At 46.9% G+C, this 144,179-nt stretch overlaps 1 protein-coding gene across 1 annotated transcript; it reads right to left on the bottom strand.

Moving 5' to 3' along the window:
- Nucleotides 1–72,287: 72,287 nt before the first annotated feature.
- Nucleotides 72,288–75,373, bottom strand: IRX3 (iroquois homeobox 3). Its single transcript, XM_063112222.1, has 4 exons — nucleotides 74,736–75,373; nucleotides 73,469–74,588; nucleotides 73,219–73,285; nucleotides 72,288–72,716 (listed from the first exon to the last, which is right to left on the bottom strand). Exons 1-4 carry the CDS (start codon nucleotides 75,000–75,002, stop codon nucleotides 72,662–72,664), a joined length of 1,509 nt encoding a protein of 502 aa, XP_062968292.1. The 5' UTR covers nucleotides 75,003–75,373; the 3' UTR covers nucleotides 72,288–72,661.
- Nucleotides 75,374–144,179: the final 68,806 nt, after the last annotated feature.

Genomic DNA, 144,179 nt, shown 5'->3' with positions numbered 1-144,179 from the left:
GAGAAACCCCTGGACCAATACCACTCAAATTCCTGACCTAAAGAAACCATGTGAAATAGTAACTTCTGGTTATTTTTTAAACCACTACATTTTGGGCTTAAAAATTATCCCAAGGTAATTTTTCATATAGTGCATATGTGATAAATAGCTAATGCAATAACCGAAATGACTCATCCCCTGGCCTCTGATTAGATGGTAATGTTTCTTTCAGAATGGAAAAATACACAGGTCATTGGTAGCTGAACTTAGAGTTTAAGGAATATTTCATTTCAGCAAGGAGTAGAGGAAGCTCACAGCACAACTCTTACATACTGATACTGTACTTTTCTTTATCTTAGACCTTCCTACGATTGCCCACCCATGGCTGTGGGCTGCCTCACCTGGAGGTGGCTGTGCCCTCTGGGTGAGGGGAACCTTCAGAGGCCAGAGGAAGGCATCCACAAATGATACCATATACAGCTAGATAGAGATGGGGCAGCCAAGAAGTTCCTTTCCTTTCCAGGACTGCAGATACATTCCTTCCAGGCTCCCTTAGCTTACCTGCCTGGTTGGCCCCCATTGCTGGCTTGTGAGCTCCTTGGGGGTAGGGGGCTGAGTCTCATTTTCTCTATTGCTCCAACCCCTGCTTTCTTGTCCACATCTTGGATGCACGACCTTGGACTCAACCAGACCCTAGTGATGGACAATATGGTTGTTTCCAGTTATTTTGCTGTTACAAATAATGCTGCAATGAATATATTCTAGAAATTTGTCTGGTGTATCCATGGGATAAATGCAGGGGGCATCTACATGAGATGCTTTAGTTCTTAACTTTCAAAATTTAGGGAGATACCCATTGTCTTAGTCAGGGTTCTCCAGAGAGACAGGACCAGTAGGACATAGATAGACAGACAGGGACAGAGCTATATGAGAGGGAATTTGTTAGGGAATTGGCTCACACAATTATGGAAGCTGAGCAGTCCCACGACAGGCCATCTGCAAGTGCGAGGCCCTGGATGCTGGTAGCTTGGCTCAGCCCAAGTTCGAAGCCTCAGAACCAGGGAAGCTGATGGTGTAACTCTCAGTCTGAGGCCACAGGCCACCTGGGAGGTTGCTGGTGTAAATCCCAGAGTCCCAAGGCCAGAGAGCCTCAAATTCTGATGTCCAAGGGAAAGAGGAAGAGAGTGTCCCTCCTCCAGGAGAGAGAGAGAGAGAGGAAATCTCTTTCTCTCCTTACTTGTATCTGGGCCCCCAGCTGACTGGACGGTGCCTGCCCACTTTGAGGGAGGGTCTTCCCCACTCAGTCCACTGACCCTCGCCAATCTCCTCTGGAAACACCCTCATAGACACACCCAGAAGTGATGCTTTAACAGCTCTCTAGGTATCCATCCCTTCATCCAGTCAAATTGACTCCTAAAATTAACCTCACACCCCCATGGCAAAGACCCAGGAGCTATAAAGGGAGAGCCAGCAGTTAGATCGACTCCTCGGGTAGAGAGGGACACCCAGGCCCTGAGGCAGGGGTGGAGGAGAGGCTTTCAGGAGTTCTTCCCCATGAACAGAGGGGTGAAGCCAGATGGACGGGACCATGCTACTTCGGCAAGCGTGTCAGCCACACGCCATGGCTCCTGGGTGTGTGTATGTGTCCCTCAGGTGGAGTGTGCCAGTTCCAAGCCATCCTCCTGGTCCAGTGCCAGCCTTCCCCTCTGCAGTGCCCCTGAGCTGCCTTGTGGTGTCACCAGAGCTCACCTCGTCCAGGAGGGAAGGCATGAAGAGGCCCAGGCCCTCCACGGGGCTCAGGCTGGACATGAGAGGACGGGAACTGTGGGTCTTTGTAGAGAGCAGCCATCGAAGGCTGGGTGGACTGAGCTCCCCTATCACTGGAAAGGAAGGACAGGAGCAGATAGGGGATGAGTGTTCTGAGCCCCAGAACACAGAAAGAAATTCTGGCTCAGGGGCATGTGACATCCATCACCTTTTGTCTGTTAGGTTGAGTTTTGAGAAGCCACTTGTCAGGGGTGAATAAGACCAGCCACCTTGGGCAGCTCACAAATGCAATATTTCAGACTCGAAGACCAAACTGTCTAACAACTTGGGGATATTGAGTTTCCTCCCTCCTCACCCCCAGCTGTTTGCGTTCACTCCTTTCAGAATGTGCCTTTAGCCCAAGCGATCTGGCCTTCCCAGTTTTGTTCTGGATGCTGGTGGGCGCACAGCTTCAGGAATGGGAAACAGACTTGAGCAACCACCGTGCCCAGTGCAGTTTGCACAAATGTGAGACTCTGATGCACACGGCATGTCCCCCAGACGCGCCCAGACGGGTGTGGTGAGCTCAGCCAGTCATGCGGGCCATGTTGGGGAATTGCTGCCCCTCCCTAAGCAGCAATTAAGCCATGGCTGTGACAGCACCGTGGGACAGTGCTGTCTAGGGGTTTTCTTCCTGGATGGTTTGTGAGCCTGCTGGGATGCTGCGTGGGAAAGGCTGAGGGATACAGACCAGGCGGTTTGTCTGAGCCAAACCCCGTGTCTGATCCTCGGCAGGATGCCCTGCTCCCCTCACCTCTGTCTCTGCTCCCTACGGGACCCAGTGTCTCCAGCAGACCTGGAGGTGCGCCCAGCCGAGGCCACAGAACTGGGAGAGAAAGGCCTTCATGGGCATGGGAGGAGCCAAAGCCAGGCAGTTCCCCCATCAAACGCCTCTGCACAGTCACAGGCCTCCTTTCGATGCTTTTGTTTGGCTCCTATGGGAAATGGTGTCCTGGGGGAGCTGTGAGTGTGTTTGCAGACTGAGTGACACAGAGAAAGAGGAAGAGGAGAAGGGGAGAGAGGGGAGGAGGGACCAGCTTTGGGCAATGTAGGCACGGTCAGACAAAGTGCAGCTCTGTGTCACATGGGCTTCTGTAAAAGTTAAAATTTTCAAACTGCGGAGTACCAGTGTGTGGGCCCCAGAAACTACTCCTACCAGCTGCAGATCTGCCTGTCCTTGGCTAAAAGTGGCTCCTCAGCCCAAGGACTGTGGGAGGGAAAGAGCAGCTCGTGGGACAGGCCAAAGGGAGGCCCGCTGGAGCTGCAGTGGCCGGAGCTCAGCAGTGGGGAGGCCCCTGCATGAGAAGCCTGGCCTGTGTCTGGGGACACCGGCATGTCCCACCAAGCGAGGAAAAAGAAGAAAGCGGAGGGCATCCCCATCCCCTTTGGCGCTCTGTGATTGTTGGGAGGGCCTAGACATTTGCCACGTGGTGCGATCCACGTGCAGAATGACTTCTGGGGGGCTTCCAGCCAACACGAGTCTGCCCTGTCCCTGCCAGCCATCCCCCGCCCCCCACTCAGCCCACCACAAAACGTGTGACAGATGACATGGCAGCCAGTGCGAAAGGCCCCTTTGTGCTCCTGGACTAGAAAGGTCTCTTGTGCTGCTCAGAGCACGCCTGGAGAAGGGGATTTGTTCCCTTAATTGATAATGAATATAGGAAAGGTCATATTTACATTATGAGCTGAGTGGGAATTGTGTGTGTGTGTGAAGGACGAGGAGAAAAATGACAACAGTAGTGACATCCAGCCTTCTGTGTTTGTGTCTGTGGACGGAGCAGAGGAGGTGATGAATCTAGAGGGACTGAGAAGGGAGAAGGGCACAAATGGAGGAGGGGGACCTTGGAGGGACAGTGGGAGAGGCAGGGCAGGAGGAGGAAGTGACAACAGAGGTGGGGAGGAAGGCAGACCGAGGGCAAGGGCCCCGAGCCGGGGAGGCGGATGGCAGCCGTGGCCCAGTGGAGGCCCCAGGCATCGCTCTTGGACTAGATTGGCCGGAGTCAGTCACCGGGGAGGGAGGGGGCCATCCCTATCGCAGGTGCCCAGCCATTGTCCCGCTGGGTTATTTCTCAAATACCCACATGGGGCCAGAGTGAAGTGCAAATAGAATCATGTCACGCTCTTGTTCAGTGGCTCCCCATTGACCTCAGGAGTCCAACAATTTAGTTCCTTAACATGGTTGACCGGGCCCTGGACGATCCGGCCCCTGCCTGTCCTCCGCCTTTGCACGCTCACCCTGCGTTTTCCTCACTGAGCTCCACCTCTCCCCAGAAGCCTTGCCCGATTCCTGAAAACTCTTTGTCATGACGCCCCTGGCCTTCCCCATCCCGGCCTTATCACACCGTGTTGTTCTTGCCTGTTGAGTTGTCTGTCTCCCCCAGGGGACTCATGCTCCCTGGGGGTGGGGACCTGTCTTGTCACCATGGTGTGCACGTACACAGTCACCTTTGTATGCATGTGGGTCTGGCACTCAGGACATATTTGCCAAATTGTGTGAGCCACTTTAATCTCTTTTAGTAGAGTCTCCAAAAAACCATCTTCTTCCTCATTCTTACATTTGGGGGCTTTGTGATCTGGGGATGAGACCTTAAGGAACAGGACCTCTAGTTTCTGTTGGAAATTCAGTGGGGGAGGGAATAAGCCAACAGAGCCTCAGTCTCTCTCTGGCTGTATTTTGGCTGGAAAAGCAAAGCGCATCCACAGGACAGGCTCCCTGTGTCCCCAGGCACAGCAGTGGTGGGAGTCGAAGAGCCTCCCTTCTTTCTCCTGCTGACATCACACATGACACCCGGCTGGATGGGAGGGCAGGAAGCTGCACACAGGGATGAGCCATCACATGTGATGTCATTGGGGCCACCACAGAAAGGACCCCACCACCAAGGCTAAACCAGACTGCCTCCCCACCCCCACTGGGCTTGACGTGTTTAGCCTTCAAACAATTCCATGATTCCTGATGTCACTGATGACAAAAGGCAAGAGTCAGTGGTTTGGGAACACAGTTTCCAGTTGGTCCCAGGACTGGGGAGTCTGGCATGGCATCAGGGGAAACGCAGTTTCTACACACATGGGAAGGTTAGAAATGATCAGTGCAGAAAGAGAGTGGTGTGTGTGTATGTGTATAGGTATGCATGTGTGTGAGTATGAGTGTGTATGTATGTGTATGTGTGTATGAGCGTGTGTGTGTGAGTGTGTGTATACATGTAAAAAATAAAGACCTGGGGATGATGGTGAAGGAATATGGGGGTCACAGATTCTATTGTTCTCCAGATAGAAGAGGGAAACTATTTTTGTTTATTTTTATAAATAATTTTATCATTTTTGTTAGAAAAGACATAATCTAAATGTGGTATATCTGCACAATGGAATACTACTCTGCTATAAAAAAGAATGAAATACTGCCACTTGCAACAACATGATGGACCTAGAGAGAATTATATTAAGTGAAACTAGTCAGGCACAGAAAGAGAAATATCACATGTTCTCACTTATTTGTGGGAGCTAAAAATAAATAAATAAATACACAAACAACCTGGGGGGCGGGGAGGGAAGAAGACACAACAATTACAATTCCTTGAAGTTGATACGACAAGTGAACAGATATGAGGTTGTTGGGGGGGGGGGAGAGGACGGAGGGAGGTTTGGGTAATGGGCCACAATAATCCACCACATTGTATGTTGACAAAATAAAATTAAATTAAAAAAAAATAAATAAAAGTAAAGACATAATTAAAAATAATTTGTGTGTATTCTTTTCCATAAATAGTATCATATGATAGTCATTCGTTCCCGATGAAATGAATCTGGCAGTGGGTAGGAGAAATCGCCACCACTCCGGTTCTGCCCGTTCAACGTAGAGGCTCTCAGCCTTTTCTGCAGGACAGCTTGGGAGCCAGGTGGTGGAGAGCAGGGCCAGGGAGGTTGGAACGTCCATGTGAGTGACCATGTTTATTTCATGTTCTCACTGCAGAGTCAGGAGGGGGAGGAGCAGCGTACAAGCACGTTCCTCTGTGCCCTTGACTGTGCCTGTCATAATAATGCATCCTGCATATTGATGGAACACCTCCTATGGGCAGCACGGTCCTAGGCACTGGGGACACAATGATGTAGGAAGGGGACAAAGTCTGCTTGTTATATTTTATGATAACATTCTAAAGTTATAACATTTATGTTTAGGAGTATATATTATAATAAACATCTGCTTATTGTTATATATAGTAGCAATAATAGTAATGATAAAAACAGCTTTCATTAGTTAACTTCTCACTGTGATCAAAGGTTGGCCTGTGTCATTTGATTTAATCCCCATGGCAGCCTTTTATGTGGATATTTAATATACCCATTATACATGCAAGAAAACTGAGGCTCCTAGAAATTTAGTGGCAGAGCTGGGACTGGAGTACAGGACCTGACTTTCAATCTAAAGTCCACGGTCTAATCATCGTGTTTATTTATTATGCATCCAAGGGACTCAGAGTATAAACAATGTGTAAACTCCGCCTGTACAGGAATTCGTGGGCTGCCTGCTCTGGGGTGCCTGGGACCTGAGAAGGATGGAACGCCTAACAGGGAAGCCCCATTCCACGGGAGATGCCCTGTAATTAGTCAGTTGCTGCTTTTTGATTTAATTCTTCCCCTAATGTGTTTTCATCATGTAACTCAGGAAAGATTGGTATTCAGGGAAGGAGCATCAAAGACAGTAATTAAACTGTCTCTGCTGACACACTCAGTCTCTGGGAACAGAACTGTTTGATTCTGCAAAGGAAATCATTGGTATTTTAACAGGAGGCAGGAAACTTTTGATTAGCGGGTGATAGATAAACAGATCGATGCCTTTTCCAGCGACATTTTCAGCTTCATTATTGTAGCTGGGGAAGAGAGGGAGATGGAGGGAAGATGAGAGATCTTGCTGGTGAAGGCAGGGTGGCCTTGGGGAAGGGGCAGAGACAGGCAGGGCAGGAGGACTGGGGCTGACAGGTTTGGGGGTCCTAGGAAAATGAGGCTGGCCCCTGGCCCCTGATGGGGGCTGGTTGGGAGAGAGCTCTAAAGCCCCACTTCTGAATGGCATCAGGAGCTGCCCCTGCACTGACATCTTCGCACTGCCCCAGACAGGGGCCTGATGGGACTTTCCTTGCTGCAGAGCTTCTTCGTGATGGTCTAAATCTGTGCTCCCGCCGCTGCAGCCCCTCCACTTTATTGCTGCTCTCTCAAGGTCAGGGGGAGTTAAGACCAGAGATTATACTGTGTCAGTCGTGCCTTTGTGAAATATGACTCAGTGTAATCTCTTTCCACACCAGAGGAGAGATGCCAAAATCGCACTTCAATCTCTAGCTCGCAACAGGCTTATTGGGATTTTAGCAGCGCTCTGGCTAGATAAGACAGTTTCTTCTCCCAGGGTGTCCTTTTACAAACTTTGGTTAAGTGAGGCCATAACTTAGTGAAGGCGGGTTTCCAGGTGTCAGTGTCCCTGTACCCTGCAGTCAAAGCAGGGGCTGGCCCTCCCAGCAGCGTCAGTCCTGGTGCCAGTGCAGGAGAGAAAGGTGGGCTTCAAAGTGTGTGTTCTTTCCCTGGCAGGCACACCAAAAACAAACAAACAAACAAACAAAACGTCAGTTCATTTTCTGAGCCTCAGTTTCCCCGAGTGTAAAATGGAGATAAGCATGCTCACCTCTCAAGGTTATCCTGATGCTTAGAGCTAACGTAGGGAAAGCACCTGGCCCTTAGCAGCAGGTGCTCAATCAATGGGAAGTCTGCTCTGTTTTTCCTGATTCTGACCCTGTGTTCTAAGATACCTGATGGAAGGTGGGGAAAGAGTAAAAGGCAGCCAGAAAGTTCCAGGATGTTTTCTGGGACATACACAGCTGTGAACTTGCCAACCCCTCCCTCCCCAAGCACATTAGGGACACCCACCTGTGATGCAGCGGCCCCTAACGACATTGGGTCTCTGGTTCAGTTGCTATATGGTACATGTGCCTGCTACGTTATGGCAAAAGGAAATAGGATAGTATGGGGCCCTGCGGTGAGGAGAGGAGGTCCTGGCAGCAAAAGGGACAAGCCTGCTGTTCAGGTGCCAAGATTCCAGTCTTCGGTTTTCTGCTTCAACATGTCAGCTCCTGGGGTTTCCTCCAAGCTCTCTGCTGTTCTTCCTCCCCGTGTTCTTCCTCCTCATCATCTTTCCTGAATTTCTCCCTATGTGTGTCCCCTGCCACTCACCTCCTGAGAATACATGTTGCATACGATTTTATTGCACAGGCTTTGGAATCTGACAGCTTGACATTCAAATCCCGGCTCTAGGAACCATGTGCTCTAGGCAAGTCCCTTAGCTGAGTCTTGGTGGCCTCATCTATGAAGTCCATCCCTTGTGTGGCTGATATGAGGTTAAAATGAGATCATGAGGGAATGGCTGGTTAGTTCAGTTGTTTACAGTGTGGTGCTAATAACACCAAGGTCCAAGGTTTGATCCCTGTGCCATCCCTGTGTGGCTGCCAAAAAAAAAAAAAAAAAGATCATGAGGGCAAAATTCTTAGCTCACTGCTCAGCCCATGGTAAGGTCTCCATAAATGCAGTTACAGCGGCAGCTTTTCCTATGACCCTTTCCCCTCCTTAGTCAGGACTTGGAGAGACACTTTGGAACCACTGGATAGGGCATAAGTCGATGCAGAGTAAATTGGGATTCTTAGGAAAGTAATCTTTCTTGAGCTGGAGTGCTGATGACCCTTGTCGTGGCCAGTTATTGTCTGTCATCTAACATCCATCCCTCCTACCTACTCACTCTGTTTCTGGTAAGGCCGCCGGTTTTACTTTCAGGGAATGACATGCCCCTCCCCCTTGGTAGGACTGTCAAGCAAGTGCTCTGCCAGTGGGTGGGGCCGTGAGTCAGGCTTAGCCAATGAGATTCCTGTATTGTCAGAACGCTCTCTTCCGGCCAGTGGGTGGGCACGTGACCCAAGCTCAGCCATGAAGATTCAATCTCTCGACGTGAAAGATGGTTGGAGCTCAGGTTCAGATCTGAAGGGACTCTGTACAGCCTCTCGCTCTGTGGGACCCTCACCCCTGCCCCTTTTGAGCCTAGACCTTGGCTTTTCCTTTGATTCTGAGAGCGACCCCGCACCTTTCTAGACAATTCCCCTCTGTGCTATGCCAGCTGGGGTTGGTTTCTGTTGCTTGTCTCCCTCAGATGTTAAAGGAGGAAGCAGGACCAAGAATGAACATCTCCTGGCTGTCCGGGATGAAGGGAGGACGGTCCCCTGCCCTCACCTCCACTCCCCTCAGCCACCGTCGTCTCGCCTATCCTGCAGGGACAGGCTGTCCTTCACGAAGCCATCACGACAGGGGGTCGAGAAACATCGTGTGAGCAAGGTCAGCCTGCCTTCCTGACCCTGGAAAAGCTCTTCCGAGAGGGTCCTTGGCTTTGCCCTCTTGACTAGTCCCCGCGTTCTCTGAGGCCAATCCTTAAACTCCGGTGCTGAGATCCATCCCAGCTCTCTCCTCCCTTCACTTGCATGTTTTGTTGTTGTTCTGTGCTCTGTCTTCTCTCCCAGTAGCTACTTCCCAAGTTCGTTGAATTTAGCCAGTGGGGCCCTCCTCGTAGAGGCTGCCCCTGACTTCTCATAGTGGGAGGGGACCCACCATGGCCAAAGGGACTTGCAGTGAGTCCCCTCTCTCCCAAAGTTCCCCAAATCCACAGGGGCACTGGAGTGTGTTTGGGGGTGGGGGGAGCAGCCCTTCCCTCCCAGCCTCCACAGGGCTCTCAGCCGCTCAGTCTCCAACTCCTTTTCCTTTTGGTCTGTGAAGGCTTCTAGATCCTTATGGCACCCAGGCCTACCCTGAGGCAGCTGCTCTAGTCCTGATCCTGGCTCCGAGTGAGGCTTGGGGGTGAGAGGGGGCTAGTGTCCATTCTGATTGTCTAGTGACCCCTGATTCATTAGCTGCTTGGAATCAAATGTTCCTGACTGGCCAGCTCTGGCGGGCATATAGCCATGAGATCAGTCAGACCTGCCTGGTGTGTGTCTGTGGCCTGGCTCACCCCAAATCAATGCCATGTTCCTCTCAAAAGGAGGCTCCCTGGAGGATGCATTGATTTCTGGGCCATAAAGAACCGAATGCCTCAAACTGTAATACTGAAATTCCCATTGTCTTTTCTGGTCTGTCTTGGGGCCAGATGTGATATTTCTCCCCACTTCGTTGGGGAGTTCTTCGTTGTTTCTGGAATATAGTTCTAGCCAATGGTAGAGCTCCCCGCGAGGGAAAGTGAGAAGGCCACGACTCTCATCGCCCGCATGTGGGACAGGGTGGGCTCCTAAGCCCCTCCAACACTTTTTCAGAATTTGTAATTCCCCTCTCCTTCCCTCTGTCTTAAAGCCTTTTTGCAAGTCAACAAACCCAAGCAAACTAGCAAGGAAGGAAATACTTTGGCTTAGGTAACTAGAGTGTCTTAAAATTCAGGCTTCAGGTGCAGCTACATCCAGGAGCTAAAAAAAAAGGCTCACTGGGACCCTGTCTCTCTTTCAGCCTCTCTTAGCTCTGCTCTCCTTTTCTGGCTGTGCTCTTTCCCTTCTCCCCACTTGACCAAGTCCTGGCCTCACTTTGCAAGTAGCTAATACAGGTGTTGGAAAGGAAGCAGGATATAGAGGTAGGGTTCTGGGGAAGGGCAAAAAAGAAGATTTTCTCTAACTCCCCTGAGCTGGGCACCCAGCCAACGCCCACGATCTGAGAATCTCAGCTCCCTGGCCAAGAGGTATGACAGTCTCTCTAGTGCCCATGGTGGTGTGGCCATTGGTCAAAGAGCATTCAGGTGCTCTTTGGCAGGGGAGGGAGAGCACCTTAGATCTAGAGGGAAGAGTCAGGCATTTAGTATCAAGTTACAGCCAAGGGTTTTGAAGTCAGACTAATCCCGGACTCAGATCTCAACTCTGCCACTTCCATGGGCAAGTGTTGTATCTTCTCTGTGCCTCAGCATTCTCATGTACAATGGAGTGATGATGGTAAAAAAATGATGGGCAATATTTATAGAACATGCTATGTGCCTGGCTTTGTTTTAAACATTCTTTATATGTGTCTATATGTAGGTGTATACGTTGTGTGTGTATACATATAACCTTATTGAAATTTTACAACAACTCTATGACGTAAGGTACTGTTAATTGCATTTTACAGATAAGTTACAGGAATTCGAGATCCAGAGAGATTAAGTCATTTGCCCAAAGTCACACAGCTAGAAAGTGGCAGAGCTGAGATTTGAAACCAGACAGTCTGGCTCTAGAATCCAAGTGTTAACCACTGCATTACACTCACTTAACTGGCCGAGTGTGCAGAATAAATGGGCTGCTGTATGCAGACAACTGATCACAGTGCCTGGCATGTGCGAAGTGCTCAGGAAATGACTGAAATCCCTCCCTCTCCCTGCGACCTCCCAGGGAGGGTTGGCCATCATGTCCCAAACCCGTGTGCACGGAATGAGCTGCATTGCAGGGTTTCCATGGCAGGCTGGGCAGAGTGGGCAGTATGCTGCCCTGCAGCTCCCGGACCCAACAGCACACACCAAAGACCCGCTGTTGGAGGCTTCTGTTGCTCATCCTACCCGTCACCTAGCAGCAAGTGTGCTGTGTGAGGCTGGGGAAGCAAATGCGAAATTAAAGTGGCTTTGGAAATAAACAGTCATTTTGTGATTTTTAGATACCTGGCAGGGTGGGGGTAGTTGGCAGTGGGGTTACCACCAGGCTGGATATGGAGGCCTTGGGGGACAGTTTCCGGGGCCAGAAGCTGATGAGTGCCCCACCAGCTTGCAGCACCTTCAACCCCCTTCGAATGCTTCCATTTTTGTGGCAACTTGGTCCATGGTGATGAGAAAGCGGGGGTGGAGGCAGTGAAGCTAATGGTGTGAGAGCTGAAGACCTCCAGGAGCAAAGTCAAGGTGGTGGAGCGCAGGGCTGACCACTCGGTGGAGGCAGAAGTAGGAGGCATTCCACGGACTCCTGATGGACAATTCTAGCTCACTCCATGATGCAGTCTTTAAGCACACTCAGATCATGAAAGCTCAAAAGGGACACTCCTGTTTCTGAGACCATCTTCCATGACCTGGGGAGACACTGGGCTGGAGAGAGACCCTTCAAAGACTCCCACCCTCTTTTCCCAAGGTGACCCTGGCCTTGAATGGATGCTTTGTCTCATTCTACCCATGATGGAAGGTGGTTATTAACAAAAGTGGGACTCACCACTGATTACCTTCCCCACCCCATTAATTTTCATTTTCTCTGAATCCTTTGAGGCAGGCTGCAGGCCTAGGCAGTGGGGACTGGAGTGTGCATGTTACACTGAAATGCACCACAGTGACTTGCTTCTGATTTCTAAGTTAGAACACCTTACTCCTTATACCGAGATGTTTCTCCATGGTGTTCTGGCCACATGTTCATGCTCACTTATCACCAGCCAATTCTCACATAACGTAGAGACCTTAGCTCCAACCCCTCTGCCAGGAGAATTAAGAAACCACAGGTAGGTTAGGGAATCCACCTCACACCTGGCTAAGGGCCTGTGCCAGCAGAGAAAGCATTGCCATGGGAGAAACCAGTAGAGCCCTCAGTCTGTACAGCAGCTGGCTCCTTCTTGGGGCAATTTGCTTTGTGAAAGTGATCGACAGGGTGTCTCCTGGTACATTTCAGTAGGCGAAGGTTTGTCCATGGACATAGTTCTTGGCCCTCCCATTGCCTCAGAACCACCTGGAGAGCTTTTACTAACTGCAGATGCCTGGGTCCAATCTCCAGAGACTTAGTTTCCATTATTATGGAGTGTAGCCCAGGTAGTGGGTATTTTTATTTATTTTTATTTTTTAATTGAATCAAAATTGATTATACATATTTTGGTTCAACACTGAGATATGTTGGTCGAATCAATATTACTAGCATATGTATTGTTACAAATCATAGTTATTCCTTATGCCCCTTGTCCAATCTCTCCCCAAGTATTTTTAAAATGTGTCTCAGGTGATGCTAGCATGCAGCCAGGGTTGAGAACTATTGGTAGGACCATGGCCTCCTCCCCTTCAAGTGGTTGAATGCATAACTTATCAATCTCCTCCAAGTAAGCTGTTATTAATACTGCGCCTGGACAACACAAAGAAATGAATCCCTAATGGTAAAATACAGGGGAAGTAGAAATGGAATTTTGGACAGAGAGATGATGGTGTATGTATCTCAAGTGACATAAGTTCCCCTGAAGTTCACCAGGCAGACCCTCATTGTCATCATTTGCATTGCTGCCTGTCTTTAGAGGGGATGCCTTGCTAGGGATTAAACTTGCATTTTCTCCTTTTCTTTACTGGGAGGAGTTCCCAGGTACAGGGACAGACAGTCTCCTTGGTTTCAATGAGAGTAGCCTCCTTGGGAAGGTAGGGTTAGGGTAAACAGTCCAGTTGCTCCTAGAAAGGAATCAATCCCAGCCAGAATTGGGTGGTTGCTGTGGGGGGAGGAGGTGGTGAGTGGATCTATGAGGAATGAGTATGGGAACTGGCCCAGCCTGGGGCTCAGGAGGCTACATTCCAATTCCGTGGTAGCCGGGTACTCAGGTACTGGCCCAGTGGGCTCAATTTATTCAAGGTTGGATGACCTGTGGGAGCCGGAGCATCCCCCAATGGGCCTGGGATGGGGTGCTTCTCCTGCTTTGCTTTATTCTGAATAGAGGTGGAAAAAAGGTCACTGGGCATGTTTTAAGCTCCTCATCTTTGAGGTCTCATGCTTGGTATGTGATGGCCATTGATTTTTTGCTCCTCTTTCCTGAGCTTACTCAGGCTACATGCTCTTTTTCTCTGTTTCTCTCTCCCTGTGACTGGCCACCAGGACCACATGTTGTCTCCTGGGCCTGCAAAGGATCCTCAGTGAGCTGTGGGGAAGCTCTAGTGGCCTAGGCATGCCCAGACTTCCAGGGTGGGGTGTGGGCAGATGGGGCTCCAGAGACATGTTTGCTACTTTCTCCTTTCAGCAAGCCAGGACCTAGAGAGTATCCAGAGGCAAGAAAACTTAGTCCCTACTCTTAGGAGCCTGCAGTCCAGCTCGCCTCCCTCATGGGGGCGCTCCTTAGTTCCTCGGACCACCCCCTAAACTCTTTTCTCCTTGGGATGTTCTCACTGTGATCACGTCCCATGGGGCACTTTTCCCTTTACCCTTCTCTTGGCTGAGATTCCTTCACTCCCTTCTGCCTTGACTTAAATAATGTTGCCCTCTCATAAGGTCCCTCCCTGATGGCTCTAGCTGAGTACGTCCCCCTCCTGACCCTGAGCCTCACTTTCCTTTGTCTCTGTACCCTGTGCATTTCCTTCGTGACAAGTGCCCCATTTGTAATTATATGTGTACCTCTTTGCTTCCCTCTCTCATGTCTGTTTCCCCTACTGGACTGCAAGCTCCACAGAGCAGAAGCCCAATTTGTTACATCCCATTTGTGTCCCTAGTTCCTAGCCCAGGGCCCACATATAAATAGGCCCTTGGGGGATAATTGTTGTATAAATGGTTGACTAGTTGAAACCACTAAAGAAAAATTCAAAGATGAAAATGCTATAATGCTGAAAAATTGAGAATTTATAGCTGTGGGGAAGTGGGGGAAGAGTTCCATTTATATGGGGCACCAGATATAACAAACTAACATGAACAAGAGAAAATGTCAGAAATCTATTGTGTATGTGCATGCATGTGTGTATGTGTGTGTATGCGTGCATATGTGTCTCTCTGTGTGTGTGTGTGTGTGTGTCTTCCTTTTTACCGAGCAGTATGTTAGGTCATACCTTTACAAACATCATCAAAGTTCACTTCATTTAAGTATTAATTATCCCTATCTTAGAGATGGAGAAGTGGAGGCTCAGATTGGTTAAGCAGCAGGACCAAGGTCACACAGCTGGCAGGTGGAAGGGCTATGATTTGAATTCTGCTTGTTTTCCAACTCCAGAGTCCATGCTCTTAACCATAACACAATTCAGAAGCCAAACCCAGAATAAATGATGCTGGAGAAGTGGCTTTCACCTCTAGGGGCAGCTTTTGGCTGTTGACAGGAGTGGGGATCAGAGATGCTGAATGTGCAAGACAGTACCCCTGGAGAGACCCTGAAGGATGTCAGGGAGGCTCCGAAGCACAGGCTGAGGCAAATGGACAGAAGAGGATGGAAGGACCTGGAAGGGGGTGGGGACAGTGTAAGCGACCACGGACTACTCTATTCAGGGCTCCAGAAGCTTTGGGGCCAGACCTCCTTAAATGAACCAGACACCTTGGTGGTGCCAGTGATACAGGAAGCCCCATAGGCCTTAAGTTGGGCCTCCAAAGAGCATAGGATTGGAGCCCAGAGGAAAGGTGCAAGGAGGCAGGGGCAGGACATAGCAGATGCAAAGCCCTGGAAGCGGGTGTTCAACACGGCCAGCATCTCGGTTCAGAGGGTTTCATGGTAGGGCTTCATAATTTTGCAGGTGGAGAAACTGGTAGCTAGGTGGGGAGGAGTCTCTCAGTCAAGAGGGTAGAATCAGGACTCAGGGCAGAAAGCTGCCTAGCCACCGAACGTCCTTCTTGGAGCTCATTCATCCACTTACCATATATTTCCTGAGCACCTACTGTGTGTCAGGCGCTATTCTAGATGGTGTGGACAGAGCTGTGAGCAAGGCAGATGAGTCACTGTCCTCGTGGGACTCATCTGGTGGGGAGGGGACGATAGCATGTACACAAAGGAGATCATGCTGTGAAGAAAATAAGACATGGTGATGTGATAGAAAAGGACCAGAGTGGGTGGAGAGGAAGGCTGGGAAGCAACATTAGGTAGGAAGTCAGGGTAGGCTTCTTGGAAGAGGTGACATATGAGCTAAGACAGATACAAGGTATCTAGAGATAAAGATATAAATATAGGTATAGATAGATAGATACAATATTGTTATGTTACATCATGTCATGTCATGTTCTAAAGACCCAGCAATGTGATGATAAAGGGAAAGTGCAGGAGCCGTCCAGGCAGAGGGAACAGCCTTGATGAAGGCCCTGAGGTCAGAATAAGATTGGCATGTCCCAGGAACAGAAAGAAGATCATGCTCTCTGGAGCACAGGTGATTTAAGTGGGAGACAGCTGAGGGGGTCACTTCCTGCAGAGACTTGTGAGTCCAAGTGCCACGGGAGGGTTTTAAATATAGGTATGAAGTTCTGCTTTACCATTTTTGAAAGATCACTTTGTTGTCCTGCAGAGAATCGATTGGAATAGGCAAGAGCGGAAGCAGGGAGATGGATCAGGAGGCTCTCCTGGGAATCTCTCAGTCATCTAGGCTGAGGTGACCTGGGCTTGGTGGCAGCAGTGGACATGGGAGAAGTGAGCAAATTCAGGGTGCATGTTAGCAGTAGAGCTGCTGTTAGTGCTAGAATCCTTCCCCATGAGGGAGGCTCTTATAAATAGGAGCATCTCCAAGTGGGTCCCTAAGGAGAACTGCGTCCCCTGCCTCGCCAGCATCCCCACAGGCCCCACGCTGCCCTGGCAGCCCTGGGAGTTAGCCGCCTGCCTTTATTTTCAATCTGCTCTGGTGTTTGTGATTAAATTGATCTGTACGTGCAAACTGGACCCCTATCAATGGGGCTGCACTGTTCCCCATAGCATAACTGCTGGGTGAGCCATCTTCCCTTCCCCCTCCTCTCTTCCCCTCCCAAAGCAAGAGAGGAAAAAACAAAAAACAAAACACAACACTTGGTAACAACAACAAAAATCTTGGCCCCTATAATTTTTATGATTCCTGAAGAGTGTCAGCCAGGGTTTCAAGACAACACATGTTCCCAGAACATCGCCTTGGCTTTGAGACGGTACAGGCATTATCCTATTGAAGTCACAAACAGATAAATTGTCGCTCCTCACTGTCCCCAGTTAGTCGCCTCGGAAATTAGAAGAGCTTGCATATTCACTGCAGTCGGGTTCTGTCACATTGGAAACGCTTATGATAATCGGGATGCGGCATAAATGCAAAGTTGCGCAGTGTGTAAATAACCAATTATGAGGTTTTTAAAGGAGAAGCTTGTTTGGTTCTGAGAGACAGATACTCCTCAGTGGAACTTGCTTTTGCCTTTGCAATGATATGGATGTCATTTAAAGTATCCCTGGGTGTTCTCTTTGCGCTATTTATTTAAGGCATTTATACAAGAATAAACTCTATCAAGATGAAGCAGCGTAGATTGAGGAGCCTGTGCTGAGGCCTGAGTGATATTGATTACAATTGCAGGAGATTGTGGTGTCAGGTCACCTTCCCACCATTGATTGTTGATTGCTCTGTAACACGCCTCCCCTCTGCCAGTCACGGACACATTAATTGTGGGGACAAATTTAATCATTTCTCGCTTGCAGTACTGTTGTGATTCCAAGCCATTTTTCACACATGGTAAACTTGTGGTCAGGATGTGGAAGGGGATTGTGCAAGAAACAGGCTATGGCAGAAAGACACAATGAATTTCCATCCTTTAATGAGTAGAGCTGGAAGGATAGTTAATTCTCTTTGATTAAGCTACAGCCCTGTCTGAGCGTTGGGCTGAGCAAAAGAATGCAGGATTGACTCTTTCAATTGCTAGGAAAATTCTCCTGTCTTTGTCAAAACTGGCAGCTTTCTACCCTCTGGAGCTGTGAGGGCAGAAAATAACACACTACCTGCCTCCGTAATCAGGACTAAGAACAGCAGGGGCCAGGCCAGCAATTACCACTGAGGTTGGTGTTAATTTCTTGGTCTCTGTAGCTTCTTTAGGAAAAAAAACAGACTAAACACTTTTGGACTACAGAGATTTTAATCTTGCCCATATATATAGCCAATTGAATCCTTAACTAACTTTGCAAAGTAAGATCTAAACCCCCACCAGTTCAAGTTTTCACATTGTAATGGAAACAGCACCAACACCATGTTGCAATCAGACATTCATTCATTTTTTGTAAGTATTTTCATGCTGGGTACTGGGAATACAGGGATGAACAAGACATGCAAGGTCCCTGCCTTCATGGAGTTTATATTCTAGAAAAAGCAGTGGCTTTCAAGCTTTAGCATGTTTCAGAGTTACCTGGAGGGCTTGTGAAACACCAATTTCTGGTCTCCACCCCTAGAGTTTCTTATTCAATAGGTCTAGGGTAGGACTCAGGAGTTGGTATTTCTAACAAGTCCCCAAGTGCTGCTGATGCTGCTGGCCCAGGGAACCCCACTGTACTAGTTTAGCACAGTGGCTCTCAAATCTGGAAACACATTAGAATCACCTTTTGAAGGCTTTTGAAAACTACCAATTCCTGGAGACAATTAATTGGTCCGAGCTGGCGTCTAGGCATTGGTGTTTTTTAAAAAAGAGCACTCCAGGTGATTCTATTGGGGAGCTGGGTTCATGAACACTTCTTAATCTAAACATGAAGAATAGATGACGGAAGCATTTAGCCTAGGAGCTAAGAGTCTGACAGCTGTCATTTGGCACTCCAGTTCCATTCCTAGCACTGGCAGTTCCGTTCATCTTCCTGCACCTCTGTGTCCTCGTCTCTAACGATAAGAGTATCTAACTCATAGAGCTGTTGTGAGATCAAGTTAGGTAATACATATGCCTGGCACATAGCAAGCCCTCAATCCACGCTAGCTTTTAACATTGTTTTTAGAGCGGTGTATGCAGCAGGGCTTTGCCAATTTTAATTTAATTCCTTGGTATACTTCCAGCTAAATTCCTTGCCTGCTAAGATACAGCAGAGGTTTTTTCTATTTGTCTTTCTTAGACCTGCCGTTTGCCCTGATGCTGCCTAGACGAATCCCTGCCGCCTTCGTTCTCTTGCTTCATTCAAACACCAGTAAGAAGGTCGTCGGCCTTCTCCAACAGCTCCAACTTCTTAGCAAAAGTGCCTTGTTTGCAGCTGTGGAAACATTCGTCATCCAGTGTAACTAAGCAAACCACCCCGCCCTGGGACGTGTCTAATACACATGCTGGCCGCGCGGTGCCAGGAGTGCACATGGTCCCCGAGAATAATTCCCCAAGTGAGCCGCAGGCACGTAGTGAAAGCCGTCGGAAGCCAGAGGACTCGTTTCAGAAAATGTGATTGGCAGTCAAATTTACTCCTCTTTCTGTAGCTTTCTCATGACCCGCTGTGGTTTAGGTTATGTGAGTTAAAAAAAAGTCATTCACTTTCGGGTGGGAGTGGAGGGGGGGGATGATGGGCGGGGAGGGAGGTCGGGGGAGGAGACCACGTGTGTGCACACATGAAGGTGGTGGGAAGGGCAGGGCAGGAAGACCAGGCTGGGCTAGGAAGGTGGTTTGGGGCAAGTGGGGGGTTCACAGAGGGAGGGGCAGGGAAGAGAATGTGCTCTCTTGAATTAGCCCTGTTGGACCTCACCTGAGCTAAATTTATACCTGGCAACTGCCAGGACCAGGAATCCTGATGAGTCTCAGGGTAGGGAAGGCAGGGATGTGGTTACAAGGACCAGTTGTCCAGATGCTCTTATAAAACAAACCAACTTGCCTTTTGCTTGGGTTATCTGGGAGACAGGACACCCTCCTTGTGGTTTATCCACCAACTGTGGTTGTTTAGCCTGGTGGTTGAGAATGCCTGCTCTGGGGTCAGAAACAACTCTGGGCTTGAATCCTCACTGCCATCTCTCTAGGTTGTGTGCCCTTGGGTAAATGCTTTACCTAGTTGAGTTTGTTTCCTCATCTGTGAAATGGGTATAATAATAGTTTGGTAGCCAGAGGACAAGGTTGTCACAGGGATTCAGTACGATCATATTTGTAAAGTACTGCTGCCTGGCATAACTGCTAGCCTTCATCCACTTGACAACTATTTATTTGCTGAGCCCTGCTATGAGTCTGGCCCTTCCCATGGAGCTGGGCACACAGTGGTGAACAAGGCAAGTCCCCTCAAAAACTCATATCCCAGTACACAAGTGCTGAATAAACAACAGTATATATAAACAAGGGGAAAAGGATAGCACTAAATGACATGCTGATCATCAAAATGGGGTGCTGTAGAAGAGAACAATGGGGGTCACTTTCCAGGGCAAGGCAAGTTCTCTGTGAGGAGGGACCATGTAAGCTGAGCTCTGCATAACAGAGAGGCAGCCGTGCAAATATCTGCAGCAACAGCATTCCAGGCAGGAGGACCTGCATGTGCAAAGGCCCCGAGTCTGGAGGGTGCAGGTAGGAGGGACACAAAGGAGGCCTGGGAGGTTGGTGCAGAGTGAACCAGGGGGAGAGTAGAGGGACATGAAATGGTGAAAAGAGGCAGGAACCAGATGGTGTATGGCCTCGTGGGCTCCAGGGAGGCAATAGGAAGCCTTGGGAGGGTTTGAACAGGAGACAGAGTGACGGTTTGGTTTTTATTTTAAGAGGATCCCTGGGGCTGCTGTGGGGCAATGAGTTGAAGGGATGGGAGTGGGAGTAGGGAAACCAGTGAGAGGGGTCCTGCCGTCTTCAGAGGAACGACATGCTGGCAGCTCAGTCTGCTCCTGTCGACTTCTACTTCCAGCGTGCCCTCACTTGGGGTGAGAAGCAGAGAGCAAAGCATCCAGTGCAATCCCCCCACAACCCAGCTGCAGTAGCCAGAGAATGGGTTTGTTCCTCCTCCCTCTGCATCCTCCTGCCTTTGTGAAAGCAAGCCGAGACACAGCTGGAGGGAGGATCCCTCCCATTCCCAGGTCCCTAAAGCCCCCACTTTCCCGTAGGGAAGCGAGACACTGGCCTCCAGCTGCCCAGATGAGGAAGCAGGTCCCTGAATGGACAGGTCTTCCTGGGGATGGTGCTGGTTGGTTTCCAGGGGTTTTTCTGGATCACTTCCGCTCTTGGAAGCAAGCACATCACCAACATGTGTAGGAAACACACGCATTCTGCCTGATGCCCAGATGCCCGGCCAACCGTTGGGAAGTTGCTTGGAATCTGTATCCCCATCTTGCTGGGTCCATCTGTTTTGGATACCAGAGGAGCTTAAGTCCAGACATCTCACTGGCTCTGCCTCCAGCCCTCTGACCCTCTTGTAAACTCGGTTCTATTTGAAGCCTATGGGCTTTGGATGTAGAAAGGAATTAGGGACACGTGAGGAAGAAATATGGCCACTCAGAAAGCCTCTCTTGCTCAAGCCAGGTGGCACAGAATTCCCTTGGTAGGTTGTGAGGCCTGGGTTTATCAAACTAAGCTTCTGGGAGCCCCCACTCCCCAGCCTGCATCTTGCAACCAGAACATTAGCTCTTCCATTACAATGCATTTCTCCTCTTCGTCTGGTCTCCTATCTAAGCCCCCATCCCAACTAGAAAAAATCGCTCCCCCATTCTGGGCTTTTTTCAGCCAATCTTTGTATTCTTCGATTTTTATAGCCGACCATTTTGTACGTGAACTAAGTACTAAACAAGCATTATTACCGCTTTGCGCACGGTGCACCACAGAGGCATAAATCCCACATTAACCTCATCCTAAAGAGCGGCTGAATGCATTTTAATAAATGTCCCAAATGGTTTCAGTGTCTAGTAGCCAAACGGAATAAAAAATGCACACACATTACAGGATGTTATGAACCTTTCTATCAAAAGTAATAATAAACAGACTGCTTGTTGGTTTTGGTGATTGAGTTACATTTTTAAACAGTCTATTGAGAGACAAATCAAAGTAGAGCTGAGATGATTATGTGATATGATCCGATGGGGCCCAGGAATTTCCAGGGGTTTGTTGTGAGCAGGTAGACATCTCTCTTGCCTCTTGGTGCGTTTTCGTTCTAAGCCCTCATTCTACATGGTACCAAGAGGAATGAGCAAATTAAGAAATCTTTGCTGCACTCAGATACTTAATATAAGCAGCCCGATAAAGGCAGGGATGCACATCATTTGTCAGCTGAATAAAAATTCAGATGAGGTATTTTCCTGACGCTGTGCCAGGCACCATTAGGAAAGCATTTTATTTTCATATGTCAGGGACGGCATGCTGTTGGGGCCAAACTTCGTCAGACGACAAGGTGTTATTGAAGTCAGGCACAGCATGGCCTTCCATCTGGGGCAGCACGTCCAAGACGCTGGGCCTCTGTCACCAGCATCTCTATATGGATTTTCCACTCAGAAAGCTTCAGAAATTAATTAGCTATTTTAGTTATAAGCCAGTGTAGAGAAAAGATCATGCCGGTGTCCATTTTGCATTTGCAGATGTTTTGGTTTGGGCACATCTGTAGGCAATCACTGTGTGTTCTGGGCAGGAATAGTGTTTTATTATGGGATTATATGTGTAATCTTGGATAAATAGTAGAAATTGGAGTACTTCGGTTGGAAGACTTGTTTTCTCTCCCAGAGAGCAGTGTAAATAGCAAACCAGAAACCATTCTCTCATTATTGAAGCAATAAGCTAACTTGCCAGTCTTCTCTATTCTGGCTGGACCTCAGAGGTCAGTGTAAAACTCTTCACAAGCAAGATGCTGGGGGGGGGGGAGGGTCAAGCCAGGCATGGGGGCCAATGGCTGGGGCCTCTGCTGAGTTCTAGCAACAACCATTGGCCCTGCTATCCCCCACCCCACTCCCTACACCCCCATTGTGGTTGAAGAGGTTGCTGGTATTTGATACCTGGCCACCAGGGACCCTGGACTGTGTTTCAGTGCCTCCTTGCAGTTTTGAAGGGTAGCTCTCTCTCGCCATCCCCGGCCAAATGTCTTCCCCACCAAGCGTGAGGAATGCTGAAATGTGGAAGCAGCGTGGAGGCAGCTCAGGCCGATGCTGATACTTTACTCCAATTCCGGTAATGCATATAACGATGTTACTCCGTTTTGTTTTACATTTTCAAAACAGATGTACCCAATCCCTGTAAACTGATCTATGGTAATGCACTTAATTTTAATCTTCAATGTTAAAAGTAAAAACTGATCACTTAAAGCAGAAACATGTGTCCCTTCCCCATAAGTTGGCACGGGATGCAGCCTACCCCCTCGCCACTTAACTGCTTTGGCTCCGCTTTTGCCTCCTGAGTTTGTTGTACCTATTTCTTCTCCTTCTCCCCACTATAAGGCTCTTCTCTGGGAGTGTCCCAGCTACTAAGTGTCCTCTGTAACTGATGTGCATTTCTTGCCTTGGGTGTTTTCCAGTATTGCTTAGCTTGTTGCTTTGGGCTACAATGAGTAGACTCTGCCAAGCACATATCCAATGTGTTTCAGAAAGTTGGAAAAAGACATGTCAGAGTAGTGTTAGATTGTGGAGAAGTATTGTAAAAGTCAGTGAAAAATGAGTGCTTCCTGACCAAGACACGGGCTAAATATTAAACCAAACTGTGTGATAATTACCAAACATCCTTATTCATGAGTAAGGACTGGGGTTAAACCTCTGAATTTTTATTTCTAGAAAATGGGTTGTAGCTTCTTGATAGTGAGGCCAGTGCTACTCAGAGGCTCAACACTGGTGGCCATTAGGAAAGTCAACCTAGAAATAATGAGGGATTCTTTGGAATGTAAAAACAGAGCACACCCTAGTGATGAATCAGAGGAACTTGGAACAGTGGGATGCAGGGTAATGATTTTTTTCTGGTACAAGACCTCAGACCCCAAGACTGGGCTCATTACCTGTGGAATGTACCACACATTGCCAGATTTTTTTCTGAATAGCTCCTGGTGGCTATCACTGAATGGCGTGGAACTGCTGCAGCTTGTATCCTTTGGCCTTAAGGTTAAGAAGAATCAAAGGCATAGGGACATCTTTTGTACCAGAGTTGGTTGGGGGGTGGGCAGTACAGACTGCCATTGACTTCTGGGTTTGACCTCTTGGGGACAGGTACCTATAAAACATGCATGTAGAGGAATAAGCCCAGGCAGAAGGCAAGGCTGATCAGCAGGGGCAAGACCAAGTCTGGAGACCAGAGAGACCAGGTGCAGTGGGGAACTTGGTCCTCTTGGGCACTCAGCATCAGGTGTGTGTGGGGGGGATGGGGCATGAGGCTGTGGAGATTGAGGGGCCAGGTCATGCAGGGCCTGTGCTTGAGCAGCACCACTGATTTCTGACTTGGAAAGATCTCTTTGACAACCCTGTGGGCAGAACTGAAGGAACAGAGACCAAGGAAGAACGCTGGTGACTCACTTTCCTCCTGACTCCCTGCCCTTTGCGCATCTGTGGGGGCACTTTGTCCTGACTCAGCCCTCCCTTTTGCTCCTCATCCTTCCCATTCCATTCCTACCTTTTAATCTGCTTTTGCATTCAAGATCCAGATAAGTCCCTCCTCCTTCTTGGATCCCAAATTCCACATATTGGCCAAAATTGGACAGAGCTCTCTGAAGTAAAGGCCATCAAAGGCAGCTGCTGAAGGCCTGTGTAGGACGGGGCCAGTGGTATCAGAACCTCCTGCAGGGCTCGGGAAAACACAGATTTCCGGGCCCCACCCCCAGAGTTTCTGGTTCATCAGTCTGGGTGGGACTTGAGAATATGAATTTTTCTAACTTGCTGCCAGGTGTGGCTGATGTTGCTGGCCCGGGGACCACACCCCGAGGAGCAGTGAGAAGACTCTTGGGGTCTTCAGCTCCTCTACATCTTTGCTGGTGGATACTGGAGGCTGCAGACGGATGGCCACGTGGTCCTGGATGCACAGGTGGAGGTGTTTTCCCAAGGGAGCCTCAGAAATGAAAAGGTAAAAAGCATCCTGTGACTTGGGCTCTGGAGAGCCTGTGTGCAGCTCTTGGGGCAGACTTATCTCCACTGTGACCTTACATGGCTGGCGGGCCCTGCCCTTCATCCAAACACAACATGGTGAACAAGAATTCAATTTGGCATATTTTCTGTTTAAGCATATTTTCGTTTAATTGAATCACCCATGCAAGGGCCTTCCAGAAGATTCGGATGTAAGTTTTTACAAATTCACCTTATTTTCTCAGATGTTTTCATTTTTTTAACATCTGGTGGGGGATGGAGGGTAAGAAGTGGAGAGAGATACAGTCAAGGTACAGTTTATTCAACTAGGGATTGAAATGCAGATGGAGGATATTTGAAAGACACAGAAACAAAGTCGCATGTTCTGGGGCCAGGCCCACCTGGTTGGAATTCCAGGTCTGTCATTCACTGGTGTGTGGCCTTAAGCAAGTCCCCAGACCCCTCTGAGCCTCAGTTTCCTCATCTGGAAAATGGAATAATAAAGCTACCCTGCAGAGATGCTGCCAGGAGATGATGTACCTACAGCATCAGGTGAGGATTGGAACCCAGGAAGCACTCAACGAATGTCATCTATTGTCATTATTTATTTTATTATTTTAATATTTACCCACCCAATCCTAATGCATTTAGATCGCAGAGTAGTGAAAATAGAACACCATAAGAATCATCCATTTTTCTCTTTAAAAATTTTGTATCACTGGGCTACATCTGTGTCTCAACCGAAGTCAATTTTGCCCCTTAGGAGGCATTTGGTAATGTCCGGAGATATTTTCTGATTGTCACACTGAGGGGTGCTAGGGCATCTAGTGTGTAGTGGCCACAGAGGCTGCTAATCACTCTACAATGCTAGACAGCCCTGCATAACAAAGAATCAGCCAGTCCAAAATGTCAATAGTACTGCTGGTGAGAAGCCCTGGGCTACTTCTTTGGGGTTCTAGGATTTGAAAGAAAAAGAATCCAGATTACTACTTATCGAGCACTTCTATGTGCCAGACACTGGGTTTGGTGTTTGACTTGTTTCATCCTTATAGAAATTTGTCATGTAAATGTTATGCCTGATCCCGTTAGCAGATGAGAAAGCTGGTGTTCAAAAGACAGATGAAGAAATTGAGGCTCGGGAGGCCACCTCTCCCCCTGCCTTCTAATTCAGGGTCTTGTCACTGAGGCTGTAGTGACAAGGCAGGCTGCCTTCCTTCTGCTCTCCATGTTCCTCTTTTCATCCTCTGTTCATCCACCTCTCGCAGGAGGGGCAGGAAAAGGGACAGTAAATAGATAACAAGATGGCAGGGGCAGCTGGCTGTTTCTGCTGTGGTCGTCGTTACTGTTTAACATGCATTAAGAACCCGCAGCGTACTTTGAAATCAAAATGTACCAGGAAGCATCCTGGTAAACTTAGCTCTTTAGTCTTCGGGGGCACCTGGCTGGACTTCAGAGAGAAATCAGATAAAGCACAGACAAGACCATTGTTAGTGACCCCAGAGGGGAAGAAAAGAGAGAATTGGACACCAGAAAAGAGCATGTGGGCACTTAAAAGAGATCACCCGGGCAGAAGGAAGGAACAACACATAGTTATGTTTTTCCTTTTTAAAATGACTTTCACAAACATTAGTTCATCATCCGCACATGACAAGACAGATACCATGATTTCTGTTTTACCACTAGGATAACTTAAGTGTAGAGAAGCCATGAAATTCACTTATAGTAGCACCGCTAGCTTTGCCTTGGGGACTGGAGGAGACTGGGACTCAGGTTCTCTGCCTTCATTCCTGCCCTTATTCCTGATAATTCCATTTCATCTGCTGCACAGACCATTTCACTCTTTACACAGAGTGTGTTTGTATTAAACTCATAAACACAGTGCTGAACTCATTACTTCTTTGAATTGGGAGGAAGCACTGGTTTTCTCACACAAAATCTACAAGCCACAAACATGTTCACCATCATCTTTCTGTGCAAATTGTTCCTTAAACCAACATTCTGGACTTTGTATTCATAACCAGTTGATTTCATTGTGTGTCTTTCAAGACCTTTTTGGATGTCAGTGTTATTGTTTGCTTCTATGGTGGGTCTGCATTATAAAATGACCCCCAATGAATAGGGTCTTCCTGTGTCCCTGACCCTTAAAAAGTGACATTGCTGCTCCTCCTATCAATTGGTAGTCTTTGTCTCCACCTTCTTGAATCTGGGCTGGCCTGGGGACTTCTTTCATCCTGGCAGGAGTGAGGCTGGATTAAACAATCTAAGTGTCCATTGACTGAAGAATGGATAAACAAAATGTGATATATCCATACAATGGGATATTATTCATCTTCAAAAAGGAAGGACATTCTGATACATGCTACAACATGGATGAACCTCGAAGACATCATGCTAAGTGAAACAAGTCAGTCACAAAAGAATAAATACAAAATACTGTATGGCTCCACTTATATGGTGTACTTAGAGTAGTCAATGAAACATGGATTCTCACATACTGCTCAAGGAGAGAAGAAATGGCATAATCTTTCTGGAGATAGTTTGGCAATCTTGACTAAAAGTATTAAAAATATTGATTTCCCCTGACCCCACATTTTACTTTTAGGGATTTATCCTAAGTAAACAATTGAGGATGTACATAGATGTACATTGTGGCGTTAATTATACTAGTGAAAATTTGGAAATAACCTAAATGCCCAACAAGAGGGGATTGGTTAAATTCTTTAAGGTGTAGCCATGGAGAAGAATGCTACGCAGCTGTTAAAATTATGTTGTAGAAGACTATCCAATGACATAAAGAGATTCTCATAACCTGTCATGAACCGGTATTTCAATAAAACAACTTGGTATACTTTAACTTTTATGAAAAATATATTTATATAAAGTACATGTTATATGTATGATAGATATAAGTATAAAATATACAGAAAGGTTTTATACCAAAATGCTAAGAATGGTTACCTCTGTGGGATGGAATTAAGGTTTGATTTTAATTTTCTTTCTTTCCAGCTTGTCCATAGTTCCCAAATATTCTATATTCAGTAATTATTACTTTTACGTTAGGGAGAAACACAACAAAAGAGGTGGAGACACGTTCAGTTAAAAATACCCATCAAAGTTTTTTTAATCATAGAAGATAAATTGGGAAAATGCTGTCTCCCTTCCTTTGCTGAAGCTTTATAATAAATAACTGGGAAGTGGTGAGGTCAGGCATTCGAGTCTGTGCTGTGGAGCAGAGGAGTGAGATGCTAGGACCTGGTCAGTATCACTGACGGATATTTGGTCACTTGGAGTCCCACAGACCTTTGCTTAGGAAGAATGGCTCAAGAAAAGCTCAATATGGTCTCCATCTGGATGGACGAAGGCAACTGGATTAACACCGTGGCCTGGGAACCAAACCTGTGGGGTTGGAATTCTGGTTTTGCCTGTTACCAGCTTTGTACCCTGGACAAGAAAAGGGACTCCCAGCTTTTTGTTTACATGAAGGCAGGATGTGTCATCTTGCTGTACTGGTCCATCAGTCGGTCAAAGCTTCTGAACCACCTAGAATTGATGCATCTTTCCAGGAGAAAACACTAGAGGGAATCTAAAGATATCCAGGGCCAAGGATTGCTTTCTGAATGAGTTAGTGGTTCATCCCTATCCTCCCTCACCTCAAGTTGGCTCTCTGGGCCTTCCCAGGGTGGGGAAGGACAGAGTCCTTGGAACACACCCATTCAGCCTGAACTCAGTTCCTGAGTCCATGTCATGTGCTGAAACCTCAAATGGCTTTCCAAGGGGTCAAGGTGCTGAAGAATAGCCTATCTGTGCCCCACATGGAGAGGCCAGAAGGAAAGACAAATGTTTTAAACTCTCAGCCACCCAACCTCCTGTTCTTGATATTTCCCTAACATATGCTAACATATGCTTTCCTCAAGAACTTCAAAACCATGCTTTTAGCAGCAATGAAAATAGGACCATGCATCCAATTCAACTCTAAGCTTCATAGTTTCCCTCTAATACCATTACCTCACGTACAGAAGAAAATGTAAATCTAAAATATGCTGGTGATTATAACCTTTCTTCCTGACAGACATTGTAATATAAATGCACATAAATTGAATTTCTTCTTTAAAGAAATTTGAATACCTTTGGAGCATTTTAGCAAATCATCTGCAGCCCTCGTGGCACCACATCAATGATCTGTGGAAAAGTGATCTGTCTGTAGCATGACTTCTGCCATAGAAGGATGGAGCGGGGCTGGGACATGCCAAGAAAAATAGAACGTACTTTATTGATATTCAAAATTTATTTTATTAAACTTGCACAAAAGACAGAGATGCAGGGAGCTGGTGCTATCAGGGAAGGAGCTTCAAATATTAACTCCGTAGGTTCTGTTCATGTCATCTGCCTGCCAAAATGGGGGGGAAATAAAGAAAAAGGGTAATTGCAGATTTGCAGTTTTGCTTCATTTTGATTCTGCTCACTGGAGCTACATGTGGAGGCCTTGTGTTAACTATGAAATCAGTAATGGTAATAGTGGTGAGTGCTAGTGGGGGCTGTGGTGCATCAGATAAGACAGGTAAGAGTTCTTGGGCCCAGATGTCCCTTGGGGGCTAAGGAAAGAATGTTTGAACAACCTGCTCATCAGCTTTTTTTAATTTAATTTTTTAAATTTTAATTTATCAATATGCAATATAGTTGATTTTTCATGTCCTTTTATCATTCCTCCTTTTCCTCCCTCCCTCTCCCCGCTCCCCCCAATCAACATCATCTCTGCTCACATGTCTTAACAAAATCAAGGAACTGTTGTGATTGGTATGGGTATGTGGCAGCTAAGATCTTGTATTAGTTGGGCTTCTACAGAGAAACAGAACCAACTGTGTGTGTGTGTGTGTGTGTGTGTGTGTGTGTGTGTGTGTGTGTGTTCTTCATAATCTCTTCATAGATATAGTAGTATTGGCTCATGAAGTCATGGAGGCTAAGAAGTCCCACAATCTGCCAGTGCAAGCTGGAGACCCAGGAAAGCTGGTGGCTTTCAAAGGCCTGAGAACCAGGGGAGTCGAGGATGTAGATTCCAGTCGTGGCCTGAAGGTCTGAGGGCCAGGAGTGCCAAGCATGGGTAAAGAACAATGTCTCAGCTCAAGCAGTCAGGCTGAGAGTGAGTTCAATCTTCTCCCTTCTTTTTGTTCTGTTTAGGTCCTCAAAGGATTGGATGATGTCCACCCTCTACTGGGTGACATCAGCAGAGAGCCATCTGCTTTACTCATTCCACCAATTCAAATGCTAATGTTTTCTGGAAATACCCTCACAGACATACCTATAAAAAAATGTTTAACCATCTATCTGGGCATCCTGTGGCTCAATCAAGTTGACACATAAAGTTAACCATCACAGATCTCTTGAACATCTCAGGGGCTGAATACAGGTATTCTTGGAGATTGGTTGCCAAGATTGTCACGGCTAAGCTGGTAGAGTAAAAAACATAGTGGGAATAAAAAGAGCTCCAGATCTCAACCCTCTGCACCCACTGCTTGAACCCTGTTCCTGTTCCTGGGTCCATCGTTCAACTCTGGGTTGGCATCTTTGCAAGTGATGAGTGCACTAGTCCCAACATCTCTTTGGATCTGTGCCCAGTGGGTGCCCAAGGACTCTAGGGCTATAGTTTGGTGACTTGGCCTTGATTCAGCCCGGAGTTTACCCATAGTCTGGTAACCTCTGGGACGTTAGAAGAGGAGTCGGCAAATATCAGTGGGTGGTGGAAGTTTTAAGTTAGAAACTTTGTTTTGGTGTCCCTCACTCAAATGCTGGGAGAGTCAAAGGACTACAGAGCACAGCTGTCCTCCAGAAGCAAGCATGGTCTATTTCAGCTGTGGCCACCCTGTCCTGAGCAAGCCACCACAAATAATGGGAGTGGGTGCCTCCACTTCCACCATCCCCTCCCAACTTCAGGGGCGTGGAACTCCACTGTATGCATTCCTTCAGCCAAGTGCCAGCTGAGGCCACAAATCCCTTGGGCTGCCTGGGGGAGGCATCAGGGAGCCCTTTTCTAGGGCTGCAGGCCCTAAGTTGGACCAGGCTCCTGGCCAACTCTTCTTTGATCCATTAGACCATCCATCCCCTTTATAAAACAAAGCCCACTAGAGCCCTGACCAGGGGCAGGACTGCTTTGACAGTGACAGGGTCTATGGGGAGGAAGGGAGAGAAATGATTCAGATCCAGGCCTTGTTCCATGAACTTCCCAGGTTGGAATCCTGGCTCCATCACCTTGGGACTTTGAGCAAGTGACTTCACCCCTCTGTGCCTCAGTTTGCTCATCAGTAAAATGGGACAATGCTATGAGGTTAAACCACATGAAATTGCCATCAGTGTCGGTCAGAAACGGCCAATTAGTGGCAATTTTGTATGGTTCATACTCATGGAGTCATGGGGAGATTAATGTGTAAAAACATGGAAAGCACTTACAATAGTGCAAAGCACATGTGTGAGCTCATAAGTGTTAGTTGTCTGGTATGTGTTGTCACCTGTCACTCTCCTGCCCAATGGGGAATTACTCCCTAGAGGGGCTAATTTTCTTGCAGATGTCTGGACTCATGGGGTTCAGGGAGGAGAGAGGATCCAGCTGACCCACCTATGCCCTGTCCACTCCCATCCCCCTCACCTGCACTTAACTCTAGCACTTAACACAGCCGCACTCTGCACTTGTCCAAGATTTGGTCATCTGGCGACAAAGTATTCATTCATTCAGCCAAGGCCAAGACCAGGGTGAGGCCAAATATAAGTGGCCACCAAAAAACTCAGTCATCAGGCTAATACATATTTTAATGCAATATTTTTAAAAATTAAAATTAATGCAAAAAATCCATGATGGAGAGCATACCAACATTTTAGAAGGGACAGCACCCAACAGGGTGGGGATTTGCAAGGGGGTGAGTCTGGAAAGTGCAGGGTGGGGCATCCACACGGTGTGGGTGGGGAGAGGCTGGTGGGGTAGGCAAGGGTGGCCTCCTCTCGTTTCCTCTGGATCTGATCATTCTTGCTACTCCTTCTCTTCCATCTGTTGCTTTCAGCTGGGGCTTTATTTTATTTTTCATGAATTTTGATGATTTATTTTTGTTTTAAAAAAACCCAACAACAACAAATATAAACCATCTGATGTGCTGGGTGAACAGAGCAACTGCAGGCCTCGGTCTGCCCCCTCTGACAATGCTTGTTGCAATCACATAATGACTTGTTAGACTGAGCTGTACTGATTTATGGGGGATCAATCTTTCTGCTAGTCTCTGTTCCACGAGGTCCCATGCCAGGAGCTTGTCAGAGAAACTCATTTTACTGGAATAGAGAAAACAAACAGGGAGAACGCACTTGCAGATGTGGAGGCCAAAGAACAGTTTTCTTTCCTCCACCTCCTATACCTTATAAGCCACACAGCCGCAAGAGAGGGTAGGGGATCTTCAGAACACACTCAAAATCTTTCCTGGGTTACCTGACTTTTCCAGCAACCCTCCTTTCCTCTGGAACACGTAAAAGATGTTAAGTCAAGAAAGCTGCAGCTTCCTTAAGCTGTTCATTTGCAGACTCTGGGGAGAGCTCACCAAGGGGGATTTGCAAAGCTCTTGACTACACTGGGGCAGGAAGGTTCCAGAGGGGACTGGTGAGAGACAGCTGGCCCCAAGGAGGCATGACAAGTTGAAGGCTGAGAACGTGGGCTCTAAGTTCAGACAGCTTCAGTGGGAATCAAGGCTTCAAGACTTCCTAGCCATGTGGCCCTGGACAAGTCAGTTAGCCTGGCCAAACCTCAGTTTTCTCATCTGTTAAATGGGGCTTCCTCATTGGGCTAGTGTCCTGTAAAGAGAATCGATGTGTGTGAAGCAGGAGTCACAGGGCCTTGCGTACAGTAGGTGCTCAATAAATGCTTGTTGACACAGAAAGTTCACAGTGTTGCAGGAAGAATCACGTGTTTCTCTTTCTCCATAACTACCATTCTCAAGGGTGAACTCTGGGAAACAGGGGTGCATTTATTCTCTTCTGCATCTAGCACAGTGTCTTATATCTGTTGGGCATCATAAAACAAGGTTAATAACAAAAAGTAGGGATTGGGAGCTGGGAAGTCTGGCTTCTAGTCCCAGCTCTGTGACTTTGGCGAAGTTCCTTCCCCTCTGGGATTCAATTTTTCACCTGTGAAATAAAGCCTTGGGCTGGAACTAGCATTTTTCTTTTTAAAAAATTTATCATTTACTTGTACACATTTGTGGGGTACAGTGTGTTGTTTAAATACATGCATATACTGCGCAGTGATTCAATTAGGGTAGATGGCATAGTTTTGTACCCATTAGTCTATCACCTCTCCTCCTTCCTGGCCCGCCTCCTCTCCCAGCCTCTGGTAACCATTATTCTACTCTCTATTTCTATGAAAACCACTTTTTTTTTAAGGTTCCACATATGAGTGATATCATGCGGTCTTTCTGTGCCTGCCTTACTCCACTTAGTTTGATAGTTTCCAGTTCCATTCATGTTGCTGCCAATGATAGGATGACTTTTTTTTTTATAATTTAGTAATACTCCATTGTGTATGTATCCTACAATTTTTTAATCCATTTATCCATTGATGGGCATTTAGGTTGATTCCAGCTCTTTGCTATTGTGACTAGTGCTGCGATAAACATGGAGTGTATGTTGATATGTTGATTTCATTTCCATTGGGTATACACCTGGCAGTGGGACAGCTGGGTCATAAGGTAGGTCTATTTTTAGTTCTCTGAGGAACTTCCACACTGTTTTTCACAATGGCTGTACCAATTTACATTCCCATCGACAATGTAGGAGAGTTCCCTTTTCTCTGCATCCTTGTCAGCATTTGTTATTTTCTGTCTTACAGATAATGGCCATTTTAATTTGGAACCAGCATTTCTCAAAGTTTGTCTGAGACACTAGGAATGTTATCATGTTTTGTATTTTCAGTGGGGCATAGGAAGAGGGAAGAAGGGATCTGTGGTTAAAGGTGTTTAGGTAAGTTTGGGATAAACAGTCAAACCAAGTTTTTTTTGCAGGACTTCTCAGAGCCCTTATAGATTCAGCATTTCTGGAGTCTTTGACCTCAGAGCCCATCTTTGGCAGAGCATTTTGTGGAATCCACTCTGGGACATGCTGGACTCAATTACATGTTCTCCAAGGTCTTTTTACATCTGAATGTGATTTATAAGAGTGACTCAGGAGCAGGTAACTGCTTTGCTGGACCCCCTAGACTAGATGGGACTGTCTGGGAGGCTAATGTCTGTGATTTCCTTGAGACCTCAGTAGAGACGGGTGGACTGGAACATGTAGATGCTGACAGACCAGGGACGGAGGGAGATGGGAAAAGGAGTCTGTGTTCTCAATACAGATGAGGATATTTAGAGATCTGGATGGAGTGAGGGAGCCCTGGGGATATCTGAGGGAACTGAATTCTAGGGACAGGGGACAGACAGTGCAAAGGCCCTAGAACATGAGTACCTTGATGTGTTCAAAGAATGGGGGTTGGGGGCATGGTGACTTGAGTGGAGTAAGCAAGGAGAAGTGAGGTGGGAAAAGAAAAGCCAAGAAGCCTTTGCTGGGCAGCATGTAGGGCCTTACAGGTTAGGTGGGAACTTGGATTGTATATTTTTTTAAATAACTTTATTGAGGCATGTTTTGCATATCATGGAATTTACCCTTTTCAAATGTACAATTCAATGCTTTTTTTTTTTTTAGTAAATTTACCAAGTTGTGCAACCATCACCCTAAATCTGTTTCAGGGCATTTTCATCACCCCAATACGATCCCTCATGCACATTTACTGTTAATCTCCTTTCTCCTCCGCCCCTGCCCCAGGCAACCACTAATCTACTTTCTGCTGTCTTTACAGCTTTGCCTTTTCTGGCTATTCTATATGTGTGGGATCATACAACGTGTGGTCTTTTCTGTCTAGCTTCTTTTGCTGAGAATGTTTTTGAGATTCAGCCACATCATAGCACATATCTGTAGTTTGTTCCTCTTGATTGCTAAATGGTATTCCTATTTGGATTGTACTTTAAGCAGTGACAGGAATCCACTGGAAGGTCTGGAGCATAAATGAGACCCATCATGACAGAACCTGCACTTTGTTACAGGGAAACATATTTCCTAGCAAGGTGAGCCTATGGCTTTGGCCTGCAAGGGGGGTTGGTTCTGCCAGTTATGGGTTGGTGCCCTTGGATGAGTCATTTCACCTCCTTAGCCTTAGTTTTCTTCTTTTTTAAAAAAATTATTTATTTTTTATTGTGGCAATATATCCATAAGATAAAATTGACCACTTTAATCATTTTTAAGTGTACTGCTCAGTGGCATTAAGAACATTTACACTGAAGTACAATCACCACCACTATCCATTTTCAGAACTTCATCTTCCCAAACTGAAACTCCATGTCCCTTAAACAACAGCTTCCCATGTCCCTCTTCCCCCAGCCCCTGGTGACCACCATTCTACTTTCTGTCTCTATGAATTGGACTGCTCTAGGTACCTTACATAAGTGGACTTGTACAATATTTGTCTTTTTATGCCTAGCTTATTTCACTTAGCATAATGTCTGCAAAGTTCATCTATGTTATAGCACGTGTCAGAACATCCTTCCTTTTTGGGAAAAATTAACATTGTGAAAATGTCCATATTACCCAAAGCGATCTACAGATTCAACGCAATCCCCATCAAAATTCCAATGACAATTTTTCTCAGAAACAGAAAAACTAACCAGACATTTATATGGAATAACAAAAGACCACACCTAGCCAAAGCAATCCTGAACAAAAAAAATAAAGCTGGAGGCATACCACTACCTGACTTTATCCTACAAAGCTATAATAACCAAAACAGCATGGTACTGGCATAAAAACAGACACACGGATCAATGGAATAGAATAGAGAATCCAGAAATCAACTCACACAGCTACAGCCATCTCATCTTTGACAAAGGCACCAAGTCTACACACTGGGGAAATGACTGCCTCTTCAGCAAATGGTGCTGGGAAAACTGGATATTCTTATGTAGGAGAACGAAACTGGACCTGTACCTCTCACCATATACCAAAATCAACTCAAAATGGATTAAAGAATTAATCCTGAAACAATAAAACTCCTTAAAGAAAACATAGGGAAAATACTCCAGGAAGTAGGATTGGGTACGGACTTCATGAATATGACCCTGAAGGCACAGACAACCAAAGGAAACATAAACAAATGGGATTATATCAAACTGAAAAGCTTCAGCACAGCAAAAAAAAAACCAATCAACAGAGTGAAAAGACAACCAACAGAGTGGGAGAAAATATTTGCAAAATATACATCCAACAAAGAATTAATATCCAGAATATACAAGGAACTCAAACAACTTTACAGCAAAAAAACAAATAACCCACTTAAAAAATGGGCAAAGGAGCTGAATAGGCATTTCTCAAAGGAAGATATGCTAATGGCCAACAGACACATTAAAAAATGCTCAACATCACTCAGCATTCGGGAAATGCAAATCAAAACCACTTTGAGATACCATCTCACTCCAGTTAGGATGGCTAATATTCAAAAGACCGAGAATGATAGATGCTGGCAAAGTTGTGGAGAGAAAGGTACTCTCCTACACTGTTGATTGGACATAAAGGACTGCAAAATGGTGCAGCCTTTATGGAAAATGGTATGAAGTTTCCTCAGACAATTACAGACAGATCTACCATATGACCCAGATATTCTACTGCTGGGAATATACAGACAGATCTACCATATGACCCAGATATTCTACTGCTGGGAATATACCCAGAGGAATGGAAATCATCATGCTGAAGGGATACCTGTTCTCCAATGTTTATTGCAGCAGTATTTATAATAGCCAAGAGTTGGAACCAGCCCAAATGTCCATCATCTGATGACTGGATAAGGAAACTGTGATATATGTACACAATGGAATACTACTCTGCTATACAAAATAGTGAATTACTACCACTTGCAGTAACATGGATGGACATAGAGAAAATTATATTAAGTGAAACGAGTCAGGCACAGAAAAAGAAATACCACATGTTCTCACTTATTTGTGGGAGCTAAAAGTAAATAAATAAATAAACACACAAACAAATCAAGGGTGGGGGAAGAAGATACAACAATCACAACAATTTCTTGAACTTGTTAAGACAAGTGAACAGATATGACGTAGATGGGGAGGAAGGAACAGGTAAAGGGACACGAACTGAAAAATCAACTACAATGTATACTGAGAAGTTAAAACACACACACATGCACCCAAATAAAATAAAATAAAATAAAATCAGTACATTGAAAAAACAAAAGAATGTCCTTCCTTTTTAAGGTTGAATAATACTCCATTGTATAGATATACCACATTTTTTTAATCTATTCATCCATCGATGGACATTTGGGCTGTTTCCACATTTTGGCTATTGCGAATACTGTTGTAACGTGGGTGTATACACTCGTTTTTAAAATGAAGGTGAGAACAGTCACCTAATCCATACCACTGTCATGAACATCAGATGAAACGATTCATACAAAGTGCTTAGCACAGGGTCTGGTACATGGAAAGTGCTGAATGAACACTATTCAACAATGATGCAGTAACGATAGAGCTGTTATTATTAATGAGGATCTGTAGACAAGCATTTGACAGAGAAATTTCAAGGAATGCAAGCTCAAAGAGAGAGCAAAGAGAATTTTCTTTTTTGATATAAGCAGTAATGTGACCCTAACTTTTTAAATTTACAAAACAGAGAAGAAAAAATGCCACCCGTGATCCAGCCACTGTAACTGAGGTTCAGTTTCCTTCTGCTCACAGGGATTAAACAGACTGTATTTCAGCAGAGCAGAGGGAGACTGAAAGGACTGGGGTTTGGGGGCTGGCTGGGGGTGGTGAAGGAACGCTGTCGAGGCCTCTTCTTCCAGAGGAATCACGTTGGTGTTTTGCTTTGGAAAACCCGCAGCCGACTGGTTCAGCCAAGGGGGGATGCATTTTTGGCTTGAGCACTGAGAGAGAGAGGAATCAAAAAAAAGGAAATATCATTTCCTTAACTACTAGGTATTAATATCCTGTTTAATTTAATTTCAGCTTTCTGCGCCGGTGAGCTCTTTTGCCTCTAACACACAGTGTCAGCTTGGCAGGGAGTTTGTGACAGTATCAAAAGAGGATTTAGCTCTGAACCCTTGCCATGAAAGTGTCTCTATCTGCGCACAGAAGAGAGCATTGTGTCCTGCGAAGACGGTAATTGAGTGAATGAGGCCTGGCACCTGGGCCTGCCATGGAGCACTGATAAGGACATAAAGACAGGCTTACAGGGCCTGCTTGCCAGAGGCAGAGAGGCTCACGTGGCCCCAGGAGGAGGGAAGCCCACCCATTCCTGCCATCCCTGTGGAGAGCCGAGCATGGGGCTCAGTCTCTGTAGCCCTGCAAAAAAAAGGGTCCTGGGCAGAGCCTGGGAGCATTATGCTCTTAACACAGTGAACTGGCACTCAGGGGAGGTAAGTGGGTGGCATGTGGATGGGGCCAGCTCCAGCTGGCAGATATGCCCTCTCTTTTTTGATAAACACACTGTATTCCTATTTGGCTGGCCCTCACCTAGCGAGCTGCATAAGGACAAAGATTCAGCTTCAGTCTGAACTTGTTTGTGTACAGTCTTGTCTTGAGGCATGACCACTGGAAACTGAATCAGGATCCCTGTGAGTCTGCATAGTCAATTTCCCTTAATGGTTCCAATGTGCATCCAACTTCCCTTGCTCAGGTCTCAGATCCCTGAACAGGATTGCCTGTATCTCTGAGAGCTCTGGGCTGATCAGATTGCTTCTTCCTAACTTTCAGGAGAAATGACACTTTCTGGTCCTCCCTCTGTAAACTGATGAGAATTTAGCAGATAAATGACCACAGGGTCATTGCCCACCTATCCATCCATCCACCCACCCACCCATCCATCCATCCGTTTATCCATATATCTGTCCATCTGTCCCCCTATCCATCTGCCCATCCACCCATCCATCCATCCATCCATCCATCCATCCATCCATCCATCCATCCATCCATCCATCCATCCATTTATTCATCCATCATCTAAATTTGGAGAGCCTGTTATGATTCAGGTACTGGAGAAAAATAACTTTTAATGGGCTTTTAAAGGTGAGAGCTGTGGACAAGAAGTTGAAGCCCAACCTCCCAACTAGCTGTGTGACCTTGACTAAGGTACTGCTTTAGAGTTTGCCACAACTGGAGCCTGCATCAGTCAACTTTAGACTAACTTTTTAAAACCACAGCTCCCAAATTTCAATGGCTTAACATAATATATGTTTATTTCCTGTTCATGACCAAAAACAAGTGTTCTTGATTGATGGACAATATAGTGACAATGTTCCTCCATGTAGTGACTCAGGGACCCATGCTCCTTCCATTTCGAAACCCGGTCCTCCTTTAATCCAAGGAGTCCTTTCTATTCCACTGGCACATGGGGCAAGAGAGACATGAGGATTAGCTATTTGAGTCTTGGAAGGGGTCGTGTCACTTCCGCTCACATTCCATTGGCCAGAACTCAGTCACACGGCCACAGCTAACAGTGAGGGTGACTGTGTGCCCAGGAAGGAGAGGAGAGCATGGGTATTGATGAGTGCCAGCAGTCTCTGCTATGGAGCCTCCAGGTCATTTTCGATCACAGAGAAACATTAAAATGTTAGATACCAAGAGCAAGAGGTGGGGTGAAGGCTTTCAGATATCCTTTATTCCCTAAGCAGAAAGTTAGGTGTTATCTACGTTCCCTTCGACTGTTGCTAAAAGGAAGAGATTCTTCAAATGTCCAAAAAGCCTGGGACATCAGGGCCGGTGTAGTTAGGAGTAGAATAGCACAGGAGTTTTTCTGACACCTGAACCCAGAATCTTTCAAATATGAACAGACTACTGTTCCAAAATGGAGGTGGGGGAAGCCATGTTCTGACCTCTTTAAGTATTTGACATTTGGAAGAAATTATAGGCCCATAGTATCATAATCTTCTTTTACCTTATGTAGAATTCTGATGGACAAGCTTATACCTAGTCTTTTCTAGAAATACATAGAAGTGTATATTACAAAATCATCATCACCACCAGCAGCTCCATTATCATCATCATCGCTAACATTTATTGAGTAGTTACTATGTGCCAAGAACTGTCCTAAGAGTTTTATATAATTATTTAATTTACTCCTTACAACAACTTTTATGAGGTAGGTACAATTATTATCTTCATCTTACAGAAATATGTAGTAGGAAGATGTTTATACAAGGTCATGCAGTTACTAAGTGGTAGAGTAAGCAAGAAAAATCTTGGTGACTTGCATGAATCTGATCGCTTCATGGTGTCATAGGAGCCTCAGACCCAGTGCAGGAGATTTTCCTTAGAGTATTTTTTTATAGCCACTTAAACTCAGTGTGTCAGTTTTCTCATTCATATAATGAGGATGCCAGTCTCTGTCCTGCCTTTTTGGGCAGCTTTATTGAAGGGATCACATAAGCGAATGGGTTTGGAAGCTTTTGTCCGAGTAGATGTGCCCAGGTGTGCGGAATCATTGCTTTGGGTATACTGTCATTTGTTTGCAGGCCTTTTTCTGCCCTTGGCCTCAAAATTGCTATAAAAGCATCAAAGAATTATTCAGCAAAGTGAGAGTTTATGACAGAACATGGTGTTCAGATGAAGTTCTTGCCTTTGGAATATTAACCTCGGGAGGCTAGGGTGAGCTGGGAGGCCCGGCGCCTTCCCTCCGCCCCTGGCCCCTGGCAGCCTGCTCAGCTGTGTGTATTTTTCCAGCTCGAGGAGAGACAAGCTCCATCTCCACACTCCAGATGTTTCCAGCCCTGCTGAGCCGTCATCATCTAAAGCGAGCTGTCGGGCACCGACTCTTCAGGTTACATTCTCCCGTGGGCTCTCTTTAACCCGCTTGCTTTCACTGCAAGGGAATGCTGAAGAGACACAAGTGTTTTTGTTTTCTCTCTTAAGAAATACAGAAACTGTAATCTGTCTTAAATCTGTGTTTGACTGCAGACAAGCAAGAGGGGGCGGAATGGGGTGGTGGGCAAGTCAACCGCAGGAAGAGACACATACCTTCTGCTGGCGGCACACCTGTGCAGGTGTGAGAGACACCTCGCTGAGCAAGGAGTCATAGAAGACCTCAGGCCTCTCCAGTTGGGACTGGGAGAGGGGGTTGTTTTCACTTTCCAGTGACGCTGGAACCTTTTCTCTCGGAGCATGTCTGATTCTGTCTGGGTTCTCTGGAAGCAGTTGGAAGAAACAGCTGGATGTTTGGGGGAAAATGTCTAATGTGCTTAACATCTTTATAAAGCCAGTTCACATTTAGAGAAATGATTTATCAAAATTGATTCTTCCCAAACCAGCTCTCTTCTCCCCATGCAAAGGCCTTTCTTGAAACTTCCAAATGTTTATAGGGTGGATTAAACAACCTTGAGGTCATACAGTGCAGCTGCTATTTAAATATAAGCGTCTAGGGCCCAGGCATGCGATTATTGATTGGTGTTGAGTGCCACTTGCTAAGTGCGTGGCCAGCCTGCCTTAAATAACTCTAACTAGGCCCAAACAGTCCTGAAGAGGTTTCAGGATTAGATCACAGCCTGGCAAAAGCAGAGAAAGTCTGGAAAAGTCCTAGGAGGGTTTTTAAAGTTTTTCCTTTTCTTTCAATCTATCAGATCAAGCAACTGATGCAAGCTTTAGACCAAATTAAACATTTCAATAAGTTATGTTTTTTAATCATAATCAGCTGAAAGAATTCTGATTCGTGACTGGCCTCGAAGAACATTCTTGAGGATCTTTTGAAAGTATCACCAAGAGCAAGGCTGGTAAAGCCAATTACTGCCACTGTTTCCTAAGGAGACAAGGATTCATTTTATTCCTAACTGCAAGGCACTTAGCAGGTACTGGCAGATGGAAAAGGACCTCGCTAAGTTACCTCTTGGGACCATCAAAACATTTAATAAACCAAGACACAAATGCCTCCCAAAAGTTATGTCTGCAAGAAATGCTTCTGCATTAAGAAGCACAAAGAAGGTAAGTGTCCTATTTATTGACGCAGGCAACACTGTCACCCAGGAAGTGTCACTCAGGAGACTTTACTCCACACCTGGCCCCTAATGCTGTGAACCAAACAATGTTCACATAGGCAGGCCTGGAACAAAATAAAATGCCAAAGGACCAGCACTGTCTGTGGGATTCTCCTTCATCACTTGTTCCATGGTGGATGAGTTTTGTGCTCTGGAGCGTGGTGTTGGAAGTAAACTTGGTGGCACAGGTAAACGCCGAAGCTGGCTAATGCCAGGTGATTCTCTCAGCTTGTGACATCTCAGCCTTTTACTTGGCCATATTTTTAAAAGAGAAGACAGTTAATGGGAGTAAGTTCCTTACATTAAAAATATACTTGCAGTTAACAGCACCAAACCACTTAAGATGGCAGCAGACCAATTATTAATTAGATGAATGGCCTTTTATAAATCCCCCTGCAGCCTCAGGACAACTGATGGGTTTATGGTCCATGCATTAGAGAACTTGGTTCCTCTGTGGTTATAATTGTCTGCGGTTGCTGGCAATTTGGGGATTATCACACCAAAATCAGCTGCCATGTAGACGTGCTGTCCGGTGCAACACAGGGGTGATGGGGAGAGAGCTGCATCAGAGAGGATGGTCTGTTCTGTTACGCTTCTTAGCAATTTGATCTGGGGCAAGTCCCTAGAGATTTTTTCTTAGTTTCCTCATCTGAATGTGTGTGTAGTTCATCTCTCTAGTTTTTACCTGCCCAGAATCCATTTCCCCTATCTTCTTTTATTTATTTATTTATTTAAATTGATCAATATACAATGTAGTTGATTTTTGTGCCCCTTTACCAAGTCCTCCTTTTCCTCCCTTCCTCTTCCCCCCTCCCTCTCCCCCCTACAGTATCTTGGTTTCCCTTGAGAAACTGTCCCTCCCCCACTCTCAGCCCATTTCGCTTTGGAGAACTGGCTCTCCTCTTAGCTCTAGGGTTGGACATACGACCCAGGCCTGGCCCATCGGAACAGTGCATCCTTCCAGCCCCTGCAAGTGGTTCCGATCAAGACAGAAGCAAAGAAACTCAATGTCCTGGACCATATAAACAAGCATTGTTCACGGAGAGCACATCTGACACGCTTTCACTTTGGTGCTCAGCTTCAATCCTGTCTGTGGATGTTTGCAAGTTGGAAGTTTTGGAAGTCTGTAAGTTTCTGTAATTCTTTAAAGTATTTGGAAGACTGAAAAAGAAACCCACTGCTTTTCTAGCAACACAAACTACAGAAAGTAGAAGCCCCGCACAGTCTTGGCTGGTGGGGCTGAGAAACACTGATTTAATGGAGGGCCCTCTAGACATGAATGAGGATACTTGAAAAAGTTGGTGGAAAAATAGAATTAAAAGATACTACGAATCTTTCCCTGAACTTTTTGGTGATCCCTTGTAGCAGTCAAGGGTACAACTACTGCTGTAGGGTACAGTTCACAATGCTTAGTGGCTTAACACACACACAAAGTTTAGTTTTTACTCCTGTTACTGTCCTGGGGACAGTGGGTAGGAAGGGCCTCTGCTCCCCCATCAGTCATGTGCCCTTTTTCTCTGGTGACTCCACCGTCCCCCACCTGCTGAGCTCTTGCTGGATCTTTGTGTTCTCACAGCAGGTGGCAGTAAGGGAAGGATAGGAGTGTGGTGCTGAGGTTTCACAGGAAGCCCGTCCATCAATTCTGCCTATGTACCATTGGCCAGAACTCAGTCACATGGCCACACTAACTGCAAGGGAGGCTGGGAAATGTAGTCTAGCTGGGTGCCCAGGAAGAATAGGGAAAAACGTAGGTGGACAGCAACGAGCCGGCCTCTGCACATCATAGTAACACAATTATAAGTTGGTGGTTACGTTGAAAGCATGCTTTATTTTTGTGAATATGGATATCACAGGTGTGCTTTCCTTGGGGGACTGAGAATACCAAAGAAAATAACGAAAACTCAAAGCCAGCCACTTTTCAGGCTTTTTAGCTCCGTGGGATTGAAAGTATTTAGACATCACAGGATTCTTATTATTTAATGTCACCTTTGTTTCAAGTGATTTATTTTACATTGGGTAACAAAGTCGAAGGGTCCAGTGTTGCTCTAGTCAAGACTGGGTTTTCCTTTAACCAGGAAAATCTAACATACTGTCTATTCACTTGTTTATGACTGTCTCAAAATCTAGCCCCCAGAAAGCTGGAGTTTCATATATGTCAAATCATCTTCAGGCTCCACACTACTTCTATGGATGACATTATATGTGTTCATGAGAAAATCATTTCAAGAGCTACAAATGAGTCCTTTAGTAATACCCAGGAGTCACGATGTCTGTGACATAATGAACCTTCCTAAATTACAACCTACACTAATTAGATCACTTATTGCTGCATTCCAGGCCCTGAAACAATTTGCTTAAAGTGATAGTTACCTCTAATGAAAAGATACATAACGGAAAATGTCAGCAACCTTTTAAATCCTCCACGACTTATCATGAGGACTGTCTAGTGCAAAGTGCTCCCAGAGCCACATCTTGTGTCACCACTTCCTCCTAAATTAGGGGAGTATTTTATGATCACTTGGAAATAGAATTCCCCAGGGTAATAAGGAGATTAGGTAAGGGTTAGATTCAGCCCTTTTCCTACCCCCACCGCACTCCTGCCCCTCTCCCCCTCCCCCAGTGCTCACTGTGGCTGAAACTCTTCCGGAATCTTGGCTGGAGAGATCTATGGTTGCCAGCTATGCACAGAGTGGGCTTTCCTTGAATGCCTGGGGCCTCTGACCACCCAGCAGGGGTAAGATTCCCTGAGTCTCCTCCAAGCCCTCCCCAAGTGGAGGTTGGAAGGGGTGCTCCTGTCCTGGAAGCTGATGGAAAGTGGAGAGGGCTGGCCATGTCAATTCCAGGTTAGAGCAGTCAGGCCCTCAGCAGGGGACAGTTAGGATCATTTGAGAAGGCCTTCAAAAGGCTCTGTGTACCAAGATGTGGGCGGGATACAGAGAAACCTAAGGGATGGCAGTGAAGCGGTTGCCATCTCCAGGCCCAAAGGGACAAAGGGAAGGAGCAGGTGTCAGAATCCAGAAGAGAGAGGTGCCCCACGGGAGGGAGCCCAGAGTCAATCTCCATCCCACTGTCCTCCTTCCCTCGCTGCCTCCCTCCTCTGTTCTCTCCAAGGGCTAAGCTGTGTGTGTTGGAAGTGGGGGGGCAGGAGAGGGCATGGGAACTCTTTGTGTCTGACTGTCCAAATCAGCCTCCTGGGCCATAGAGCAGTGGAGGAGGGAAGGGAGCAGATGTGGGGGAGGGACACTCAGCTGTCCCCACAGTTGGGTTCTGCCTGGAGCCCTTTTGTTTGGGAAAACATCTACCCTGCCCACCACAGCTCTGCATCCTTATTTGTCCCCCAGGTCCCTGAGCTGCCACTGTGCTCTGGGTGGCTGAGGACCAGCCCTCTAGGGTCTCCAGCAGAGCTAGCAGCAGCTCACCAACTTGAGGTCCCTCAGCCTGGGGTCTGTGCTGTCACCCATGGCTTTGACTATTTCTGGGGAACATAGGGCTGCCTGTTGGGGCATCTGATGACACATTAGTGGTGCCCCCTTGACCAGAAAGCAGGCAGAGTTTGAGGCTTCCTCACCTGTAGTGGCCGACCCTAACAGCCTGAGGACATATCCCCAAGAGAGTGAAGGAATTCCATCAGAAAAACAGGTGAAAACCACACCTGTTTAGAAACTGGGATATCTGCCACACTCCCAATTCTTGAAAAACATAAGCGCAACTGAAAGGGAATTATTATTGCTTGGACCTTCTGGCTTCCAGAAAACTTATTTGAAAGCACCCAGGATTGTCAAGGGAATCTGACTTACAGGCCTAAAAGCTAGTTTTCTGAGTTTTGGATTCTTGTTAAAAACTTCCTTGATACCAACTATCCCCTGGAAAAGAACAGAATCCATTTTGTGACTAAAAAAACATTTATTTGCCTTCAGGCTTGTGCGTCAATAATTGTGATAGTAGCAGTAACTCTTTTAATGCATTACATTTTTTATGTTTTCTCATTTTGATCCTTAGAACAGCTCTATGAAGAAGTTAGAGATGAAAAAACAAGGCTGAGAACTTAGGCACTTGCCCAAGGCACAGCTTGGTGTTGCTAAAGCTAGAAGTGCAGACCAGCTCTTCTTGAGGCTGAAGTTGGTGCTCTGACCCCGCTGGGGGAGAGGAAAATCCAGAAGAATTATAAGACATCATCCCTGCTCATGGGGAGCTAATGGCCTACTTGAAGAAAGAAGACAAATCCTTAGGGAGGAGCTGCTGGTGCTGTGGCGTTCAGATGCATGTGTGCGCATGTGTGAATGGGTGAGAAACAGGCTGCTCTACTGGGAAGAAAGAGCTCCAGCTGTTCTCTCTTTGTCTCCCATCCTCTGTGACTCCACTCATGAGTCAAAGTCCCAGGGAAAAGTCTAATTGGTTGAGATGGGGTCATGTACACACCCACTGGGCAGGGAAGGGGTGGGGCAACTTGACTGACAGTCCCATGAAAACTACATATAGTGGAGGAGAAGAAATTTGCTCAAAGGAAATCCAGCTGCTGTTATTAAAAGAAGATAGAATTTATTTATTTTTTGCTTCTGTTTTTGTTTTGGCAGCTGGCTGATAAGGGAAGATGCAATTCATTAGGGGAGGTTGAAAAATCAACTGTCCACTATGCAAGACATTGTCATGTTTTCAGAGTTTTACCCCACCCACAAGGTGGGTAGAGCAGATGACATTGTCCTCCTGGCAGAGGAGGGGAAGTGGAAGGCCAGAGAGGGAACTACTTACCAAGGTAACACAGAGTGTCTAACTTACTCCCATGCACCACCTGCCCTGCCCTTGCTATTCTTCAGGTCACACAGCCTGTGTGTGCCTGTTCAGGCCACCCAAGGCCTGCCTGGCAAGGGAGGGGCTGGGATAAGCCTAAGACAACCAGGGACATGCCTCACCCACCCCAGGCTGGAGGCAGAGTGGACCATGGGTCATGACGGTGCCTTTTTTTTTTAAATAGCTTCCTGGCAGGATGGGTAGGCAACTCCACCCGGAGATCATGGGTCTTACCCCATCTGTGGTGCCTGTTGTGATTCTTGCTTGCTTCAAGAATCATCTGGAGCATGTGGGCAGGGGGTGACAGTGGGTTAGGGGCTCCAGGTGAGTAGTGGAGGTTAGGAAAGTCTGGTTTCAGAACCGAAGAGAAAAGCAAAGCTGACCTTCCTCCAATCTGCAACATTGTCAGCAGCCCTGAAATGTGGGCTTCTTAAAACCTGGGGAGTAAATCTTCCAACATCCCTGCCCAACTAAGGTAAATGTTCCTGAGTAGGAAATTTTATTCTTTCTCCTATCTCCTGGGTGGGTCAGAGGCCAAGAGAGTTTCGTCCCAATCTTAGTTCTGCGACTTTCTAGCTGTAACCTTGCACAGATCTCCCTAGATCTCATTTGTGTGACCGGAAGGTTGGATTAGAAAACAATCACAGTTAAATAATATTCATATTAATGAGTCAAAATAGTATTAATATTAATTAGGTGCTTGTGGCAGATGACAGCTACCTAATCACCAAAAATTTGAATTCTTCCTGCCACAGTGTGGAATTCTCTCTGGGAGGCAGTAACCCAGCCAGAGACTACATTTCTCCGCGCCCCTTGTGTACAGATGGGCCTGTGTTCCAATAAAACTTTATTTGCAAAAACTGGTGATAAGCTCAGTTTGGCCTATGGACTGTAGTTAACTTCTGGTGTAGGAAACACCCATATATCCTTTTTCCTTATTTGCCAATTAGTAACATTTACTAATTACCTGTTTGGTAACATTTACTAATCTACACCTGCATGTGCAGGACTATGGCAGGGTCCTGGATTTTACTGTTACATTGTTCCAGCCAATATTTATCGAATCCCTCTCATGTGCCAAGTGCTAAATTCTTCTAGAATGGGGCTGTGAACAACAGAGGACTGGATGTGACAGTACAGGTAACACAAATGCTACAGGAGCACATAGAAAGGGCATCTGACTCAGACTGCTGCTACTCGGCGGGGTGGGGGGTGGCACACACGGGGCAAGAGTGGCTGCTCTCTTAACTGATCCTCAGAGATGGGGTAACCTGTTTAATCTTAATAATCTGTGCATCCCAAAGACCTGGCACAATGCTTATTTCCCCTTCCTAAAGCTGGAAGCAGAGGACTTTGAAACCCTAGTAAATGATATAGCCATGGGTTGGAGGGATTTCTGAGCCTCCCAAATTATTACAGTGAGAAAAGCTGACCACTGAGTAGGAACACTCACCTTTAATTGTTACATGAGGGAGAAAGGTTTATTGTGTTAAGCCACTGAAATTGTAGGAGTTATTTGTTACAGCATCTAGCATTATTCTAACCAATAAAGTGCTTTAGGCACACCATGTCACTTAAGCTTCTCAACAATCCTGTGAAATGGGGACTCAAATCATTCCATTTTACTGATGAGGAAGTTGAGTCTCAGAGAGGCTAAGTGGCTTGATCAAGGTCACACAGCCAGTAAATTAAATAGCTTGAAGTCGAACCCAGAGAAGTCTGTCTCCAAAGCCCATGGCTTTGACCACCGTCTCTGTTAACTAAGGGTTCCATTGGCTCTGACTCTGATCAATACATAATACAGCTCTCCTGTCCAGTCTATGCATTAAAGCCCAGGAAAAAACAGGGGACAGTTTTGTTCTGGGACTTGCATTAACGGGATGAGACAGGATTTCTCCAGGGTAGAGACCTGAAGATCAGAGGCCAGGCAGAGAGTCAGCTTTTCCAGGGGTTTGCAGACTGCCACCTGAAGACCTGGGCAGAGCCACACAGACCAGACCCCGAATCCTTCCTAGGCTGTGGGAGAGAGACAGGAGGCAAGCTCTGAGCAGGAACACTCCCAAGATACCTTCTCAGTTCTTGCTCCCTTGAAAATGTTTTCCTTTGCTGGCCAGTGAGGTACCTCTCTCTTTGTAGCCAACATGTCCAAGGCTGACAGGCTAAAACTGCTTGCTTGCTTTTAAGTGTCAGGAGATGTAAATAGTTTTAGTCTTCAGTGGTTTCTGATTGAATATCCTTTTGAAGTAATGATAGCTATAATTTAAAGCAACAGTTACCATATTTTCCTTGCTGGCTGGCTTTCTTTGAAGCACTAAGTATAAATCTGCTTAAAATCTTAAAATAGCTGTAGCTCTGTCTCAATATTCTACCAGGAGCCAGGGAGATTCGGCCTCTAATTGCCATCATCTGTAACTAATATCAGCTGCACAGCAGGCTCATGACAAGGTGGCTGGGAGAATTGCTCTGACATGGATGGGAAGGTGGAGGGAGAGACGTGGTCTCCCTTTGGGGATCTTGGCTTTGGTGGGAGTTCGGAAGAAACCCATTCTGAAATTAAGACCAAATGGGCTCTGGCTGGCTGTTGGAGGTTTTTAGGATCATCTTTTCCAGTCCCCTTCCAGGAGCCTGGGATGGAAATGAGGGGCCTTGCAAAGCAGAACTCAGAAAGTGGAAGGGTGGGTGGGGACCTCGTCCTAACCTATAGAATTCCCAGGGACTGCATCTGCTATGGTTTGAATGTGTCCCCCAAAGTTTATGTACGGGAAACCTAGTCCCCAATGCAACAGTGCTGAGAGATGGGACTTGTAAGAGGTGATTGTTCAAATGGATTAATGTTTTTGCGAGAGTGGGATTGTTATAAAAGCATGTTTGACCCTCTCTTGCTCTCACACATGTGTGCATATGATCTCTTGCCCTTCTGCCTTCACTCCATGGCATGGTGCAGCAAGAAGGCCCTCGCCAGATGCAGGCCCCTTGACCTTGGACTTCCCAGCCTCCAGAATCGTTAGAAATAAATCCCAGTTCTTTATGAATTACCCAGTTTCAAGATATTCTGTTATAGCAGCACAAGATGGACAAAGACAACACCCACGCCTGGGTAGGCATTTTGAAGAAGAGTAAGAGCTTCAGAGACACCCACGTCAAATGATCACCTACAGGGAGTAATGCACACCAGTGCTGCTGCATGTCAGCAAACGCATTTCAAATACCTTTTAAACTTCAAATTGACTGTGTTTTCATTCATTCACAAATATTAACTTATTCAACAAATACCTATTGCATCCCTACTATGTGCCAGGCAATGAACAAAACAGTCAGCAGTCCCAGCATTCACAGGGTCACGATGAGCACATTAGAGATGAGGCAGATGATGATAAATGCCAGGGAGTAAAATGAGACAGGGAAGGAGGTAGGGAGTGCCGAGGTTCAATTTTAAATAGGCTCGTCATTGAGAAGGTGATATTAAAGTGTGACATTAAGTGGCACTTCTACAATCCCATTTTCACGTAAATTTTTAAAAGAAAGGTGTCCTAATATGTACATATTTGGGCATTCTAAAAAATCCTGATGGAAACATTCAGAAAAGTTGACAATGTTTATCTTTGAGTGCTGGAACTATGGGTGATCTTAACTTTTTTCTTATGTGTATATACATTTTCTAAATGTCTTTTTAAAAATTTATTTATTTTAGTTGACACATTGTAATTGTACATACTTATGGAGTACAATCTGATGTTTTGATCATATATATGTTGCATAAAGATCAGGTCAGGGTATCCATCACCTCATGCATTTATCATCTTTGTGGTGAAAACACCTAAATGTCTTTTGATAAAGATGTGTGCATTTTGGAAAAAAGTAGTAACTGGATATGGTAGTTCCTCAATATGTTAAACATAGAATTAGCACGTTCCCCAGACATTCTACTCCTGGGTATATACCCCCCAAAATTGAAAATAAGCGTGCAAAAACTTATGCACAAATGTTCATAGCAGCACTATTCACAACAGCCAAAAGGTAGAAACAATTCTAATGTTCATCAACGGTGGATAAACAATGTGTGGTATATTCATGCAACAGGCTATTATGTAGCCATAAAAAGGAGTAAAATGCTGATACATGCTACAAAATAGATGAACCTTGAAACACGCTAAGAGAAAAAAGCCGGGCACAAAAGGTCATGTGTTACATGATTCCATTTAAATGAAATGTCCAGAACAGACAAATCCATAGAGACAGAAAGCTGATTAGCAGTTGCCTAAGGCTGGGAGGAGAAGGGAATGGGAAGTGTCTGCTTAGTGGGTTTCCTTTTGGGGTGATAAAACTACTCTCGAACCTAGGTAGTGGTGATGGCTGTATAACATTGTGAATGTGCTGAATTATATACTTTAGAATGGTTACAATGGCAAATTTCATGTAGTAGATATTTTACTGCAATAAAGAAGTGATGTTGGGGGAGTTACCATGAAAACTTAGTGGCTGCATATGCCTGGTGAGGACTGCCTGAGAGATCTTGCCAGATGACCAAGGTGTCAGGTGCAGGGAGACTTGGCAAAGGCCCTGATAGAAAGAGCCGTTACTCCATCAAACCAGTACTTACCAAGCATCTCCTGGATGCCAGGCAGGGAGGCCATGATGGTGAGCCGCACAGGCCTTCTCTGCTGGAGCTTCTAGTTGGGAGCTGGCCTGGGGAGGGCAAAGTGGCAGATCGAGTGGGCAGAGGTGTGCAGCAGGGGAGAAGCTGACTGCGTGGGGCCGGGCTGTGGACCCGGCTGTTTCTACTCTGGCCCTGACATGCTTCTCTGGGCTGAGGACACAGATCTCCAAAGAGAGGCCAGACAGTCGCCCTGGGAGGCCATACGAAGCGGATGATGGGAGTTAGCTGGGAAACAAGCTGGGTGGCTCTGGAGCCCATTAAGGGATTACCGATTTTCCACAGATGATCCACAGAGGGCAATCTGGACACAAATAATTGAGAAAGAGCCTGTTTGCCTAAAACCTGGGCATTCCAGTCTTCTGTAGAGGAAGTTCCCATGCTTTTTAGGATGGTGGGAGTCAAGATGTGTTTTTACATGGAGAAGGAAGGGAGAAGGGGGCCATTCTCTGTCAACAGGTACAAGTGGGCAAGTCCTCTCCTGCCTTCTTGCCTTCACCTTCCTGAGAGCCCAGAAACCAGCCCCCACAATGCCACTTCCCAGGTTCACCCCTGGTACTCTGCCCATGCCCTGTGGCTTACTAGAACTTTCTGGGTCATGCTTTCCTGCTGCCTCAGGCCAAAATGCAACAGAACAAGGCCCAACCAGCCAGAGAGTCCTTGCCTGGTTCCCTGGCTGTTTCTCCAATGAGAAAGGGTGCAGGCCTGCTGCAGTCTGGGGCCCGCAGATGTGGGCAGCTGCCAGGCACAGCTGGAGCTTGGTGCCCAGTCTGGCCCCCAGACATAGCTGGGTGAAGCCCTCCCACCACACCCATGGGCTCCCAGTGTTGGCCTCACCCACACCTGGTGCCTCTCCACACCGCTTTCTGTGTACGTGATTTATGCTCTGGCCAAGCCCAACTTCAAGCTGTCCTGGAACAGCCCCTGCCCTTTCCCACCTCCAGGCCCTGTACTTCCTGTTCTCTCCTCCTGGCATGCCCTCACCCAAAGTGCCACCTGTTGAAATCCTAGCCACCCTTCCCGTCTCTTCTCAAATGCCACCTTCTCTGTGAGCTCTTCCTCCCTCCCAGCCCTGCACACTGTCCAGCACTCCTCTCACGGATGCCATGACACTCTGCCAAGTGCGGGCGGCACTTGCATTATTCTTGGGCCACAAATGAACCCAATAGGGCATGGCTTTGGAGTTGGACAGCCTTCAGTTCAAGGCCGGACTCAACTTGGGCAAATTGCTTTACCTCTCTGCACCTCAGTTTTCTCATCTGTAAAATGGACATGATGATAACAAGAATACCTACCTACAACACAGGCTCCATCTGAGGCTGGGATAAGAAGCTGTACATAAAGCAGGGCCAGGACTAGGGCAAGGAAGGTGAGGTGTCTAGGTAGCAGAATGTAGGGAGTCACGTGAGAGTGCAGGGTGCCTTCCGGAATTTTGCACCTTAGGTGCCTCACCTGGTGCATTTGAGCCAAGATTTCCCGATAACGTTAATGGGTAGAAATGGGAAATGGTACCATTGTCCATCACAGTGGTGGGCCTCTCTTGGCCAAGGCCGAGAGTGTAAGCAGGACTCCTGGAAGGCCAGGAACAGCGCTTAGTCAGCCTTCGCGGCAGAGTCTGTTAGGGAGGCAGCATTAGGCTGGGGCAAAGCTTCTGGTGCCGTATCGCCCAACCCCAAATACTCCTGCCACGGCCCACTAAATATGTGACTTAGGCAAGCCACTTAGCCTCTCTGTGCTTCAGTTTCTTTATCTTCAGAATAGGAATAACATTATTAGAATTTGAACAAAGCAAGGGCCTGGATTTGAGCAGGCAGATGAGAGAAGCACATCTGTGCATTGAGAAATCTCTCTAGTTGCTGGGGGTAGGATGAATTATGGAGGAATCAAGGCAGGGAAGTGCTTCGAGGGCAAGAGGCCAGGTTAGTCATAGTGGGAAGGAGCGGGGTGGGAAGAGTTGAAAGACATAACAGAGATAAGATCTAATGAACTTGGCAATTGATCAGATGGAGGGGCCGAGGCAGTGCGGGCAGTGGGGGGCTGGGGAGGGGGAGATGGGGATTACTAAGGGCAGGAGTGAAGAAAATGGCCCGGAGCCTGGGAGAACAGTACTATATTCTGTAATGAAATTGGGTTGGGCAGGTTGAATTTGAGGCACCGTGGGAAATGAGGTTGAAATCATGGAAATATGAGGGTGTGGCTCTGGTTAGAGATAATTGATGTAAGCTTTCCTGTCACCTTTAAAATAGGTTCCTGATTTGTACATCCTAAGGTGTTGGAACTGGTTACTGAAATGTAATGTCACATGGGCACCACAGCTGCCTTTTCCTAAAGATAATATGAAAAATGTCAGATCCCTGTTTTACAGGTAAGGATGGTGCTTCCCAAAATAAATTCTACAATTGGGTGTTCTAAGAAAAGAATTATTTGGTAGTTGAATAAGTTTGGGGCACATTCTGTTAAACAAAAGTAAATATGTTTCTTCAATGCAGGACTTATCAGGGCCTTTAATGTGCCCATGTGTTTTGTGCATACAGGGGAGAAACATGGCATGGGATATTTCTTACCTTTCTGCAGGACTATTTATTTATTCCTATGTCAAGGTACTTGGCCCTGACAGCTAAGCTGTCTGGACCTGGGGTAGTGGTGCGGGTGGGGGAGGTCTCCAGTCTTCAGTAGCAGTTTTACAAACTTTAATGTGCATGTGTTAACATGGAGCCCAAAACCCTGCATTTCTAACAAGTTCCCAAGTGATGCCAATGATGCTGGTGCACAGACCACACTTTGAGAAGGACGGTCTTAGAAGACCACCTTTCTCAATTGGCCAATCACCTTAGGAGATACCCCGATAAGACCATTGAGGGCACTTACAGAGCATTATCAGTGGCCTCCCCCTCCCTCTCATTCCATTCCCAAGGCCTGATCAGAGTCGCTCATAGATTGCAATTGGCTTTTTATATGGAGCTTGGAAGGAGCTGGGGAGCAGTGGAAATCCAAAAAGCTCTCAGCAGGGAGGAAAAGAAGAGCCTGGGCGCTAACAAACCAAATTTGAATGAGCAACTCCTGAACGGACTGTCCACATACCCTGCAGGTGGCGTCATGGGTGAGGGCAGATGCAGATGTCATACCAGGTGGGCATCAGAGCTCAGGATGCTGGAAATGGCATGACGGGCCTGCTTGATGGGAGGTGTGTGTGTGTGTGTGTGTGTGTGTGTGTGTAATACTTTCAAAACTGCAAAATCATCTTAATTAGATTTAACAGTACTCCAATCCCTTATTTAGAATGGAATGTGGGGCCAGGCTCTGTTTTCCTTTAACATGGGGAAAGGGGGGAATGAAAATAAACTTTGATTTTACTGTGGCTGGGAAGCAAAGGGGCAAGCCTGGATCTCAAGCAGTGGGTGCTGTGTGCTGGCAGCTGTCATTGTGCTGGCAGAAATAGGTCTTCTGGGGAATGAAGGCTCCTGGGGGATGTGTGGGAGACCCACACCAGAGGAGACCTGTCCCACTCCACCCATCCAAGCCCTGATTTTAAGCTTCTGAAAGGCCCTCTGCCCAACAGCCTAACTTTTTAATACTGCAGGTTTGGGGTTATATGGTATGAGGTTTGGATCCCAACTCTGCTGTTTACCAGCTTTGTGACCTTGGAGAAGCCCGATCTCTCTGAATCTTAGTTTCATCGTCAGTAAAATGGGGATGATAATAGCTGCTTCCCACACCCATGGGATGGTTGTATGGGTGAGATTAGAGAGTGTGTATGAAGTATAGGAACACAGTAGGTGCTCAATACTTGGCAGCTTTTTTGGGGGAGGGGGGAGAAGCTTATCTAAGGGTCTCATAAGTAAGAACTAAAGTGCTTTTCAGACATGCTTGTTTTTTGTGCATGAGCACTTTCTGATACTTCAACCATTCAGTGCAGAGCTATTATTGGCTTCTCAAAACACCCTGAGGGGAAAGGGAGGGCAGTTTCCAGAGGCTGAGACGTGTCCGGGGCTGCATATCCAGTGGTCACTGGGATAGTACTAAATTATAGGTTGACAACCCTGGAGTCTTGAGTATAAGAAAAGTGACTCCTTAATGAACAGCCCCTCGGGGACAAAACTCCTTTAGACCCAGCATGTTGAGACCTGAAAAAGGCAACCTCCCACGTCATGATGTGAAGTGGTCTCTGCTGGCCCCTGAGGTCATCTTGCTGTCTGGCCCTACCTCACAGAGGGTAACGAGGCTCGGCCGTAAGAAGAGTGGAAAATCCCCTAACTGTGGTGTTCTACCCACGTCTCCCCAGGAGACTCCAGGGCAGCCTCCCCCAGGAAGGTGCTTGCCCTCACCCCCGCCTTCTTTAACCCTCCATCAAGTGGCAGAAAACTGACTGAGAACCTTTATACTACATGATATGATAGGAACTATTAATAATAACTACCACTTTGCTGGATCTTTAATGCATTTCATTCTTTCCACACATTCCATGCCAGAGAGTAGTTTGGGGAGGAGAAAACTGGGGCCTTGGAGAGGCGATGTGACTTTATGGTTGTCCTATAAAGCTGGGGTGTGAACTCAGCCCTGGTGGACTCCAAAACCCCTGTGCTTTTCACTGTGCCACCGTGGGAGTCCCCCCACCCCACCGTCTTTTCCATGCTCTGGAGCACAAGTCCAATAGCTCAGTCTCATCGCCTTCTCTCCAGCTGAACCTCATCCCTCCGTGGCCGCTGCTCCCAGACTCATACATAAACACTTTGCCTTTTCTGGCACCTCTGACATTATTCAGTTTGTACTTAATGCTGTTTTGTATGACAACCCCTATCTCCCTGGGATGAACTAGGGCACTTTTTAATGTCTCTTGATACATTTGCTTCTCTTGGCAACGTTGAATACATTGTTACTTTCACCTCCAGTGAAAGACAGTGGCGTCTGGCTTCTGGGCTTATCTCCTATGTTTGTTGAAGGATCTTTGTATTTCCTTTTCTTGTGAAAACACGTGTCCTTCGGAGTAACTCATATAACAGGGTGGTCCCTAGAGGCTACTTTCTCCAGGGCATTCCCATGGAGCTGGGGGCCGTCACTCCAACTGCTCCCTAAGAGGGGAGGGCCCTGTACACATTCAGTACCATCAGAGCGCTCTTCAAATTGTCCCAAAGTATTCTGGGGAGAGTGGTGACTTTTTCGTTCACTCTCATGAATGAAAGATTTATTAATTGTGCAGTAGTGATGGAACAGGTGACAATTTAATTGTAGTAACATGTGGCAGAGATTACTAGTTGCCCAAGTAACATGCATTTCTCCCTTCTTCCTCTGCAAAAGAACCCTAATCACAAAAGCAGGAGTGTGGCCAGCTGTAAGACTATTTCCCCCAACCTCTGTTGTAGCTCTGTGATAAATTCTGGCCGATGAGATGTAGGTGGAAGTTGTTAGGAGAGACTTCCAGGAAGTCTCCATAAAAGAGTGATAGCTGAGGAAGGCCTTTTTTGCCCTCACTTCTTTCTACTCTCTGGAACATAGGTGTGAGAGTGGGAGTATCAGCAGCCATTTTAGACAATGAGGTAACTGAGGAATGACATAACATACTAAGAATGGAAGAACAGAATGGCAGAAGGAGCCTGGGATCCTGATGACCATGGAACCACAGTGACAACCTGGACTTCTCACCTCTGGATATTTATGTGGATAGCAAGAGCCCATTATGTATTTCTGCTATTTTGGGTTTTTATTACATGCAGTTGGATCTAATCCTTATTAATATGTAACACTTAAAAATGGATGTTGTTCCAATAATGTGAAAGTGTGTACACACCAAGTATTCATTGCTACGTTGTTTGTAATTGCAAACTATTAGAAACAATATAAATCCCCACACGTGTGCGAGTGACTATGGTGCATTCGCACAATGGAATTCTACTCAGCTGTAAAAAAGAATGAAGATTAATCTATGGACTTATGTCAGGTGAGTTCCAGACATATTGTTAAGGTTGGATGCTACCTTTTGTGTAGAAAAAGAGGGGAAAGAAGAAAATATACATATATTTGCTCATTTGCACGAAAAAATACAAGAAGGATAAAACAGAAACTAATGAGATTGGTTGGTGACATGGGTAGGTTGGAATGAGGTTGAAAGGAGAGAAGAAATGGAGAGGAGCGACACTCCTCTGAGTATACTTTTCTCGTACAGTTCTAACTTCTGGAATCATGTTAAGAGTTCATGTACTTGGAAGAAAAAGAAAGAAAAAGAGAAAGAGAAAGAAAGGTAAAAGAAGGGAAGGAAGGAAGAGGAAAGCATCTTAAAACAAGAAACAAGTGGAAATAAATGAACTAAACCATATTTCAAATGAAACACACAACCGCACTGACAGGGAGGCTCGGGGAACTGGCCCCGAGACCGAGTGCAGTGCTTGGGCTAAGACACAACAACTCTAATGAGTCTTCAACTGTAGACAGTAGGCTTCTTTTTTGCAGATTGCAATTCTGAATGCTTACTGTGCATTCTGGGATTGAGCAAATAAGTACATATATTGTGTGTAATGGGTTTCTTACTGAAGAGAAGGAAGTTACAACTATGGAAAGCAGAGGGAACTAATGAGCTCTGCAGTGTCGAGCTGCAATGGAAGGTATCAGTGGTTTTTATTGTGTATGTATATATATGGATACATACATATAGTGTGCATATACACACACACATATATATAGCACGTTATATACTCTTGTATATACATATATTTGTATATGTGTGTGTGCATATCTCTTTGTGTATATGTACTTGTAGATATCCATTGTACTTATATACGTCTACAGCTATAGCTCTCTACCTATCCAGAGAGGAAAATGTGGTAAAATGTTTTTATTTGGGACATGTAGGTGAAAGATTTATGGGAATTCTTTGTACGATTCTTGCAACTTTTCTGTAAATCTGAAATTATGTCAAAACTAAAAAATGAAAAGAGAGCTGGCTTGTTAGCTCAGTGGGTGCTAAAATCACCAAGGTCCAGGGTTTGATCCTTGTACTGGCCAGCAGTGAGAGAGAGAGAGAGAGAGAGAGAGAGAGAGAGAGAGAGAGAGAGAGAGAGAGAGAGAGAGAGAGAGAGAGAGAGAAGCACATAGATGGCCCAACATTAGAGTTAATGCTGAGACTTGAACCCAGTTTTTCTGGCCCCTGCCAATGTTCTCTTTCTTGCCCCACAGCTTTCTCCTCCGCTCAGTGTGGCTCTACCAAGGAACCTCAGGTTAAGGTCCACAATGGGTAAATGTGTTTCCTAACCCCGTCTTCATTTATCTATGGGTAGGGTCCCTGAATTGGAAGCAGGGAGAAAGAAAAAAACAAAAAGGGGGTGCCCTTCATGGGAGCTGCTATGACTTCCCCAGGATCTTTTGGTTGCTGCTGGAGCATGAGGGGAGAAGGTTCCACTCCAGGTCCTGGTGTGGACAAATGTAGGGGTGCCTGGCCCAGCCCTTGAGGAGCATCTCAGTGCTCTCATCTTCCTCACTCACCTGCTGCTCCCCCATCTTCCCTAAACATGCACAGAGAGATGTTTTTTCAATGTACTTCATCCCTCACCCCATCTATTCTCTCCCTGTATTCTGGATGGGGCTATTTCTCTCATAAGCTTCTTGGCTTCAGAAATATCACTTCTCAAGAGTTTCAACAGTAATTTCATGCAATGGCCAAAAAAGAGAAAAAGAAAAGAAAAAGGCTTTCCCCCACCTCCGTTGATCCGTAAGCATGTGCTCAGAGCTCCTGCTTTTGAAGCACGAGTGAATCAGAGTTGGAAGTGGAGTCGGGCAGAGCTGGGTTCAAAACTTCGTCTGCCCCCTTGGATCTCAGTTCCCCACCTGCAAAGTGGTCATGGTGGTAGTACTGGCTTCACTGAGTGGTTTCGAGGATGAAATGAGATGAGCATGTAGGTACTTATCCTAGTGCTCAACAACTGTTAGACATTAGCAGCAGCAGAGTGAAGCCAAAGTAGCAACGTTGTGCAGCAGCACACAAGGTGAGTCACAGAGAAAGCTCCAGTGCTGTCCTGAACCCAAACCCATCTTCCCTGGAATTGCATTTAACCAGTCAATGTGCTTGATGGATTCGGTGGCCCTCCTGATAAAAACACGGGTTTAATCTGCCTGGCAAATAGCCTTCCCAGACAGTGTATAACAGGGTTCCCTGCCCTGGCCTGGGTATGAGTCACTAACACCTCCATGTTTACTGAACACAGGACAGCATCATTGCACTGTGTTTTCCAGAAAGCCCCTTCCTGCACTGCCTCTCATTGGTTGGTGTTAGGCAGAAGCAATTTGCAGGGGTAGAGAGAAGGTTATTTGCTTTTGGAGGGGGAAACAGCACCAGGCTTTTATAAGCTCCATGTAGGTCTTCCTTCAAATATTGCCATTAGGAGTCCTATTACTGTAATAATAAGGATATGGGTACAATGCCTGGGAGCTTCCCAAATATGAAAGTTCCAGAACCCAATTATTTGAGGGTACAAAAGTTACTTATCCTTTTTGGAAGGTAAAATTATGTGTAAGCATTTTCAGCAGAACCTCCCATGCCAAAACTATGCAACAAGAATTCAGTCTCCATTACCAGCCTTGGAAAAAAATATTCATAGCTGTTTACATTGCCCTAGTTCTCTCAATGTCTTCTTTTTGTGTTTGTGTCTGCTTGGGGTGTGTGTGTGTGTATACACACACTCATGTCCGAGTCATTAAATAGCATTTGTGTGTTGGCCAGGGTGGCGCTTCCAACAGCTTTCTTGTGATATAGTTCACATATTGTACAATTCACTCATTTAAAGTGTACAGTTCAGTGGCATTAGTATATTTAGAGTTGTGCATCTATCAGCACAATTTTGGAATATTTTCATCCCTCCAAAAAGAAACCACGTACACATTAGCAGTCACTTCCCATTTCCTCCCCGTCTTCATGACCATAGGCAACCACTAATATACTTTCTGTTCTCTATGGATTTGCCTATTCTGGACATTTCACAAAAATGGAATCATACGATATATGATCTTTTGTGACTGGCTTCTTTCACTTAACATGGCTTCATGGCTCTTTCACGCAGTGGTATGTACTAGCGCTTCATCCCTTTTCATGGCTGTATTGGTGTTCCATTGCATGGCTATCTCATATTGTTTATCCATTCATCAGGGGATGAGCATTTTGGTTGTTTCCACTGTTTGGCTATTATGAATAATGCTGCTTTAAATATTTATGTGCAAGTTTTTATGTGGATGTGTTTTCATTTCTCTTGGGAATATACCTAGAAGTGGGATTCCTGGGTCATGTGGCAACTATGTTTGATTTTTTGAATAACTGTCAAGCTGTTTTTCAAAGGGGTTATACCACCTTACATTCCCACCAACACTGTATGAGGGTTACAATCTCTTTATATCCTTGTCAACACTTGTTATTTTCCATCTTTTTGATTATAGCCATCCTATTGGGTGTGAAGTGGTATCTCATTGCGGTTTTGATTTGCAGTTCTCTGATGGCTAATGGTAGTGAACACCTTTTCATGTGCTTATTGGCCATTTGTATACCCTCTTTGGAGAAATGTCTGTTCAGATCCTTTGTCCATTTTTAAGTTGGGTTATTTATCTTTTATTATGTTCTTTGTGTATCCTAGATACCATTCCTTTATCAGATCTATAACATGCAAATATTTTCCCGCATTCTGTTGGTTATCTTTCTACTCTCTTGATGGTATTCTTTGTAGCACACAATTTTTATGTTTTGATCTATTTCTTCTTTTGTTCCTTGTGCTTTTGGTGTCATATCTAAGAAGACTTTACTTGACCCAAGGTTTTACACCTATTTTTTCTTCGAAGAATTTTATAGTTTTAGCGTTTACAGTTAAGTCTATGATCCATTTTGAGTTAATTTTTGTGTATGGCGTGAGGCAGGTTTGCAAATTAATTCTTTTGTATGTGGATATCCAGTTGTCTCTGTTCTTAAAATATAGAAATAGTTCCATGCCAGTTGGCAAATAGTATTGTCCTGAGATCCCCAAGTGTCCCCTTTTCTGCTCTGGCCCTTCCCTGGGACATCATAAACATTCTCATGACTCATAAACTGACCTGTCTATGCCTAGCATAGTAGCATATCTGAGGACCCTGCCAGTTCTGATGCAGGTGAGGCCCTAGTTGTTAAATATTTCCAATGTCACACCCATGCATTGGTATGCATTATGATGCATTCTCAGGGTTGGAGATATTAGTATCAATTCAGAGATGTCCCATAACTTATCATTAATAATCATGTATTAGGGCCGGCCCTGTGGTGCACTTGGGAGAGTGCAGTGCTTGGGAGCGCAGCGGCGCTCCCGCCACGGGTTCGGATCCTATATAGGAATGGCCGATGCGCTCACTGGCTGAGCGTGGTGCGGGCGACACCATGCCACGGGTTGCGATCCCCTTACCGGTCACAAAAAGACAAAAAAAAAAAAAAATAATCATGTATTATACCTTGAGGAGGCATTGCTAGAGTAAAGAGAAACACCAGTTTTCTGTACGTATCATGACAGTGAGGACTGGAGCAAGAGTGGACCCTGACCCAGAATGAGCTTAGCACTTGCACAAAAACCTCTGAGCTGAAGATCTGAGGCTGCAAAAAGAGAATATTCCACTGTGGCATCTCCACAGGTAAACTTGTAGACCATCTTTTGCTTCTATCACAAATGTCCCCTCTGAGGACTAGGGAGATTAGGAGGTGTGACTCATGCAGAGTGAACAGAAGAGACCTGGGTGGGTCCCTCCTCTTCCCTCTAGGTGAGATGGCCTGATGCTTCCTTTGCAAAGTGAGTTTGACCATTTGCAATTTTGCGGGGTGGAACAGACCTCCCTTTTTCCTGAAAAGGTTGAATAATCAGGACAATTTCCTTAGAAGCCTCTAGTTTGTAGATCAGTCTGCCCTGGTGCCTGGTGTTTCCTATTCTCCAGTCACAGCTCACCAGGCCACTGAGAGGGACACTGCCCATCCATGAGAACCAGCTCTGCTTCTGCCAGCCCTTCTACCCCCTCCCTACCCCCCTTTCTGCTCAGCCCCCTCTTCTGCAGTGTCTTCGTGCCACATTTCTGGATAATTACATTTTTGGCAATGGCCTTTCTGCATGCCATGGAGCAAGCAGTTGAGTCTGTGGCCTTTTCCCAAGTACTATTTCCAGCTGGGCCATGCCATCCTGTTCTGCTGTATTCCAGGACACAGAAGGTCAGGGACCCCACCAGGAGGACAGACCCTGGTGAGGAAACCTCCTGGCTTGACCGTTATGCAGACAAAAAAGGAGCATCTTAGGAAAATCAGTGAGAGCATATGACAGGGCACCCCAGCCCTAACCTCACTAGCTAAATCATAAATGGTCCCAAATGTGCCTTAATATTGGGGGGGGAGGGTGTCAGGTGGGGAAGGGAGAGGATACAGGACAACTAAAAATAGAGTGGCTGATGCCTTCAAACCATACTCTCACACGGACCTTGTATATGAAAACACAATATCAGATCCGTGCCACGTGGCAAATCTGAACCAAGGGCAGATCTTACCATGTTTTATGCTTACTACATTTTATCATTGTATTTAAGCAGTTATGATATTTGACAATTATTAAACTATTTTTACAAAACTATATTTATAATAATAATATAATATTTAATGATTCCTATTTTATGAAATATTTGCAAGTGACTTTCCTAAAGACCTAAAAGACATTTTTAGGAAAAGTCTAACCTTATGGCTGAATTCCAAAGCAGCACTACACCACATTCATTGAATATTTATTGAGTATTTACTAATACTAGGCCCTGGGATGCACCCAGCAGTAAGATCATCCCTTAGCCCCAAGATGCATCCCCCAGCTCAGGTATAAGTGTGAATGGGGAAGAAAGATGGAGGAACAATGGAGAGAAGGGGAAATGTCAAGATCAAAAGTTCTACTGACTTTAAGCAAAGAAAATCATGGGTCCCCAAGAGTCTCCCTCTCCAGTGCCATCCTTCTGCCCTTTGCCACCTTTGTGCCATGAAGATCCATGTTTGCCCACCCTATGTGCCCAAGCTTCTTGAATTGGTGGACCAAGACCTCCATGGTACCCAACAATATCCCAGCAGGTATCAAGGACACAGGATAAATATGGGTCCTGAATCATCCATTTTACTTGAAGATCTTTAAGAGAAAAACTACCTCTATCACAAGACATACAGGAAAATATTGAGGAGTAAGATACAAACAAAAGAGAACTTTGACTCCTGTGGAGGGCCACCTTGGGTCTAACTGCAGGCTAGAAGTTCTCCTTTGTTTTTAGGGATACTCAGGTGGGAAAGCTTGAGAAGCTGTGGTATATCCAATGCCCATCCCAATACATGATCAGATGGAGATGGCTGGGCATGGGAGACTTGGGAAGACTGGGATTTCAGCTTTTGCTCTATTACCAGCTCTGCAAGACTGGCCTTTGGGGAATGCCTGATTACTCTCCCTTCTTACCTGCCTCCCAAACCTCCCCACAGGTCTCTTCCCTTACCCGTCCTGTACCCTCCTGCTACTGCTCTTCCAGTGTAGTAGATGTCAATTGATTGTGTCTGCCTGATACACTCTCCTCTACAGCTTTTTATGATAGTAGCACCCTTACTTTCTCCAAGGAACCACTTCTTCCTGCTGCTCCCTCAGGCCACTGTGATTGGCCCAGCAATGTTCACATGACTCAAGCTGAGCTAATGAGAGGTCTTCCTTGGGATTTTACAGCTGAAACTAGGCAAGCAAAACCATTTTTTCCCCCTCTGAATCACTGGCTCTAAGGTCATGGCCACAGAGTTAATGATGACTGTGCACTTGCCACCTGGAGGAGTCTAAGAAGATCAGCACTGAAGCAGAAGCTGAAATGAGAAAAGAAAGCATGAATGCTGTAAATCCCTGGATCGCTTTCTGCTTTACATTCAGGACCTAGCTCATAAGGTCTTTGTGAGGATTAAGTGAGTTAAAACATGTGCTTAGCACATAATATGTGCTCAGTAAATGCTAGATATTATTATTATTTATTCCACCCTCAGCTACATGAACCAATAAAATTCCTTTTTAGAAAAGGCCATTTGAGGTCTGGCCCCGTGGCTCACTCGGGAGAGTGCGGCGCTGGTAGCGCCGAGGCTGCGGGTTTGGATCTTATACAGGGATGGCCGGTGCGCTCACTGGCTGAGCGTGGTGCGGACCACACTGTGCCGAGGGTTGCAATCCCCTTACCAGTCAGAAAAAAAAAAAAGAAAAGGCCATTTGAACTGGGTCTCTGTTGTTCACAGATCTAGAGCTGACCTCTTTTCCACTGTGCCACCGGCGTCCTCTGTGCACCCCAGCACACAAATGCATAATTATTTCCATACCCACCTCCTCCTCCACCCCACCCCAAACTAGGTTAGGTTCCTCTTCATTACGCATGCTTACAGCATCTTGTTCTTTTCCTTCACAGTCCAGTAAATGCAACCTGTTATTATTATTGTTGTTGTTATTAAATTATTTGTTTCCAGTAGACTGAAAGCTCTGGAGGGCAGAGATTTTGTTCACATTATATCTTCCTGAGTGATAAATAGTGTTGAATGAATGAATGAATCAATCAATAAAAAAAAGTGAGTGAGATAGTCCTTGCCCTCAAGGGCTTCTACCTATTTTGTGCCCATCTGGAATGACTGGCCTGCCTTTCCTTCCCTCCCTCCTTCCTTCCTTCCTTCCATCTCTTGTTCTCTCTTTTCCTCCTTCTTCATGAGATATACCTGAGTTTAGTGGGGATCAGCTGTGATCCCCAGTGCAATAAGAAATCAGTTACTATTAATAAAGTCCTAAATTTTTCTAATTACATACCTCCCCTGTCACTATGCTGTGAAATATCTGAAGGTCATGTGGGTAGAGGCTGTGACTGTGAGGACCCCAGAGTTACAACCAACCACAAGCCCATTTAAAGGTGGAGAAAGAAGAAAAGTATGTCTTTTGTCTTGGCATAATTGGCCTCATGTAGGCACTTGGTATTTTCCTCCTTGGCCACTATCCTAGTGGGGCCACATGTTCTACAGAGGGGCATCTAGACCAGTGTTTCTTACATGTTAATATTCACATGCATAACCCAGAGGCTGCTAGGAAAGGGCAGATTCTGACTCAGTGGACTTGGGAGGGGCCTGAGAGTTTGCACTTCTAATAAGCTCTCAGGTTGATGCTGATGCTGTTGGTCCAGACAGCACAGGTTGAGCAGCACAGATCTAGAAGTAGGACAAGCCTTTCTTCTGCTACTATGGAAGGCCTGTTGCAGGAAATGTCCCCTTCCACCAGAACTGAAGATGAGAAGGAATTATAAGTAGTGACAGAGAGCCTTATCTTGTCCTGTACTTAGTTAACAAAATGAACAAGAAGACAATTGATTCAAGGTCATCCCTCTGATGCAGCCCCTAAGATGCCCCTGCATTCTGTCTTGTGCAGTGGAAGCGAGTGGAATGTAGTGACAGCTGCTGTGCTGGGGCTGCCCATGATCTTGGACTGTGCAAGACAGTATCAGGCCTATGAACATCATGTAGGTCAGATAGAGGGGTGGAGTGGTAAGAAAGTGGAGTCACAGCTGCAGAGCGCCCTGCTCCAAATCCAGATGCATGAAACAGCAGTGCACTCCAGTGCAGGTGGTGCCTGTGAGAACAGGAAACAGAAAGGCCTGGGTCAGAAAGCTGCTCTACTCATTATTGGCCATGGGGAGCAAGTGGCTGAACTTGGATGTACCTATCTATAAAATGGGGACAATCATGCCTATTGCCTAGGGGGGTTATTGTAATTAATAAAAATAATATTTGTAATTTATTAGGTAATTATTACACATGAGGCAAATCATTATGCATGATGCACTGTTCTTAGTATGAATGAACTCAATTCTCTCAACAGCTTTGGAGGGAGGTAATATTATAATCATTCTTTCTGCTTTAGGATGGAGCAAAGCTCAGAGAGGTACAGTTAGTACCCTGAAGTCACACAGTTAGGGAGTGATGGAGCTGGGATTTGAACTGAGGCAGTCTGATTCCAGGGTGTGCTCCCAGACCAGCACCCCTGCGGGGCATGGTCTGGCACATACAGGTGCTTCTGGAATATCTGTGGGTGTCCAATGGCTGGATCATTTCCAACTCTGCTGTGGGATCCGTATAAGTTGGTATCTGTCTTTCTCTCTCTCCTCCCCCAAATGTATTTTAATTATTTAAAAACAAGCCACGAAGCTTTTTGAAGAGCTAACATACTGACATGGTTCAAAAGAAGCAACAGAATATGCAGTGAAAAATATTCTCCTGCTCTTGACCCCAGCTGCCCAGGTCCTTTCCCTGAGGTCACCACTTTGACCAGCTTCTTGTACCAACAAATATATACCTCCCTCTTAATTCAGACAGTAGCATACGACATGGGATGCTGTTTTCATTTTTTTCATTCCATGGATATTGTTCCATGTTTCCAGAAGCTTCTTTACACCCCCTCTCCCTCTTCTCTTGCTCACCCTCCCTCCCACTTAGAGCCCTCACCTGTGAATGGGAGATAATAATGATGCCTTCCCTGAGGGGACTGTGATCATTACATAAAATACATGGAAAGTGCTAAATCCATCTTATTTTATTTTTTTAAAACAGGGCAAGGAAGTGAGAGATAAAATGGCCTCCACTCTGGACAGGCCACTGAGGCCAGCACCCAGCTCCTGAAGGTGACAAGACTTCCTGTCGGTGTTTGTCCACAGATAATGAGCGATTCACCCCAGAGACAGGAAGGGAGGAAGGAAGGAGCAAACAAAAATATGGACAAAGACAACTTCAAAGCCACTCTACAAAATAGAAACTGAGGCCCCGACACCAAGCCGACTCTCTCCCTCCACGGACCTCCGCAGCACCGAGTCAACACCATCTGGGGTCAGACACTTTTCCTCAACACCCCAGCGTCAGGCAAAGTGGGGCGGGAGGAGAGAAATTGGTGGGGCTGGTTCACACAGGCCCTCCAGATTCCATGCCACAGTGCTAAACAATGTACAAAGCCCAGAAAACACAGCTCTCTTCAGTCTGGCCTCTTATTCCTAAGGTGTGAGGAAAGGGAGCCAAGCACTTCTGTGCAATTTGTGCAGCTATAGATTCCAGGGCAGCACGGGAGCCTCAGGTGGCCAGGCCAGTGTGTTGCTAACCGGTGGGCCTGCAGGCCTCGGGGACACCCAAGCCGGGCAGGAGGTGTCTGTCTCTTGCTATCATTAAATCCATTTCTTCCCTCATGGCCATCAAAATCCTATTTAAAAAAAAAAAAAAAAAGCAACCCCCTCCCACAAAAACATAATGTTAAAATAATAATAGTGTTATTTTAATCTACACACATTTTTATCCTGGTTTATAGGTTTTTTTCACATTACCCCTGGAAATTCTGCCATTTAATGATTATCAAGAAAAAAGAGAGAGGAAAGGGATGGGGTGGCAGGGGGGAGAGAGAGAGAGGCCCACAGAGGCAGGGAAGCTCTGCTTTGTCAGGGAGAAGAAAATAAAGAGAAATCAGCGCAGCTTCAAAGGGCGCATTTCCATAATTGCCCTGTAACTTTGGCAAAATAAATCTGAGCGGCTGAGAAAAGCACAATCTCTCAGATGAGTGCACTCCAAAGGCCCCGGAGGGCTGTGGGCCCACTTGTTAGCAGCCTAGTGCAGTGAGAGAATGCAGGGCTCACCACCCAGCACAAAAGCCATGAAATCACAGCCTTCCCGTCCTGGCCGGCCGGGCCCCAGAGTAAGACCTTACCCTGCCTTTGTCTCCCTCCTGCTCCCTGACATGGGTGACACACACACACACACACACACTGGGGTAAAATAACCAAGTAAATAAATAGATGCATTTATGTGCACAGAAGGGCTGGCAGCCGCTGAGGGTGGTGATAATTATGAGGCAAAAACCACACGAGTTAAGCTTTTATCTGTGAGAACCTTCCTGTAACCTGCTCCTGACATAAATACCCAAGGGAGAAAGGCCTCAGCTTTCCAGACACATACCCTCTTTGACTTGCCTTCCTGTCACCCCAGAAGGTTCCAGCTCCAGGGGCTCCAGGGCACAAGGCTGAGTCAAGACCCACTCTTTCTTTTTCCCAGGCTTGTATAGTTTCCTGTTTGCTCTGTCTCACCCCTACTTCCCCCTTCCAGGGCCAAAAGTTTTTAAAGAACAAAAACGCTCCACTTAGCACTATGTTTTAATGTTTCTCTTAACAAAGCTGTGGTTTCTGGGAGAAAATACTTACTGTGGCTGACCCAGACACCTCTCCCCAACCCCACCCTCCAGTTTCTCAGCCTCAGCACTGTTCACATTTTAGACCAGATGATTCTTTCTGGTGGAGGATTGTCCTGTGCCTTTAGAGCATCCCTGGCCTCTACCCACAAGAGGTCAGTAGCACTCCCACCCTAGTTATGGCAATCAAAAATGTCTCCAGGGTGGGGTGTTTTGGGGAGAAAAACCTGCCTGATTGAGAACCACTGCTGTGCTCATGAGATGTCTTCCAGCTATGCCCCCGCTCCAGGAAGAGATGCCTTTATGGTGCCTCAATCCAGATGATCAGGATGGCCTTTGGAGGGGCTGGAGACCCTTTAGAGAGAAGCAGCAGTTGCATCAAAGCTAGGTTGGTCACACAATAGATGGACATTTTTAATGTGATCATGCTGGCTGGCTGGATCAGGTGACAGTGGCCCACTGGGATCAGGAGGCAGTATCCAGAGATGTTATGGGGCTCCCTTACCCCCATAATTATCTTTGAACCCACACTTCTTTCCTTTGTGCCTAATCCTAGACAAAGTTGGATTGGTAAGAAAGTTTGGATAAATTCATCTAATCCAGTCCCCTCCATTTCACAGATGTTGAAAGTGAGTGACCTAGAGAGAGCAGGAGACTTGCCCCAACTCAAGTTGGAGTTAGCTGACCACAGAAAATTTTTACACACCTCCAACTGCCCATTTTCACTCAGTGGGGGTGGAGGGCACATGCAATCAAGGAGAAATTTTAGGATGCAGAGGACATTTCTAGAAAGATACAAATAATTATTTCCAAAGCAAATCCCCGGCAGAAACTCCCCAAAACCCCAAACAGAAAGCTTATATCCAATTCTTAACAGAGTCTTTAATCCCTCTGGCTAACCTTTCAAAACTCAGGCAGGCCTAACATAGTGTGGAGCCTTTGGGCCTGCCTGCCCAACTCGTGCCCAGAGAACACCAGCCCAGTAGGTGGGGCCCTGCCCTCTCTTCACTCCTCACCTGCAACAGGTGAGTGGCTGCCACGGCACTAGCCCTCTGGCCTGCCACGTGTGCATGTTGTCTTCTGGCTGACCCCACTTCCTCCTCCTTGTATTCCCCTGAAAGGCAATTCGATTGGAAACCATTTGTGTGCCGGTCCCAGAGGTGGGCAATCACTTTGGGAAATCATTTTATTCTCTGGCTCCCTGGCCCTGGGATGTACCCTCCCCGCCCCCCTACCCCAGCTCTATGCAGCTAATGAGTGAAGCAGTGCTACACACTCCTGCCTCTGACCTAACTGATTATCCCCACACACCTTGGAGTGCTTTGCATAACCAGCCCCGACAGCAGGAACCCCTTCCAGGCAGAGTGATTGACATATTTTATTTCTAATTGAACCTTCATCAGGACCAGGGATGAGATTCCCATATTCTCTCTCTCCCTCTCTCCCTCTCCCCCAGTTTCCCTTTTAGATTTTAGGGACCCACAATAGGGAATGGAGGCAGTTCCTGGGATGCCTGAGAGGAGGAAGATAAGGTGAGGGCTCAGGGAGGCGGTCCTAGGAGGAGGATGAAGAAATGATAATTTACTCCCTGGTGAAATGAAAGAGCCACCAAGGGGAGCTGTCTGCTCTTCCCCTTTTTAGCTGGAAAGCTATGAGATCCTTTTTTTAAAAACTTGATTAGGTTATCTTATTGGGGTCACTTTGGGGCCAGCTCAAAGGCTCATGTGTTCTATGGGGCAAGAGAGGAAATAAACACGTGGAGCTGCTCCCAGGTTGATGCCAGCTCTCCCCTGGTACCTACACAGTATTGTGCTTTCAGCTGGGGCAGAACTGGTCTCATCCCAGGACCACTATCCCTGGAATGTGCTGGGATGAAAAGGTGACTAAACCCTGGTGTCTTCAATGAAGACAGATCCAGGGACCTGCAATCTTCCCTCTCCATGCTCTGCCTGGCCTCACCCTGCGCGTCTCCCTCTGAACAGATCCATTTTCTCCTCTCTGGGTGGGTGTCGGTGTGGAAAGGCTGCCTAACTTTTGTTATCACGGAAGCCTTCCCCCTGCTGTGCCCCTGCCTGGCGAGTTTCCTTTTCCCCTGGGCTAAGCTGGGGTTGCAGAGGATCTGGAGATGGCTGATTGCGGAAGGATGTGCACCCCTAGGTGCCTTACTTTTATAGCTGATGGGAGGCGGTGGGACAGAATATTGCTGGGAGTTTGAGAAGTGGGGTTTGAGATTCTGGAATATAATTTTACGAGTAAGGTTGTTTATGCCCACCTGCCCCGTGTGAGCACTGGACAAGTTTGTGTCATCCTCCAACCACCCGGTGAGGTAGGCATCAGCATTCCCATTTTGCAAATGAGGAAATGAGGGCACAGATAAGTAAATTATCTGCCCAGGGTTTCACAGGATGTAAGTAGGGAGCGGGATCTGCCACAGTTAAGCTTGTGAGGCAAGAGCTGTGAGGTATCAGGGGTGTTGACCTTGTAAAGATATTCATTGTGCTAACCAGAGGCCTCCGCCCTGGCCCTGGGGTCCTGGCCTCAGGTTCAAGGCAGAGGCAGCTGAAGTCTCCCACCGCGGGGCCGAGTAGGCTCCGCGTCTCGGGGTGCTCTGCGCAGGGCCGGAGTGGAACCCCAGTCTGCGCCTGCGACCTGGGAAGGAGCCCGAACCCCAGAAACACCGTTAACAAAGGGGGGGGGGGGAGAAAGCTGTGGAAACATCTCAGGCCTCTGAGGAAGGGGCTGGAGGAGCGAGCCCCAGCTGCGGAACGTCCTTGCCTTGCCGCGAGTCCGCCCTGGCTTCAGCAGCCCTTGGTGCGCCCGCAGACTGACACCGCGGCCCACAGACCCCGCCCCACTTGCCCCTGGGACGCCACCGCTCCGCAACGCCCCAGCGTCAGCGGGAGTCCCCAGGAGCGCGGCGCTGGCATCGGTGCCCGCGTGGACCCGTCCTTGCCCGTCTTCCCTCCGCTCCCGCCGAGCCTCGAAGGTGTATAATGTTATACTGTCTCGTTCCGTGACTTCGGGTGTGCGAGCTCTTCCCAAACCTCCCCAGGGGCCCGCGAGATTGTCACTAACTCCACCGTGCGGGTCAAACACCCGGCATCAGGCCACCATGCAAATTTACGAAGGTGGGGAGGGGGGGTGCACAAAAGGTGCCCCCCTTTCGTGCCCCGCGGCGCCACTCTCCCAAGAATTCCGCACAGCTTCTTCGAGTCGAAGTTGGGCAACACTGGCTGGCGGACCGAAGAGGAAAAAAGAGGGCGCGGAGGGGCGCGACGCCCGGCTGGGCTGGAGAGGCCGTGGAGGCGAGGCGCCCAGCGTCCCTTTTGTCCTGTAGAGGGAGCTCCAGCCCCAAATTTCCTGGCTCCATCCCCCGGCCCGCCTATCTCGGCCCTCCCGGAGCCGGAATTCTGGCTGAAAGGTGCAGCGGCCCGACCCCCGTAACCTCAGCGCGGGGACCTCAGAAAGCTGCCTCTTGCAGGGCACTTAGGGAAAATCCACTGGAGGGTCAAGACGCACAAATGCCGCTAGGACCTTGGCCTCCCAACTCTCAATTCGAGCTGGTCACAGTCCCACAGTCACCAAGAGGGAAAGATGTGCACCCCTAGGGCTCCCTTCTCCACCCCCTTCCCCCATTGCACCAGTAAGGCGTGCATTACGGTTGGAAGGGCTTAAAGATGGGCTTGCACAGCCCCTATAACAAGACCGAGGAAACCTCAGTTGTGCCACCAAAGAATGGGGCAGAGGAATGATGAGACCCCTCTGCGCCCAGATCCTTCTCTAAGTCTTTTTACTTTGTCACCAGCGAAGGCCCCAAGACCCGCAGTTGCTCCTATGAACCTGCGGGTTGGGCCCAGTTTCCCGGCTCCTAGTAAGGAACCTCGGCCCGGTTTCCCACCTGTCTCCTCCACCTTCTTTCGGGAGCCCCGGGAACATCTGCAACCACCTCTCCTCCTACGCCCCAGCCCCGCCACCTCTGCGCCTCTTCCGCTACTGCTATCCTCTGACCTTACAGTCCTGGTCCCAATTCCTCTCTCGTCCTTTCCTGCTGATTCGGGAGACTCTTCAAACAAGGGCGGTAGGGAGGTGAACCGAAATAAACCAAACCAAACCAAACCAAAACCAAACCAAACCCACCAAACCCACCAAACAGATCCTATCTGGGGACAGACGGGCGAGTTATAGTCAAAGTGGCAACAGCTCATTTATTTAGCCAAAAATAGATACTTTCTTGTACAATTTGGTTCACACATATGTACATTTTCCCGTATATACAAAAAAAGTCAGACACACTTATTCTCACTGAAAGTCCACCCCCTAAAATCAACAAAACAAACACACCTCACAAACGCGGCTAATGTGGGGCGGCACAGAAGCGACTTGGGGAGGGCTGAGGGTGACTGGTTTCATTTCTTTTTCTTTCTTTTTTTGTTTAGTTTTCTTTTTAGGTATTATTCATACACGGGCATGCTTACAAGTTATAACTATACAGAGCGATTTTTTTTTTTTTTTTTTACAATTATTACAACGATTAAAAAAAAATTTAAAAAGAACTAGGACGAGGAGAGAGCCGATAACACCAGAGCGGCGTCCAGGTGGTTCTGGGGCCTGAAAAAGAAAGACAGTAATAGAAAAGGGGGTGAGATAGATTTAGGGGCGAGGAGGCTGCCTAGGGCGGTGAGACCCTACCTGGGGCTGGGGCTGGAGCTGGGGCAGCGAGGTGTCTCAATGCAAAATTATGTCTAGCTGTAGATGTTTGTGTTCAGGTTTAACTGTAACTGGGAGGGAAGCATCAGGACCCAAGATCCGGGACTGGAAGGAGGTGGGCATCACAGGGCTGCCACCTGCTCCGGGGGCCTATTGGCCTGACCAGGCTCCGGATTCCCCAGCGCTCTACCTGCGGGCCGCGCCCCGGGTGCCTGGGTTGGGACTGCCCAGTTGTCTCTAGGCCCGCGGGAACGACCGAGGAATGAGTTTTTGACCCCCTTTAAAAGAAACGTTCCAGCCGCGTTCCCCCTGGGGCAAAAGGCTGTGCTTTTGGCCCAGCGCTCTTTCTTTCCTCCCCTCGCCTGCCAGTCCCCCCAGCCCCCCAACCTCGGGGGTCTCTTACCGCCTGGGCACGGGCTGGAAAGCTGTCTTGAGTAACTTTTTCTCCACTTCCAAGGCACTACAGCGATCTAAGGGAAGTAGGGGAGGAAAAAGGGGGGCCTTTAGAGCGCTCGGTTCAGACGCCCAGGGCCACGGGGGGCGGCAGCGGGAAGGTAAGTGCCTTGCGCCCCTGGGGCCCTGGCCATTCCCGCCAGCCCGGGCGCGACCCGCTGAGCACTCCCCTCCCTCCACGCCCTACGCTCGGCAGTCACCTGTCCCGCTTTCCGGCTCCGCAGGCCGAGCGAAGGCGGCAGCGGCAGCCGGGTGACCAGCGGCTCCGGGAAGTCCCAGCAGGTGCGGACGGGCCGAACCGAGCAGGGAGAGCGGGTGCGGGTGCTGGCGTGGGCCAGACGGTGGGCCTGGAAACGGCCGGTTGGTCCAAGCGGGGAACTTGCCCAGCGGCGCCGAGACGAGTCTGTGAGCCGCGGCGGCGGCGGCCGGAGAGAGCTGCAGGGCTGCGGGAGCGACGGCTGCCCCCGGGGGAGACGCCCCCGCGCCGGCAGGCGAGCGGCGGGGGTTGTCCGGGCTTGTGGCAGTCTCGGCCAGGGACCAGATCTTCGGCTTCTGCAGGGTGGAGGCGGGCGCTGGTGCGGGCGCGCAGGGGTCCAGGCCCGCGGGGGGCGAGGGCGGGGACGGCGGGGCCGCTGCCACTGACGGTGGCGCCGGGGCCAGACTCAGGACCGGCAGTGGCTGGTCCTCCAAGCCCTCGGAGCTGTCTTCCGAGTCGCTAGTTTTGGAGTCCGAAATGGGTCCCAGGCCGAGGTCGCCGTCCCTGCGCGCCTCACCAGCCAGGGCCAGCTCAGGCCCGGCAGCCGCGCCGTCTAAGTTCTCCAGATCGATCTCCTCGTCCTCGTCGTCGTGGGCCAGGCCCTCGCCCCCCGGGTCCTCCTCCTCCCCCGCGAGCTCCTCCTCCTCCAGCTCCAGCTCGCGTTTGCCGTCCTCCTCGTCCTCCTCGTCCTCCTCCTCCTCGCGCTCGCTCCCGTAAGCGTTGCCCTCCTCGTCGGTGCGGCTGCGGGGCGCCCACGTCATCTTGTTCTCCTTCTTGAGGCGCCGGCGCGCGTTGGCGAACCAGGTGGACACCTGGGTGAGGGTCATCTTGGTGATGATGGCCAGCATGATCTTCTCGCCCTTGGTGGGGTAGGGGTTCTTGCGGTGCTCGTTGAGCCAGGCCTTGAGCGTGCTGGTGCTCTCCCGGGTGGCGTTCTTGGGACGGGACGGGTCCCCGAACTGGTACTGGCCGTACGGGTAGAAGGCGGGGTGCGGGTGCGGAAACGCGGCGGTCGCGGCCGGATGCTGCACCCCGGGGCTGTCCTTCAGTTCATACTGCGCGCCCTGTACGCACATGGAGAAGGAAGGGGACACGCGCGGAGGGAGCGCGGGTGAGCCCCAGCGGTCGCCGCCTCCACCCTCCTGGCCCGGACCCCGCAAGTCTACTCCAGCGCGCTCACCGCCCCCTTCCCCGGCTCCTTGGGCTCTTACCAGCTGCGGGAAGATAGGCAGCTCCGCGGCGTAGGGCAGGAAGGCGCCGTAGCCTTGGGCGGCAGCGGCTGCCGCTGCGGCCGCGGCGTAGGGCGCCCCGTACACGGATGAGAGCACGTTGGACAGTGACCCCGAGGCGGCCAGCTCCGAGGCTCCGGCGCCCGGGCCGCCCCGGGTTCCCGCGCTGCCGCCGCCGCCGCCGGCCCCCGGGCGCTCGGGCGGGTAGAGCGGGCGTATGTACTGGTATCCGAGCTGGGGGAAGGACATGGTGGCCCGCGGGCACGGACGGAGAGGGGGCCCGGCCCCCGGGGCCGCCCAGCTCAGCGCCGCCCGCGGGCTCCGGCGCGCATCGGGGGCTGGGCCGGGCTGGGGCCGCGCTGCCTCCCGCGCTGCGCTGCGCTCCGCGTTCGCCTATTGATCTGCTCCGCGGCGGCGGCGGCGGCGGCGGCGGCGGCGAGGAGCCAGGTCAGGTCCGAACAGATTGGCGGAGATTCCCGGGGCTCCGGGCTCTGATTGACATCTCCACGGGGCCGCAAGCCCCTCCTCTCCGCGCCGCGCTCCCTCCTCTCCGCAGCCGGAGCTGCCTCTGCTCGCGCCGCGCTCCTCGCCGCCCTCCTCTCCCGGAGCGGCGTCGCGCCTCGCTTCCTTCGCCCTCCCCTAGTGTTCACCTCCCCCCTCCTCGCCCTCTCTCTCCCCTCCCCTGCCCGCGGTCCTCTTCCCCCCTGGGTCGCTTCCGCTCCTTCGGGCTTTTCCACTCTCCAGGACGCTGGGAAACTCTCGCCTTTTCTAATTCTCTCCTTCTCTTTCCCTTTCTCACTATTGCTTTCTCTCCCCTTTCTGTTTCCTTCACTTTTTCTTCTTTCACTCCTGTCTTTCAAATGTCTCTTTACTCACGCAATACTCCTCCCCCCGACCTTCCGGGCCTGGGCGCCCTGGGTGAAGGCGGCCTAACGTCGTGGACTTGGGGTGCCGTGCTGGGGGTGTGTGTCCGTGTCCGCGTCTGTGTGTCCGTCCCCGCCCTTCTAACCCCCTCCCTCGCTCTTCCCCAAATCTCAGGTCTGACGTTGCGCCCTCTTATTCGACTTTTCCTCTCGTCTCCTCCCGGAGTCGCCAATCGCCAGGGCGCCTTGCAGGCGAGGCCGCCCACCCCCGAGGATACCGCGCGCAGGGCGGGGCGGGAGCCGGGGCGCTGCGAATCCCTTCCCGCCCCCTCCTGCCTGCGCCGGGAGGGGGAGCGAGAGACGCGGGGACACGGGTTAGTGCGGGGTCAGCTCGCCCCTCCCGCTTCCCGCCTCTCGGTGCCTCTCCCTACGCCGCAGCGCGGGGCCTGGGTCGGGACCGGACCCTGGGCCAAAGCAGGCTCTGGGGCGTCCCTCTGCGCGGGCCCCTTTTCCAGGTGGCACCTCTGGACTCCCCGCCACTCAGCAGCGTAGGGAGGGAGCTAGAAGAGTGCGTGAGAGGTGAGGGAGGGAGCCCTAATCGCGTTTTCAAAGGCCGTCTCACTGCCCGGGGGCGCGAAGCAGCCCTCCACTCAGGAGGACCAAATCCCGAAATCGGCCACGTTAATGCCGCCCAGTGTCTGGGTGCGAATTCCTTGACAGAGATGGCGGGCTCCTGCCGGGGGCTGAAGGTGGGCGCCCCGGGGGTCTTGGGGAGCAGGGACGAGTAAGTGGAGCTGGCTGGCGCCCTACGCGGGCGTGGAACGGGGGAGAGGCAAGGAGGCGGACGGCGGAGGCCCCGGGAACTTTCGGAGAGCGCTTGCAGGAGTTTCTGTATTGGCGTTTTCGGTCTGTAGAGATCCTTCGTTCCACGACCCCTTCCCCCTGCCCCCCAGTCCCCGCGCCAACCCGTTTTCTTTCTGCGAGGATCTTCCCACCGCCTGGGGTGGGGATGGGAGGCAAGACTTTCGATTTTACGGTGGGGTATTAACTAAATCAAACCTGAAATCCCCGTAGCCGGGCGCCCACCTTCACGCACTGGGGTGTGCAGCCGAGAGCGGCACTGAAATTCCTAGGATTGCGGCGGCTCGGGGCTAAATGCTTTAGGCCGCGACGGCGACCCACGCGCGGGCCATGCCTGCGGCAGGCGCGCCCCGGGGACAACATGCGGTGGAGTGGCCAGCCCCAGCTCGCAGGCGGAAACCCGCCTCCTGGCACTGATCGATAGAAGAATCGAATCCGAATTTCACCAGAGTGGAGTGGATCGGAGGGTTTTGGCCCTGGCTGTCTCTGGTCACAGTAGCTCTGCGGAGCCCAGTTTGGGAATAAAAGATTGTTCGGCCACCGCCGAGGACACCCAGTTTTGACACTCCCTGCCCCCTCTCCCCCGCCCCCCTTCTACGGGTCTTGGCACAGGCCCGCGACTCCAGTAGGTGTGAACGCTAAAAAATATTGGGGGGAAAGAAAGGGAAAGTTTGGGGACGAGCAAGTTTGCGGTTCGATGGGGGAAAGAAACTGCGGTATTCACAAATTGGGTTTGAGCTGCTTCCCTGTGTCACCATTCTCTGCCTGATGCCGGGCTTCCTGCTGCCTTTGCTGGAGCCTCGCCAGAGGAGGGGACATCAGGGGCCGCTCTAGCCTTGAAACGTCTCCTCGGCGCCTGATTTCGTTTCCGGTTAAACCTCTCAGAGAATATCATAGGGAATCTTGGGCTCACCTTCTCGTGAAAAATCTTGGGGTCACAAAATTGAGGGTAACATTATTTCCGGGGTGTCAGACCTCGAGCCTCGACGGCCCCGAAGTCCTAGAGTTTGCACAAACTAGTAGCACCAGACTGGGGCGGAGGGAGCAGAGAGCGACATTCCAAGGTGGGGTAACTGGGGCTGCGCTGTAAGTGCCCGGGTGAGACGCCCGGTATTTAATTCAGCTCTTCCAGAAGGAAAAGAAAAAACAATAATGAGCCTCGGAGATGCTCCTTCTGCATTAACCAGCTATTGACCTGGCTGCGGCGGACTGCGGGCGGCGGGAAAGAGGCCAGGGAAGGGCGAGGCCGTTCTCCGGGAACCAGTCACGCCATTTGGGGGGTGCCCATGACCCAGCGGGGGGGAGCCTGAAGACCCAGGCGCAGACCCAAAGACCTCCCTTAATTAGATCCCTTCAGGCGCCCCAGGCCCCAAGCTGAAGCGGCCTCCCGGTACCCTAGTTGCCAACTGGGAATAGCCCTGGCCTGGCCCGGCCATCCGCGCCCCACGTGGGGACTCAGCGTCCAAGGTAGACAAGCCCCGACGTGGCGCTTGTCCCCTAGCTCGACCGGGCCAGTGGCTCCGCACTGAACTCGCAGGTCCGCGGGCAGTCGAACATTTTCCAGGGATTTTTAATCCGAGAGATTAGGTGAGAGTGACACACTGGTACAGGGAGGAAAAGCAGGTGCACGGAAAGTTGATTTGGGAAAGACATGAGGACACAAGACGAGCCGCAAGCAGAAGCTTCTTCATCATCTCGCCTTCTTCCAACGTTCCCAGCGCACAAAGCTCTTTGGAGACTCTCTGCAAAAGCTCTTTCGACGCAGCCTAGGGCGCGGGGACTGCAGGAGAGAGGGTGTCCATCTCACACGCTTGGCGCACACAGCATCGCGCGGCGGACGCAAACTGGGAGCCGCTGCCCGACGTGTGTCCAGGGCCTGCTGCCGCCAGGCTCCGGGGCTGTGCCGCGCACTGCACACGAGCGAGCCCGGAGCCACCAGGCCCCCTTCCTGCCCTCTCCTCGCCCTGCCCCACGGTGCGCGCGCGTTCCCGTCGGGGGGAGCCGCTGCGGCCCTGGGTCTACCAGCCGAGGCCCATCTTCTGTCCTTCTCTCCCAGGGCCGGAGTCCCCGGGCGGCGGCGCGGGCCCGCGATCCCTCCGCTTCCTGCAGACGCCGCGGCGCGCGCTCCCACCGCTCCCTCCCCCCGCGCTCGGGTTACAGGTTAATGAAATGCTCGTTTTCCTCAGTCATTTGTTTTGTTTTCCTGCAAAGTTCTGATAAGTAGCTAACCAACGAAGCTTGTAATTACAATCTTACAGAAACCGGGCCGATCTGTATATAAATCTCACCATCCAATTACAAGATGTAATAATTTTGCACTCAAGCTGGTAATGAGGTCTAATACTCGTGCATGCGATAATCCCCTCTGGATGCTGGCTTGATCAGATGTTGGCTTTGTAATTAGACGGGCAGAAAATCATTATTTCATGTTCAAATAGAAAATGAGGTTGGTGGGAAGTTAATTTCTCTCCGCTCTGTGAAGCGTAGACAAGAATTTAATGATTTAATTACAGTTGTAAGCCCTTTCCATGAGACTTAAATTGAGCTGAGAATATTTTTTTCCTTCTCTCTCTCTCTTTCGCGTTCTCCCTCTCCGCTATTAGCAGCGGCACCGACGCCCGTGTGCGTGGCCTGGCGAACGCACCGGGACGGATTCGTATTTGGCCAGGGACCCGGACTCCGAGCATCCCAGGAGGCGTAGGCCGGGGCCCTCCAGAGCAGCCCCGGGACGTGCTGCCGCTCCCCACCAGCCGCCAGGGCCTCGGAGGCCTTCGCTGGGTCCGGAGAAGCGACGTGGAAACTTTGGGGGAAACTTTGCCAACTTCGCTCTCGGCGAGGGAGAGGCCGGCCGCCCGCACGGACGCGGCGCGCGGGGTGGGACTCGGGCCGGGCCTGGGCACCCGGGAGCGGACCGGGCTGCCTAAGGGGCGTGAGGCCGGCCGGCCCTTTGCACCTCCGCGCCGACCCTGAGACTCCTCGACCCGGCCACTGTCCTGGGTCTCCCGCCGGCCCGCAACGCGCAGCGACCGGACTGGCCTGGATCGAAAAACCCGACCCTCAACGCGAATGTTCTTATATTTCTCTACCTCTCCAGGATCATCCTTCCCCAGCTGACTTGAGTCGTTTCCTCTGTCCCTCTGCACTTTCTATATGTTTGATTTCCAGGTCATTCATTTTCCCTCTCTTTCCTGCGCTCCCTCATTCGTTCTGTTTTATACTTTTTCTCTGGACCACTTTTTAATTGAATTTTCTCAGCTCTGCTCCCTTCCTTCCCCCCTGATTTATGTTACTTTTTCCCTCTCTCAGACTCTGTGACTGTGTCTCTGTCCCCCAACCGCATTTCTCGTTCTTTTTTCCCTCCATCTCTTTCATCCAATCCTCTATTTCCTTCTTCAGTTTCTTGATCTGTCCCCGCTTCTTGTAAACTCTCTCTTCTCCTCTGCCTCTCCAGGATCTGTCCCCTCCCCTCGTGGATTTGTCTCCCGGGCGCCCCCTCCTCATCCGTCTTGGGAGATGAAAATGTCGCCTTATTGGATGCCGAGGCCAGAGTCGGGTGATGGGGCTCGGCCAGCGTCGCGCATTTTCTTCATGCATATTGAGGAGATGGTAATGCGCGCGTTTGCATTGTTGCATGGAAATGCTGCGTTTCCTGCAGTAGTTCGGCGTGGGCAAGGGTGGTGCGGGCCCAAGAGAGCCTCACAGTGGGCACCGGGCCCGGTGGTCGCAGCTGATCCTCAACAGATTTGTGGGCGCTTGGGGAGGAAGTGACTCGCCGATCGCCCGGCCGGCCGCCGCCTCCTAGGACTTCTCCACAAAGGCCGGCCGAGCTCCCCTCATTAAAGCCTCTTTACGGGATCCCCCGCTTGGCTCACGACGGTTCCTCCGTGCCCCCAGCTCACCGGCCACTGAGCCCCTCCCCTGATGTCTAGAGGCCTGGGATGAGAGCGCCACCAGAAAATTAGTGGCTGACAACGTCATCTAATGGCAATAAATTGTTTGCGATTCCAAGTGACACGTCGCGGGATCAAACACAGCCGCATTGTGTACCCTACTCCGCTCGCTCCTCGTTAATCTTGGAGGGCGCCTTGGCGTGGCTTGGCCAGGGAAGATTGCGCGCAGGCCCTTCGGCAGTCGGGAGCTGGCCTCAGGCATTCAAGAGGGGCGGTCCCTCTTTGAGAAGATCCGCCAAGCTCAGGAGACACGACCCAGACGTGCCTCTCAAAAAGGTGAAGGTTTATGAAATTCAGGAGCCTCCAGGGCGAGGGCGCAGGCGCCGGCGCAAGGACTGAGTTGAGCTCAGAGGGAACCTACCTGAGCCTTTCTGGGAATCAGAAGGGCATGGAGCCCTAGGTCTAGACACAGTCGCGCAGAAGACCTCTGAACGTTAAACGTTTGCGCTAATCCTCCTATGCCCTTCCCACTTCATATTGGGGAAGTCGAAAGCTCTTGGTTCAAAAGCAGAAACGTCAAGGTCTGGCCTTGTCTGGAATTGTCTAGTGTCAAGTTTCCCAAATTTCAAGCTTTCTATCACCTCTACTATTTACTTAACATTTTTCCTTAAATCGACTCATTGAAAAAACTCAAATACATATATTTGGGAAGAAAACCTGATACTACTACTGTAAATTGAAAAGTAGTTGTTACTCACCAGAAAAGGAAATTGTTAAGGATAAACACAGCTAAACCAAGCAATGTTAATACATTTTAGCCAAGTTGCTTGCTTGGGAAAGACTTCTAGACGTTTGAGTGTGCGTGTGTATGTCATTAGCAAGTGCTGGAGGTGTTAAATACTGAATTTTTCTCAGAAGAAACAAGAAAATTGAAAAGAATGTCGCTACTTAGTGTTAATTTAATTCTCTGTCCTCACAGTACCTAAAATCATGTTGAGGACCCCAAGAGCTGCACTGGTTTAAGATTTGCCACCGTCATTCTCTGTTGATGAGTACGTAAAAAATTGAGGATAAGAATGTAACATGTTGTTATTATTATTATTTACCAAATAATTGTGTTAAGCATTTTCAAACAGTATCACATTTAATTCTCACAATAGGCCTACAAGGGAGAGACTATCCAGGTTGGCCATGTATGGTTGCGCGGGATGTTCACTGAACAAGGGCACCCAGACGAGAGGCTAAGAGGGTCTGAAGTCCAGCCCTTCTGTGCTCACCAAGTTGTGTGCTGTGGCTTGGGGCTGCACTGGAAGAAAAGTATCTTTGCCTGATTTGCACAAATTTTGCACAAAATTTTAATAAAGTTGGGGTATGACATAGTCCTTATCTTAGAGATGGGGAAACTGAGGCTTACAGAGTTTGGCAAAGCCCAGACTGGAACCCTTTCTGATAGTCTTAACTATGATCCCTCTGGGAGAAAGATAGGAGTCTTTTGGGAGTTGGGGAGGGGGATACTGGAAGAGTAGTCCCTGGTTTGACTGAAGGCAACAAGTCTGCCCAGCTTTTCTTTCCCCTAAATCCTCATACTTTGGGCAAATATTTGGAGAAGTTCTGGGCAAAAACACAACTGGGGTCAAGGATCCATTAGCCCTGCTAGGGGCTAGGTTGGGGGAGGGGAGGAAGGTGTTCTTGTTTGCTTCAGCCTAATTGTAGGTGTTTGGACATTTTCCTTGCCTTTTCTTGGTTCATTATACCTGCATGAGTTCATGGACCAGAATTCTGCCTTGCCTCTATCCACACTGCTTGCCAATTTCATATTTGTAAAGGCAAACTGAGGAATTGCATTGCATCAGGGGTTGCAAATCAGGAGCTTCCTCTGGTCACAGGATTTTAAAAAAATTTTGGGTCTGACCTCCATAGTGGCTTTTTTTTTTTTTTCCTTTTAATCGAATTGCTTGCCAACACTTGCTAATTAGGTGATTTTGTTTAAAAATCTAGATATCAGGGTTTTCTGGAAAAACTGGACAGCTAAGAAATACAAGACTCCTTTATGAAAACAATCATCTAGAGTTCAGGGCTGCTGGCCATTTACCAGGACATGCTCCAGTTTGCTCTAGTCCCCACTTGACCCACTTCTCCCAATCACCTGTGGGCAGCTAAGTTTGTGAGCCCTGCTTTGTATCGTCAGTTGTGAGAATGGGACACCCTTGCCTGTAGACATTGCTTCTCCAATGTGAAGGATATGGCACAGAGTGTGACCTAGGTAGGAGCTCCAAATGCCTTTTCTTTCTTCTACTCTCTGCCAGTCTCCTGGGTGGCTGGGTAGCTGCTTTTCCATGGTGGGGTAAGCTTGAGGGCAGGTTTCTAGGAATCCCAGGACTGAATAGCTCTGTCCCCTCTGAGAAGTATCCAGGTACCTCAGCTGGGTCTGTCCTTTAGCTTCTGGAAAGAGAATAGAAAGACTGGTTCCACAACAGGATTTAGTAGGAAGCTCAACTCTTTCTGGATTCCCCCTCGTTAGCCCCAGCCTGTTCTTTTTTCACATGCGCCATCTTAAAAATGTCAACCCAGAAATTTCTGCTTCTTCCCTTCTTTTCTCCCCCTCTCTCTTTCTCTTTGCCACATATATTTATCAAGTGCCTTCTACGTGCAAGAACTGTGCTAAGTGCTGGGGATAGGGTGGTGAACTAACTAGAGCCTTGTTCTAATGGGGCTTACACTTTAGTGGAGCAATCAGATACTAAACAGGATGATTTAAGATAGCATTAAGTTCTACAAAACAAAAGAGACAGTAATATGGGGTATACTGGCTTGGACAGTGTCCTCCCCAAAATGAGATTTTCCCCAGAACCTAAGAATGTAACCTTGTTTAGAAATAGGGCCATTGCAGATGGAATTAATGAAGATAAAACTTAGGCTGGAGTTTTATCTCACACTTAAGTAGAATTGGCTTTTAATCTGACTAGTGTCCTTATAAGAAGAGGAAAGACACAGAGACAGAGATGCAGGGAGAGGACAGCCTCATGAAGACAGAGGCAAAGATTGGAGTGAGGCAGCTACAAGCCAAGGAATGCCAAAGATTGCTGGCAACCACTAAGACAAAGGAAAGAAAGGGTTCTCCCCCAGAGCCTTCAGAGAGAGCATGGCTCTGTTGATACCCTGACTTCAGATTCTGGTCTCCAGAATCATGAGAGAATAAATTTCTGTTGTTTTAAGCCACCCAGTTTGTGGTAATTTGTTACAGCAGCCCTAGGGAACTAATACACAAGGTGATGAAATAGGAGGCAGGCAGCCTGCTACTTTAGATGGCGCAATCACGAAAGGTCTTTGTGAGGAGGTGATGTGTGAGCTGAGACTGGCTAGTCATGAAAAATCTGGGGGAAGTATATTTTATAGCAGCTCTGTCCCATATAGTAGCCACTAGCCACATGTCACTATGGAGCTCTTGAAATGAGGCTGGTCCAAATTGAGATATGCTGAGAGTGTAAAATACACACCAGATTTCAAAGGCTTCCTATGAAAAGAAAAGAATGTAAAATACCCTCATTAATTTTTAAATGTTGATTACATGTTCAAATGATTGCATGAGGTACCTATTGAATGTTTGTTTCTTTTGGGGGTACACAGGGGAAAGGATGCAAAGAGGAATGAGACATGGGTCTAGCCTCAAGGAGAGGGACAATGTGGATATATTGGGTTAAATAAAGTGTTATTAAAATTAATATATCTGTTTCTTTTTACCTTTCTAAATGTAGGTACTAAGAAATTTTAAATTAAAATTAAATTTAAATTAATTTAAAATTAAATTAAAGTTCACATTTGTGGTTCACATTACATTTTTATTGCACAGTGTTGTTCTAAACAGAAGGAACAGCAAGTGCAAAGGCCCTGTGGTAGCTGCTGAGCTTCATGCATTTGGTAGTTTTGTACACAGCCTGCATGTTGATATTTACTTGGTGATGTTGCTAAACCTGGAGAAATGATCTGGGAAGCCCTGCTGAATTTACAAGGGATAAGTATGTAAGTCTTTGTCCCTTCTTACCAAGAAAAGAGGGAGATTATGAAATTTAGCTCTTTATCCTGATGCCTCCTTCCTACTCTCCAGCTTTAGACCTCAGATGAAGGGAGAAAGCAGGCCCAAACTTTCTGCTTTGGATGTCCATCTCACCCTCCCCCTAAGCTCTTCAGTGTGAAGGATGTGGATCTAGGCCTAGCTCCATATGCCTACTTTTCTGCTGATGGCTGGCACCAAGGCCATGGTATTATGGTATAGAGCAGAGACACTTCCCACTCCCCCACCAAGCCCACAGCTTGAAAAGTGGACTTCAAGGACTGTGCTAGTTCATGTATTAAGCTAGAATTTTGTTTTCCTAAGACAGAGTTCACAAAATAGCATCCTAGGGCTACCTCCTGCATGTTTTGATCATCCTCCATGGTTTTAAAATTCTTTTTAGGTTTGTTTGTTGTATACCTAAAAAGAAAAAAACCTAAAAGAAAAAAATTCCGTTTAGGCTGGGTTTTGCTGCAGTAACAAACAGCCTCAAATCTTAGTGGCTGATAATCATCCCCTCTACGTGTTGTTGGCTATGGCTCTAATCCATGTCATCCTTGCTCCAGAATCCAGGCTGACAGAGTAACTTCCATCTGGAGTGTTACTGAATGCCATGGCTGAGGTCAAGAGAGCATGGTGAACTACATGCTGGCTCTCGATGCTTCTGCTCAGAAGTGATCCAGGTTACTTCTGCTCATATTTCATTGGCTAAAGCAATCATATGGCCATGCTTGAGGTCAACAGGGCAGGGATGCATATGCTTCCTGTAGGGAAGGGCCACTTTATGGGACGCCTCTGTGCACCACTTCAAATTCTTTCAGCCCTACCTCCTATGCCAGCCACTGCTTCAAGAAGCTTTGAGCGGGTCCAGCCTGACCACCCACTTGATACCTCTTGCTTCTCTGATGCACTGAACTGGATGTCAGCAGGAAACTGTCAGCACTCACACGGTGCCACCTGCAAGTGCAGGGAAATTAACACCTGTGGGCCACCCTTGAACAAAAGAAAGAGAGCGGATGGATAAATGTTCTTGCCCTTCATTCTCAGGGCAGCAGTTCTGAGACGCATGCCATAAGCACATCAGAAGGGCCTGGCAGGTTCTAATACCTGTAACCATGGTCCAGCTAATGACACATCCTTGTGTGGTTTCTTTCCCATCCCTGTCTCACTCCCTGGGGTCATTTCCCCAATAAGCCAACTGCATGTAAGCCTTTGCCTCAAGAACTATATTAGGGGAAACTAAGCTGAAACGCACAGGAAGTTGGTAAACCAAAACATAATTTATCACTATTACTCGTATTTCAAAGTTAGGTGATTTAACATAAAATCCCAATTTTAAGCTTTTCTTGAGAAATCAGATATGGCAGCACTGGATCCAAATTCTGGCAAGTTCACAAGAGGCTGGATTTGAATTGAGGTAGCAGTTCCCTTGACCTGTGATCTAAGCTTTCTGTTGACAACATTTACAATCTGACAGGGAGAGTCTCCACTTTTTCTTTACTGGGAAGCATTTGGGTTTTTAAAAATCTCAGTTATAGAGACTGACATCCATGAATTCTTGGAAATCTTTTTTATTACACGGGGATCTTTCTCACTTTTTCTGTTTACTTATTTTGTTTCTCTTTCTGTTTTATTACAAAAGTGTCAATTAAAAAAAGTTTAGACTGGCAGTGCCAGGAGGGCAGAGACAGTTGTCTGTGTTTTCACCACTGTATTCTTGGTGCTTAGTCCAAGCTTGGTACACAGTAGGTGCATAATATTTGCTGGATGAATGGCAAGATGAATGAATGAATGAGGTAGTTAGCCTCCAAGATGACCCCCGATAATCCCAGTTCCTGGTGCTCACATCCTGTGGAATACAGGCTGAGCTTATTGTTTGCTTGTAAGGAAGCAAAGGGATGGCACTTCTGAGATTAGGTTATAAAAAGACTGGCTTCCATTGTGGCACTCTCTGGCTCTGTCACTCAGATCAGTGGCTGCTGTGTCATGAGGACATTCAGACAGCATATGGAGAGGCCCACATGACTGAGACCTGCCAGCAACCATGAGCTTGGAAGCAGATTCTCCAATGCTGAGTCTTCAGGAGACTGTAGTCCTTGCTGACAGCTTGGCGACCTCATGAGAAACACTGGGCCAGAGCCACCTGGCTAAGCTGTACCTGTACTACTGAACTGCAGAAATTGTGCAGTAATAAATGTTTGTTGTTCAAAACCAGAGGTTGGCAAACTACTGTCCAAATGTTTTTGTAAATAAAGTTTTATTGGAACACAGTAATGCCCATTAGTGTACATATCGTCTATGGCTGTTTTCATACTACATCACAGTAGCTGTTGAGTAGTTGCAACAGAAGACCATATGGCCTACAAGCCTAAAATATGTACTATCTGGGCTTTTAAGAAAAAAGTTTGCCTGTCCCTATTTTAAGCTGCTAAGTTTTGGAATATTTGTGACCTAGCAATAGATAACTAATAGATACAATGACTTTCAAATCTAGAACGATGGGCTCAACTGGGCTTGCATGTCTTGGGCTAGGGCATCTAATTTCAGTTTAACTCAATTGAATAGGTATTAACTGAGCACCTATTGTGCACTGGGCATGGTCTCAATCGTATTCCAGAATCCTGCATTCATTTCTTTATTTACTGTCCCCTCCAGCATTCTCTTGGTCTTTGACACTCTGTAGGTATGCTAATGTTTGTGGGTTTAAATTGGCTTTTAGAGATTGGAATTAGCAAGACACTCTCTAGAATGCAAGAAAGAACTCTGTAATCATGGGGAGGTGAGCAGGAGGGCATTTAGCTGGCATGTTCGTGCACAGTCATGTTAGTTTTCAAAATATGGAAACATTACTATTCCACCTTACACTGAGCCTCCCAGGGCCCTCCTGTCTCACCTTCCTTTCCCAGGACCCCAAATGTCCTACCTTTCTTCCTTGTGCAATGATCCAGCGACCAAAAGAGTAAGGTGTGGCACAGCAGGGGCTGCCTGAGCTCCTGAGGTCCACTCTGATTGGTCAGCTCCCATGCCATGCCAGTGATTAAATATTTACATGCCACTCAAGGATAAACCCCTCACCACCGTTACTGCTACCCCTCCATCTTAGTCTTGGAACATGAATAAAGGAAGCAAATCACTGCTTTCCAGGACCAGATATCTGGTGTGGTCCAGAAGAAGTACTCAGTACTCATGACAGAATTCATAGGCATCTATTGAATGTTTGCCCCTTTTTGAAGAAGACAAGGGAAGAATATGAAGAGAAACAAGATGTGGTCCCAACTTCCAAGAAAGGGGCAATCTGATTGTGTATGTGTGTCTGATCCTAACTGGGAAAGAGGGTCTGGATTGAACTTCTGGGTTGAACTTCATCTCCACTTTTTATCAGCTGTGTGACCTTGAGGAAGTTAGTTTGGTTCTCTGTGCCTCAGTTTCCTACTCTGTGACAATAATGGTTTCTACCTTGTAGCATTTTGTGGGGATGAACTAACACATGTAATGTGCTAAGAATAATGCCTTGTACCTCAGCAAATGTTAGAAAACACCATCACAGTCCAGGGGCCTATGAATATGCCCTGACGGGGTCATTGCTGTGGGTTAATTGTGTCCCCCAGAAGGTCATGTATTGGAAACTTGACCCCCTTGTAACAGTGTTAAGAGGGTGGGAAATCCTATTATGATAATTGAAAAGTGGGGCATTTAAGAGGTGATTAGATTGTGAGGACTGTGACCTTCTAAATAGGTTGATCCATTCATGGAGTAACGGGCATGGTTCTGATGGCTTTAAAAGGAGAACAAGTGAGCAAGTTAATTCTCTCTTACTCAACCCATTCTCGCCATGTGACACCTGGTCACCACGGGATCCTGTAGAGGGTTCCCACTCAGAAAAAGGTCCTCATCAGATGTATTCCATGGGCCTTAGACTTCCCAGCCTCTGAAACTGTAAGAAATAAACTCTATTTCTTTATAAATTGACCAGTTTCAGGCATTCTGTTATAAGCAACAGAAACAGACTAATGCAGTCATGATAATGGCAAGATGTATGTTCAGTATGTGTTGACTGAGTGCTGACTCGGTTCCAGGCTCTGGTCTAGGCCCCATGCATAGAGACAAGGCTGGCATCATGGCTGTGTGATTGCCACACAGGGCCCCATGCTTGGAAGGGCCCTGCACTTGGTTTAATACTCTGTTATTGCCATCTTGAAATTCTTAAGTCATTTTTGAATGAGGGGTCTCACAATTTTTATTTGGCACTGGGCCCCAGAGTGGGAGCATCACTGGTCCTACACATTGAGGTAGACAAAAAGTCTGCATCCTCAGGGGCCCTGCAAGCCTGGTGGTCATCAGATGGATCCACCATAATTACATCATAGAGCTGTAAGCATTCTGATGGAGCGTCAGGCCTAAGCATTCTTTTAATTTCATTTAAAGTACCCTCATATACCTATTAGCTTTTATGGATGGGAATAGGGTGATGGAGGGAGTACTACATTCATGCATAACAATAAATGGAAAAGATGCCTTTAACATATGTTAAATATATGATGATGCACCTTCCATGCATCTTGGTTGGATGGGAGCAGACAAAAAGACCTATGTGAGACTGCAACAGAAACCACAGCAAAGGCCAAGCCTGTCTTGTACCATCACTGATATTTGGAGAGGAAAATCAGTAGAGAAACCAGGTCCCATGATGCATCCAGTTAAAGGAATGCTGCTTGGATTTATTTTCTGCAAGAGGAATAAGGTCTTGAAAACTGAAATCTTTTTGAAACCTTTGGAAAATCCCACTTTAATCACCGATGACAGTTTGACATTTTTCCAGCTGTTTGGGAGCAGTAGACAAGTCAAGTTGCTCGGCAGGGCACAGGCTGGCATGCTGGGATATGTGTGGGTTCCCTTCCCTTTCCCCGGTTCCTTGTGGCTTTGAGGAAAAAAGAAGTGAAAACAACAAAACCTGGTCTCTTGCAGAGTTCATGCCAGCCTATGCCATCTGCATTTGGGGATTTTCTCTTGAAAATGAAATCTTAATTGGGTAACTTTTCCCTTCTTCTCAGATCCATAGATTCACTTCCTTCTCATCAGTGCACCACTCTAGCAGCATTTGTATCTTTCTGTCATTAAATCCACCTCTCAATTGGGAGAAGTGTTTTCTTGGCTCATCAGGTGACATTGAGAATCTTCTATTTCCTTCCATGTGTCTTCCATGAACAATCAAAACATGAGTGTGGATTATAACCCAAGTTCCACTGTGAGCTGGCCTGTTGGTTAAGAGCATGTGCTCAAATCTCAGGTCTGCCTCTTACTCTCTGTGGGGCCCTGGGGAAGTTTTGTGGCCTCTCTGTGCCCCAGTTTCCCCATCTATAAAATGCTATTAGGAGAATTAAGTGGTTTAATACATGTAAAGTGCTTAGAACACATAATTAAGTGCTTAGGCACATAATTACATATTTAACATATTTTAAAGGCATCTTTTCCATTTATTATTATGCATGGGTGTAGGACTCCCTCCCTCAACCTATTCCCGTCCATAAAATCTAGTAGGCATATGAGGGTACTTTAAAAAGTTTATGGAAAAATGGAATTAAAAGGTAATATGAATCTTTCCATGAACTTTTTGAAGAACCTTCGTATAACACTATGTGCCAGGTGCGGTTTAAGCCCTTTACAAATATTATCTACTTAACCTTCAAAACGATCTTATGAGGTAGGGACTGTTGTTTCCCCTATTTTATGGATGCAAAAAAATGGAGGCATAGAGAGGCTGAAGAACTTGCCTGAGGTCACACAGCTAGTAAGTGGCAGAGTCAAAATTCACACTCGGGATTCGGCCCTAGAGTCCCTCCACTTTAAAACACTGTGCTCTGCTAATATACATACGGCATGTCTTTCTGGACATTGAGGACTTTTCCTTTTCAGAAAACATTTAACTTACTGAAGAGCACTATCCACACATGAAATGCATATATCCAACATGTAGACCACATTCATTTTCACAAAGTAAGAACACCCATGTAACCATCATGCAGACCCAGAAACAGAAGATGACAGCCCCTCAGAAGCCCCTGGGTCTCCTTCATCACTTCCTCAGCCCTGAGGGTAGCCACTAGCTTCCAACAGCATAGATTAGTGTTGCCTATTTTTTATTTCATGAAGATGGAAATATGCAGTATGTATTCTTTTGTTTCGAATGCTAGTCTTAAACTCAACATCATGTGTGTGAGATTTACCCATTTGTTGCATGTGATTGTAAATTGTTTATTCTCGTTACCTCATAGTGTTTCACTTACAATTTATCCTTCTATTCTACCCTCTATGGGCATTTGGGTAGATTTCATGAATAGTGCTGCTGGGAACTTTCTGGTGCATGCCTTTCAGGGGACATACGCACGTATTTCTGTTGGGTGTGTCCATCCCTAGGAGTGGAACTGCTGGGTCAGAGGGGAGACATATGTCAACTTCAGCAGATACTGCCAAACACTTTGCCAGTTTTTGCAGGACGTTGAGAAGTGGCATTGGGAATGAAGTGGGGGGTGTACATTTTGTGAGTAATTCCACTTTCTGGCCATCGACTGGAAATAAAACATGACATTTGGACCTGGTGGAAGGCAGAGTCATCAAGACACACCAGGGGCTTATTTATGGGGTTTTGTTAAACATCCCACCTTTCTTTAATTCCTGCAGGATATCCTCTTCCTGTAAAGTGAGCTGAAAGGGCACGCCATGTGGGTTTCACGATGATGATGTCACTGTTAGAGCTGTAAGGACAAGGAGTCAGCTAAAAACAGCAGGACTGAAGCTGAAACTGTTGTCCAGGCAGGGAAGAGCATGGCAGTAGTGTCTCAACAGCCTCGGAATCCACCACGCAGGATCGAGTGGCCCATTCACTCATTCATCCACCAAACATTGACTTAGGACTCGTTCTGGGTGCCAGGACACAGTAGCACACAAGGCTGGCCATGTCCCTGCCCTCTCTGAGCTCACGTTCTCCTGGGGTATACAAATATAAACATGGACACAAACAAGTTTAAATAAATATTTTCAGAGCATGATAAGGAAATGGAAAGAATAAAACAGGGAGATGGGGAAATGAGTGTGTGGGGAGGGAAGCAAGCCGGGCAAGCGGGTCTGAGGACATCATTCAGTAGCTTAGACACAGCTCCTGAGTGTGCAGTCTTGTGCGCTGGCTTTAATGCTCTGCTGTTGCTGTATCAAATATCTTAATAATTTTTGAACAAGGGACCCACATTTTCATTTTGCACTGGGTCCTGTGAATCATGTTGTTGATCCTGCTGGGTGGTTGAGGTTTCCGGAGAAGATGAAAGCATCCACCATCTCTTCCGGGGTGGGGAACAAAGCAGCTGCATGCCAAGCACCCCCAATGGCTAAACAACGAGGATGTCCTCAGTTTTTCCTCACCCCTCCTCCTCCCCCGCATTTCCCTGCATCTGACAAGTTTTCAACCTGACTCTGCAGCTTTGAGAACAAATCAGGATCCAAATGGAGCAGTTGCTTTTGATGTGGGCTCTTCAGGGCTTGGAAATACTGCAGTTCCCATCCCTGGAGGCTCCTGGGTGATTAATGATACCAGGGCTCTCTCCATGGTGCGGGCCAGAAGGAAGGAAGGAAGAGCACTTTAAAAGGAGAGGGTTTCCAAGTGCTGGGCCCTTGTACTTCAAGGACCCTGAGAGGGAAGTTTAACCCTTGGGCACAGAGCCTGGCTGGAGTGGCTCTGGGCAGCCGGATGGGCTGGTGACCTGGGTCGGGTCATAAGGCTATGACCTCGGGTCATCTCCGTTGTGCTTTGATGATCAGCCACTGCATCAAGTCCAGCTGAGGCCCAGAGAGCTGATGCTGAGGACTCGAGACTCCAGCAAAATCCACATCCGGACTTGTCCACCAGGATGTTCTCAGCATTCCAGGGAGCCCAGTGTCCCAGGCATACCCCCAGGGCCCAGAGCAACTGCAAACAGAGACCCAGATTTTCTACCCATTAAGAGAAGTGAATAACACCCATGTCTCCAATTTTTCAATGTGGCTGGGAATGTCAAATGCCATCATTCATGAGGAAGGAACACAGATGAGTGAAGTGTACAAACCTGGGTGGCTGAGACCTACTCTAGGGGACATCTGCTGTTTGTACCGCCCAAGACCCTTTCCCACTTCTAGTAACAGCACCCCCAGTTTCTTGAGGAGCTACACCATTGTCAATCTCAGATCATGTTTTGGGATGGCACAAATCCCACCTGGCTCCAGGGGTGGGGGGTGTGGCCTAGGCCTAATAAATATTGCCACAAGACACAGTGATGGCAAAAAAATAAATCACAGTTTGAGGTTGAGCACAAGACTCGAAGTAGTCCCATGGTACTAAATTCTGTTGCTGTTGTGCTTTACCCTGAAACTTTTGAGAAAAAGAGACTCTGTCACTGCTAGAGGAGGCTGAACTGGTGGGATATAGGTGTGAAACTGGGGCGGGGGGGGCATCTCGCCATCATAAGGAGAAGATGCAGTTAGCTAATGAAGGGAACACAGAGAAAGGCAGAACTGAGACATTTGGGGGAGGGAGGGGCTAAGGGGAGGGACAGAATGAGCCTCATGACCTCATTATACATTGATGTACAAAACAGAAACCTGGATCTAGGTCCTGGATCTAGCCATGCCTGAAACTGGTAGTTTCCTTATTTGCCTAAGTCAATTTGAGTTGAGTTTCTGTTTCTTATAGCCAAGAGACCCAACAAATGTATCTACTGAAATGTTAGGTGATTAATATTTGATTCATATTTTCAGTCTGCCTCCCCAGCTAGATTGTAAGTTCTCCAAAGGCAGGGACCAGGCTATTTGTGCTGTGGTCAGTAGGCTTTGTGGTATAGGTTGAATATAGTGAGGCAGGGACAAAAACACTGGGGGGTTGGGGAGGGCAAGAGAGCACATGGGGACAAGCAGATTGAGCGTGCATTTCCACATTACCCTGTGCGGTTTCTGTGCTAGAGGCTGAGGCTACAGCAACAGGTAGTCCAGGCACTGTTTCTGCCCTCATGGAGCTCACAGCGAGTGGAGAAAACTGGTGGTAAACAAGTCAGCACAGTAGTAATGTATTACAGACATAGATGTGCATCATTTGTGTATGTGTGTATGTATGGATATATATATATATATATATACACACACACACACACACACATACCCACACATACATACATATATGTAAATATATGTTCTTTCTCCCTCCTTCTCTCTCTTTCTCTCTCTCTCTCTGTGTATATATACACACATACAGATATACATACACATATATGTATATATACACACATATATATGTACACACTCACAGACATGCCTTCCTAAGGTCCTCATAAATGAGTCCATTGATGTAAAATGGTTTGGGGAGGGATGGGGTCACTCTGGGTACCCAAGGAGTGCCCACTCCCAGGAAACACATGGAAAACATGTTGAGGGCATCTGGCAGTATCAGAGCAGCCTGGACATGGCAGCCCAACCATCAGCGTGCTTCCATGGAAGGATGAGTGCCTGGTGCCTTCAAAGTCATGTGACTATGACCTGAATAGGATGTCACTGCAGTGGTGTGTGCTCAGGCAGTTGTCTAAATTCCTGCAAAGGGAGAAAGCAGAGGCTCGCAGTGACCTGCCTTGGAATGTTTCTGATATCTTTCCCCTGGATTTGCTCCCTGCCTCCAAAGGGAGCCAAGGCTGATGGAAGACAGAAGTGTGGCAGTATTGGGGGGGTGGCTTTTCTTCATGTTGGCATGAGGCTTGGGAGATGAGGTGCTCTGTGGGGCGAGGATGAGGGAGAGTATCTTAGATCTCTTTGACGAATGGTTGCCCAGAGTGGATGTTGAGCAGAGAGCACGTGTCCAATTGCTGTCCTGATGGGTGGAGCCTCCAATGGCTAAACAATGAGGATGTCAGGGGCCCAGGTGGCTGGAGTGCTGGAGGGACAGGAGGAGGAGGAGGGAGTGGAGATGTTCAGAGCAAGGGCTTTGGAGCCAGATAGACCTGGATCATGGCTCTGCCCCTTCCTGTCTGAGTGACATTTGGGAAATTACTTAGCCTCTGTGTCTCAGTTTCCATATACGTAAAATAGGGAAATCTCCCATTTTCCCTAGATGGTGGGTAAGGATGATGATCCCTGGGCAGAGGGATTTCAGTGATGTTAATTTTCTTTGTCCTTTTCTGTACTTTCCCATTGTTGTATAATGAATATGTAAACCTTTTTAATGCAGAGAAAAACAATACATGCTATTAGAAAACCGAAAGACAGTTTCTAAGAGACTGGAGAACACTGGGTAAGAGGGAACAAGAGGATAGAGAGAGTGGAATTGGGAGGCCAAGAGCAGTCATTTTGGTGCATTGAGACCAAGGATTAATCAGAAACATCCATCTTCTTTGGGGGCAGCTTGGGAGCCCAAAGGTCTCAGTGAGCCATGGAAGCCTGGGCTGGGGTGGGAGACTCCTTCTGAGTACCCTGAAGGAAAGAGAAGGGGCTGACACTGTATTGTCCATCAGAATTGGAGCAGCACAGGGGGAGGACCGTGGGCGCAGGACGGGGAGGACCGTGGGCGCAGGAGGGGGAGGGGAGGGGAGGGAGAGGACCAAGCCACACGGAACTGAGCGGGGCAGAGGACAGGCCTGGAAGACAGACACCCACACCAAAGGAGGGCCTGTGCTCACTTGGCTATTCTGTCATGTAGTTTGTAAAAGAAGAAATAGAAAAAAAAAAAAGATAGTACTCTCAGGACCCCAAGTGTCTCTAACCATCTCTGTTTCTTGATTTAAGCCAGCCCCTGTGATGGGCTTCTTGGTCTGCAAAGGGGCAGCCCAAGGAAAGGGACATCTCTGTCTCAGTTATTGCCATGAATCTGGTACCTGGCCCATAAAAATTGTGCAAAAAATCTTATTATTCAACTGGTTTAACCCAACTATAAGTTGGGGTCCCATGTGGCCCAGTCTTATCTCAGTGTTGTATTTAGAGAAATAGAGTCCAAAGTAAAAGTACATATATAATTTTTAAAGGATTCTAATATCTACTGATGACTCTCAAAACACTTTAATGTGGATCTAATTCACAATCTAAAGAGATGCTCCCCCAACCCCCTTTCTCCCGTCTCTCCTTCTCCCACATCCTGCAGCTGCTGTGGAGGCACTTATCCCCCAATGCCCCCCAATCTGCTCCTCATCTCCAGCCTACATGGTGCTTTCTCTTCCCCCTTTCCACACGCCCTCTTCATTGCCTCTCTGCCAGAGGGCCCTGGAATTTCTGCTCTGGCCAAAAATCACACTAGAAGGACTGGAGACCATGAAAGCTCTTTGCCTGCAGGTCCTTCCTCATTCTTTACAGAGGGATTCATGCAGAGATCAATGATCAAATGAACAGACAAAGAGGAACTTGGCTAACAAAATGATCTGGGTTTGGATCCTGCATCTTGCTCTCGCTCACCATGTGACTTTGTCAGCACCGCACTCTACCGAGTGAGCCACAGGCCGGCCTTCACCATGTGACTTTGAACACATTATGGGATCACTTAGAAATTCAGTTTTCTTGTGAGTAAAACAGGGAAAATAATGTACTTAACTCAGAAAGCAGTTGGGTTTAAATGAGTTAATTCACTCAAGATGTTGTAGCAGTGCCTGGCTTGGACTGAGCCCTAATGACTGTTGGCTTCCTCCTCCTCTTCCTCCTCCTTCATCTCCTTATTTATTTTTGTTATTATCATCGTTGTCATTATGGGGGTTCTGGAACCAGACTGTCTGAATTGAAATCTTGCCTCTAACCACTTATTTGAATCCAGGTAAACTGCTTAACTTTTATGAATGTCTTCCTCTGTAAAATAGGGTTACTAATAATGCCTACCTTTTGGATCACTATGAGGATTAAATAAATTAATAATATAGGTAAAAGAGGTTCGACGAGCATATGGCATATGGTAAGTGCCCAACAAATGTTAATCATTTTGTTTGATATAGAGTCAGTGGTAGAAACAGGGTTTGAAGTCAGTCATATCTGACTGTAAAATCTATGTCCATAACTGCCGTCCTTCCTGTCTCCTTCCCTCAGGCTTGCTGTGGGGCCACTTGAAGTCACAAAAATGTTTTCTCCCCATACACCCAAAAGAATTAAAAGTAGGGTCTCAAAGAGATATTTGCACAACGAGGTTTAGCAGATTTACTCACCATAGCAAAAAGGTGGGAGCAACCCTGGTGCCCATCAGCAAGTGAATGGATAAACAAAATGTGGTATGTCTGTACCATGAAGTATTATTCCACCTACAAAAGGAAGGGGATTCTGACACATGCTGCAACACGGAGGAGCCTTGAGGACATTATGCTAAGGGAAGAAACCAGACACAGAAGAATACACAGTGTATGATTCTGCGTATTTGAGGTGCCTAGGGTAGTCAAACTCACAGAGGCAGAAAGCAGATGGCAGTTGCTAGGGACTTGGAGAAGGAGAGAACGGAGAGTTAGTGTTTAATGGGGACAGAGTTTCAGTTTGGGGAGATGAAAAAGTCCTGGAGGTGGATGTTGGTGATGGCTGCACAATAATGTGATTGTGCTTGATGTCACTGAACAGTACACTTAAAAATGGTTAGGACAGTAGATTTTATATTATGTGCATTTTATCACAATAACAAATACTGAAAAAGAGAACCCCCCTTTCTGTCCCAAGAAAAGAGAGGGGACTGGACTCAGTTTCCCTTGAGTCTCCTTGTTGCTGTTCTGGGGACTGTGGTTGGCCCAGTCAGCAACTCCATGTCTTGCTTATGCCTTGACCTTGTGGTATGCGGATGATGCCAGTGATCAACAGCAGTTGGGCCATGGATCTCCTCCTGGGAGTGGGGTGCATGGCCAAGACCTGCCCCCAGTCCCTCCTTGACAAGAAGGACAAATGTGAGAAGAGCTCCAGCGCTGGTGGCTCAGGCAGCCAGGAAGCCTTTAAAGTGGACTAATTTTGAAAATTTGGGGGAAAAGTCTTATTTTATTATTGTCTGTGCATTGTTGGGGAAAAGAGGAAATGTTGTGTGTTTTTGCTGCCACCACATCAGTGTGTGTGTGTGTGTGTGTGTGTGTGTGTGTGTGTGTGTGTGTGTGTGTGTGTAGCTGTGAAGACCTGACTCTCTTCTCCTTTGTCACAAACTCCTAGCAAATGGCCTGGCCACATTCTCATTAGGACCCCGATGATGAGTGGAACCTTTGTGTCAGGTAGAAAAAATTCTCTCTTGGCTTGTGGATAGGACTTTTTCTTTCTTTTTCTAGCTGATTTGCTCATGTCTGCTGGGGTTCTTTTAGCTAAAGTTTTGAGATCTTCTCCTGGGTCAGCAGTTGGGAAATCAGGCACTGGCAGAAATTGCTTCATGAGGAGTAGCCTTGATTGGAATTCTGAGAACGGGAAGGCAATTTGGAACTTACAAAGGTAGGTAAGCAGTGGCTAACCAGCAAATTGAAGTCTCCCCCCCCCCCTTTCTTTTGGCTTAATTTTTCTCCCTTTCTTTCCAGGGTTCCTTGTCCCATTTCTCTCTGCCGTACTGTTTCTTACTTAAAAACCTCGTTCAAACCTCTAGCCCTTTGGAAACTAATTATTTCTGATTAAAACCTTGTTTTAGCTTGGGCTCCCCCAAAAGCAGATCCTAAGGTAAAGGCTGATATGCAGGTAGTTTATTTGGGAAAATTCCAGGGGGCAGGAGCACAGGATGGAGCAGGAGTGTGATGGGGCGGGGGGGGGAGGGGGGCAACGGGAGGTGGGGGGTGGATAGAGAGGTGAGACAAGGAGGGAAGGAGAACCAGTGTGGGGGTTGAGGGAAAGGAGTTGGGGAGGGGGAGGGGAGGGGGAGGAGTCTGCAATACAAATGCATCTCAGTACTGTCCACCTGGGAAGGAAAGGGGAAGCATTCTCCCATCGGCTTTCACCACAGGCATTAACCCCCTTGTGCTCTTGGGGTGCACATGCCTGGTGAGTGCTCAATGGGTTCTTGTAGACCTAAGAAGCCCCACAGCATCAGAGAAGCCCTGGGACAGGAAATAAGAAGAATATGGCAGAACCAAGGGAAGGGGGTGTCACTTATGACCGCAAGAAGCTGGTCGAAACCCATATGGAACCAACTGCAACAGCCATAGCAGGAGTAAGAGCGAGGCCAGAAGGTGCACCATAAAGGTCTTTAGAGGGCCAAAGCTCTGAAGAGTGCAAATGCCTTGGAACACAAAGGAATGCAATTCAACATGCAGCCGGTGCTGATGGTGTAGGAGAATTCAACAAGGGCCTGAGTTTCCCCAAATGCCTACTTCAATGACTTTTGAAGTAGCATCTATCAAATGCTTTAATTTTGCTCTCTAATTTCTAGTGCTCCTGCTCTGCTCATACCCCAAACACATGCTAGCCTGCTTGTCGGGTAAGACCCTTAGGCAAGACTACAAGCACTATGGACAGCATGTGCCTCAGGTAGGCTGCAAGGATTTGATGCGATCATGTATGCAAAGTATCAGGCACGTGACAGTTACCCAAACTGGCCCATTGACTTTTTCAATTATAGAGACAGTCCCCAACTTACGATGGTTCGACTTAATTTTTTGACTTGACAATGGTGGGAAAATGATATGCATTCAGTAGAAACCGCACTTTGAGTACCCACCCAATGTTCTGTTTCTTCACTTTTAATATAGCATTCAATAAATTGTGTGAGATATTCAACACTTTATCATAAAATAGACCTTGTGTTAGATGATTTTGCCCAACCGTAGGCTAATGTTCTAAGTGTCTGGAGTACGTTTAAGGCAGGTTAGGCTAAGCTACATTGTTTGGTAGTAATAAATGCAGTTTTGACTTGTGATATTTTCAACTTACAATGGGTTGATTGGGACATAACCCCATTGTAAGCCCAGGAACATCTGTATTATTATTGACTTCACTTTAGAGTCCTGGAAATTATTCGGAATTGAAAGAAAGGAAAAAAAGAGATCTCTCTTATTTGAAGGAGAAGAGAGGAATTTCTAGTTTAGTTTGTGTCTCTCTCTCTCTATATATAATTATATGTATTTAACATATATTTAGCTGGATTCACCTCATGCTCCCGGGGGTCCTAGCCCAGGCTCAGCACTATGTGGATTCAGTAGGATGCAGGAGAAGCATGCTGTAGCAGAGGCTGCTGGTATCCCACACATGTCCCCACTGTCCACTCCAGAGGCCAATTGCAGCCTCCATGAGTGTCACAAGTGGACACCTACAATTCCATGGACAATGGCTTTCCACCCTGAACACCAACATCTCTGACCTGAGGGCTCTTTCTGGCTGAAGGGGTGAGCTCAGTCTCTTGGTAGGACAGGCTGGAGGGCTGCTACACCTGCAGGAGCAGCCTCAACCACTGAGAGATGGAAGGTGGTGAAGAAATGTCCCTGCTTCCTTGCCCCTTGGTGGGGCCACTCTGAGATGTGCTCTGTACACTCTCCCAGCGGGTCCCCAGTGAGATCACCCCCGATTGCCCAGAGCGACACCACCCCATTTTCCACCTTCCCTAGGCTTTCCTCCCTCTCTGTCTCACTACCCCACTCCTTCACTGTGCTTCCCAGGGTCATGGTGTCTATCCAGGAGACATAATTTTTAAATCCCATTCTGATTATGGAAGTAATCTCTGTTTATTGCAAATAATTCTGACAAATTGTTTTTGTACAAAAATTTATAGCATAGAAAATGATAGCTCTTTTAGATATCAGACTCCTGCCCCTTCAGCCATAACTACTCTGAATGGTTTGGTGAGCGTTTTTTCATGCTTTAGCAAAGATAACAATAAATATTATAACAATATTTATTTTAACAATATAATATTTTATAATAAATATTGTAAAAATGGAATTGTGTTATAATATTCTGTAACTTTTCCCATTTAATATATATATTTCCAAAACAGTCCATATAGCTCTGTGCATTCTTTTTTAGTAGATGACCTATGTATCAGTAAGAGAATCTACTTTATATAACTAAGACCCTATTGGTGAACTATTGGGTTTTATCAGTATTTTCTACTATAAACGATGTGTGGTAAGTCTGTTTATGAATATTCTTTGTACCTCAGTGGTAACATTCCTGTGGGGTAAGTTCTTAGAAATAGAATTGCTGGCTCAAAGAGAACCTACATTTAAAATAGTAATAGATATTGTTCAACTGTGCTCCAAAATAATTGTACCAACTTACATTTGTGAGGTTTCTGTCACTGGCTATGGCCTAGGAGGTTGGTGTGATTGTAGGGCTGTCATGGACCAAAGAGAGGTACAAGGGAGGACAGGTTCTGCCACCCCAAATATGTACCTGCTACCTTTTCCTTCCTGTCCAGATTGCAGACTCCTGATGTCTCCTGAAGCCCCATTAGAAGTTCACTCTCTTTCCTGGAGAGAGGAGAATGGAGCATTGCAATGTATGGAAGACACAAGCCTGGTAGAAGCATTTTTGTGTTGCTTTATGTGTTTTTGGCCAGGCAAGAGAGAAAACAGTGTCTGCATTTGAATCCCAGCTGTACCACATCCAGACTGTATAAATTCGGGTAAGTCACTATCTCTCTGGATTCACTTTTCTCACCTAAAAAACGGAGACCAGAATACTTGCTCTATGCGGATATGATACTCATTAGGTTCATTCTTGGCCACTATGATAGAAAGGCTCTCGATCTCAGTGACTTGTCACAATAGAGGTTTATTTCCTGTTCAAGTGATGTCCTAACAGGTGTTTCTGATGGGCAGGTGACTCTTCTTTACGTGGTGGGGTGAACCTCTTCCATCTCTGGTTCTTCAACACACAATCTTCCCAGGTTCCGACACTTGTCCGCATCCAGCCGGCTAGGCGAAACGGTGGCAGGAGCTCCCCCATGCGAGGTTGCACAGGCCAGGCCGAGAAGGGGCGCACATCAGTCCTGACACATTCCATTGGCTAGACCTCAGCCACACGGTGCGGTGGCTACAGAAGTGCACTTCTCAGAGCTGCAGCTGGGGGGGTATAACCGCAGCCCCAGCTGTGGTCCCTATGGGTTTACCATCATTTTCACATGCAGGGGGGCCTGGCTTCTCCAGGGCTACTCCCAGCCGATGACTGAGCATGCAGAGGTACTAAGCCAGGACTGTTCTGGCAAGAATGAGAACATCTCTGATGGGCAACTCTGGCCCAAAGTCTTCAAGTTAGCCGGGTAGAAACTCTCTTGGAAGTATGATGCAATCAGAGACCTTTCCTACTCAGTCCTCCCTTCTCCCTGCTTTGCTCTCACAGGAGGCAGACCCTCATGTGGCCTGAAGGCTCTCCCTGCTTTCTCTTGCTCTCTCCCCCCAATAAAATTCTTTCATGTCTAATTCCATCTTGCTGTCTACTTCTCAGCCCACCTGAACTAATGCACACAACTGCACTTAACCCCAAGGGAATCTGGGAAATGTAGTTTAGCTGTGTGTCCAGGAGATAAAGCAAGTGGGTCTGGTGAACAGTGAGCCAGTCTCTGGCACAGATACGATAAGGATTAAGATCATACGTGAAGTACTTAGCTCTGGTCCTGACACACAGCGTCGCAGTGAGTGGCTTGTCGCCATTACTGCTTGTACCAAGATATCGAGTCCCTGCAAGCATGTGACTCTCCTCATTACTGCACCTGGCTTGGCCCGGCAGGTGGTCTCACCACTCAGTGGGGTTCCTCCAAAGCAGAGCAGGGAAAGTCACAGGCATGTGCCACAGTGTTCCAAGGAGGGTGTGTTAGCGGGACAGGAGCTTCCCCTGGGAACATTCCCCTTGCTCCAGCTTGCCACCCAGAGTCACTCAACCTGGCTCACTCCTCAGATGAGAGCAAGCTCCCACGGTGTGACGTGACGAGCTTAGCCAATGCCAGCCCTTAGGAGCAGCCCACACAGCCCACAAGGAGCATCTTCACCCATCCCCAGCATCTCCCTCCACGCCTGCTTCCAAGGGCCGCCACTGCTTTCAGAGTTCCATAAATGCTGATAATTGCTGCATTAAACTTCAGTTTATTATTTTCTCTGGGTGCAGGTATGCGGATGATATGAGGCCTCACTGCATTTACATACAAATTGAAGATTTTTATTAATCAGTCCAGTACCAGGAATCCAACGTTAACAGTCCATCAGGCCCTTAAATACATTTGGTGACATTTTTACCATGCATTAGCATGATAGGGCAAGGCGAATATAATGTACCAATGATTGCTTTTCCATTGAAAGCACAAACGGTTTCATTTTTCCTGTCATCTCAAATAAGTGTTAAAGAGGGTTTGGAGGCTGTTGTGTCCGCACCGTATGCTTGGGACTTACAAACACTGATGAGCGCATTAAATAACCATTAGCGTCTGGGCCTGGACCACGGCACTGTCCCTCCTCTTCAGAATTTATTCTCTGATTTAAAGTGAAGGCAATCTGTGGTTGCTTTCATAAAGTCCTGCGGCCCCTCCGTTCTCCCTCCAACAAAATGCATTACAACAGTAATTTTATGACTGTTAAAATAACTGTCGTTAACAAGCACTTAATTAAAATGTACAATAAATAGTCGACTGTAGCCTTATCTGCTCTCCGGAGCAGCCTCAGCCCGAGACTGCAATGCCCAGGCCTGCTGTTGCCCAGCTTGTTTGCAGATTAATTGCTTTTCGAGCTGGCAGGAGCTGCCTCTTCGGCAGCCAGATCGTAAATGACCAGATAGGGACTTTATCAATCAGGCGAGAGTGTCTGTGACCGCTGGTGGACAGGGAGGAAGGCTGGAGAGCGGCTGGAGGACAAGCCTTGGGTAGGAGGTGCTACTGACAGGGGAGTAGGGTGGGCAGAGTGGGCATCAGTGGAGGTGGCAAAATGTGAGTGATGGGGAAAACCTGGACGATGGAGTCCCCAGTGGGCTGGCCTGCTCTAGACCTCATTTTGGACAGCTCTGATATAATAATAGTCTTGATAATAATAATAGTATCTACCACTTACCATTTACTGTGTACTTTATTTTCATCCATGGATTTAATTCTCACAACAATTCATATAAGGTTGTTATTATTAGGATTTTCACTTACCGATGAGGAAATTAAGTGACTTGCCCAGGGTCACACAGTTAATAGTGGCTCCGCTGAAATTCTAACACAGGCAGGATTGCTCCACGGGAAGGGGAAGCACTTAACCACTGCACTGTGCTGTCTCTTGGTGGATGTGAATTTATGGTGTGCCTGTCAAGTGCCTGGAGTTATGCTAGACGCTATGCAGGTGTTCATTCCTTGAATAAAGATATATTTATTAATTGCCTACTCTGTGTCAGGCCTATGCTAGATGCTAGAGGTCTGATGGTGAGCCTGACGGATTGGTCTCTGCCCTTCCACAGCTCACAGGCCAGTGGAGAAGGCAGCTATTAAGCAGGTAGAGGGACCTCAGAGCAGAGCACCTTAAAAGGGCTATGTGTGTGTGTGTGTGTGTGTGTGTGTGTGTGTGTTCACACTTATGTGACTGGGGTCCAGAAAAGCTTCCAGGAAGAAATGACTTTTCAGCTGAGGCAGGAACTAGGCAGGGGAAGGACAGGGGGATAGGTGTTCTGGGCAGGAGAGCAGCCTCGTGCAGCATGGAGGGGGAGAGCACGGAGTGTCTGGGCAGCTGAAGGGAAGCCAGCAGGACTGGGTGTAGAGTGGTGTGCATGAGTGGCAAGAGAGGGGCTCGGGGAGTGGCCAGGTGCTACATGGGGGAGGGCCTTCTGAACCCAGGGGCTTTAGCAGGGCACCTGATTCGTGTTTTAGAAGGGGCTCTATCTGGAAGAAGGATCTTGTTCACAACTTTGTAAAGTAGGTATCATGATTCCTATTTTTACATCTAAAGAAACAGAGGCATAGAGAGGGGTTAAGTGGCTTGCTGGAGTCACTGGAGCAGAGGCATCTGGGACAGGTAGTGGTGAGCAGGAGGCCAGCTTCCCACACAGGTGCCCAGAGCTTGCCCATCTGCTCAGTACCCGCATGTGGCTCTTATCCCAGCCCAGGCTGGGGATTACTCTACTCTGCGTTTTGAAGCTGGTATCTTGGAGCTATTACAACTACTGGGTCATGAAAATATCTTAAAAATGTGGATTGTCTTCCTTTGGAAGTCCATTTTGCTATGGTTCTTCCCAGGAGCCCCAGGCAGGGAGTTAAGTATGGGTGGGTCTGGGAACAATGACTACAGATGCTTTGGGTTGCAAATAGCAGAATAGACTATAAGATCCAACCAACAGGCTGAAGCAATGTGACATTTAATCACATTCCGTAACAAGAGGCATGGGGAACAGCAGTCCCAGTTCTGGTGCAGAGTTCAACCGTACCATGGGGGACACTTTCTGCATTCTCTTCTGCTGTCCTCAGCATGTTGGCCTTTCATTTTCAGACTTTTGCAAAACAGTCACAAAATGTCTGCCAGCTTAAAGGTAGGAAGAGAAGGGGCTGAGTGAGAAAGAGTTTTCCTGCAAGCAGCTTTGCATCGCAGTGGTCAGATCTGTCACATGACCATCTCTGGCTGCGGGGGAGGGGGAGGCTGGAAAAGCAAGTCTCCAGCAGCCAGCCTGCCATGGTGGGCTGAGCCCTGTGCACACAGCCACCCTGGAGAGCTCTAGGCAAGCAAGGAAGGGCAGAATGGATGGTGGGAAGGCACCAGACAGTGGCTGCCATAGTACCTGGCAATTACTATGTGTCAGGAATTGTGGTAAGGGCTTTGCATGATTCTCTTTTAGTCCTCACACCTCACCAAGGAAACAGGCTTAGAGAGGCCCATGAGGGGGAACTCTGGCCTAGACTCAGATCTGTACAACTCTAGAATCCCCACTCTTTTCTCCTGGCTGTAGTTATGTGGCCACCACAGCCCGTGGGGTATGTGTGGGAAGGAGGCTCTCCCCATCACCCAGACACCCTCAGGCAGATAACCTCATGTCCCTTCTGTGCCAGGCACCCTGAACCTTCAGACTTGGGAATGATTCCTGGTTCTCTCTCCTGAGGGCCACATTAGTCCACCCGTGATCTCCTGACAGGTTGATGGAGAGTACTTCTTCTCTCAACACCTGGCGATCAGCTCATTTGGAGCGAATCCTAGACTGTAGACTCATTTTTAAAAAGTCGGTTTCATTATAGTAAAAGAAGAAAGAAGGCAATGGTAGATTTCCTTAATAGGAAATGATTAGACTCTTTTCTGAGATGTGTGTGTGTATGTGATGTCTTGGAGGTCCATGCATATGATCTGTCTCGCGCTGGGGAGGTCATTGGTAATAAAGCGAATGCAGACAGCTGAAGGGTCAGGCCAGGTACTTGGCTGCATCTCTCAGCTTGGAAATGCATGAGACTCCTACTAATGTGCAAGCTTTATTCATATGGATCCATCCCAGCCTCACAAATAAATGGAGACCAGCCAGAGAACTGATCTGAAAGCCACTGCAAATACAGAATCAGCTGTCAGGGGTGGGGTGGAGTGGAGGGAAACGCTTCCAGTCTTGGCATCTCGGAAGATATTTAACTAAGGTCTCTACCTGGCTGTTATTTAAACAGAAAGATGAAGGTAAGCAGTCCAGGGAGGATGCTCGAAACCCATCAGCAAACAGGGGAGCTCAGCTGGGAGGGAAATGCTCTGTGTTCGTGTCAAATCCATTTGCATCAGAATCCTGCAGGGCAGAAATGCCCAAATGCAGAGTGAGTATGCGCAGCTGTTTCCTGGGGTGAAGGCCAGAAAGGAGCTGGGAGGGCCCCAGGGATGTGCAGAGGGACACTTCCTTGGGTGGCCAGTGTCTCATGTGTGCATTCATTAAAGAACCTGCTTGGTGGACCCATGGCTAGAGAGCGGCCGCACCATTCATGCACTAGAAAGAGCATTACCCAGGCATGAGCTGCTCCAATTTATTTTGATTACCTTGTTAGGAGTCTGCCTAGTGTGGACTGGGTTTACAGAGCCACAGAGCAGCCTCTTTGTTGATGGTCCCTGTCATTCTTCACATTCTCTGGCTTTGCTTCTCCTGAAACCTGCCCTGTTGAAATCAGTGTGGTGGGGTGGGAAAAGCAGAGGACTGTGGTTGGATCTATAAGCCCAGGCATGGGCTGATTATGTCACTTTGGCTAAGTTATTGTCTTGCTGAGCTATAGTTTTCTCTTTGGTCAAATGGGAATGATTTCTATCTCTCAGCACTGTTGGGAGCATTGAATGAAATCATGGGCACAGGGAGGGTGCATTCCCACCCCCACTACTTTTCTCAGTGTTCGATTCAGATTTTATCATGTGCTTGCTGCAAGACCACAGATCTAGGAGAGAAACCCGGGGATTACTTGTGCAGTGTTTGCAACTTGTGGGATGAGTGTCAAGGGTTTAGGCCATGCATGGAGAGGCACTGGGTAGCATTGTGACATTGAGTCCCCCAGACTAAATTGTATTGTCCTTTCTATCCTCTTTCAATCAGAACTAAGGCAAAACGAGAGTTTGGTGCTAATATGCCCTTAACACCTATGCAACTCTTAAAATCTCTCTTTAAAACAAAGAGGTCATAGGGACAGAAAGTGGAATGGTGGCTGCCAGGGGCTGGGAGAAGGAGTGAATGGGAAGTTACTTAAAGAGTGTGGAGGTTCAGTTTGGGAAGATGAAAAAAATTCTAAAGATGGATGGTGGTGATGGTTGCACAACAGTGTGAATATATTTAATACCATTGAATGTAGACTTAAAAATGGTTAAAATGGGGGCCAGCCCATGGCTTACTTGGGAGAGTGCAGTGCTGATAACACCAAGGCCATGGGTTTGGATCCCTATATAGGGATGGCCCGTGGCTCACTTGGGAGAGCGTGGTGCGGACCACACCAAGTCAAGGGTTAAGGTCCCCTTACCGGTCATTAAAAAAAAATTAAAAAAAAAATGGTTAAAATGGTAAATTAACTTACATATATTTTACTGCAATAAACATCAAAACCAAAAACTGAATACAAAGACAGATCAGGTTTCAGGCACAGAAGCTTTGGTAGGCAATAGCATCTAAACAGACTTTGATAACATTATTCCAAAAAATCAGATATATTCTTAAGATGCCTTCTAGTTAGGACAAAGGATACTGGCTTTCCATTTCCAAATACTCACTTGATACAAAGTTTCCTTTTGAAATTCATTGAACTAAGCAAGGAGAAATAGTAAGTAAATAATATTACATGGATAGGGCAAAACCATGAAGCTGGAACTTCAATGCCGGAAGGTGGGGAACTGGTGCTGGAGCCCCATTTTCAGGTGGGACACCTGAAAGCCTGGAGGGCTCTCAGCACATCAGGGGCTCCTCTGCATCCCCTCCCCTTCCCTTCTGCTTCTTTGCCTTGGACCACTTTCATAGTCCACAGCCAGGAATTCTTGCCCCAGCCAGACATTCTTAGTCACAGCTGGTGAGATGGCTGAATAAATTCCTTTCTTGCCCAACCTGAAGCCTCTGGGGCAGTTACTTTATCCTGAGGTTCCCCCATGGCTGGGAACAGATCCCAAGCCTCCTGGGATCAAAATGACAGGCATCTTGGGTGAAAAATGGGCAATATCTTCCAAGGTTCTGATTGCAATTTAGGATTACCTGGAGTAGAAATTCTCCAACCTGGCTGCACTTAAAAATCATCTTGGACTCCCAGAACAATTAAACCAGCATTTCTAGAGGGTGAATTGTGCATATTCCAAATCATCAAAGCTTCTTTTGTAATTCTAGTGTGTGACAGATTGAGAAACACAGATCAGAGCAAACATTCTGTTGCCTGTCAATACCTGGTACTCTCTACTTGGAATGGCCTTTTCTTCCTCTTAAATTCTAAAGTGTGTTTTAAGATTCAGCTGAAGTGCTTCCACCTCTAGAAAGGTCTCCATGATCTTGCTGGCTGAGTTATCTGATGGCAATACTTACTAAACTATATTGTAATCACCTGATCTTTGGATAGTTCTATCACTAGGTGAAGCAGGGGTTGTGCATAATTCACTGTTGTATTCTCATGGCTTGGCACATTCTAAGTGTTCAATGTGTGTCTGCTGAGGAATAAATGGACACATGAGCCTTAAGAAACATATGCACTTGGGCAGCTGAACAGTCTTCCTTTGAGGTCAGTGAGGGGGTCTGAGGTCTGCCATGCTTTGGGCTGTGATGGCTATTATCCACACTTATATTTCTTATGACTTCTGCCTAATTGGGTCCCCCAAACTTCCCTAGTCTCACCTGCAGTCCTTCTCCCCCAACTCACCAAAATGTTTGGTCACAGTGGTCTTCTCTCCCTTGCTTTAAAGTCCCAGGTGTTTTCTAGTCTCAGAATCTTCACACAATCTGGTCCCTCTGCCAGAAACACTTTTCAGTCCACCTTTCCCTGGCTTCCTCCTAAATGTCACTTCTTGAGCAGTTTTCCTTGATGTACCCCTACCCCCCAAAGCTGTATCTCATTTTCCATTTTTAATTGCAGCACATTCTTTGTTTATTCATAAGCACTAACCTTAGTTTTTAATTATATGTTTCTCTCACCTCTGTGATTCTTTGACTAACATCAGCCACCCCAACTATCCTAGCTAGGGACCAGGTCTGTTCAGTTGTTTCTGGTAGCTTTTAGCATAGTGTCTTTTGTATAACAAATGTTCAATAAATATTGATAAATGAAGATTTAGGTATTGAGTTATATTTGAAGGCAGCTTGTCTCAAGAAGGCAGGACAGCTTGGGAGCCAGACGAACCCCCATGGAGAGCCTGCGTCTCCACTACCCAGTGATTTTTGGTTTTAGCCCCAGCCTCTCTCTACTGTCTCTCTCTCAGCCTCATTTCATTCTCAGCATAGAATGAGTGAGCCTCCAATTTCATGCCCAGGTAGTGCTTGGGGGCAGGGGAAACTGTGGTGGATCAAGGGGCAGAGGGAGAGACCGTCATTAACCAAAGACCCATATGAAACCAAGATTGTAGGAGGGTAGATATGCCTTCTGCCTCCACACCATCCAAAGGGCAGGCACCAAGCTGTGCTGTGGCCAATGGTGCATGGATTCTCAAAGGTACTGAGCCCACTGTGCACAGGACACTGCTGGGGACACACGTGCCAATCACGCTGGCTGTATTCTCTTGATACTTAGGCAAATGCTTCCCTTGCCACAAAAATAAAGAAAGGGCAGCTCAGGTGCCTGTGATGTGGGAGCCTGAAACCCAGGGGAAGCCACTGATGTCTTCAGATGACAGCAGCCTTCTTTCTCTTACTTCCATCTGGTCAAAAAGTGAACCAGGAAAAGATCCAGATTCCTACTCCCTGATCCCAGAAGCCAAGAAGAATTTGGAATAGAGAGAGAAGTAAATAATGAGGCATCCCATGTCTTTATCTAGGCATTGATTTTTCATAGATAACACTTTTGTTTTTAAGGACATCTCTCTCTCTCCATCCTTCTGTACAGGTAGCCTGTGGAATCAGTTTTTGGTTCCATTACTGCTTGGCTACTTGGGACCAAATTATCAAAGAGCTGATGGCCTAGCACTGGCCAGAATCTCATATCAAACTTAAATTAAACCAAAATGTGACTTCCCTTCAGACTCCACAAGCTTGCAGACCTTATTTTTCATGTATGTGTGGTTCTGCAATGGAGAATATTTTCTTGTAGTGGCTCCTCTGTTGGGTACCAGCTGTCAGAGCCCCTGACTATGGTGGAAAAACAGGGGCTTGTAGGTCTAACCCGGTGACAACAGGGATGCTGGGGAAATCTTGGGAGAGTAGATGGCTGGTAGAAAAGACTTACAGCCAAACTGTCTGATTTTATTTATTTTTTAATTTTTTTTGTCTTTTTCGTGACCAGCACTCAGCCAGTGAGTGCACCGGCCATTCCTATATAGGATCCGAACCGGGGTGGGAGCGTCGCTGCGCTCCCAGTGCTGCACTCTCCCGAGTGCGCCACGGAGTCAGCCCAAACTGTCTGTTTTTAATAGATAGCTAAGAATTTGCTAGTTTTTGACAGGCACAACTTGAAATTTATTGGTGGACAGCAGACTTGGTGGACAAAGGAAACCAGATTGTGGCCAGACAATGGCCTTCCCTACCCCAGGGGATGGGGTGGAGTGGGGGGTAGAAGGCTGTCCTGGTCCCAGCCAGATCAGCTCTGCATTCGAATAGAACATTGCTGCCAATCCCCTCTCCTAACCCCCCAAATTAGTTTCCACCAAAACAGTAGGGAATTTCTACTACAACCTGGTCTGATGAAAGATCATGTTTTGATGTTTCTCTCTCCAGCTAAGTTTTGTCTCTAATTTTAAAATCTGGATCATGTCCTGGTCAAATTGGAAAGTTCTCTCCACTCATCTGCAGAAAGAACATGATATTCCCATCAACATCTCAGTGACAAGACTCTTCAGTTTCAGAGATTCCTCCCCACTTTTCCTCACTTCCTACCCCATGTAACCCCTGAAGATTGTCAGAGTATTGGAGATCTGAAACTGCCTCCTTTCTCACATGACTGACCCACTTGCATCAGTCAGGAGAAGCTGGGTTACAGTGTGGTAACAAATAGCCCCAAATGTCATAGGTCATTGGCTTCAAATGAAGGTTTATAACTCACCTGCACCTCATGCTCACTCACAAGACAGCTAGGTGCAAAGCCAGGGGTGGGGAGGAGGGTGGACTCTCCTCCATGTCATTTGTCACTCAGGTCCTCAGGCTGAGGGAGGCCCCTCCATCTTATGCCACTGGCTTCTTCATGCAAGTCTTTCAGGGGTCTTCATATTTAGGGAGGAGATGGCTGGAGACTTGAGTCTGCTCCTATGTCATTGGCCATGACTAGTCACAGAGAGACAGAGAAACACAACCCTCCATGTGTCTGCAAGTAGAAGAGAAATAGATCCTGGTGACCTGTAGTAACCTGCTCAGACTTGAACCTTTGCTTTTTGATCCTTTTGTATGACTCCTCTCCAAGCCCAGGTGCTTTTGTTCTGCTTGGGAGCCCCTCAATGGGCTTCTCAAAGGAACCCTTTGTGAAGAACTTGTCTTTGATTTTCTTGAAAGATAGTGTGGTTTAGTGATTAAGAGCACAGATTCTGGAGTCAGACTTCCTGGGTTTGAATATGGCTCCAAGCAAATGTTCTAACATTTCTACCCTCAGTTTCTCATCTGTAGGGACAATGATAATACCTACCTCCCAGGGTTACTGTCAGTATTACATTGTCGGTATATGTAACGTGCTTAAAGAAGTTGCCTGGCCCACAGTAAACTCTATATAGGCATTGTTTTAATGAACTATGTTACCTGTAGCACTGAACACCTATTATGTATTAGGTTGCAAGGTGCACAGAAAAATAAGTCTCAGGCCAGCTTGGGGCTTGGGTGGGGGTGTTGGGGTCAGCAAGGTATCGCCATTTGCAGTTAGGTGTTTGCTGCTTTTTGTGATTCCTCACTGATTAGCTAACTTCTGTGCACTTTATGGAATGAAAATCCATAACCATGACAAGGATGTTTTCTCACTCTCCTGTGCCAAGTGGGGGCTTGGCCTGAGGCCAAAGGCAGAGCAGAAAAGAAGTTTGCCTCAAGAGTTTCTAACATCTCTGGAGATGTTATCCCCACCCCCTGCCCCGAGCAGCCCAGCTCACATTAGAGGCAGGAAAGCAGGATTGGGCTTTGAATCCTTTCTCTGCTGCTTATTTAGCTTGGTGACCCTGGGCAAGTCATGTCTCAGTTTCCCAATCTGTAGAACGGGAGTTATTATACCTACCTTGCAAGGTGGTCATGAAGATTCTGATATAATGCAAGCAACATGCTTAGCCTCAGTCTGGCACAGAGTACATGCTCAATATAGTGGCTGTTATTATTATTATTGATGACACATGCAGGGCACTGGGGGAAGAGGAGGCTGGAGAATTAAATAGGGGCCATTTCAGGCAGGGCCCTGTAATCATTTGGGGAGTTTAAACTATCCCATGGACAGGGACACCCCTGAAGTATTTAATCAAAACGTGACACCCTTGGGGTTTGTGCTCTGGAAAGATCCCTCTGGTTTCATTATAGAGAGTGGATTAATGGCTGTAAGATGGGGCCAGAAAATGTCCTGGATTAGGGTGATATCTACGGGGGATAGAGAAAAATACATTCATAATATATTTAGCAGGCAACGAAGTAATGGCAAATACTTATACATCATTAACTGCACCAGAAGCTGTTCTAAGCATCCTATACTTTTTACTTACTTAACCATCACAACTGTCCTTGTAGATTCTTCTACCATCAACCCCCATTATTAGATGAGGAAATTGAGGTGCCAAGAGGTTTAATAACTTTCTCAAGGTCATGCAGCTGCAAAAGGGTGGAGATGATTTGAAACCAAGATGTCTGGCTCCAGCATGGTCCTTTTAACAATGACTTTGATTTGGTGATTGGTTGGGTATGTAGGGTGCATCAGCTGTCTATGACCACAGTGGCATATAATAATAATAAACACTTACTTGTGCTCACTAGTCTATGGGTTGGCCTGGTGGTTCTGCTGCTCTGAGCTCACTGGTGGGGCTCACTCACTGGTCTGTGTCCAGCCATGGGCCAGCAGGTAACTTTGTCCATCTTGGATGTGCTCTCTTGCAAGTCAGAGGTGTTAGGTGAATTAGGCACTGCTCCCCATGTTCCATCCTCCAGCAGGCTGGCCCAGGCATTCTCTCATGGAAATGCAGACATACAAGGGACTGAGCTGAAATGCAAAAAGAGGGGCTCATTCATTGTTTCTTAGAATTATACCATCGGCCAAGGCCAGTCCAGACTCAAAGAGTGAATCTTTCATAACTCCCAGAATTTTTATTTGGATAGTTCAGTGAATACTACAAGTCGCTGAGAGGATAAAGCAGAAGAAAGTGAGAAATTCAGGAAGTCGAGGCTCAGTGAGGCCAGATGTGTAGCCTGAGGTTGCAGAGCTGGTATAATCAGGGTCCAGGCTCTAGCTGCTCAGAACTGAAAATTACCCTGTGAACAGGTAGGTGTGATCTGTGGCTATAAATGACCTTGTTGTGTGAGAATAATTACTTGGAAGTGCTGAATATTAACAACCTAGGATTTAGAATCCAGGTTTCCTGCCAGCTCTGTTCTGAGAAGCCTGCTCCCCCTTTGTATTCTCAGAGTTCTTTCCAATAATGTCCCTGAAGGGGCTTCCTTCTTCACACTGTAGGAATCTAACAGCCTGTTTTCATCTCCAGGGAATTGTCTGGTGTTGTTTCTCCAGGTGCTGGCCTCTGTGCACTGGAGCAAAGACTTTTGCTAGGACTCCAGGCTGCTACCATGGCTCAGGACGGGGCCACAGTGGAAGTTGTGGCTGACCTTCCAGTGTAACCACTGAGTGACACCCCCACTGTTGAAGGAGGCCATCCATCAGTGATCCTGGCTTTTCTTAAACCACCAGGACCTGAATCCTCAGGGCCCATTCCTGACACCCAGAAGTCTTCCAGGCAGTGTTACGAACTTCCCCAGTCACAGGAAACATCTCCTCTTCTCAAGTCAAACTGACCCACCTGCAGAATTCATTTTCTCCACAGTGCGGGAGGCTTCAGCCCAGCCTGGATCCAAACCCCATGCTTCTCAGCCCTGCCCCACTTTGGCAATGGCCTCTAGGGGCTCTGAGTCCTCCCCACTGTGCCATTCTCAGGGGAGGCTGAGTGAGCAATTGATTCTGTTGGAAATACCACTGGTGCAGGCTAGGAGAGGCCCCAGACAATGACAGGCTTATTACAGCCCCCTTCATAGGAAATGATCAGGAGTAGTTCCAACTGGTGTACATTGTCATGTGAACTCTCATGGTGCTAATAACAATACGCAAAGAGCGCTTCCTACCTACATTATTCAATGCACTTGCTTCTCCTACCCTCTCTTGCTCCTCTGCAGAGGGCGGCTGTGGGCTTTACTATAAGGGACTTTGGAGTCAGCCAGGCCAAGATTTGGGGCAAGTGACTTCTTCACCTATTTTGAGCCTCAGTTTCCTCCTCTGTAAAATGGGGTTAATATGTATTCCTTGTAGAGTCATGGAAGGAACTGGAGGTGATGTGTATGAAAGGCCTGCTGCTCATGAGCCTAGGTCCCTGTGGCCACCCTGGGGCCCTGTTGCCTTCTTCTCTCAACCTGATTTCTTCACTCCAAGGCTCCTGGGGGGAACTACCTACCCTGCTGAGATGGAGAAGGGGCACATGCCTTGCGGCTCGCTCTGCTGTCTGAGGGGTGGATTTGAGGGCTGGAGATGTTCATCCATGGGGCTCCACCTCCCTGTGTGGAAATGATTTATTATCTGGCAACAGGTGAAGTGTGGCCTGAGATGGACCCCCCGTGGCTGAGGAACAGTGACTTGAGGAGAGCTGGCTGCATAACAGGCTCATTTGCTTGTGGAACTCTCTGGGCCTCTGCAGATAGTAAACTGGTAGTGGGTCAGGCATCTTCCCTCCCTGCTCACCCCCTTCTGGTCCCTTCTTCCTTGCCTGAAGGGGCTAACTTGTTTTGTTGACTTAGTCCCCCATTTTTCATGAACCTGAAGTCGATCTCCATCAAGCTGTATTTCCCATTAAAATATGGTCCCAAGGTGACATCCAATTCTGCAAAAAATCCCATGTAACCACAAGCCTTTTGCTGCTAGTTTGTTATCAGTGCCAGGATCCCTGGGGTCTGGGATGGTGAGGCTTGGCTCTGTGCACAGGGAAACAGTGGGAATCCTCTTGTATCCCCCCACCCTCCCTGCCTGAGCCCCTCTGCCTTGGGGAGAACTGACTGCTAATTTATCTTGGAATGTTTGGGCTCCGATGCTTAATGGCTCTGTTTTCCAAACAGATGTGTGAGTGTGAAGAACAAGTCAACAAATAAACACAAGCTTCCACCAGAAGACCCTGAATAAAGCAAACAGCTGCACATGACCGAAGCAGACATCCCCAGTGTCGCCTAGTAGGAAGCAAATTCCACAGGTTACCCAAACTCTTTATGCTTTAATTTCCTCATCTGTAAACAAAGGAACAATCATACCTACATCATGGGGGTAGTTATAAAAATTATTTAATGGGATGACCTGTACGAAAATGCTTAGCCCAGTGGTTAGCACTTAGCAGGATCTCAGTAAGATCGATTTTCTTCCTTTCACTCAGGCAGATCCCAGACAACCAGAAAGTCAAAATGACAAGGTTGTTTCTTTGAGGAAAAAAAAATATTTTTGCACTTACGCTTTTTAATTTTTTAATTTTTATTTTTTAATTAACAAAAAAAAATTGTATATATTTACAGTACACATGGGGCCTTCAAAAAGTTCATAGAATTCATATTATTTTTTAATTCAATTTTTTCATGAACTGTTAAAAGTACCCTTGTATATGTACATTGTGGAATGACCAAATCAAGCTAATTAATGTATTCACTACCTCATATGCTTACCATTTTTTCATGGTGAGAACTTTTAAAATCTACTTTCTTAGCAATTTTCAAGCATACAATACATTGTTATTAACTGTAGTCACTGTGTTGTACAGTAGATCTCCTGCACTTATTCCTCCTGTCTAACTGAAATTTTGTATTCTTTGACTAATCTCCCCACCCCCTAATTTTTAATTGTATGAAATATACAGCTCTTAAGGGGAAAATTCAATGAATTTTTATAAATATATTCATGACCCAGATCAAGATAGAGAATATCCCCAACACATCAGAAAGCTGCATTATACTCCTTCCTTTTATTCTTATTTCTAATTCTGTAGAATTCTTTTGCCTGTTCCTGCACTTCAAACAAATGGGATGATAGAATATTTACTCTTTGTGTCTGGCTTCTTTTTAGAAATTCCATTCATGTTATTGTACATATCCATTGGTGCACAATTTTAAGTTACTTATGAATAAAGCTGTTGCAAACATCTTCATACATGGCTTTTCTCGGATATATGAACTTATTTTTGTTGGATACACATCAGGAATGGAATTGCTGGGTCATAGATAGGTGTATGAGTGTATGTTTAGCTTTAACAGATCTTGCTAAATATATTTCCAAAGTGGTTATTCTCAGGTTACTTTTTGAATTATAGAAGAAAAAATAGAAAAGAGGAGAAGTTAAATCTGGAAGAGATTTAATGTTGAATTTGTTTGGTTTTTGCATTCTATTTTTCTCCTTGTTATATATCACTACTTATAATTCACTGAGAATCGACCATCTATAGAAACAGTTGTGATTGTAACTAAATATATTGCTACAAAAATAGTCACGATTTTTAATGAAAAAAGTGAGAATAATCTAAATGTTGATCAATAGAGGGATGGTGAATAAATCACAGTATACACGTATTGAGCAATTGCAAGGCAAATGAAAAAGTACTCGTCTGGTAAGATGTACAAGCTATAGTGAGAGTAAAAAAAGCATGTTGGAGGGCCAAGCCCGTGGCGCACTCAGGAGAGTGTGGTGCTGGGAGTGCGGCAACGCTCCCATCGTGGGTTCGGATCCTATATAGGACTGGCCGGTGCACTCACTGGCTGAGTGCCGGTCATGAAAAAGATAAAAAAAAAAAGCATGTTGGAGAACATTATGCAGAATATGGACTATGTATGTTTATTATATGTCAGGAAATGTTGTAGGGTGTACTAGCTATTCTGTAAATTGTTTTAAGAACTATATCTATCATTTATGTATCAATCTATGGGTCTATGTGTCTATGTATCTGTCATCTATCTGCTGAAATTGGGCAAAGATTATGAACAGGCAATTCACAGAAAGGGAACTGAAAAGGCTGGTGGACATATGAAAGGTACTCAATCTCGTCAGTAATTATGGAAATGCAGCTAAACAACCATGAAATATCAGTTCACACCCAATAGATCTGCAAAAATTTGAATATCTGATGTGTTGGCAAGGGTGTGGAGCAACAGGAACTTTCATGTACTGATGGATATTGCCAAATTGTTCTCTAAAGTGGTGATACTAATTTATATTTCATCATGGGAATACACATTAGGACATCCATTTTGGAGAGCAATTTGGCAAGGTTGAAGTTGAAGATACTCATACCAAGACACAGACATTCCATCTCTAGTTCTATACTCTAGAGAAACCCTTGCATGTGTACCCAAGGAGATGGTACAAGAATGTTCACTGAAGCACTGTTTGTAAGTGAAAAATTTGAAACAATCTCAATATTTCTCAACAAGAGAATGGTTAAATAAGTTGTGGTGTAATGACACAAAGAATTATTTCAGTGTTAAAATGAATGAAATAGAACTACAATATAACAACCCGGGAAATCTAGAAACAATATAGAGGGAGAAAAAAAGCAAGCTGTAGAAGGCTACATACACTGTGACACTATTTCTATAAAGAGTAACATTCTGTGAAACAATGTTACATATTTGCTTATGGATACAAATATATATAGCAGAAGTGTAACAGGTGTATAGAGACAATAACTTCTGGACAAAGGTCACTCTTGGAGAGGGAACTAGGGAATGACACATGGAGAAAACAGGGGCTTTCAAATTTGCCTGTGATGTTTTATTTTTTAAGCTGGATTGTGCATATTTGGATTTTCATTACATTAGCCCCTAAAATATTTAATATAAAGTGTAAGATTTATTCATCCATCCATCTGGAAGGCTGTATATCAAAATATTAATAGTTATTTCTGGGGAGAAAGTATCAGAGAGAGTGTATTTCAATTTCTACTTTAAATATTTCTGTATCATATGAATTTTAATGAGTAGATACTGCTCTTTAAAAACATTTTAAAAAAAAGGAAGAAAAAAGAAAACTGGTAATCCATTCATGCTAGATGTGATAATTCTTAAAAAGAATACCCCCATTTTCTGAGCAATTTAGGTAAAGCCCACCCTGAAATGAGACTGGCTTCCTCTGTTAGAGTGGGGATAATTCCTTCTGAAAGGGTCAGTGAGGTGGGTAAGAAGAGCCTGAGACAATATGGGCAGGTGGGGTCCTCTTAGGCCCTGAGCTCAGCAGGACAGGAAGACAGGGGAGAGGTAGACTGCTGGTGCTAGAATCCTGTAATCCTCAGACACTCCCCTGATTATCACAAAGCCTTGGTCCCAGTGGATGATTTTAGAACCAAGATACTCTTTTAATGAAAACTCTTAAAAAGCAGAGGCAGACTGATAAAATGCTTCTGGGTTATGGTCCGTTCACTTGGAGCCAAATGGTTTGCTCTTTAATAACATTTTCCCCGTTTGCCTTATGACTAATTAGCAGCTATTAAGACCCAACTCATCCTGGTATGAAACTTCTCCCTAATAGCACCTGCCACAGCAGTAAGGGCTTTGAGGATGTGGGGTTCTCTGACCCAGAGTGGGTTTCCTCCCTGCCCTCCTGGTGTCCCAAAGCTCACTCCTAGATTAAGTCTGGGGGAGGTGCCGTATTCTGGGCACCCACACTGCCTGGGCCTATCAGGGAACCCACTGGAATTGAAGAAAGGATTTGGCAGGTATCTACCCAGACCTCTCTGCACTCTACTTACCCAGGGAAAGGCCACCTTGGGATGAGGTTCTGAGTGGCCCACAGGCAGGATGCTGTCACAGAACCTGCAGCTAAGACACCAATGTCTAGTTTTTTTTTATGTCCTTCCTTCCTTCCTTCCTTCCTTCCTTCCTTCCTTCCTTCCTTCCTTCCTTCCTTCCTTCCTTCCTTCCTTCCTTCCTTCCTTCCTTCCTTCCTTCCTACCTTTCTTCCTCCCTACCTTCTTCCCTCCCCCTCTCTTTCTCTTACATCCTGATATAGTAAGTGATCAAAGGCAGCTCCTTTACACTGAGTTCTTACTGGGCACCAGACACTATACTGAATGCCAATGTGTTTTCTCACTTATTCCTCACAGTTACACCATGAAAGCAATTATGCCCATTGGATAGTTGGGGCAACTGAGGCACATAGAGAGGTTAAAGGATGTGCTCAAGGGCATATTTTGAGAAGCTGGCAGAGCTGAGGTGTGAGCTCAGAGTCTGCGCTTTTCTCCGTGAATCTGGGAAAAGTATATTCTCACAACTACAAGGTTCTTGGAGTGTCAAGACAAAAGTGAAGACAGTAATGACCCCCCTCAAGGAACATATCTTCTAGCACGGCATCTAAGACAACAATGCTTCATCAGGAGGCAGAGTTTTATTCCTCCCACCAGTGTTTACTGAGCATCTGCTGTGTGCCAGGCACTGTTCAAGGTGCTGGGGATTTGGCAGAGAATCAGACTAACAAGTCTCTTACCTCATGGAGTGTACATTCTAGTGGGATGATGAAAAATAATGAAAGGAACCATTAAACAAATAAGAAAATATATTAGAGAAGCAAATGGCATATGTAGAGAAATAAAATTGGGTGACATGATAGAGACTGAGACAGGATGGGCCCCAGGGAAGTCCTCTCCTAGGAGTGCTAGTGTTGAGAAGAAGCTAACCTTCAAGGAAGAGTGTTGTTCTCCCTGAAGGACCAGCAATGACAAAGGCCCTGGGCTAGGAATCAGTTTTTCAGGTTTGAGGATTTAATAGGCCAGCGAGGCTGCTGTGGAGTGAATGAGGAGGAGCTTGGTGCAAGGTGAAGTTGGGGAGCAAGGCAGGGTGCAGACACATAGGGCCTGCGGGTTGTGGTTGAGAGTTTGGGTTTTATTCCACCTTCCATGGGAAGGAGCAAGAGGAGGCAGCAAAGTGTTGTGCTCTTCATCTGATCTTTATAAGATCCTTCTGGTTGCTATGTGGGTAATAGCAAAGGATTATTTCAAATTGCTGAAGTGTGGGTGGGAAGGTAAGCCGGCTGCTGGGGGTGTGGTGGGGGAGTGCAGTAGGTAAATCTTGGAAGGCTGCCTGGGACAGGGGCCCTGCTTCCTACACAGTAGGTATTTTTATCTCCATTTGTGTTAAGTGCATTATTTGCGGTGGCAACAATCCTATGGGGCAGGCAGCATCCGACAAAGGTGAAGAAAGGTGGAGTTCTTGTGCTAGATGTTCCGGGCTCAAATCCCAGTACCTACAAGCTGTGCAATCTCAGGCCAGTTAATTAACCCCTCTATGCTTCAGAGTTCTCATCTGTGGTAAACTCGTATGTCTGTGTCAGCTAGGATCCTGTTGGCTGCAAGTAACAGCAAACAACAGATTCAACAGTAAGGAAGTTTATTCTCTCCCATAACTGGAAGGCGCCAGCCCACTGTCATCAGTGGCTCGGTGATGTCTTTCCATCTCTCTGCTGTGCCATCACCATATCAATTTTATTCTCAAGCTGGAGGCAGGATGGTTGCCACAGCTTCCAGCATCACATCCAGATGCGACAACGTTGGAGGAAGAGAAGGGTCCATCTTTCCCTGGAGCTCTTTCTTCAGAGCACAGAAATCTTTCTCAGAAGACCCAACATGTCTCATTGGCTGGAATTGGGTCTCATGCTTATTCATGATCTCATAGACAGCAAGGGGGTTGGGATTACCAATCCTGGTTTAGATTAGACATGGGATACGGGAGGAGGGAGAGGTGGCATGATGTCAAGTCAATCACCCTGACTGCCATCCTGCATCAAAAGGTTGTTGTAGAGGTCCGTGTTCCAGTGCGTGGGACATTGCATGGCATAGTGTAAGTGCTCAATAAATCATAGGATGAAGACAAAGAGGAGGAGGAGGAGGAGAAGCCAGTGCTCCTTCCACTGCCTTGTGTGGCCTCTGCTCTGAATCCTGCTCCCATGACAAGGACTGGAGGAAGTGGAGGCAGAGTTGGTGTGGAGAATCAAGGACGGTTGCCACTCAAGATGCTCGGTTCCCCAAGGGCAGACCTTTGATTTCCCCAGGCCCCTCCCCAGCCCCAGCACCCCACAGTTCTCAGATGGCTCATGCTCAGCCATTGACATCCCTCCCTGAATGGGTCCCTGCGGTCATGGTCATCTAGAATCCCAGCAACCCAGCACTGCAGGAATCACCGAGGCCCATTGTTCCCTCACCTCGCAGGCCTGAGGCCCGTCAGCAGCAGCCTGCTGAGACATCTCAACTCTGAAGAATTTCTGGGAAATTCCAAGACAGCCTGAGAGAGTTCTCTGCTCTTCTGAGCAGAGCATGAGCTATGAAGCCTTAGGCAAATTATATCACTTCTCTGAGCCTCAGTTTTCTTATCAGTAAAATAGGGTAATAAATCTCTGCCTCCTAGGCCTGTACTGAGGATGAAATGAGATCATGTGGGTGAAACACACGGCTCAGCTTGAAGAAATTTCTTGGCTATGATCCATTTCTTTTTATGGAGGTGAAATTCACATAGAATTAACCCTTTTATACTTTAAAAATTCAGCGTCATTTAATACATTCGTGATGTTGTGCAAACACAACTCTATCTAGTTAAAAAACTTTCTCTTCACCCCCAAAGGAAACCCCATACCCATTCAGTGGTCACTCCCTAGCCCTGACCCCACCCCAGCCCTGGCAACCACTGATCTGCCTTCTCTATGGATTTACCTATTCTAGATATTTCATCTAAGTGGAATCATGCAATTTGTGGTGAACTTTTGCGTCTGGCTTCTTTGATTCAGCATAACGTCTCAAGATTCATCCATATTGTGGCATATATTAGAATGTTATTCCTTTTTATGGTGAATAATATCTTATCCTATGGATATGCCTCATTTAAAAACTCTGTTCATCCACTGATGAACATCTGGACTGCTTCCACCCTTTGGCCATTGTGAATAGTGCTGTTGTACTTGTTTGACTGCCTGCTTTCAGTTCTTTTTGGTTTGTCCCTAGGGGAGGAATGGCTGGGTCATATGGTAACTCTGTGTTTAACTTGTTGAGAACTGGCCACTGTTTTCCAACAGGGCTGCACTGTTTTACGTTCCCACTAGCAGTGTGCCAGTGTCACCACATCCTCGCCAACACTTATTTTTCATTTTACGATTATAGCTATCCTAGTAGGTATGAAGTGGCATCATAGGATTCATTTTTAAGCAGTGGCACAAAGGGAGATGGTTTGGGGGTCCCAGTGGTCTGCGTTCCTGAGAAATGGGCCTGCAGTGCTGGTGATTGTGCCAGGGCCACCTGTCCTCAGGCGTGGCCCACAAGTCCTCACGGCCCCCCAGGAACTCTGGGGGGCAGGTGTGTCCCTCCCCACCCCACCAGAGCTGAGAAGTCTGCCTCCCTGTCTGCAAAAGTGAGGAACCCCTGGACCTATCACTGGACTGCACCCTGCTCTGGGTGGATACTGGCTTTGGATTCAGCCCTTCCCCTGCCCCTCGCCACTGCTGCCACACCCTGTGCGGCCCAGAGCCAGGTCTGATTAAAGTGGCTCAGCAGTGCGCAGAAGGCCCGCCCTGACTTTGGGGGAGGTGCCTGGGAAATGGTGGCCCATGTGAGGAGAGTTTCTGTACTTTTAGCAAATAGGGCCGATCTGTGGAGACTTGAGCCTGTCTCTGACCTTGTGGGTGATGTATATAAGGCAAAGGCCATCAGATCTGGGTTTTTTTGTAACAGCACTCACCTACAGGAGCTCTGGTAGTCCCTACCCACCCAAAGTTCCCTTTCATGGGGACAGGCTCTGGCGCCCCTCCCCTTATGCCTCAGGACCCTGGTTCAGCTCCCCGCCCCTAATTCACCTCCTCCTTCGATTACTCTGCTAATAACCCTTCCCCTTCCCCAGCCCTCTCTCACCCCACCCAAGGCTGACACCTAAACTCCTGTGGGAGGTGGGATGGGTGGGGGGACAGTGAAGGAGGGGAGCCAGGCATGTACAGCTTGTTTCAGAACGTCTGGAACCTTGTCTCCTGCTTTCTCCAGGTTCCCTGTTTCCAAAGTGGATCCAAGTGAGTCCTGCTGTTCTTTTGTGCTTCTCTTCCGGGTGAGGATCTATTACAAGATCCCCAGCCCTACCTGCTGAGGCCATAAGCATGCCTCGCCTTCGATTTGTTCTAGTCGCCTTCTTTAAAAGCAACAACTCTTTCTCCACCCCCAGCAACTTCATCAGTTTTAACTTTTTTTTTTCTTTTTTTGGTCAGTAGTAGTACCGTCTAGGAAATGGATAAGCAAAACAACAAAATATTAAAAAAATACCCGAAATTTTACCCCCCCAGAGCTAACCACAGTTATACAACATAACAAAAATCACCATTTATTGAACATTTATTTTGTGTCAAATGCAGCACTTGACATAGGCAATTTTATTTAATCTTTGCAACAGCCCTAAGAAATAGGTATTTTCTGCATTTTGCAGATAAAGAAGCTAAAGTATATAGTTTGTATAACTTGTCCATAGCTCACGAGATTCAAGTCCCAAACCCATCCATCTGCCTGCAAAGCACACCCTGCCTCCCAAGCACTATTCATGTAAATATATTTATATAAAATATTTTAATGGAATTAACTGTAGCTATTGCTTTGTAACCTACATTTTAAAAGGCTGCTTAGTATCACTTCGTATACATGTTCCAACATTTGTTTAACTAATCCTCTATTGTTGCACTGGTAGGTTGTTCTCAAGTTTTTGTTTTTTAAACAACACTGCCATGAACAGACCTGTGCTAATTGTTCATGTAATTTCCTTGGGGGTAAATTCCCAGAAGGGGAGGTTGGGAGGCGAGAGGCATGCCCTTTGTTTTTCAAATGTTTGTAACATCTTTGGATCAATTACATGTAATTTGTGAATACAAGTTATGCCATTAACAGAGGCAAGGTTGACACCTTTCCTAACCTGTTGGGCTTTGTGCAACCTAGAATTACGAGTTGTAAACAAGTCTTTTAATAGCCCTGGATTATCTGCAGCTATTGTCAGGTCATGTTGAGGTGGTTATTTATTAAACTGATTTTTAAAATGAGTCTAAGTACAACTACGTGGAATTCTGAGTGGGAGAGGTTCCTGGGGGAGGAGATGGGGTGTGGCATTTTGGGAGGCTGATTGGCAGCTGGTGGTCATTTGTCCTGGGGTCCTGGCATCTGACAGGGATCATCTGGCTCAGATCCCCTCCGTCCCACAACCCCACTGTCTGGTGTCAAGCTGCAGTAACTGCCCCCGAGTGAGCTGCCCCAGGGGTGCTAGTGAGATAGAGATATGGGGTGCGGAGGTGGAGGCTGAGTGGGCATGAGGAGGTGACAAGTCATGCCCTGTTCCTACAAGGCCGTAGGTGCCATTTCAACATGGTTATTATCTTGCTTCAGCTGCCAAGAAATACCAGCTGGTGATGGTGAAATACCCCAGAAGAATTTCTTCAGGGAAGTTATTTATCAGCTAAACAGTCTCTCATTCCATGAACATTGTGAGGAAGGAGAATTATCTGTGTGAGAAACACCCTGCCTCCTGCCACCCCCAGGCACCCCTTACTGATTCGGTCACATTCTTTGGACATCACTTGCTTGACCACATTGCATGGCTTCCAGGCCACCTGCTCTCTGAGGCGACTAGAGAGGCTGCAGGGTGGGACTATGTGCTCACAGCAATGGAACCAAGACATCCAGGTGTCTCATGAGGTGTACGGCCCAGTTTCCTGCACGGGCAGGGGGAATGGAGTCAGGAAAATGGCCCCTGCCCACGAGGGGCTTCCCTTCACGTGGGGCAACAAACTCAGAGGCCCGAAGGAGCCTTCCTTAGGCAGAGGCCAGCATGGTGGGTGACATTCTGTCGGCTTCTGTGTGTGTGGACTGAACAGACAGAAACCTGGTTGGAGGTAGTGTCGGGGATCCAGGAAGGAAGTCCCCTTAAACAATTCACAGTTCTCCAAGGGCACTAAGCTTCTGGCTCTTTCTTGACCACACAACTTCTCCCTACTCACCCATTCCCTTCTCCCCCAACCCCACCGTGAACACTCAGTCATTTTCCAAGAGTCAGGGTAGCATCATCTCACAGGTGCCATTTATTGAGCACTTACTATGCAACAGGCACCATCTTAAAAACTCTGCATGTATTCTTTAGTTAATTCTCCCAACGGTTCTAGGTAGATGTTATCTTCTCTGTATTACGGACACGTAAACTCCAGACTAGGAGAGTTTGTCATTTGGCCCAAATCACCCAACCAGAGAAGTTGCTATTTAGCCCCAGGTCTGTGTGACCCTCAAGTTCAGTCTCTTGACAGCAGCAGGCTTGTGTTTCTGTCTGAAGCTTTTCCTCCCTCATGCCTCCTACCATGTAGTTGTGTCCTCCCTGCACTCTGAACATCCTTTCAATCCTTCCAGGACTGATGTCATCTTTTTTTTTTTTTTTTTTTTAATGTCTATTTATCCTGCTGGAAGGGGAGCTCCCTGGGGTCAGGGATTGTGTGACTCATATACATAGTCCAGTGTCTAGCTCAGGGCTGGCATACAGTAGGTGCTTAATAAATGTTTGAGGAAAGACTGTAATAACTCTGCTGGATGTCTGGGTATCTGTAGGCTTTATCTTCTGGAATCTTGTTCTGGAATATCCATAAAATAGAGTAAATCCAGAGGATACACAAACACTCAAAAGGGACTGAGTCAACACCAGGGGCTTTCTTACATCTTTGAAAAACTCATTTGACAAGTGCACTTTGCCTTCTTGATATCCCTCCTGTTGAGAGTTTTGTAGCATTTTGGAGTATTAACGTGCTTCCCATTCACAATATGTCTTGATCTTCACACCTAGCCCATGAGGTGACTAAACGAGGTGTACAAAGAGCCTGCCTTACGGGTGGGCCCCTTGACCATGGGAGGTTCATTTCCAAGGCCAGAGTCTCCCAGGAACTTGTGGCGGAGTCAGTGAAGACCATGGACTACCTGACCCTCCAACCCGAACCTTTTCCCCTGGATGCTGGAGATGCCAGCAGGCGGTGATCAGGTTTCCTATTGGATGCTCTGTGGGCGTGGGGAGAATGGCAGAGTCCAAGGGCAACCCTCCTTCCACAGGTGGGGCTGGAGCCCTTCCCCGCATGGTGCATCCTTTCTCTCGATTTGGCTGCGTCCCACGTGGGAACAGCAGCCTTGGGCTGGGCGCCTCCATGGACACCTGTCGGTCCTTCTTGGTTCTATCATTTCCTAGGTTCAGGAACAGCCTATGTTAATATAGCCCCCACCTGCCTTAAGCCTGGGCCCCTTTAGACTCCAGGACTTTTGTACCCAGGAAAGAAACTGGGCAGTCATTAGAATTGCCCTTCCCACCTCAACCCTCCCCAGAACACTGGGTTTCCACAGCCTTGGGAAGGTGGGGAGATCCTCACGTGAGCCTGTGGGTTGCGCAGTGAAGGCAGTGGAGTCTCTGAGTGGGACCGAGCGGCTGTACTGTCAGAGCACAGTGTCCTTAGCCTTGGGAATGAGAGAACTGGACTTGCTTTCTAGCTCCCATGAGAGCTAGAGAGTAAAACATGAAGATGATGGAACAGGAAGGGGGAAACTACTACTTAAAAGCATTAGTGACTTCCAAGGACGGTGAGTCTTGTTCTCTGGCTTCCTAGAAAAGTGACCAGGCTGGGGACTCCCTAGCATTTCTAGCCCAGCTTTTCTGTATGAAAGAAAATTCTACTTGGTCACTTCTTTAACTATAGCATGATTTGCTAGACTCATTTAAAAAGAAAAAATAGAAGGATCTGATGCTAAGCCCCTTGGCAACTCTTCTACACAGGTGTGAGGGCTCTGATGGGGGCAAGGGTCATGACAAAAGTCACCTCCAATGGCATTGGTGGCTGCTCTGGGCTCCTCTTCTCTCTCCCCTGGGATCACACAGTCAGGCAAAGCTGTTCAGTGACAGGATGCTGCCGAAGCCTCCACCCCAGTGTCCTTCCCAAGGACATGCCCAGTGTCCAACACAGCTCCCCTGTCAAGCAATGAACTGAGGGCAGAGTAAAGAGGAGAGAAAGTGTTGGTGCCAGAGCAAGTCCTCGGCAGGGTGGCCCCTCCCCAGCCCCGGCTGTCAGGTCCGCAGGAGCCCGGGGAAGCTTTAGCATGCAGCACCCGTCTTCCCAAGGAGTTTGCAGTCTGGGCTGCTGCCAGCGGGGACAGGAGGCACACGGGTCAGCCTCTGCTTCTCCAGCTAAATGCTCCTTTTCTTATGGCAGTCGGGGCTGGGAGGGTTTTTAAAAAGTGGGGTTTTTTTTGATATGTAGTCCACATGTTCATAAGATCTACCCCTTTATTTTTTATTATTATTATTATTTTTTCCCAGCCACCCCTGACCCAGACCCCTACAGTCTTTCACTTCTGAGCAGTCCAGCCTCTTGTCCCCAGGCCAGGCTGGGTGCTTACATCCCAGGACAAAGACGTCCCCAGGAAGGTTGGCTGTTTTTTTTTTTTTTTTTTTTTCTGATGAGAAATTTTTTTCTTTTTTTAAAAAATTTTATTTTGTCGATATACATTGTGGCTGATTATTGCTCCCCATCACCAAAACCTCCCTCCCTTCTCCCTCCCCCCTCCCCCCCAACAATGTCCTTTCTGTTTGCTTGTCATATCAACTTCAAATAATTGTGGTTGTTATATCTTCTCCCCCCCCCCCCCGGTTTGTGTGTGTGTGTGTGTGTGTGCGTGTGTGAATTTATATATTAATTTTTAGCTCCCACCAATAAGTGAGAACATGTGGTATTTCTCTTTCTGTGCCTGACTTGTTTCACTTAATATAATTCTCTCAAGGTCCATCCATGTTGTTGCAAATGGCAGTATTTCATTCGTTTTTATAGCTGAGTAGTATTCCATTGTGTAGATGTACCACATTTTCCGTATCCACTCATCTGATGATGGGCATTTGGGCTGGTTCCAACTCTTGGCTATTGTAAAGAGTGCTGCGATAAACATTGGGGAACAGGTATACCTTCGACTTGATGATTTCCATTCCTCTGCGTATATTCCCAACAGTGGGATAGCTGGGTCGTATAAGATCTACCCCTTTAAATGATACATGGTTTTTAGTATATTTACAAGGTTGCACAACTACTAATTCCATTGCTCCAGAAAGAATTTTCATCACCTTAAAAAGAATTCACCTGTCCATTAGCAGTCACTCTCTGTTCCCCCATCTCCTCAGCCTCTGTCAACTTCTAGTTGACTTTCTGTCTTTATGGATTTGTCTATTCTGGATATTTCACATAAGTGGCATTGTACAATATATGGCCTTTTATGACTGTCTTCTTTCACTATCTGTATTACAGTATGTATCAGAACTTCCTTTTCATGGTTTAATAATGTTCTGTGTATGGATATAACCCATTTTGTTTCACCATTCATCAGTCAATAGATATTTGGATTGCTTCCACTTTTTGGCTGTTATGAACAGTGTTGGCATTAGCATCTGTATGTTTTTAGTTCTCTTGGGAGTGGAATTGCTGGGTCATATGACAACACTATGTTTAAGCTTTTGAGTACATTCCAGACTGTTTTCAAGGTGGCTGCACCATTTTATATCCTCACCAGCCATGTACAGGTGTTCCAACTTCTCCACATCCTCACCAACATCTGGCATGTGTTACTGTCGGTCTTGTTGATTATAGGGCTGGAGGAACACGCAAGGTGATGCGTGCAGTTAGGATGGCAGGAGGATGTGATGTGCATCGAGGGCGAGGAACCGGGTGTTGGGAATTTCCAAGTAACATCCCTAAAATGTTTGGGGACATGTCTCAGGCAAAGGTTAGAAAAGTCATTTGGCAGCTTCATGTGTGGTCACTGCCAGCTTGTAGCTTCAGCATTTAGCATGAAGCTGCCACATAGGAGACACTCAAAACTGTATGTTGAATGAATGATGGATTGAATGAATGAGTGAAAGTCCCAGTCATAAGGGACCTGGCTAGCATGGAGGGACTAGGAGACAGGCCACTTTCTTGTATATTCCAGGAAAAAAAGTACTCTTCTTAGTGTGATGTCCTCAGTCTTCTTGGGTGGGGGAAGATGCAGCTATCGTCTTTCTTGTAAACAAGGGAAAGAGGCTGGTGAGAGTGAGGGGTGGGAAGGGCCAGGACTTGCATCATAGAAGCAGCAGCTGTGAATCCTGCTCAAAACAACCCTGAGGATGACAGTTCCTCAAGGGCTTAGTGACCACTGAGCTGTTCTGCAGCACTCGACTTCCCAAATCTGCTTTCCATGGGAATGTTCAGTTTCAGGCCTCTTCTCTTCTCTATTGTCTTCTTCAGATCTCTCTCTGTAGGGACTGCTGTGATCATTGCTTTCTGCAGAGAGGGGACAGCCATTGGATTGCTCAGTATCCTGCTGGCATGAGCTAGCTGGCTATTCCTGGTATGGCCATGTGGGTGCAGGAAAGACGCCAAGCTGGAAGCCTGTGGGCTCTGTGTCTCCTTGAAGCCCTGCACTGAGGAGGGAGAGTGTGCTGGAGAAGCCACCTTCTGTGTGATTGGCAGAACATTTAGTGTAATAATAATAATCATGCTTCCAGTTACTGAGAGTTTTAAATGTGCCAGATTCTTCTCAGAGTGCTGGCAACTGTTGCTTGTCTCCCTAGAGGTCATCTTCCTCCTCATTCCTGTTAATAGAGGATGACAGCATAAGGTGTGATTGCCTTGCCTTCCCAGCATCCTTTGCAGCCAGGGGTGGTCATGTGATCCAGTTCTGGCCAATGAGATGTAAAGGAAAGTGTGCTGGGTGCTCTTTTCAAAAAGGAGAGAGATGTGGGAATGGAAGCCCTTTACACAGTGGGTTCTGTCCTCAGGGCTGCCACAGCCACCTCTCAACCATAAGGGGAGGGCTGAGTAGATGGCAGAGCCGCTGATCTAACTCTGGAACTGCCTGCCCGTGACATCTTGTTATTGGAGAAAAATGTATCCCTCTGTGTTTAAGTTGCAGTAAATGGGATTTTTTGTTCCTTACGTCCAAAAATCAAAATTGACACGTGTATTTTCTGACTTATCCTAATCATTGCCCTAAGGTGGAGGTGTACTTATTTCCACATTAGATGAGATGTTCAGAGGGGATAAGGTACTTGTCCAAAGTCACACAGCTAGAATAATTGGGTGAGTCAGAATTTGAACTCAGGTCTGTCAGTCTTCAGGACTCTTGCTGTTTTCATTGTTTCAAACCTCTGCCCACTCTGGCCTCAGAGTGGGAAAGAATGTGACCTACAGCCAGACAGAGGTTTTGACAGGAAGGGAAAACGTGTCTTGGCCTAACTCCAAAATGTGCCCTGGGTCTTCCAGGCTGCTGGTTTTTTTCCTTCCCATGTGGTATCAGAGTCTCTGGGCCAAGTTGACAAGCCTCATGGAGCAAGCTTGCAGTGCCAGGTGGGAAGGAGCTCTGTATGGAAAGCACACTGGGCTTGGAATATAAAGGTCTGGCCTTGAATCCCATCTCTGCCACTTACTGGCCCGTGACCTTGGGTAGGTGGCCTGACCTCTCACACCTTGATTATTCATTTGTAAAATGTGTGAGAACTCATTCAGGCAGAAAACTCACATCAAATTATCTTGAGCCAAAAAAAGGAATTTATTGGCTTTGATTTATTGAAAAATCCAGTGGGTGAATCTGGCTTGAGTCTTTGAGACACAACTGTTAGTAGAAAGAAATCTCCCTGCCTTCCCAAATTCCACTGTCAGCTTGCCTTCATCTCCCCAGGTGGCTGATTTTTCTCCTGCTGCCACAATATCACATCCTGGCCCTTTCACCAACCCGGTGGAAAGAAGAGGTCTGTTTCCTGGTGGCACTGGCGACAGTTCTGATTAGTGTCATTGGCTTTGAGTGGCATGGCTTGGTCATGTGACCTCTCTGAGAGCTGGAGATGGAGTTAGTCCCACCAGAACCTTCCCTGAGAGTGGGGATGGGTTAGTTCCCTGTGGAAAAGGGGGTTGTGGGGGGAGGGTTTCTGCATCCAGAAGTGGGGAATAGATGCTGGGCAGAGAAAAGCTAGAAGATGTCCCCTCTGCACCTCAGGGAGCATTTGATGAGATAGATACCTTCTGTGTAGTGCTCAGCACAGTCACTGACCATGGTAAATCCTTAATAAATACCAGTGGGCCTCTTCTCAGGGCTTGACGGTGTCCTCTCGGAGGCCTGTGGCGTAAGTGGCACATTGGCCGGGGGTGGGGGGGACAGGCCCATCTCCACTATGCAGCCCCTATGCATCCCCCAGCCTTTGTCCCTGCACCCAACATGCCGATTACAGTGTGGCTTGAGATGAGACTCTCTAATCCTATTACTCGTTCATCAACCGGCGGATGCGAATAGGCGCTGGATCGAGCGCTGCCAGGGAAGCCGGGAGAAGCCTTCTCCACTGCTGTGAAACTAGGCTTAGCCCAGGCACAATAGGTGTGTAATTTAAGGTTTTGTTGAGCTGAAATCCAATCACATACTTGACTGGTGGATCACAGAGACTTCGAGGCTAAAAGAATGAGATAATTCCATCTCACACAAACACTGGGATTCGGCTTTGACTTAATGACAAATGTGTGACCAACCTTACACTGCTTCATTCTCTGTCTCTCTCTCTCTCTCTCCTTTTTTTGTTTTAATGTATTTCCACCTCCTTCCTTTCTCTCCACCCTCCTGTACCCTCCTTGGTACCCAGAGATGGGATAGGACACAGCGAAGTCCTAGAGCTGGGAAATAGCAAGCAGGAGGAAACTTTTTAAATGGTGATCATCTGGTGGAGTTTGCTCCATTCCCACTGCCCTGTGACCTTCCCTGTTCAGAGCCCATGTTACAGTTTATTGTTGTGGCTTGCTTCATGTCTGTCCCCACTGGGAAGACAGTGGCTGCACCTTCCTTGACCCCCAGAGCTGAGCATAAGCACCTAGCACACTGGAGGTGCCCAATGTATTTTTGTTGAACGACTACATGGAGGTGAGGCAGCTTCTAGGGATGGATTGATTCTAATTCTTAGTAGTCTTGGTTCTCCTATTCCAGGAGTGGCTTAGAATGAGAAAAAGCAGCAGGAGGGATGCATGGCCATGCGCAGTAAGTGTTCTCTTTATTCATTCAGTGCTTTTTGTCTAGTGAGTACTGTTTAATGTGGGGTGGGGAAGGGTTGTAAGAAGAAACAGGGTATTTAGTTTTCGACCTCTGTTAAGTGATGTTGTAGATAACATCTGTAAAAAAGTTCACTCAACTTTGTAAATTCACTCAATTTACATTTATTCGTTCCACAAACGTGTATTGAGCAGCTACCACATGCCAGGCCCTCTGCTAGGCATTGGGTGATGTGCTGGTAAATAAAAGTATTAAACAAATTGGCAACAAATAGTATGTAATCAGGGATGGTGCAGAGTGCTATTTTAGAAGTGAAAGGCTCACAGTCATGTAGAAATTAAATTGGAAGGCTGTTGTTAAGGAAGAACTCTTCAAGAAGGGGACATTTAAGTTGACTCTGAATGATGAAAAAGGCCATTTATTTTAAGATCGGGGGAAGAACTTTGGAGCCCACTAGGAGTCCAAGGCTAGGCCCCAGATAAGAGACAGCAGGCTGAGCCAGAAGGCAATTCAAGCCATGTCTGACCATTTGTGTGTACTACATCTCAGGGCAAGTCATTCATCCTTCTGAGTCTCTGGTTCTTAACCTGCTCTGCTAACTTCACAAGCTCTCTGTGAGGTCCCACTGTGATCACAGTGTGTCACTTTGTAAAATGACAAGCAGAATGTAATTGCAAGGAAGATTATCAGATTCATGTTTCCTCATCTGATGGGCACATTGGGTGTGGGTGGGTAGGAGTGTTGTTCCCAGAAGTGCAAGTGGCCTGGGACCAAGTCTGTGGAACCAGTTTCCATTAAATTTTCTTTCTGGATGCTTCCTTGTATATCTGCTCTTGGTTGGCATTTTTCTTGGTAACTGTTTTCTGTTGGGGGAGAGCTGAACTGAGTTTTAAAATGAGAATCTTGGGGTAGTATCCTCTAGGAGTTATTTGAGTTGAACTTGACCCTCATTACTCCTGCTCTGGTTCAGCAGGGTGTTGACTTTGTAGCCAACATTAATTGAACATTAACTAAGTGCCAGATACTGTGCAAAATACTTATATTATCTTATGTCATCTTTACCAGAGCTCAATTTTAAAAGCAAGGAAACCAGTGCTTTTAGAGGTTAAATGACTTACAGGTTACACAATAAGACAGTGGCAGAGCTGAGATTTGAATACTTTTACTACTATTATTACTGTTATGAGAACTAATAATAATAGTTTCTATTTATTAAATGCTCACTCTGTGCCATTTCTATGTTGTGATTGAGATGTCGGTTTTTATTCTAACAGTTATCGTTCCTTAATAGGTAATATTTCTTTTATTTCAAAATGCTTTTAACATCTTCTCTTTGTTTTTGGTGTTCTTTCACTAATATATATCTAGGCATGTATATTTATTTTTTCAGCTTGGGATTCCTGAATCTCAGGACTGGTGACTTCCATCAATTCTGGAAAATCCTCAACCATTTTAATTGAATATTGTCTTCCTTCTAATTTCTTATTCTCTCTTTCTGGAACTCAGATTAGATGTATGTTGGAACTTTTCTCTCTATCCATTCTATTTTCTAACCTCTCTTCCAATTTTTCCACGCCTCTTTCTCACTGTGTTGTGGTCTGAGTAATTCCTTTTGACCTGTCAATCCAGGGCATCAATTTCCCCTCAGCTGTGTCTAATTTATCTAACTCATCCATTTTGTCTTTTAAATTGAAGTATAACTCTCATAAAGAGATGTGCAGAAATTATAAGCTTATGGCTTGATTAATTTCCATAAAGTTCAAGTATGCAGGTGACCACAACCCAGGTGAAGCAACAGGCCATGGCCAGCACCCCAGAGACCCCCACCCCCTTTCTATACCACGCACTTTCTTCTCCACAGAAACCACTCTCCTGACTTCTAACACCATCTACGGTTTTGCCTGTTTTCAACTTGACATGAATGGAATAAAACAGTATGCACCCTTTTGTGTCTCTCTTCTTTTACTCAACAGTATGTTTTTGAGATTCACCACTGTTGTGTGTATTATCTACTCCTAAAAGTTCTGTTAAGTTCTTAAAACATATTAAATATGCTTTGGTTTTGTATTCTGTTTCTGTTCATTCAAATATCTGCAGACTTTGCAGGTCTTATTCTCATGGTGGTTTGTTTCCTTGTGATTTGGTGATTTCTGGCTTGTGAAGTCTTGATGTGAAGTCATAGTCATACAATTCCTTTATACACAGGAACTTTTTGAGGTCTTGTTTGTTAGGCATTACTCTAGAGAAAATTTGCATTTGCTTCTGCCAGACTTCCTGGTTAGTTACCAACATGGGACCACTTTAAGCTAAATAGCTGGCTTAGGGGTTGTTTTTGTGCCGTATATAGGTACAGTGAATGTATTCTGGTTTCAAACCCAAGTTAGGCTTGTGACTAGCGGTTCACAAGGGGGACTGGCAAGAATCCCATGGCTTCTCCTCTTTCAGATGGTGGCTTTTTATTGTTTTGTTTCTTTCCTTTTTCTGGTAACAGCTTTATTGAGATATGGGATTTTTTTTTTTTTAAATCCTAATACACTCACTGAGGGGGTCACCTTTCGGGCTTTATGGAGAGGGTCTCAATCTAAACAGCCACCTTGCTTAGGTCTCAAGCCTTGTCTTCACCCCTCCCCATCATCAGAGACCCTTTAAAAGAAAGGCTTGTGTCTACCAGGTGTTAGCAGCTGCTCCCCAAGCAAACACTAGTTCATGCTTACTTACTCTTTGCTTTTGAGCTTTCTCATTGTTTCTGGCCCCAAGGATTTCTCTTGCTTTTCCTGCCAGCTCACCCATGCATTAAAAAAAAAAAAAAAAAAAAAAAAAGCCTTCTTAAGAAATATTTTATCCAACATTTCTGTGTCTGTATGTATTTTATGTAGCAGGAAGGTTTTTCCTAAACATATGTTCTGCTATAATGCTGGACCAGGTAAACAAGCTCTTTATATGTAGTATCTTATTTAAGCCTGGAAACAAACCCCTAACACCAGTAACCATGATTATCCCCATTTCACAGATGAGGAAACTGAGGCTCAGAGAGGATAACAACACATCCAGTGTTGCCCGGCTGGTACATGGCAGAGGCAGGATTTGGACACAGGTCTGTGCGACTGTAGTGTCCATATCTGTAGCTGTGACACTTGCTGAAGTCAGTGTCTAGGATGGCTTAGGTTTCACTTCAGGTCTCGGGCCAACAGAGCAATCACATTATTGAGAGGAACTGGTCAGTTGCCAAGAATGATGCCTACAGTTCAAAGTGACCGCCAATCTTTGGCTCTAGCATCCAGGCTGGACACAGAATCAGATAGTCTGGTTGAGGTCTTTGGGAGGTGGAGATGGCCACACAGAAAAGTGGCATTTGCTGAACTGAGCATCTTCAGATATCATAAATGGGCCAGTTCAGACTTAGGAAACATCCAAGGGGAAGAAAACTTGGCAGATGAGACATTTCGGGCCATTAGCCTATTACAAAGGGAGGTTCTTTGGGTGTAGATCCCTACGGTCACCCAGGGAATGTTCCCATGGTGGGCTGCCCCTCCTCTGAGTGTCTGTGTCCATCTTCTTTTCTCTCCCAACCCCACTCTCAACCTAGTCTAGTCCACAGGTCCCAGGGTGCAGCCCCTCTAGCCTTCTCCTGGCTTAGCATCTACTCCTGGGCTGCAGTCCTGGGTGGACAGGGGTACATCAGTACCCGAGGTGCTGTCTCTTCTGCGTCTGTCCTTGTTGCTTGGAAAGAGCATCCTAGACTCTCAGTTCTCTGAGCTGCTGCCTTTTCCTCCAAGGGGCGGTTGTTTGCTTATTAGTTAGGTTCAAAGAGTTGGAAGCATAGAAACAAACCCCTATTGAGCATTTGCTGTGTGCCAAGCATTTGTTTCAAAATAATGAGGCAGGAGTTTTTTATTTTGATACACTTTCTGTTTTGAACGCCATTAGAGCTCACTTTTATCTTAATAATTTTTCACAGTAGTGTGTTTGGAGACTGTGACATGGGACTGGCAGTACAGCCTGATGGGTCAGAGCATAGTTCTGCAGTCAGTCACAACTGGGCTCAAGTCCCAGCTTTCCTACTTTCTACCGTGTGACTATGAGTCTCTCCACGTCTCAGTTACTCCACCTGCAAAATGGGGATACTAATGATAGCCATTTCAGATAACTTCTTGGAGTGCAGCACACACTGTGGGATCCCTGATCTTTCCCCTTGGTCCACCCAGGAGGTCACCTGCAGGCAGTTCACATACTCACCAACGGCTTTGCACTTCAGGCTCTGCCTGGGAATGTTTTCAAGAGCCCTAAGAGGAACAGTCCAGAAAGTTAAAGTCACAAGAAAGACCCTTAAGCAGCAAGGCATGGGAGATGGTGAGTAAATGCCCCAGCTTCTTTGCCTACAATGGGACCACTCTGTGTTGTCTTCTATAGCCTCTCAGGGCATTCCCAGCAAGACTGAGCCCCTGCTGGTAGTCTGAGCCCCACTGGTAGCCTGCTCATTAATGTACCCTGCATAGACTCTCCTTCCTCCTGTCTCACTTCCCCAGCCCCTCACTGCGCTTCCTGAGGTCACCTTCCAGATAAACATGTGAACCTAGATTTTTGGCTCGGGGTCTGCATCATTGTGGGGTGGTAAGCCTAGGGAGGGAAGTGGACTGAGACGATGCTGAGCACTGTGCCTGGCACGTGTTCCCCTCAGAACCTGCCCTGTCTGGTTTGCTTCCCATTGCACATTGCCTTGCGGATGCTCCAAACTCTGTTTGGAGATGGATTTTTTTTGCATGGGAATAGCAGGATCCAGGCCTTATTGGGGTAAAAGATGTGGTATTGGAATCACACTCATTGTTTTTAAATAGCAGAATGCTTTGTCTGGTGACATCCTACCATGTGCCATGAGGAAGCTGCCAGCTGGGTGGCACTGCGTGCTTGACCAGCAGATCTTGCTCTGTGAAATGGCAACGGCTTTTAACATTTTTTTCCACTAAAACATTGACACCTTTAGCCAGATGTCCCCAGATGGCAGGCTTTGGCATGAGTGGGTGGGAGGCCCTTTGCTTCGCATCAACATAGACATCTGAATTGGGCCATGGCTCTATGGCCTGCTCCTGAAATGGATGGAAGTGTGCCTAGCTCAGGGAGCCCTGGTCAGGACTTTGGGCCATTGGTCTGTGGCTGGGCAGTGGAAGCCCGCTCTCACTGCGTAGCTGGGGCTTGGTACAAGGTGGCCTTGTCTTCTTCTCTGTGATTTGTCACTAGTTACTATTTATCACACTCTCACAGAGTGCTAAATGCTCTGCAATCCACAACAACCTGGAGAAGTGGGTATTCTTACTACTCCCATTTTACAGATAAAGAAACAGAGCCTCAGAGTGGGAAAGTGATTTGCCGCAGTGCACCCTGGTGGTGAGCAGAGAGGCCCGCTTGTGAGCCAGGATCGCGCTGAGGCAGGGGAGGAATTGGGAGTCTCCAGGTGGGGCTGTAGGATGCTGGCGCTGAGCAGGGGGCTTCCTGGTGGAAATGCTTCTCTCCACTTCCCTGGCAGACAGAGGCAGCGGGCTCTCAGCAGCTTGACTTTCAGGGCAGTGGCGGGATGGGCTTCTCGGGGCATAGGGAAGCAGGGAAGCCAACACAGGGGGGCGTCGTGGCCCCTTCCCATGTGGGTATTTCCTTGAGAGCTGGGAGAGGGGGAAGGAAAGGTAGCCCCCCAAAGGGGCCTCCAAGCACGCAGGAATCTGTTCCCAGCTGTGCGAGGCTGTGCTGAGAGCCTGGGATTTACTGTACTCCAGCAGCTGAGGAGGGTGGGGGGGCAGCGCTGCAAATCTCAAAGGTCTCAGGCCCACCCTCACCACCTCCAAGCTGGGGTCACGGGCCAGTCTGTTGAACTGGACCGGATCACAGCAGAACCTGGCTCTAAAGGGACAGGTCTAGATAACGGAGTCTTCAAGGTGAGTGTGGAAATGCTGAAGCTCTTGTTCTGAAATAGGAAGTAGGTCAGTGGTGTGACATTTGGTGACACATCATCAGCATCCTCACCTAACATTTTCTGAGCACTTACTGTGTCCCCAATGCTACTCTAGTGCTTAGCCCAAATCATCCCGTGTTAAAGCTCATGACCTCCCTGAAGACGAGACGAAGCTTCCGGTCCTGCAGCACCTGTGTGTGTGGAAGGCACGGTGCCCTCCTGGGAGGAGGTGGCCCAGCCACCTCGCTGGCTTGCCAGGTGGATAGAACGTCTCAGCCCCCACTGGCCTCCTTGGTTGGACCCTTTTGGGCAGCCCACAAAGTGCACGACTGTAGTGCCCTGGATAACTGCTGTCATGATTCCCATTTTACAGATGAAGAAACTAAGCCTAAGGAGGTACTTGCCAGGTTACATGGCCAGTAAGTAGCTGAGTCAGGGTTTTAACCAGGACCTGCCTGAGTCTGAAGCTGCTGAGATCGGCTATGAGAGCACATTTTATAACTACATTATTTCATAAGCACGCTTGGGTGTGTTGCAGGGGCGGGGAGAGGGGTCCATCTATAAAAGATGCCTTTCATTAAAACTTTGTAATTACCAGACGTGTGTAAAAAGAAGATAATTTGCTACAGTTTTAAAGTCATCAGTGGATGGGAGAAAAAAAACCCACAACAACTTGTAAATACTATTAGCTGCTCTCCAACTTTGTTGAATTTAGCTGATGTTTTTGGTGTTGGCTTTCCCAGCTATCAGCTTAACTATATAAATCCAGTTGACGTGTCTTTATTCAGATAAAACTCTAATACTGCAAGTGTAGCAAATTAGATGCAAATGCCCCCTTTTTATTTTAAGTATACTTAAAGCTGCCTTTCCAATGCAAATTTTATAGGAAATCTCCACCAGCTAGGACAGACATCTTAGCTGTCAGCAGGCAAATGCTTTCATTTTGGTCTGAGGCAAGGGAGCTGCCTGCTTTTTTTCTTTTTGCCCCTGCAGACTGAGATAATTAAAACTACAGAGAAATAGTTTTAAATATACATGATACACACAGTTCCTTAAATTATGGGATAATGCATAAATTCAACCATTACCATATTTGATAGCGGTCTTGCTGACCAAAGCCAGGAGGTGGGGGCAGTGGGCAACGTGATTTTCTCTAACGACTTGATTCCCTTGTCAATGACCTCCAGCTCCTATTGCCTTACATGGTGTCCTAAGGAGCCCTGGTAAAGGTTGGAAAAGAGGTTGTTAACACGCTCATTAAAAAGGAATTGCTCTTGTTATTATTATTTTTTAAGAAATAAAAATGTTAATGGTAACTTTTTTTCCTCTTTTTCCCCCAGCAGTTCTCAGTCTCTTTGGAATACATATCCATTTCGGCTTTGATTTGTTGAGCTCTCTGAATGAGTTTATCCAAACAATGTGAATTTACTCAGATCTCTCTCAAATCCCACATCTCTTGTGGTTGATAAAGCTGACTTTAGCTAAGAAGGGCTGGATCAGTGTGATTTGAAATTCACATTGAAAATGATAAGGGCTTTGCTGGAAATAATAAGCACAGTCAAATGCTGTCAGGAGGAAACAGTTCAGCATGCAGGGAGAAATTTGGTAAGGCCGTGCCCTGCCTCTCTTTCTCTTTCTAGAATCAAGGTAGAAAAATGAGGGGAAAGGTGAATGGGGCTTTGCTTAGACAGACACTTAAGCCTTGCAGATGATGGGAATGATAATTCTAAAGAGCTTTGTGCATTTGTTTTATTCTTTAGGGTTAGAAAATAGCAGCCATCCCTTGATGGGTGATAGACAGTCCCTGTCCCCATCGGTTTGGGGTGACAGTGATCTTTGCCTTCCATGGTGCCTGACCACTTGGAATCTCTCTCTCTCTCTCTTTCCCCCCTACATTCCTTCTTGAGCACTTAACATATGCCTGGTACTGGGCTAAACATTTTCTCCTTTCCCTTTGAGGCCCTCGGAGGCAGCACAAGTATTGAATCCATTTTACAGAGATGAGCACTGAAGCTAAGTTTGGGTTCAGAAAGCTGCCCAAGGTTCCATCCATCGGGATTTCCCCCCAGGTCCTCCTGGTGACCCACAGATGCCACTGTGTCCTGAGATGGAGGGCACAGGGTCCCACATGTCACCAACAGTCATCCTCTTCTCCTTCAGCTGCCAGGCTGAGACTGACTGACACCTTAAGGAAGGAATTGGTTTGGAACGTTCTTGAGAAGTTCTAAAGGAAGATTTTTTTTTTTTCTGGAATATGTTAACCAGTGGATCTGAAGGGGAGGTGGGAGGGGGGACTGATATTCTGGGGACTGACATCCCGGGGACAGAGTGAACTGAAGAGTCAGGTTTTAACTCAGTGAATGAGATCTGCATAGACCAGGCCTTCTCAACCTGGGCACTATTGACGTTTGGGGTTGGGTAGTTCTTTGTTGTGTGTGTCTATGCGGGGTGAGGTGGGGGATAAAGTGGGTTGTTAGGGCTGTCCTGTGTACTGTCAGATGTTTAGCATCGTCCCTGGCCTCCTTCTACCCGTTAGATGCCAGCAATCCCTCAACCCCAGTTAGGACAATCAAAACCATCCCCTTTCATTGCCAAATGTCCCACGGGGGGCAAAATCGCCCGGACGAACCACTGGTATTGACTTGGATCCTTGAGAGCCCAGATTTCTCATTTTCCTTAAGAGGCAGGTTACATGTGCGTTATGTCTTCTCCTCCCCATTTCCTTTTGTCTCAGAAGCCCCTGCTTTCACACACCCTCCTAAGCAGCTAAGCAACCTTCCTTGGAAATAGGTGGATCAGAGGAGTTTTGCCACTGAAACCTTATTTCCAATTACAGTAATTACCCCCTCTTGTCTTCTCTGTAAGGGCAGTTGGACAAGGTGCTGGGCTTCTCCTGCCTTAATCTATGCAATTCCAGCTCTGCCTTGATGAATGACTTTTCCGAAGGCTTCTGCCCTGCGTGTGTGTGTGCGCGTGCGCGTGCGTGCGCGTGCGCGTGTGTGTGCGTGTGTGTGTGTTGGGGACAGCATCATGGTCAGGCTGGGGCTGGTGTGTGTTTAGGGGGGCATTAATTCTTCCAAGTCCTTGTCCTTGGGATGCATCGCAGGCCCGGGCAGCCCCACTGCAGCAAACCGTTTCCCACTGAGCTGAGTTGAGAGCTGACTTCTCTCTTCCCTGTGGCTTGGGGTTTTCCTCTCTCCCCGGCTCAATCCTCCACCTGGGCTGCCTCTCCTGAACTTGTGCCTTGGTGTTTCCCAACCAACACCGCTAATAGTCACTGATCACCGAAGGGCAGTTTAAATTTTATTTAGACTTAAAAAAAAAAAAAAAAAGAAAGAAAAGAAATAAAGCACAAAACTTCAAAAGCTGTTTCCTGCAAGCAGAGCGGAAGCAAAGTCCAGCCATTATCAGCAGAAGACTGATCGATATTTCAGCACCGTCCCCTGGCTGGGTTTTCGAGGAACTTTTATTATTATTGTGGTTAAGCTGCTCTAAAGTGGAGCATCATTTATAAAACAAACAGATCCCTTCCAAATAGGTTATTTTCCTGGTTAATGACCGCTCGTCTGCCCTGGGGTCTGTCTGTGTTGTGATTCCAGATGGGAACAGGCACTACCAGCCCAATTATCTTTATTAAGTGTTTTTCCTCCCCCTTTTCTGAAAAATGAAATGGCAGCCAGCTCAAATGTCCCCTCCTTCCCCTTGCTCTCACCCCTGCACCATTTCCTGCGTTTGCCTCATTATGGACAAGTATGTCCTTTAAGACACAGAGACTAATGAGGCGGTTTTATGAGACTAATACATTTTAAATTTTAACACTGGAGCTAGCATCTTTAATTGTACAATTATACATTCATTTAGCACACGCTTGAGCATGCTCTCTTTTTTTGCTCTAAAAGATAACAAACCACAGGTGACTAAAAGTGTGTGAAAAGGCAGAATTTATGTCGTTCTTTAGGGTACTCAATCATGCAAGCACAGAAATTGTTTTTCTCCTGACAGACTTCTTAAGCAAAATTAGTTAGTTACTGTTTCAGAGAAAATGATTTAAAAATTTTTTAGAGTGGGGAAAGACGGGAAAGGGTTAAATTATACTTCATTGCAAAATTTATCTTCACAGCCACCTATTTCTACGTATAGAGAGTGTAGCCGAAAAGCGTTTTGAGAATGAAAGAAACCTTCATGTTCTGTGGCCTGGCAGCTGGACAGAGAGAGAGAGAGAAAGAGAGAGAGAGAGAGAGAGAGAGAGAGAGAGAGAGAGAGAGAGAGAGAGAGAGAGAGAGAGAGAGAGAGAGAGACTGAGACTACATATCCTCTCTCTAACAAAAGCTCTCTACATTCCCTACCTGACAGGACTTTATCGGGGAGTAATAAATAAGGCTGAATTATTGATGATGAGAACTGCTAATATTATTATGACCTCAATTAAGTGCTTTTTTCAGACACATTAGTAACAAAGGGTCTTCCCTCTCCTGGTTGCTGTTTTTTCCCCCCAGGCCCCACTTTACATTAAAATCTAATTGATCAAACCTATTTGCCATTCGCACAAGAGTGATCACCATAATGGGTCATCTATCAGCATGGGCTCCTCATCAGGCTATTAACACCTTTTGTTACTGGCCCCAGTTCTGTACCAGCTGAGAGGATCAGAAAGGCAGGATTGTGCGTGTGAGGTCTGACTTGTGGTACCCTTTAATTACCCTCTTCAACACCCTTGCAAAACACATGAGATTCTTTTGCTTTGGAGGAAGTCCTGCAAGGCAGCCTCAGAGTAACAAGGTGGCCCTCTCCTTATCTCAAACAGAGGTGTTGTGGTGGGGCCCTTGGTTACCTCCATCCCTCCGCTCATTGCCCCCCATCGCCCCCTCTCTGTCGGCCTTCACATAGCCTGCTCCAGGGAGTCTCAGTCTTCAGGGAGTTGGGAACTTGGTGGTGGCAAGAAGGTGTGGGAGGAATAAAGGAAAACCCTTACCAAAATTGAAACCAGTCCTGGGCTAAAAATGGAGAACAGCCCCCACTGAGAAGAGCCTTGCTATGACTCCCTGCAGAAGGTCACTTACAGAAGGCCTGTGGATGGCCTGTAATTCCCCTGAAATGTGTGCACAATTGCATCTACATGCATATTTCTGGGAAAGGGTTAGAGCTTCCATCAGATTTCCAAATTTGTCCGTGACCCCAAAGGAAGTTAGAAATGTCTTCTCAGGAGCTTCTTAAATGGGGGAGATCTTCTTTGGCTCTGACCCTCAGTAGGATCTGGGGTCTCTGGCTTTGGGGATATGGTGAAGCCATCGAGATGAGCTTCGCTTTTGCTACGCTGTCTGAGGCTGGGTTGAACTCTCTCATCCCCCCAACCACCCCTGCCCAGGCCTTTGTCTTCTCCGCCCATTTGGTCAAAAGCAAAAACTCTCATCAACCTCCTGCTTCCTAAAGTGACTGTGAGGAATGGGCTTTCTAAATTAGTCTAGCTCAGGCAGTGCCTCCCACGGGGTGCTAGAAGTAAAGACAAAATGGGCAATGCCTGCGTGGGTTGTGTTGCTGCTGTTTGAGCGGAGGTGGCTCCAGAGATGACATGGCAGGGACTCTCTTTGGGTGACCTTAGAAAGCTAGGAGCACTATGAAAGCCCATTATATTTTAATTTAATTTAATTTATTATATGTTTCCTGATTTTAAATTAATACACTCAAAAATCAGTCAGAAGGAAGTTCAAAGTTCCCCAAATCTTAACATTTTGGCCTGTCTCAATTTTCATTTTTTCCCCCATGCAAATAACAATAGAAAGATTTTCAGTAAGATTTCTCAAAAACCTTTTTCAAAAATGGGACCATACATATTGTTTCTTGATTTTCTTATTTACTTAGTTAGTAACATGTATTGAAAACATCTTTCCATGTGAATAAATATTGTCCAGCAGCATCGTTTTAAATAACTGCATGTAATTGTGTAGATTTACCATGAGATACTTGCCAATTCCTTCTTGCTAGATACTCCAGATACACTTTTGTCTGTTATAAACAGTGCAGCAATAAATATCCTTATATAAACATTCTGTAATTACCTGATTATGTTCTTAAGATGGATTTGTAAAAGTAGAATTTCTGG

The sequence above is a fragment of the Cynocephalus volans genome, chromosome 10, assembly GCF_027409185.1.
Source record: "Cynocephalus volans isolate mCynVol1 chromosome 10, mCynVol1.pri, whole genome shotgun sequence".
Taxonomy (NCBI): Eukaryota; Metazoa; Chordata; class Mammalia; order Dermoptera; family Cynocephalidae; genus Cynocephalus; species Cynocephalus volans.
Note: the sequence above shows the minus strand (reverse complement) of the source record. Positions and strands in the feature narration are given on the sequence as shown.

Coding starts and splice junctions, on each gene's coding strand:
- IRX3 (XM_063112222.1), bottom strand. CDS start 75,002: ATGTCCTTCCCCCAGCTCGGATACCAGTACATACGCCCGCTCTACCCG. Junction 73,286..73,468: donor GGAGCCGGAAAGCGGGACAG/GTGACTGCCGAG, acceptor TACTTCCCTTAG/ATCGCTGTAGTGCCTTGGAA. Junction 72,717..73,218: donor TTCCAGCCCGTGCCCAGGCG/GTAAGAGACCCC, acceptor TTTCTTTTTCAG/GCCCCAGAACCACCTGGACG.